Consider the following 144,179-nt stretch of genomic DNA (forward strand, 5'->3'; position numbering starts at 1 on the left):
ACATAACCCCTCCCTATAACCCCTCCCATTACTCCATATAACCCCTCCTATTACTCCTTCAAAAAGTGTTATGTATAAAAATATGTCTCTGAACAGTTTAAGAAACGGTTTTACCCCCTTATTACTATAGGAACCGCAACACTAGTTGCTAGGGTGACAACACCACTTTCTAATCTTTTGCTCCAAAATCACTTTTGTAGAAAACCCTCTTACCCCTCGGTTTATCCATCCCATTGAACCCAATGAAAAAGGATGAGGGGTTTTAGTATGAAGGGGTGACAGGTCTTGGGATTGCCCCCCAGGCATTCACTGGACATTAGATCAGAGAGTTCCTGTTGTCTTGGTAACGACCTCATTCATTTCCTCTAAGCTCACAGAGAGGGGCCGACCGTGTGAAGGAGGAAGGGAAACTGGGATGGATGGGGAGAGAGGTGGCGAAGAAAACAGGAAAGAAAGAGGGAAAGTATGAAGGGCAAAATAGAACAATAAAAACAGGAATGAGGAATAAAGACAGGAAGAGAAGAAGGTGGGTGAGAGCGATGAAAAAACAAATGGGTTGAGAATGAATGAGCGCAGGCAGGATGCAGGGGAAGTTTGGAGACATACTGGGGAGGAAGGAGAGAGAGAGAGACACAGGGGGGGCAGAGAGATGGCAACAGGGGGGGCAGAGATGGCAACAGGGAGGGCAAAGAGATGGCAACAGGGAGGCCAAAGAGATGGCAACAGGGAGGCCAAAGAGATGGCAACAGGGGGGGCACAGTGAAACAGGGGGGCACAGAGATGGCAACAGGGGGGCACAGAGATAGCAACAGGGGGGGCAGAGAGATGGCAACAGGGGGGCAGAGAGATGGCAACAGGGGGGGCAGAGAGATGACAACAGGGGGGGCAGAGAGATGACAACAGGGGGGGCAGAGAGATGGCAATAGGGGGCAGAGAGATAGCAACAGGGGGCAAAACGGACCGAGACCAAGGTCGCAGGAAAAAGACAAATGGGATTTTGGGGCGGGAGACAGAAATTGGTGCAAGACATAGGGAGAGGGACAAGGAGGAGTGTAAGGGAGACATGAAGGAGAGACGCAGGGAGTAGAGGGTATGATGAATGCAGAGGTGAGCTAGGCCAGACCAGGGAGACAGAAGGGGAGGACAGCACAAGAGAGCGTACAGAGACAGTCCCGAGATTAAAACAGAGCGCTGTGGTATAGATCGTGTTCTAATACAAGATTATAAGAGCTCACATATGTACTAAGGTGAGATAATGCGATGTATGAGATATACACCGTACCGATAATCTGAGATACTGCATTATAGAGATCATCTGAGACATCACACCGCAGAGAAATATGGATGGAATGTAAAAACAATTGTTCCGACTGTGTTGGTTTTGTAACCATGACGCCTCTGTGCATTACGGAACCGACTAACACCCGCAAACAAATAAATAAAACATGATTCTGTGAAACAAACAACAAAAAACAACACAAGGTGGGAGCTCTGGTATTAAAGGTGCTGTTCCACTGCTACTTCCCAAGTTATTACATTCTTTCCTACGTGTAGCAAATAAACCTTCGCAGATATATGGTCTTAATTGTTCCTCTTAAGGGTTCATCGCATGGCAACAACCTATCAACAACTGTGCTTATGTCACATGGCAATTAAGTATTCCCATCAAAAAAATATGAATGAAGCAAAAGGTTACTGAATGAACGAATCATTTCTGGGAAGGAATTTTTACTGGGAATGAGGTTACTGAGGCTGTATTTGGCAAAGTAGGAAGAACAAAAGTATTCTGCTAAAGCTGGCAGAGACATACTGCCCAGGGGTAGGCAAGGGCTGGTACACTATCTGTAGGAGAATGAGACTCCAACGACACTTAGCCAGCATCCCGGTACTGAAACTGGGCAGGCTGGTGGGGTTTGCTTGGGTCTCTCTTCCTATCAGTCAACAAATTAGCCTAAAAACATTAAAAACCTCCATCCTACTGGAATACCTCCTTCTGGCCTGATGGAACCCCCACAGGCCGCAGCATACGTCTCGGCTTTCTTTTAAACCAAGATATTTCATTTAGAAACATTCCGAACACAAATTCAAACTAAGTTTCCTTCTCAGTTGGGTAGTTGTCCCAGGAATCCACTACATCCGCAGCAGAGAGATATTGGCTTTTACCTGAGTCGGCTCAGCCTTCAGAGCTGACCTCAACTTACTCTGAAACTTCTCTCGCTACGAAAAACTTGCTTCCTTCCTGTACAACATTCAAAAGAAAGGAAGCTGTCTCGCATGTACACTTGGTGGCTCGGGGACAATAGGATTATTTTCTTCCAAGAGACAGATAACACAGAAAAAAACCCTTGAGAGACAGCTGACCCACTGGCAGACAGATATCTCCTTATGCTTTCTGCTCTTGATCATGGTCACTTTCTTCTCCTAATTGGTCTTTATGTGAACATTCTAAACTGTCTTTAATTTGGGTCCTGAAATCATCGGCTGTCACTTTTTTTTTTTTTTTTTTAACGAGCAGTCTGGTAGACCCGCCAGAAACAGCTGGTTCCACCATCCCCAAAAATAAAATATAAATTAAATGTTAGGAGACTCCCAACCCCGCGATGCATTTATACCTCATCCACCCCAGAGACAGCTGCAGAGAGAGGCTGTTGAAAAGTTAAAAAAAAAAAAAAAAAGCTTCCCTTGTGAACGTGTGAGAAGAGACAGCCGACACAAACACTCAGAAACAGACATCCTCCCTTCCTCGCGGAAACGTCGCTCCACAAGTGAGGAATCTAGAAGACCGTTCAGCCGTCGGAGCGGCCAGGTGGGGCAAACACTACGTTTAAAGCCCCTCTCACTTATTTCATAGCCAGTGGACCTCAGCAAACTGCCCCCACAAAAGATCAGAGCCCCTAGTAAGAGGTACAAGAAGAAGACCCCCTTGTTGTAGAGCGGTGGCATCTACCCAATAAGAGCTGCCCCCTCCTTTATACCCCAAACAGAAACTCAATGCATCCTGAGAAAGGAGCTCCCCATTGGAGAAACACCAGCAACTGGGGTAGTTTGGAGTTAAGCCACCCTAATGACAAAATCTACCCCATCACCTGGTATTCTACAGACTGCCCCCCCAATAATGAATGCCCTACAACACAATCATCTTATACAGAGTACCCCCCAATATCAGAATCCATATATGCTGGATAGAATGCTCCTCCCTATAAGAAACCATGGTCTTTGGAAGGACCCCCCAATCTGATACCCATCCCCACCAATCAGAAAACAGAACACACTCTATCAGATTTCAGAACCGCCTCCCATGCAAAAAAAAACACTCTGATTAAAGCCCCCCAAGACAAAAAATAACAATAGACCCAACAATAATGATGCATTGTAGCCAAGGAGTGTGTGATGACCCCCCCACCCACACACCCAGTTCATTGTCAAATACACGCATATACTGTGAGCTCCCACTCGTGCTCTGCTGCCACCCATCTCATTGTCTCGCATCCTCCACACTTACCCTGAGGCATTGAGGTTTCCATCAGTGACTTCCCGTGGCTGCCCATGCACCATAGCATAAGCAGGACCACCAGGGAGCCATAGGGCCCCCCAGCAGGCATCCCCGAAGCCTCTGCGCACCCCATGCCTCCCACTCACCCCTCCATTCTTGCTGCCCTTCTGCATACACTGACAGATTATGTGCCCGAGCAGCTCCCTCCTCCCTCTGTCTCTCTGTCTCTCCCGTGCCACACCTCCCCTATTCTTTATTTTTTCCCTCTGGAATCCGACGCCATCTAATGGCCGGAATTGAAATAACAAGTACGGCTCACGATTCGATGAGGAAAATACTACATCAGCCGCTTGGATACAGGAGGCCAGCGGCGCCGGTGATTGGCCCACGTAGCCCATCCATTTACCTGCCGCCTCAAAGTGTCAGGCTAGGCCCTGGTTCTTTGTGTGTAGATACAAAGTGCGGTTTACACTAAGTGATACAGCGCATTACTACCTCTGTACCGGGCACATACCTGCCTGCTTCATTACACAGAGACACAGCAGCAGTGTGAAGGCTGGGGTAAGAGGGACCCTCATGAGGAAGGGTGGGTACGTCATGGTGCCCAGGCAATGGTATATGGGGAGGCATTGCTACCTCATGGTGCCCAAGAAAAAGTATATGGGGAGGCATTATTACCTCATGGTGCCCAGGCAATAGTATATTTGGAGGCATTATTACCTCATGGTGCCCAGGCAATAGTATATTTGGAGGGATTATTACCTCATGGTGACCAGACAATAGTATATTTGGAGGCATTATAACCTCATTGTGCCCAGGCAATAGTATATGGGGAGGGATTATTACCTCATGGTGACCCGCAGTAGTGTATTTGGAGGCATTATTACCTCATGGTACCCAGGCAATAGTGTATTTGGAGGCATTATTACCTCATGGTACCCAGGCAATAGTGTATTTGGAGGCATTATTACCTCATGGTACCCAGGCAATAGTATATTTGGAGGCATTATTACCTCATGGTACCCAGGCAATAGTATATTTGGAGGCATTATTACCTCATGGTACCCAGGCAATAGTATATTTGGAGGCATTATTACCTCATGGTGCCCAGGCAATAGTATATGAGGATGGATTATTACCTCATGGTGCCCAGGCAATAGTATATTTGGAGGGAAAGTGACCTCATGCCAAGGTGGCACTATATAGAGATGGCTGAGTACCTCATGGTCATGCCTGGGGACTCTCAGGATTTGCCCCCGTTGATTTATTTTACCGAATTTAAGGGTGAAGAGGCATGTTCTACACTGCTGATATCAAATATAAGACGCCCGACTGGTGCCTTTTTGCTACCAATGTGTTATGACTGATATACCTGCTTAAATATGACTCAATTACGGGTATCTTTAAAAAAAAAACAGGCTGTAAAAAGGTTAATAGCGTCAGCTCATTTAGACCAAGGTGGCCATATATATATGAAAGAATGAGTGCCTTACGGTACCAAGTAAGCAGTATATGACAGGCTAAAGCAGGTGCTGTGGGTGCATGGCATCAAAGTGTCTATCCCCCCCCACTCTGGAGAGTGACGGCAGAGCTCCAATAGCGATAAGGGAGAGAGGGAAGCTGTATGAGCCGCAGTGATGATGTGAGTGAGCGAGCGTGTATGAATTTTTTGTACGTGTAAGAGTAAGTGTGTTTTACTGTATGGTCGTAGTCCGTGTGTGTGTGTGAGACTGTATGGTGTTAGCCTGGCGGTGCGTAAGACATAAGTGTGTGCTAGCTAGTGTATGGTGTTAGTGTGTGTGGTAGTATGGCATTAGCATATGTGAATGTATGCTGTTGGCATACGTGTCATTGTATGGTGTTAAAATGTATATATTTTAGTGTATGCTGTTATGTATGTGTTTCTGACGGTGTTGCGAGGGAGTGAGATTTATGTGCAGGTATAAATGTGTGTTTTAATTACAGGGGAGAGTGGTGGAAAAAATACTGCACCCAGTTGCCACTAACCCTAGGCATACCCCTATATGGAGCGGTATGGGGACCTCATAATGCCCTGGTGATATCTAAACCATAGTCTCCTCCTTCATATTTGACCTTTTTCTTTCCAACAGAGAGTCACCATTTCACCGGTCATGGCACAGAGGAGTACTCCAAAGGGAGAGGAGAGACATTGCCAAGCTCCATAGCAGGAGGAGGTTATAAAGCCCCAGAAGGAGGGGGTGAGAACTGGAAGATGATTGAGTCCTTGGACAACTGAGAAGACAGAAGGTAATTTTGGCCTTCTACACTTCATGCCCTTTGACAAACGCCAGCAGGTGGGCAGGAGGACTACAAATGAAACTAATGCTCTACCAAACATTAACCACAAAAGGTACCAAGCACTCTAAACAGAGGTACAATATGTGCAGTAATATAATAAATACAAAATCCATACAGACATTACTATCTGAGTATTATAAATATGAAAGCATTAGTAAAGGAGACCCCTGCCCCAAATAGCTTATAGTCTATAAGTCTGCCATTCTCTTCACGCCTCTGAAGGTTTACTCACATAAACGCAGCACATTTAGCTTTAGAAGTTTCCTCCGTTTCAAAGTATCAGCGCCTGCATTTCTGACACGTGCCGGTTATGTACTCTGCAGAAATGTACATGATTAAATTATTTGTGGAAATGATTTGGACATTTAACGGTACCGATAATGGCCCTTTCTAATACTCATACCTGAAAACGCTGTCTCCGGCTACCTGGAGCCCCCCCTTACTGGAGGTGGTCAGGAGGTCCCGCCAACAACGGTGGGCGGTCCCTGCTGACGTTGTGGGCAGTCACTCTGAGGTCATGGGACACATGCCATTTTTGGAGGGGAAGTGGGGCATGCCACAACGCCACTCCTGCGTCCCGGAGTTTACCCACAGTGACCCAGAGCGTAGGTATGCTAATGCCGGATTTAGCTGTAAAGAATTTAATTCAGCAGAGTATGTGGAATGTCGCCTTTAAATAATTTATCATTGACAGTATTTCATCTCACATCATGCCAGATATTTTATGGCAATATCTGTCCTTTTGGGTAAGGTGTAATTTGTGTGAGGAATCTCACGAGTGAAATGCTTGGAACATAGAGCATCGCTGGCAGTGCTACACATGCGCATAAATCCCAGTTTGGAGAGATGCAGCATTGGGGGAAAACGCCTGCAGCCCTTTTCAGCCGGTGATTGCTGGGATTGTGCAGATGTCTGGACATGGGAGAATACATGCTGCTCAAGACCTCTGTGCCGGCGATGTAACACCTAGGGGCTGCATGTGTCTCTCTGCCAGTGCCTGCCTTAATTTCAGCCAAACCGTCGCCAAATCATAAACCACTTTTCACCCCTGCCATTTTTATTAGTTTAGGAGAGACTGTAGCTCATTTCCAAAAGGATTTTTAGACAGCAATCTTTATTTTTTTTTTCTTCTGATCATTTTTTTTAACACAAGTGTAAACGCAAGAGTCCCAGAAAAGAAAAAACAGAAAAATGACCAAAGTCAGCCATAAACATAAATTATAGCTTTATTTCTTTCATAAAATGTAAAACAAAAAATCTAGGTGGTAACACATAAGGCTGAATATTGAAATTATAGGACGGTATCTTTAAATTTAAAAGTTTTCAATATTCTGTCTGGAGTTACTGAATGCTCAGTGCAATTTGTACCTTTTTCTCACATAAGGTTATATGATCCATTTAGAAATGCCATAACGTCTGTTGTTCTTTCAACAAACCACTGGTCTATAACACTAATGCAGGTTCGGTTATGGATCTGTATGTCACATGACCTCTGTAATGAGATCAGTGCACACAGGCCAGGACCTCCTGTCAACAAAACAGATGGAAAAGGTAGAGATACCCATGAAGGTAAAGAAAGAATCCAGGGGGCACTAATATGGAGGTGGTGCTGGTAAGACTGCCGCGGACTCTTTGTCCTCTTGGCTGCCCTCCCTCGATATCATCCTTCAAAGGTATCAAGGTGAGTTTACAAAAAGATTTGCCATTAGAGGGAGTTGTTTTAGTGAAATGTGGACATCGGCAGTTGCTTCGGCAAGGCTAGTTTTTGGGGAATTTTTATAAAAGTTTATAAACACACGGGACTTTTGGGAGCTTGTAGTAGTTTAAGTGGTTTGCATGTTTGTTTAGCAGATGTAGGTGGGCAGGGAACTGGGCAGCTAAATTCTGCAGGGCACAAGGATGAAAGGTTCAAGTGAGTAACAGGGGGCAGCTTGTAAGTAAGTGGTAGACGGTTTGCATGGGGATTCCGGGGAATATCGTAGAGAAAGAGGTCTGTCTCTACTGCTCATTGGTTAATTCCTCTTGGTCATCCGTAGGAGGACGTGTTCTCTGGAAGAATCCAAGCTAATGTAGAGATTAGAAGGAAAGGCAAAATATGTTAGTGTTATGTCACACAGAAAAATGTTGTGACTGGAGTTTATTCACTCAATAGTGAGTTGTCAACAAAAGTAAATGTGTTTTAGCTACAACTCACTGTTTAGTGACTAAATTCCTCTGATTGTCACATTAAGGCACCAGCCCTTTAGTAACGAACATTCTGTGACAGCTCTGTGCTACTCACCTTCCACATGATGAATATAAAGAGAGCCAAAATAAGTAGCCCTCCAAGAACTCCCACAATTATCCACCAGAGGGGAATTTCTTTTTGGCCATCAGGGCTCACCCACAAAACCTTTGTGTCTGCCTAGTAAATTTAACAGGAATCGGAGAGGAGACAAAAAGATGGATTTAGAATGTAGATATAAAGCGCGTGTAGGTTGTGTGCACTGTAAAGAAACTCTGATAAAAGATACTTACATCTACCAAGAGAAAAGATACGATAACAGAAGAAAAGGGGTTGAAACATGAGAGTTATATTTATGCAATAACAGGTGTTGGGATACAGGGATTAAGATTGTAACCATGATGATTTATTAATGTAATAGGCCTAGGCAGATTTTACAGAGAGCTATGTAAAGAGCTAACAAGGCTTTATTCCTGAATGAAACACAACTCATGGGTCAGATACAGAGGAGATCAGAAGTGAGCAATCACTTTACATGGACCAAACATAGCTTTCTTGGTCCTGACTAAGGTAGAAGAGGGTGAAAGAGGGTAGAAGAGGCAAAAGGGTTAAGATAGAGGGAGGGAATAGAAGCGGTAGCCAAGGGGTGAAGGGCCCTGTTAACATTAAAGGCACAACTGCTCAGATTTGTAGTGATGATAGTTTTAATGATAATTATTTATTATTGCATTTTACTCATAGAATGGAAGCAGATTCCATAGTACTAATAATGTAAAATGCTACTTACAAAATTTCCACGTGAGCCATTTCACCAAAACTTACTGTGGTATCACTGGACAGCAGGGTTTCGGGTTGAATTCTGTACGGGACACCAGTTACCTGGAAGGAACCTTGAGAAAGCAGAGTGAACTGCTGCTGGGGTCTCTGGATAAAGAAAGATTAGAAGATAATTCTACACAAAATAATTTCACAGACTGGAGTACATACACAAGGCTACTTATCAGCTGCCCAGGGACCCACAGTCGAGGATGGAAGAGAGGAACCAAGCGTAACGTTACAATGCTATACGATATTGAGAAATAAACATACAAACATGTGCATTGATTGCAGTGTATGCCTACTTAAATTCACTACTGTCAGTGGAAATAGTTTGGCTAAATCCTTTACCTTCAGGCCTCTTCAAAACCATTAAGGAAGTTTTACCTTCATGAAGCTGGGTACCCAGAGGATACTGTGTAGTTTCAAAGTTGCTCTTCGATCCCGCTCCAGATTTTGTATAGAACATTGGACCTTCCAGCAGGGCATGCTACTGCAATTCTTTAACAGATATATACAGAGATGACTTAAATTACAATTTTTAACAGTCCCCTGAAACCCCTCAATATCTCACCCTTTCACTTTAGTTGTTTAAAAACCACGTAGGGTGTTTAACAATTAACTTAAGCTGCGTCTGTGTATTAGAAACCCGCCGGATGTGCATAACATGGAAGAAGCCACCCGAACTCCCAGTTCTCGGGATCTGAATGATTGTTCGAACTCATTAAAATTACCTTTTGCCAAGCCTAATATGAAGTTGTTGGGTAGTTAAAGCAGCTTTTGTAAACGTGTCACGCTGACCATCCTAGAAATTAAAAGCTATCTACAACTTATTTTTAATTTTTTTTAGGTTTTCAAACAGCTGTGCACCAAATATTGCACTGATTAAAATCCTTTCCTTTTTATTATCTCCAGCGATGATGGGACTCCCATCTTCACAACATGGCCTTTTTAACCATTTCCTCTCATTGATTTTATGTCCACATACATGCCCCTGTTCACTCTCGTTTCATGTACTTGCCAATAGAATGGGATGCTTGTGCTTTGTCCCCTCTACCATCACGGTGTAATTGTCTTGACCTTCGCCTTTTCTCCCGTCCTCCACTTCCTGACTGGCTGCATGTCTTTTGTTCAGCCGGTGATCTCCACCTCTGCTGAAGTTTGCAGGCGCTACAGTAGCTGTGGGGATGTCCAGCTAGAGAACAGGAAGCATTTAATTCAGTGCTATTTAGTAGTTGAAAGGAAGGAAACTAAGAATTGGTGTAAAAAGATGACACAATGTCAGAGAAACATGGCCTGCTGACCTCCAGAGGATTTAGTCTTGATTGTTTGCTGCAGACCATTTCACTGTCCACCTCCAGGTCCAGAGGATAAAGGAAGAAATCGCCTTGGTAGCTTTCTGGGCTCTGTACAACTAACTGGACATGCACTGAGCTTGGGCCGGCATTGTGTAACTAAAACCAAAATATGCGGCATGTTAAACAGTCATTAAAAAAAGCAACATAAGACATAGAGGTTTATCATCTAAAAAGTGAGTAGAAACTGGATTAAATATTTCACGCTGTGCATTATAATCAGCCAAATTGTATAGATTCTCATGTTTGTATGGCTGGGTTGGCCCTGCACAAGGAATGGTTAAATCAGCATCTGGATATCATCTTTCTGTATTTTCCCCAACAACCTGCACTGAAGATATACCTCGTAAACATGTATGACTTCCTCCCCGTAATCGTGAGGCTTTTTCGAATCTGTGCGAGGTTCCCAGTTGGATAAAGGAAGAACCGCTTCAGCTGGGTGTGAGCTCCTGAGATGGGGAAGGCAGATGAATATAAGTTGGCATTTGGATGTGGACCAATTTCTCCCCCAAAATCTCACTGCTTTATACAAATATTCCCATATCTTCTTATGATATACTTGCCACATGCACAAAAACAAAAAAACGTCTTACCCACGAAGTTCCAGTGATGCCTTCACAGTGACGGCCAACTGTACCGATAGGACAGGGTTGCTTGAATTCTGACTGTTACGGCTGATAAAGAGAGCGTTCAGTAATGTAAAATATCCTAAAACACCAGATTATGAGAAAACAAAAGCAGCAACAATAGGAAAACTGCAGTTTCACAAAAGGCCATGCTAGGAAATCAAGGCAAAACCATAGTCAGAGAAGAATACTCCGACCAGTTTGGATCACCATATGTGCGTCCATATGCAGGGCTGGTCTTAAACCAAGTGGTACTCCAGACAAGAATACTCTTTGGGGGCCCGTTTTAGATAGTATTATCTAAACTTTTATGGCTGTGGAACACTCAAGGAGAAGATAGACATCGCAGAACACAGAGGGACACAGGTATTTTAGTAAAGCATCCCAGGATCTGCCATGACTTCAGACCAGTTTACACCATTGATCCGTGATTCAGCAGACCCAGGCTTTAGCCTAGAATGGCTTGTCTTAAGACTAACCCTGCCCATATGCTGACAGGACTGAAAGTAAAATGGTCTGTGACATAAAAACACTTTCAAAAGTTTGCTATTGAAACTTATATACCGTGCCTGTACCTTGGTGAATAACAAATGCAACAATGGTCTTACCTCTTTATCTGCATTGGAAATGTGATGTTGCTTCCAGAATTCTCCAGGTTACTGAAACTGAGCTGCAAGTCTGCAAGTATCTACAAAAAAAGAAATACACGTCTCGGAAATGGGCCCAGAGAGGCTCAGATACACAAAATGGTCTATTAATTAAAAAATAGGACATAACTCTGAAGCTGATCCGAAGACAGATCAAGAGTAACGAACAAAAATTCTACAGATCGCTAGTGTCTGTCCATTTTGTCCCTAGTTATGAAACATGTTAGTCTGCTGCACATGGACATGCTATCTGTGGAATGTTGCTTGATTGTATTTTGCAGCATTAATTTATTTTTTTATAGTGATCGCATGGAGATGTATTGCCTTGGATTGCTGCTTTGTTTCGAAAACTTGGATGGAGTATCTGTTCTTCTCAGCAGTTAAGAGTTACTACAAGCAAGACAAGTGGAGCTCCGTTTCATAGCATAAAAGTGTATTCACTAACAGACAGAGAAAGAAGATCCTACCTCCACGCCACGGCTGACATGTTTTCTAGCTCTGGTGGGAAACCAGTTCTAACCCCTTACACTCCAATTAGAGAGTCATGCCAAATCCGTTACAGAGTTTATGGCCCATGAGATATATCTAAAACTGCACGGGCCAGAAAAGATCTTCCTGTGGCATTTAAGATTAGGAATGACCAATCTGTACGATTAAAACATTTTCGAGGTACCCACTTGCATCTATCATTTTCTCATCTGAAACTCACCTCCATCCTATTGTTCATGGGATCTGCCAACTCACAAACCACAACCTCTGTGTCGTTCTCTTTTTTTGGAGCACAGGCTATTTTCTCCTGAAACAAACATGTTGTCGGTGATGGCATTAACACACAATACAACATACCTTGTGGCTTTGTTGGCCTTCTCTGTGTCTCCTAAAGTAGTGTGGCAAAAACACACTTTTTATACAAAAAGGTTTAAACCCTTTTTTAACGATTTATTAGACTGCCCATATAAAATCAATGGATGAATACTAGAACAAGTCCACTGGCTTTTTGGTAAATTAATGTATATAGTTGGTCCTCATACCCCTACATACCTCACTCTCCTGAAAAACTCCCACATAGTGAGCTCCAGCAGGGAGCCTGACGTACAGCTCAGCTTCGTAGGCTCCTTCACCAAAGTTTGACGCATTGAAATGAACATGTACCAGATTGTCAGCACCAATGAGGAGAGGCTCGTCAGGCCTGTGCAAAGAGAAAGGCCGTCGGTAGATAAAAGAACAGACTAATGAAACAAAACATCCCTTCAATATTAGTTCATCAAGGATTCCAAACCATTATAGAGGTCATCGCCACGACTGACCAAGAGTGTTAATACTGAGGTTACTCAAATGATTAGTCATTCAGAGAACTAGGCTGACAGTTACATAAAGGAGTCAACTGTTTCTATCTTTGGTCGACTGGAATCTATGGAGATGGACCAAACATGGCGCTTCATATCTGTATCTCTTTAGGGATCATGTTGGAATTATTCTGGGTCACGCAACTCCTGTGACTCAAAAAATGACAACAAAGCCATGTCCCCTGATTCTTAAGAAAAAAAACATTGAAGGCTGCCAACTAAGATGAGAGAGTATGGTAGCATGTCTTATCTACTGTAAGGCTGCTATACAAATCTGCTTGTGTATTGCAAATAAGTACTCCTTTATCAATACATCTCTCTGACTAACTCACTATTAAGAAATAGGTTTGTGGTCCTATTTGTGCTGTTTGGCATTAGATCCCAAAAACCTCAGCCAAACCCATAGTAAAGACCAGCAGAAAGAACACACTCCATTCTCATTGATCATGAAATCAGAGAGAATGAAACCTTTTTCACAGACTCCCAATAACTGGCTCTCCTCCTGTACCATAAAGAAGCTTGGAGAGAAGGGTCACTAATGTGGTAACCGTGAGCTTGCACTCACCAGGTGGCACTTAGATGCAGATCTGGGATGCAGAGATTATCGTCTCCACAGTCCAATAAAATGTAAGTCTAGAGTGGAGAAAAAGACAGTTACCTTTTCACAAAGACAAAGGGTGTTAATACGTCAGATTTTACACCTAGAGGTAGGATTTGAGCCAGGAAAGAGCTGTGTCACAGATGCCATGAGCATTAAGGGTTTGTAGATGGAGGGAGTTGGTCAACTGTGTAGAAGGCTGTAGAGAGGTCTATGAGTATAAGAAGTGAAAAGCCACCTTTTGTTTAAGGGGCGAGGAGGTTATTAGTAATTTTAGTGAATGCGGTCTCTGGAATGCTGTGGACATAAACCAGATTATAGAAAGTTTGTGGAGAGAAACCCATTTAGTTATAAATTAATCGTTCCAGCAGTTTGATTGCCAAGGGGAGAAAAGGAAACTGGATGGTAGCTTGATGGGGATGTGGCATCAAGGGAAGGTTTTCTTTCAGATGGGAGAGATGATATCATGATTATATGAGGATGGGAATACACCGGAGGAAAGAGAGAGACTGAAGTTATTGGTTAGGGTTGCGGTAAGGGCATCAGAAATGGACAGTAGGAGATGCAAGGGTACAGGGTCGAGGGGGAAGCTCGTAGAGGTGACTAGACTGAAACAGTTGATGGGGGCTTGTGGCGAGGAAGGGGGTTGAGGTACCATATGATTAACATAGGGGAGGATGTTATCCCTGATGGTGTCAGTTTTGTTTTAAAATAGGTGACAAGTTCTTGGGCAGAGCTGGAAGGTGAAGATGGTGCTGGAGGACAGAGAAGGGTGTTAAATGTGGAGAACAGACGTTTAGGATTACGGGAAAGGGAGGAGATCTGTAACCATTTGTTAATCCCTGCTCATGTCTCGCTATCTCACCTGGTTCTGTAAGAAGGTTGATCCGTGTAACGTGGGCTTTATGGTGTCAGCCAACTGCTCGTTCACAAGACTGAAGTTCACGCTAACAACAATAGCACTTAGCTTGTCCTTAAACTCTGATTTGTCCTGCAGGAAAGAACAGAGGAAAATCTCTCAGGAATCGTATTAAAGGACAGTAAAGCCTGAAGGAATTTAGCCAATTAACACACATTTAAGTGCTATAAATATCTAACTCCTTGTGTCTTAGTATAAAGACGTGTTGCTTATAACATTATTTTACTATTTGTGCAACGGTGAAGGCGCTGTTGCATTTATAAAAAATGTTAATTGCCCTCTCTAGAATTTTAGCCGAACAAACCTATGAACTGTCATTTTAGTCCTTCTTCTGAAGGTTTAATCACAAAAACAACTTTTCAGTACTTGCTTTTGTATGACATGACAATTAATTGTTCCCGGCAAAAATTATGATATGATTAAAATATTATTTCAGGGAAAGGTTGAGGCTTTCAGCAATTTAAGGAATGATGTTTCTAATCCTGAATTTAGTTACAGAAGTGATAAATTCATTACAGTAGGTGGAAAGCTGTAATATATTGATCCAGCCCCCCCCCACTCAATGCACAGTAGATAACACATATGATATATTTACATTGAGTTGAGGATACTTGAGTTTACATTGAGACAAGTCTTCATACCCGTAAGTAGGCAGTTAAGTTACTGCAGACCAGTTCTGAGTTGCTCTGTAGGCTGATAGCAATGGTTTTACTCGCTTGAGAAGAATCCAGGAATAAAGTTCTTCGGGAATGTTTGCTCTTCTGTCGATCCAGTTGGATGTCAGCGGAGATTTCTGTGATGCAGAGAAAAAGTGAACAGCAGAGAGAGTGAGGAGGAACATCTCCGTTTCTAGGTTGTAAAAGACCAGTAGACAGGAGAAGGTGGGCAAGAGGTGGAGGAAAAGATAAATAATGATAATAGGAGATGACAATTCTAGGATCCCTTCATCAAACAGTGATTCATGGGGATGATAACTATTTTCACGTAATTGGTTTAGTTATGCTTTGTAAAGGCATTTAGCCCAGTCCTGCTACTTGGTCAAACACAATGTACATTTATAACAGAGAGATTAGTTTTTTCACTCGCCAACAACTTGCTTAAAGACCAGTAATAGTAGGAGAAAAAGTTAATGGAGGGAAATCAAACAGGAATATAGTGTAAAGAGGAAACCTCAATGAAAGAACGTAAGAGGTGAGATTTAATGTTAAAAGTGGGGTTCGGCGTGTGTAATTACATAAGGACTAACCGAGTTTCCTTGGCAGGCTTCGCCCAGTGACTTGAGTACACACATAGAGGGTGAAACTGTGGAATAAAAAAACACAATATTACTATTCCATCCTACAGACCTTCAATTATCACCCCTTGTGCAAAAAAGACATCCGTTCACCTATTCCCTGGCAGACACACTCAGACTTTAATTGTAGATTGTAAGCTCATTTGAACAGGGCCCTCCTCACCAATTATTTCTATAAGTAAAATTGTTATGTTATATACTACTTGTTAGGTCCTGTCTACGGAATATGGTGGTGATATATATATATATATATATATATATATATATATATATATATATATATATATATATCCTACTCATGAGCAGCAAAACCTGTAAATTCCTAACAATGTCTTCAACTCCACCAGCAACATCTCGCTTTAACTAACATCGGCCCCCCTTACCAGCTCACAGCCGCCCCTGTATCTCTCTGGTAACAGTCCTTCTTTTCTGGGTTAATAGCATCTGGATTGAAGAAAAGTGTGGTGTGAAGGTGAACCACAGGCTGAGCCCTAAGGAGGAAGAGAATTTACTATGACGTGAGAATGTCGTGCGGGACGGTAGGGACAGGGAAAAAAGACAAGTTGTACAAAAACAGCTTTCTAGACGATGTTAAACAATTTCCAATATCCACTGGGTAGAAGTATTTCTTAGACACCTCTGAAATAAGAGGGGAGAGCATAAAAATGGTGAAATATAAATGAAAATAGTAGTGTGGAATAATAAAACAAGTCACAAGCCCATAAAGGAAGTCTTTCCCAGGAGTGCTGGGGTGGGTGCGTGGGGTGCAGGGCACCACTTCCTCTCAGGGCAGCTGTCTCTCCAGCCAATGGCACAGAACTTCTCGTTAGAGATGCCTTGCCATCTGCACATCACTTGATTAGAGTGCTGGAATATGATGTCATATTCTTTGCCTTGGCAATGTATAGAATGCCTGGACAAAAGTCCAAAAAATTTTACATTCCACACTTTAAAACCGTCAAACATGGTATAGAGTTTTATGCTTTGTCCCCCTCACAGACATCTTACCTGTATAAATACACATTTTCAGCTTCAAATGCACCAATCAGCAAGTCTTTAAAATAAACAAAAAAACAGATTTAGTTATGAGCTAGAACGTAAAAAATGATTTAGTGAACCATGTATCCATTGAATTCCTCGCATGTACCTGGATAACCGTTGCCATCAATATCTGTCCCTCCTCTCAGTGAGAAACCAAACCTGGAACGATGTGGGAGAGGGCTTTCCAAGACTTGTGAAGGTTGGGAGAACACCCCAGAGGCATGGCCCCTGTAAATATACACACAGCCACCCTCATTCCTGCCTCCAAAAGGAGCCCCCACGGCTACATCTGTGAAAGGAAGAAGAAGAGAAGCATATTAAGTGATAAGGTTTATCAAAGTGCTGATCACGTTGCTCTTTTGGTCATCAAGAACAAGCGACATTTAAAACTCTGGTTTCCACACATGAGAAGAATCAGGAGAAGGCAAGAATGAGAAGCTGCGACACAAAGTATGAAAAGGGGAGGAAACTGTTTATAACGCATACCTCTTAATCTTTCACTGTAAGAACTCCTCGGCATAATAAAACCATTGATACAGGACCAATCTCTCTTGGATTAGCCATGTCCAGACTGGCTATATTTTATGAAGGGGAAGGAGCCTGGCTGTACCCACCCCAATAACAATGAACCCTTGAGCACTGCAATTTGCAAAGCTGGTCACTCCTGAAAGAGTTTTTTTTTAGGGAAAGGGGCACTGAAAAGACTCGCAGGCTTTTTCTGCTTAGTTGTTCTAGGGTAGATTTCATAGGAAAATAACAAACGCTAAAGACTGCGGGACAAAGTTTTAGAGGCTGTTTCGCTACAAAGATCCTCTACACGTGAAGCTGCTTAAAACGTACAAGCATGGAAAAGAGCAAGGTGTACAAAGTAAACAGCAGCCTGTGGTCGGTTTTCAGAAATCATTGTTGAGCTCCTAACCTGAGTACCCATCTTGATCCAGATCCCCTAGAGAAGAGATGGAAGCCCCAAACTGTCCATATGCTTGAAACCCACTCAGGATTTGTTGATCGAAGCGAAGCCTGCCAGTCCATTTCTGCAGGTAAACATAGACGCGTCCAACTTCCACCAGCTTTCCACCTGTCCGTCGTTCCATGTACAGAGGAGACCCGACCACCACATCATCTTTCCTGCAAAGACAACGTGTGAGCTCCGAGGAATCTTGCTTGATGGCTCTTCATAATGCATTGTGTATTTAATGAGATGAAACCACAAACTCCTATTTTAGTGAATAGACCCAAAAAATCATAGCGAATGGACTACAGTAGCACTAGGTGAACACTAGGGAGCAGTCCATGCTACCGAACATGTCACATTATTTGACTTTCCTAGGCCATTGTTCTATTGTTCATATAAGCTAGGGGCGATACCTCCTGTCCCTTCTGAAATAAATGGCCCCTCGGCCTGTAATATATTTGCTTTTGGAATAAAAGGTAACACTAACACATTTAGATAATGAAACATAAAAGCATTTTTTTTATTCTTTTCTGCTGATTTAGATTAAATTAATTAGGCTGGTCAGGGTCTGTCGCTGCTAATATCGTACTAGCGATGATACTTACCCATCATTGTTAATATCCACCACTATCACCGAGTGACCAAAATACGCCGCAACCTGTAGGTAGCAAGAGAAACACACAGTAACGCTGACTGTATCCAGATCTATCATCGTACAGACAGTTCCAAGTCTCAGGAATAATCCCCGAAGTAGGTATACTGTATTGCAATTCTCTTAATCACCAACACATGTAATGCGTTATGAAGAGATTACTGATGATTATGTTTACTATATATATAAAAACACTTGGTTTCGTTCCAGCGATTGTGGTAAGAGATTGTGGTAAAAAAAGTTTTATTATGTTTCAAAGTATGGTCTGTGTTTAAGTCTTCATTACAATGGGGAGCTGAGGGGCCATTTGGCTCTTCATGCCCCTGGACCAGAAGGTGCCAGCAATTCCCTGGGCCATAGAGATTTTTCAGATGGCAGGTAAACTGTAGTTTCTATCTCACCTGGCTTCAGTTTACATGACAAAATGATAAAGTTCTGGGACCCCCTTGCAAGCTGTGTCGAGGAGCCACTCCCTTATGTGCATGTTAGATTTAAAAAGCCCTGTCTTGAAACTTGTTAACAAACCTGTGAAATGTATGCTCATTTATGGCACTAATATTACGAATACTGTGTGTATGGAAGGTAATAAAATATTACAGGCTTCATTAGCAGCAGATTAGGGCCCAATTCTGCACCAAGAGTTCTTTACAGTATGTAAAGCAATGTATGCACGTGGACCAGCACATGTAATATGTTAAATGCGCTGGTCCCAGACATTTTTTGGGGACTTGAAACAGCTGATTACTATATCAATAGCCAGATTAAAATTCTTCCTGGCCCAAACCAAGGTGCCAAGATAGGACCCCTACATTTGCATCATTGCACCTCATTTACCATACGAGGGAGGCAGCTGGACTGCACAACTCCATGATTTATTGCCCCAACAGCCATATCTATCTTATGTTGCTTTATTGATATTCCTCTATGACGGGAATGTTAGACAGGCTTGTATATACTCACTTGATCTCCAATAAAGGTGTAAATAAGAATCCGTATATTATGGTTGCCAACAATTTCAACCTGAGAGAAAGTAACAAATAAAATTATGCTTCCAACCCAAAGTCTTAAAGGAATTAACGAACATTAAAATGGGCCTTATAAATAATATAAAGAAACATGCAGACTAGATGGTTCTTTTCTGCCATCAAGTTCCATGTTTCTGAATAGATACAACTCGGCCCGGGCCTCGAAAACCAGGTGGAGGGACTTTAAGGACACAGAAACAGAGACTGAATGTAGGCATTTATCCTACCGGTTACAATATAGCAAATTCCCAGTTAGCCAAAAATTAGTTTTAATACCAAATGTAAGCATTTATCATAATGATCAATTCTTTGTTAAATTATCATTAAATATCCTCTATAGTTTTTAGTTGGGTTTTCAATACTTGGAAAGATCTAAATTTCAGAAACTCCAATGGGAAGCAGTAGAGCTCCAGCCAGCCTAGGAAAAGGGCCAGTAGTAGCCTCAGTGATGACCCAAATGGCCCAGTAAATGCTCTAGTAAGTTACTGGACGATGTCCACAGAGGTAAATCGCACAAAAATGTGACTCAAGTAATAATCATTGGGTTTGCTTGTCCCTTTTCTATATAGGTGTTTTTAACACATACGGTAACAATAGTTATTTCTTTAAATTGCAAAGTGAGTAACACGTCCATGGGGTGACCTGCAGGCTTCCCTCAAAAGTAAAATATAAATACAAAAAAAAAAAACTACTTACAATTCCCATATCCTTGTATCCTGGGGCCCCAATAACCAGTTCTATACAAATAAAAAGGAAGCATGCATATGGTACATAGGCAGAACGAGCAATGAGGTATTCGCAAACATACATGTACACATACAATGCACGCGACCACATATTTTGACATCCATTTATCTCCTTTTACTCTGCTTTCCCTATCTTTGTTGCGTCTCCCTTCCTAAGGTCTATCTAATCTTTCCTTCCCACTATTTCCCACTGTCCTTATCCTCTGCTTTTTTTATGCTTACCTGGATTTTTATCTGCTGTAAACTCTCCGAACGCTACCGAGAAACCTGTAGTTGGGGGGGGGGGGCAAGCAATTATTAATCAATAACAGATTCACAGCACTGACTTTAACCAATACCAAAGTACATTGTCATTCTTTAGGATAGATTATATATATATATATATATATATATATATATATATATATATATATGTATATACACATACATATATACACAGTAACTGGCCACTTTATTAGGTACACCTTTTCAATTGCTTGTTAACACAAATAGCTGAAGTTTAAAATGAGCATCAGAATGGTGATTTGAGTGACGTTGAACGTGGCATGGTGGTTGTTGGTGCCAGTCGAGCTGGTCTGAGTATTTTAGAAACAGCTGATCTACTTGGATTTTGACGCACAACCATCTCTGTAGGGTTTACAGCGAATGGGCCGGAAAAGCGAAAATATCCAGTGAGCAACAGTTGTGTGGACGAAAAATGCCTTGTTGATGTCAGAGGAGAATGGGTAGACTGGTCGGAGATGACATTGAACCTTGAAGCAGATGAGCTACAGCAGCAGAAGACCCCACCAGGTGCCGCTCTTGTCATCTAAGAACAGGAAACCGAGGGTAAAATTCGCACAGCCTCACCAAAATTGGACGATGGAAGACTGGAAGAACGTTGCCCGGTCTGATGAGTCTCTATTTGAATGCGACAGTCTACCCGAGTATTGTTGCTGACCATGTCCATCCCTTTATCTCAGACTTGAGACTTGAGATTCTGGCTTCTTGAACATGAGTTCAGTTCACTGAACTCCAACGGACTACACAGTCACCAGGTCTCAATCCAATTGGGATGCGGTGGAACGGGAGATTTGCATCATGGATTTGCGGCCGAAAAAAACTGCAGCAACTGCGTGATGCCATCATGTCCATATGGACCAAAATCTCTGAGGAATGTTTACGGCACCTTGTAGAAAGTCTGCCACGAAGAATGAAGGCAGTTCTGAAGGCATAAGGGGGTCCAACCCGGTACTAGCAAGATGTACCTAATAAAGTGGCCAGTGAGTGTATATAGGTGATCTAATGACATGGATGAGTTTAATAGTTTATAGGGTCAGTAACACAAAGGGGCAAAATGACCGAAGGTCAGTGACATTTCCACCATGATTCAGGGCCGTCCCCTTATAGGCGTAAATTGACATGTTGCATTGGGTGACTGGCTTATCAAAGTATTGTTCATGGTTAAGATTATTATTATATTGAAAATGGAGTTTCCCATTGGAGAAGACATCTAATGACTGACATGAATACCTTTGTATGAATTTTCCATTGGAGAAGACATCTAATGACTGACATGAATACCTTTGTATGAATTTTCCATTGTACTCCTATATGGCATCAACTTCTGGCCAGGATATGCCCGGAACAATGACAGAGATGGTTTTCCTTTTGGGAGGGTAGTAAGGTCCAGAGTGGAGTATAACCCTGTATGAGAAGAATTTGGGGTTAATAGTTTTGCACTGCAATGTAAAGATTGTGTGTAAAAATTTAATAATGTTTAAGCGGAGTAGGGGCTGAACATTTACCTTGAAAGAAATAGCCTCCTGGGGCTCCAACCAACAAAATCCCATCCTGTGAAAGAGAAGAGAGATGCGCTATATACTCCACACAAGACAATATAAAATCTATTCTTTCAATGTAATAAATAGATTTCCACATGCTTACAGACATCAGAGAACTTATATAAAAGACTAAAACACATTGTAGATTTAGGAAGCAACATATGGTTCACCAGCTTGCGATGAAGCTTAGTAGCTGTGGCTGTACAGGATGGTGGAGATCTAAGGGAACTGATATTTTTGTATCATTTGCATTAGCTAAAGATGAGGTTCCAACTCGGCTTTTCCTGGGATGGACACAGTATGTGTTTCTCCACATAGAAAGTCCTTGAATATGTATATATTACTATAGTAATATAGTGCTATATAATACATTACTATACGTACTCTGTATCCAAGCAGCCCAGAGTGTTTTGTTTTACTTTGATTTTTTTGTGAATAATGTGGTCTTTTAATCTATATTTGACTCTGTGTGTGTATATGCAGTGAGTGAATGTACATGAGGTCAAGTCAAAGTCAAATATGGAGTTTCTGATACTTAAGAATCCAAGCAGAGAATGCCAGTACCAGTTGCATTGTGCATTTAACCCCTTGGCTTTCCTACCACATTTGTATATTTCGTTTCAGCTTCTTATATGCTCACCTTGCGTATTTCTGCACTGAATCCCAACTCACAATATCTCTTATCTGGAACTACATTTAAAGAAAAAATATTCAAATAAGTTCAATATTATAAAAAAAAAAAAACCCCTTCAAATCCATCTGACTGATATTCCCTCCTTCCCTTCCATGACATTTCCGATCTTGACTCACCCGTGTCATACGTGTACTCTGGACCTGTTCTGACATCACGGCATGGAGCGTATTCGTGGAAGTCCCGCTGGTTGCTAGATAGGTAGCACGCACCGGTAGGGGTTACGCCAGATTCCTGATCATTCCTCAGGAAGTTCCAATGTTGCAACGGGGCACAAGCCTACGTGGCATGGCAATTATGGAGAAATGTTGTGTGGCTTACATGAAATCAGCCATGTGACCCAACAGTTTTAATATAAGATAAACCTCTGTTTCTAAGACCAAGACACTCCGTTTTGTTGACTTGGGCACCAGGCAGGGGTAAAAAGGACAGACTAGCTGGGGCAGAGCGGTTTTTATAAAATACTATGTTAGATCAACCTTCCTGACTGACTTGGCTCACCGAATGAACCAGCTTTTTGGAGGTACAAAAAGTTAAATTTTGGTGCATTTTGATGCTGCAAAACCCTACACACAACCATGTACATTGAAGGCGTATGCAACCCACTGGAATACAGGGAATTTCCCCCCCTAACATAAAAATGTTACCTATATGAAAAGTCTCTAGCAATACACTTGAAAGTGGTTTGCCAGCTCTGCCAAGCATTAAACAATACACCACCGGTACAAAAGCAGCATCTTCACGAGACATACATTGATGATACAGACTTACGATATAAATTAATATGGCTCTCCAATACTTAGAAATAACTAATATTCTTATGCTTAATTAAACTAATATTACCTATTACATTTGCTGTACAAAGAGTCAGCAAGGGAAAGGGGTTTGGCGACATCTTGTAGGAAATAATTTGTAGTCATACCACAATGTTGGTTCTCCAGGCTCTGACCGAGGCTCCTAACCACTGGTTGGACTTAAAGACTTTCTGAGTGATATCTGAAGACTGTATGACCACATCCCCTGTGGAAGCAAGTTAGAAAGAAAGGAATGGAAATTCAGAAAAATCATTATTAAAAACATGCGGACAGGATAGTTGGCCGTGGAAAAGGTATTACCTTCTTCTGACAGTTCATATGGCTTGAGACAATACCTTTACCATACCAGTATTCTTTTGTATGATTTAAGGAGCACACCAGCCCTGTTTTGTGTTAATTGTGTATCGGAGGCCATTTTGCAGGGACTTAAGTGTATTTCACTGCTGGAAAGTGCAACGCATTGTTTAGTTACAGGAGTTACAAAAGTAGACTTCTGCCTCTACTGAAAACGGAGAGCATTTGTCAGTACACGTCTTGCACATGCTCAGTAGAACTGTCATTCTAGTCAGAGGAATTACCTGCCCTGTCCACCTCTACCAAGGTGCAGTTTCTTCCTGGTGGATTCCAGGGGCACAAGAACACTCCTCCACCCTTTGTGACTTCTGGCTGATTTGTCTGCAGTTGTGGCGCACCAACCAGTACGTTCATCCTGAAAGATGTAATATTAGGTTTACGGCTGCTACGTACTTACTTTTCTTAGTTCTCACTAGAACTTCAGTCCAACTTTACCCATCCCTTTAGTACTTGCCCTTTATCTACAGCCTGATAGAAATCCACAGAAAATCCAAAGTAGCTGCCTTGGGGCCCACTGAATATTTGTGGGTTCTGTACATCCAGATTCAGAGCCTGAACAGCAATAAGAAAATCGAGGAGTAGCAGGTGTATATCCATGGTCTTCGGATCCAGAGGGTTCTGTTTGAAACATAAATATTTGATGACATTTGGACAATCTACCCAGCTGTCCTGTCTTATGTTTAGGATAGCCATATGCTTATCCCATGTATGTTTATAATTTACTTACTGTTTAACCTCTGCCCGTTCTCGAAGGTTGTTCCATTTATCTACTACCCTCTACATAACCTCATCTGTTGTTCCCAATGTTTTCTTCCCCCCTATAGACCCTATTGTTTTCCCAACACCATACTTTTTATACAACTAAAACATTATTAATATACTCCTGCCCAGACTTCTTCAGTAACCCACAAAAGACTGTTCAAGAAGCTTTAGCCAATTTAGTCGCAATTCTCATTGCACCAGCTCACAAAGGATATGAAACTGTTGACAGTAACAACCATTCCCCAAAATATCCAGTCTGTCCCTTTATCCAAAACAAAATCTAGCACTCACCTATCATTCTTCACAAAAACCTTAGAACCCCCAGTCCATTCAATGACCGTCCAAAAAACAAACACAAACAAAAACATCACCTTGCTCTTCGTGATCTCCTCCACCATTCTCACAGCCACATCTTTTTCCTTCTATCTTTCCAAAGTCATACACACTTCCATCATAACAGCCCCATAATATAGCAATCTTCAGATACTCCCAATAGACAAAAAAAGCTGTGCACGCAAATATACCTAACATCTAGAACCCGACCTCCAAAGTGCCACCTTTACAGCAGTACCTAGATCTTCATGTCATTCTTATAACAACCCACATATACCCCACGTCCATTTCCTTATACGAGCCCCAAAAAAGATCTACAGTTCCTCATCATGGCCACTCAAGAGAACCCCCCCATTCTAGCTTCTGCCATCACAACTCTCACAAAATATACCCACCAATCCTGTATTTTTCCTTGGTTTTTTTTAGTGTCCAAGGGCCTGTTTCTCATTCATTAAAGTTTTATAAAGAACGGTTAGCTTTTGTCCCTTGATTTACAGCTTTACATATTTCCTCCCAACAAACTCTTCAACATGAACGCGTGCCTCCGTCAATTATTTTTTCATCTCGCAATCCCTTCAGTACCCTTCTGCTTCTTCAACGACTGTTACCCCGTCGTCCTGCGATCATACCCTTGCCGTCGGCTACACTGAGCTCTCGTTCTCATTTATTCCTGTCCCCTTTGCAGCAAAACCACAGAGACACCAAAAATTCACTTGTTATCATGAACAGGAAATAAATGGCGTTATCACCGCAGCCCAGGGTTAGGTAGTAAGAGGAAACCAGAGCAGCCTCGATGGGGACAAGTAGAAAACCCTGGTTAAATGGTCATATGCTAGACCTTCTACATTGCTCTACTCTGCAGAAAATAGATATTTGCCCATTTAAACATAATCTAGCTCAAAACGGTACCCCCCCCCGACATTGAGCAATTACTTGTAATGTTTGCCTGTCCCTCTACTGTTTATGAAGACATTCTGCCAAGGATTACAAATTGTCCGATCAAACGAGTTCAACCCCAAATTATGAGTGTTTTTCTCTTGCATTTTAATTTTAACTGCCCCATATCCCCTCTGTGTCCAGTCATCAAGCTTTATTTTATATCTGTTCCTTCTCGGTTTCTGTTCTCCAATTTGATACACTGTCCTCATTCATAACTTCTTATTTCCGGTTTATCCACATGACATTTACTCCGATCCCTCCTATAGAATTTCTCTCCCGAACCTATGGTAAAGGTGCCCTACATGAAGGGAAAAATTTGCACCCTCATCAGCATTATCGTCAACCATTGTTTCCACATCAGTGATAAAATAATGCCCAAATATGTAGCCAATCAAGAAGAACAGGCCAAGTTTTCCCTGGGAAATGTCATTCTCTAAACACGATAGCTCGTATAAACAGAATCAGCATCTCTGTTCTCGCACGCTTCAGCACCTGGATATACACATTAGTTGAAATATAATCTGGCATATTCTAGATACTAAGGCAATTAAAAAGGGGAGGGAAACATAAAGAATGTCTATTATCGTTATGTAAAGTGAATAAAGGGCCTTCCTGTTCTTAATGTGTATCCATATGCTGCGTGGTGATAGCAGCTTGTGGTTAACATGCCAAGAGGGGGGTGACCAGGAAGACGCGCCGCTTCTGTCTCAGAGATCCGCGCATTATAACAGCAGGTAGCAAGATCGGAGGGTGTATTGGATCATTGCTCTTTAATCGTGGTGTAATTTCTGGCGTACGTCCAGTTTCACTGCTTTATCAACCATAGCTTGGGACGTACAATACTACAATTACAGGGGATAATGTATCTACCCCAAGTTAACCTTTTAACCCAGCAGATAAACCTATTTGAAGGTGTCTAAAGATTGAAATGGTCATATTTTACATAGGTCATTTTAATCTTTAAACTCTGCTCTCTACAGTGTTGGCAGTGACCAATATGTGCACTCAGTCGAAGCAGCCAACTTGAGTTCCTTTTCCCTGTACCTGCATCATGTATCTCCCTGTAGGTTACACTTGTTGAAGAGACCCCTCCCCATTGCCTCATGCATTCAGCCTCTCCAACAAATAATGAACATTAAATAGCACCCCATTAAATGCACATGATGGCAGAAATGTTCGTTTAGGTGACTGATTGGTTGAGGCAGACTTTGTAAAAGTGAGGTGTAGAAAACTTTGCGTAGAATAGTATTTTACGGTTAAACCAAGTAACTGCCAAAACAAAAAAAGTTCATGTTACAAGTTGCAAACGTGTATTTAGTAAAATGGAAGGCCGTGGAACGAAAGTTCCTCTTCTCTATTTACCTTTTGGTCACAGCAAAGACCCAACAAAATCATGGTTGAGGATGTTATGTTAGAACACTACCACCGCCCTCAGAAGTTCTTTTCCTAACGTGGAATAATCGATGCATTGTTGCCCGTCTTTTTCATCATGCAGTTTACTCAAAACCCAGTAAAGTAGAACCGCGTCAGTAGCAACTTACATTTTTGTAGGGTTTTTTTCTTCCTCAAAAGGTCATTTTAATGAAATCAGTTTTTGACATCTGAATGTTTGCTTGCTCTAAGCATACCCAGTGCCTATTCTACTGCCTTGTAGTAAATGCTAGAATATCAGGTAGGGATCCGCCCAATAAAGCGCTAAAGCAATCCCGTACATTGTAAGAATTGGCAAGCACATAACTTTCTACTTATTTTCCTGCCTAAAATAGAGAAATCCAGGTCTGCAGATAAAATTAAGATTAACGGAACATTAAGAAATAAAACATTTCTTCAGGTCTATTATGCAGTGAGACACTTTTAATGCCCAAAGAATTTTGTTACTCAGGACTTCTACTTAAAATTGATTATCTCTTTATCGCCTTCTACCAGCATTAAGCGTAAGACTGCCTTCTTCACCGGGAATTACACTCGAATTGCAGATGATTTAACAAAAATCAATCCCCTCCATGTCACAATGCAGTATACAATATTACAATTTTGTCTCATAGAGGAAGCCAGTTTTTTTTTTTTTGTTTTTTTTTTTTTAAACACAAAGTTTTAGTCTTTCTTACAATATTACATGTTTTCTTTTGCAATCCTCAAAATGTAGTTTATTACTTTTGTACATTTGTATCATACATAAAAATTTCAACAAACAAAAATGGAATTTGATAAAATATACATGCCACAGCAGCAGATTTTTTTTTTTTTTTGCAAACTAGCTGAAAACTATAAAGTTTTGCATTTCAGAAGTACATTATAGTACAACTACAGCAAGGAAAAACAAATATACAGAGTGCAGATGCAGTGGGGTATCCCTTCCCACCATAACGTCCTCCAACATGTTTCGGTCTGTTGACATCTTTCTGTTGCAGGGGGCAGTGGAGGAGGGGGGGGTAACGGGCAGGGTGTTTAATTTTTGCCCAGACAACATTCTAGGGCATTTTCAGTGGTGTGCGTGTGTACATAAAAAGAAAAAAGGGGGCCACTTTAATTTGCCATGTTAAAAGACCTCCTGATTAGAGGGCTTTGTCTGAAACCCAGGTCCAAGTGTCAAAAATAGTTCTTCCCTTAAAATAAAGAAAAAAAACTGGTGCAGATGAAATTTGTTTCTTAGTAGGACTAGAAGGTCAGAAATATCATACAGTGTCTTCTCATTCCGGAAGAGTCTCTGTAAAAATACTCCTGTCACTCGGTTTTGTAAATGGAAGCCAGGTGCACCTGGGGAGACTTCAATGCCAATCTGTCTAGTAAACTTTCCAGGGGAAGGGTGATATTGAGTTCTCATGTTCCATGGCTCGGTGGGTGTTGTAAGTCCTGGCCTGAGAATATAGGGTGAAGCAGGGGGTGTAGGTGCAGTGCTGTAGCTGCTGCAGCACTGGCTGGCCTAGGAGCAAGCAACGTTGGATAAAGTGCATGCGGGACATGGTGAAGGGTGAGAGGCCCTGTATGATGGAGGGCGGAAGCTGGGATAATGTGGATTGGGTGGCTAGCGAGGAAGGCTGCAGGATGGGCAGGGATGAGGGAGTGAGTAAGGTGAGACAGGGAGATGGGAGCCAAGTGTGGTTGGTGGAATTGGTGCATCTGAGCTAAAGGTTGAGGGTGAGGTTGGATACCAATAGCTGCTGCGGCAGCAGCATGCTGTAGTATGGCATGCTGGACGGTGGTGATAGATGTGGCTGATGCAGGAGGTGGGGCTTGCTGGATGTGAATCTGCTGCAGGGCAGGCGTGGCAGGTTGTATAGATTGGGGGACAGCTCCAGCAGGAAAACTTTTTACCTGCTTTGCCATTAGTTGCTGCTGAATATGTTGCTGGGCTGCCTGCTGTAACTTGCTGTACTTCTCCATCTCCTCTGGGGTGAAGGTGATAGGCTGACTCTCTAAAGGAGCCAAAGATCCATCATCCTCCTCTTCCTCATCGTCCTCTTCTTCCTCTTCTCCTTCTGCCCGGACAGCACCTGGATCTACTGGTGTGAGTGGTGTGTAGGTTGTTGGGTGTAAGAACTCTCCATCAGCTGGAGGGGGTATAAGTGCCCCATGTGGTGGGAAGGGCAAACTTCCATTACCCAGAGGATGCGACCCAGGCCCCTCCGCAATCCCTGGGAGAGAGGGCTGAAAACAAGTGGGGCCTTCCGGAGCAATCTGCTGTGCAGCAGTTTCAGAAGGTTCTGATATCACAGTATTATCTTCATGTGATGCTTTTGATTCCTGCTCCTGTTGCACATCCACTGTCTCCAGCACCTGTCCTGCCTCGCTCTCTGCTTTACATGGCCCCCCAACTTTACTCACAGCTAGCAGTTTTCCAATCATGGGCAGCTGAGACTTGGTGCCAAGAACAGGGGGTAGTTTGGGGCCAAAGTATCCCTGAGGTGGGTCTTTTACTTTCCCTCCAGCCTTGCTATTACTACTGCAGTCAACTCTGGTTCCACCTGCTTTTTCCAACCTCCTTGACTGAATTTTTTCCAGTAACTGTTTGGCTGTTAAGGAACACCTGCCTACATCGATATCAGTGCTCCTGCGTGAAGTAATAGAGGCACTGGAACCTCTTGGCTCAGAACCCCGACTCCCTTCTCTTCTGCTGCTTGAGCGAGTGTAATGAGGGGACTGTGAACGGTAGATTTTGGAACGGTTAAAATCCCGTCTGCTACCTCTGCGGCTGTCCACACTATCTCGCCCATGAGATCCCTTCCCAGAACGGCTGCGAGCACTTGTACTTCGGTCCCTGCTGTAGCTCCTGCTACGCTTCCAACTGTGACCCGTTAAGCTGCGGCTCCTTCGCTTGCTGCGACTGCGGCTGCTACTGCTTGATCTCCCTCGACCCCGGCTCCTACTACCTCTGGAGGGGCTTCTACTTCTAGACCTGCTCCGGCTGTAATCGGAAGAAGAGTATTTGTGTCTTGCGGAATGGCTCTTTGAGGCTCCAGAGTCAGAGTCTGAACCAGGTGATCGCTTGGATCTCCTCCTTGATCTACTACTATAATCACTGTAGTCACTATCTGAATAACTTCGGTTGCGGCTATAACGACTTCGGTCAGAAGAGCCACCAGAACTTGAGGAGTAGGATCGCCGCCTCTTTCCTGATCGTGACCGGCTTCTGGAGTGATCAGTGGTAGAATCATAGTCATCACTATATCGTGACGTTGATTTCTTTCTGCTTGGGGACCCGTCATCCTCACTGTCATAGTCTCGGCTACTTTGCCGGCTCCTGGCTTTGGTAGGTGCGCGTCTATGTGAAACAGAGGAAGAAGATGGAGCAGCTGGTGAGGGGTGTAATGGTGCTGGCTTGGGTTCTACTTTGGGCTTCTTGTTCTCAGGCTCTTTGGAGGTAGATATCTCCTGTTTAGGGTTTTTATTACCTGAAGCTCCAGTCTCCTCTTTGCTCAATGACATCTTCTGTGTAGAGTCTCTGATACGGGCTCCCCCTGCAGTAGATATTCCAGATTCCATCTCTTCAACTTTCATAGCTTTGGAAGCACTTTTAGATTTCTTGTGCTTATTATGCTTTTTTCTTTTTTTGGACTTCTGTCCCTCCTCCTCTTCTCCATCTTTGTGTTTTCGCTTCCGCTTGCTGCTTTTCTTGTGCTTTTTTTTCTTCTTATGCTTGCGTGCCTTTCCAGCTATTTCTCCTTTATTCTCCTCTTCAGGGGTTTCAGGCTTGCTGTCTCCAATAAGGGCACTGCAAGCTTTTGGCTGGATCCCACATGTATGCATCACTTCTTTCTTTACACCAGTGTAATCAACGGGTTTAGATGGCTCAGGACCAGATACACTGTCCTTACTAGGCCCCTGGTCGTCCTTTGGTTTATCAACAACCTTGCCTTTTGCATCTTTGTTCCGAGAAAGCTTGAAGTCAAAATATAAAGGGTTGCAGCTGTAGGAGACAGATGGCTCAGCCTGTGTAAATATCAAGAGCTCAGAGGGCCACTGCAAAACTGTGCTCTCATCCTTGCTCAGCACTTGAAAAAAAGGTCCCATTGCATTTTTCAGCCCCTCTGATTGCTCCTTACCAGGTATGGCTGGTTCCTTTTTAGGTTCTCCACTTGAAGCAGCAACTGGTTTGTTTTCATCTGCAGTGGTGGCCTTTATCTCGGTTTTAGGAACCCTTGGAGAGGCACTTCTTTCCTTCGATTGGGATCCTCCTGCTTTGTTCTCAACAACTGTCACTTTCTCTACTTTATTTTCGGTTGCTCTTCCACTTTTGGTCTTGCTCGGTGCAGTTTGTTTTTTCTCTTCTTTTGGAGGCTGATTTTCTGTCTGAGTCTGCTCTGTAGACCTCATGAAGAGCAAGAACTGGAAGTTTGGCTTGACCTTACAGTGGGCAGGTGGCATGTAGTGATAATACTCTGGCTCCCCTGCCTGCCCCCCTCTTTCCTCACGCTTCATCTTTTTCAGTTTGGATAAAGTGCTTGCCAGGGAGGCCCCATTGTCTCCTTGATTTTCCTCCTCCTCCGCCTTGCTGTCACTTCCTGTACTGTTCTCTCCCTCAACAGCCTTGAATGTGTTAACAAGTTCAGCAGGGGCTTTATCCTCCTCCTTTTCCTCCTCCGCAGACCCCACCTCCTCACCAACATCTTTAAATACAGCAGCCGAAGACTCTAACTTTAGTGGAGTCTTTTTGGCGAAGGAAAATGAGAAACCCACCTTCTGAAGGGATGGGGCATTAGCTGAGCTTTTAAAGCCAAAGCTAATTGCTGGGGCAATAGGTGGAGTGGGGACAGAGGTGGAAGGTTGAGGAATCCTATCTTCCGTTACAGATTTGGGACTGTCTTGGGCCACAGAACTGAAACCACCGGGCGTATCTTCATCTTCGAAGCCTTCTTCATCCACAGCAATGGTAGTAGCTTTGAACATTGGTCCACTGCCAGGAGCACTGCTGCAAGATGGAGAGAGAGAGAAAGGTAATACATAGAAGACAACTGGGATAATTGATGCTACAAGTCTCTATGAGGTGTTCCAAAGTGTTCTTTCAACAAATGACTATTTGCATAAACTGTGTTACTAAAAACCTGAAAGATCCTCAGCAAATAAGACATGTTCTGGAAGATGTTACTTTCAACTCTGCAAACCGTTGGGTAAGGACATCTAACTTGGGAACCATCTCCAGGATTTCCTTATACACTCTTTTGTGATACAAAGCATAACAAACTTGAAAGATTGTGTGCCACGGACTCCATCAACAAGAGCAAAGTGTAAATTGTTCAGCAAAACCAGAGAAGGGAAACTAAGCTATTATATAGTTTTATCTTGAAATAAATGTAGCAAAAAAAAAATAAAAAATCCAGACGTATATATCCTACTCGCTCCTCACTTTTCTGCTTGTTTCCTCTGTTCTGCAAGTTCAAGCAGACGACGCATGGCTTTCTCCTGCTTTCGCTCATCCTTCCGAGAACGGGAGGACACATTACGGGCAAACTCTCTTTGCTTCAGGTCCTTCAGCCGCTGCAAAATTAAACCACAAATATATGATTAGGGTGGGCAATATTTCGACTGGCTCTTTGCCATTAAAATCCGATTTCATCAAGTACTCTGGAGAAGAGTGCCTTTAAAAGGTTGTTGCTTTGCGAGCCAGCCCACCTGTTTGTGCGCGTGGTCATATGAGTTGATGTGGTTGTCAAACTCTTGATGTTTCTGATACTGCTTGTCACACAGCTCACAGTAGAAATTAGCCCGTAGCTCCTCCAACGCTTTGGCGATGGCCTTCTCTTTGTCCACAAATTCCTACAAAAGATGTGGCAGGTACGGATATTTATACTGTTGGGTTTCGCAGTACCTCAGAATATCTAAAGATACTTCAAGATGCCAAGATTTTGTCATGACCTAGAAGATAATTTACCTTATATTTTTGTCTCAGCTCCTCCGTGTCTTCTTTTTCCACTTCTAAAACACGTCGACGTTCCGTAGCATCTTCTGCATAATCCAACTAACAAGGAAGCAAAGGAAAAACGTACTGTTTCAATTAAAGATCGATAACAAACAGATGGAATTCAAGCACTTCTCCACAATGTACTGTGAAAGGGGCTAAGATAAGTTTCCAAGGTTTTTCACATTTTCCTCATGCAGCCAAGATTACAGCCTGCTTGTCTGAATCACGGTAAGCTAATTTGAAAGAGCAACACAGATGGGTGACTACAATCCTACAAACCCCATGATGTTCAGCCAATGAGCGTTATAGGAACCCGTTATTGGACTCTTTTTGGACATGGTCAGCCATGCCTCATCCAGGCCCCACTGGGAATATATCAGGTAAACACGCATGCATGGTATGCTCTCCATACTGCAACAAGGACCTAATCACATGAAACAGTGCTATGCATTATTCCTAGAGATATCAGAGCTCATTTACAATTCTTTAAAGACATGACCAGTTCCTGTCCTATATTTGGACATATAACAGAAGTTCAATGACAAATTTTGGGCTTCCAGCACACAGGTTTAATGACCTACCTCCATCTCCATGCGTCCCATTCCCATGACATCATATTTGACCACAATTGGGATCGGATCTGTTCTACCTGCAAGACGAACACAGAGTGTTGGTGGTTAAGTTTCTGAAATCGAGTCCCAGTAAGATGTTACATGGTGAGCTTGGGTGGTTAGAAAATCTTGCCTTGGAGTGCAGAGACCAGAAAGCTACAGTGGAACAAACAGGAGTCATTCTCACAGCTTAGACCAAATGGCACATACGTCCAAGACCCACAGTATCCTTTGTGGGTGGCACCTCCCTCTCTAAAAACCAAAGTCTACCACTTGGATTTACATTAACTCCATTGGGGACACAAAATGCTTAATGCACTGTAAGCTTTCTGCCAGGTCCCTGATATTGATACACTATAATCATAAAATTGTAAATACATCTAAGTGTACAAATGTACTGACCAGAATATGTATAAAAGTATATGATTACTGTAGTACATGGACAATGATAAGGCCTTTTCAGGGTTCAATGTAAGTGGAATATCTGAATATCTGACTGTAGTGCATATCATCCTTTAAGGTTCCCCTCCTCAACTCTAGATGAACTCATGGCATGGTCAGTAAGCTGTGAAAAAGACTGGATGCAAATAAAGAATTGACTCAACTAAAATCGAACTAGAGGCAGATTATAATTTTCACATTTGGAACGTTTCGAAGAGTATCCGAAATCCACTCAGAACCAGCCAAAAGCATGGGATGGGGGGGATGGGTAAAGTAAGGAAGGAGCAGACAAGCATTACATTACTACAGCCGATTCGCTAGACTGGTGCAGAATCCATTGTTTATTACATGGCAATGAGGCACCCGGATTTAAAGCTTGGGGAGGGAAACTTACCTGTGATGCGCTTTGAATTGAAAAGTGGCAAGTGTTTTTTTGTGTGTGTTTTTTTCCCTATGTGTGTCGGACACACCTGGATATTATCCCATTGGGCTCAGCCTTCTACACAAATCATTAAAGCCCCAGAATTATTTAGCAGCATGCAAAAAAACTGCCACTATTGCCACAAATGTGTCGTGGAATGAGCCCAGACGTTGCTAGGGAATCCCTCCTGACTTTCACTCTACTCCCTGCCACCTTTGAGACTGTTCACTAATCCTGTGTGGCCCCGTTTGTGTTGTCAGCACAGTAGCCATCTAGATAGGGACGGGTGCCAAACTATGCAGCAGACCGACTACAAAACAAGATTATTAATAGTAAGATGGGACTCAAAGGCCAGGATGATGTCTCGAGCATCACTACTTGTGTTGCGCATAAACAAAAATAGCAAAGCGAGAGTGGGCTACAAATGGAAAAACCGCCCTGGAAGTGCCGATTTGTAGCAATTGTTGACTTGTGCAAATTAACCAAAACTATTTGGACATTTTTGTTTCGTTTTTGGACAAATTTTGTTTTGTGCCCTTTCGGTATGGAGGGCTTTTTCGATTCGGAAACTAAATTTGTTGTCACTCAACCTCATTCATGTTCTCCCACACTCTCCTTCAATGTCTCCCTCCCTTCTCTGCCAACTGCTTCTGTGGAGACGTATTCGCACAGAAAGAAGAGTTTCTGTAACTCTTTTTCTGCTAACCTGTCTGCATTATTCTGGGCTCTCTGAGAATTTCCACAAAAGGGAGGAGCCATGAGGAAAGCTCTACTCTGTTCCTCCAATCAGGGGAGAGGGTGTGCCAGGAGGCTCCGCCCTTTGCGGAAGTGTTCTGGGTGGACTGTCTCACGGAGAAGTGGACAAAGAATGAAGAAAATGGGGAGGAGTGGACAAAGAAAGAAGACAGAAGAACAAGAGGCAAGAGGAGAAGCGGAACTGCAGGAATGAAGACCGGGACACTGAATCGGTGGAGAAGGTAGGGAGATATTGAGAAAGAAGGTGAGCCTGAGAGCATGAGACAGTGAGTGGGGGAAAAAAAATGAAACGCAAATGAAAATATGGAGCTCTCTCCTTTTTCATTTGTTATGCTGGGACCCCTAATCGTTTTTGTACAGATTTGACAAAAATTTTGTTAAAATTCGTACAAATCCGAGTGTATGAATTTCCCATTATTTTATTTATTTTTTTTACATAAAAGGAAACGCTAGGATTACATTTTATTAATTAATAATTAAGGGTGAGAAATAAAATTTTTATTTCTAAACCGATAAGTCAAACTTTTTTGGTATTTAAAAATAAATAAATATATATATATATATATAACGGGTTGAGAGCTGTACAATGAAAGTCAGAAGCATTTACAAAAACCTGGTAAAAAACGATCACATCCCTTTAGCCATAACGATTAACAGCCGAAAAAGCCAATTAAAGGCATTCTGCTGTGTCGTTATTGCAAAGGGTTTTGATATCGGCAGATCTGAAATACAATAGTTCTGGGGCTTCCGCTTGACACAGAACGCTCTTGTATGCCTAGTGTACGAGCAGGAGCTTTACAGGCAGAAACGTATAGGTAACAAGCAAAACACTGCTCTCCAAAGCCCAATGGCATAATAATATTAGCTGTGGCCAGGCTGGGAGGAAAAGGACTGAAGGTGGGATAAGGTTCTAAAAACGGTGTTTGATGCAAGATCGCTTTTAGATGGCCATAGCAGGCTTTTAGAGGACATGACAGGGACATCAAATATTTGGAGACATTAAAGTGGACCCGTCGCAAACACGCTTAGTTATTTTAAATGCACTCTATTTCAGATTAGTGCCATTAGAGACTTCACTTACAGGTGACTTTAGGCAGACAAATTCCGCTTTCGTGAAACGGCTGAGGCATTAAAATTGTGCGACGTTAAGACTTTAGATCTAGAAAATTGACACGTGGTAGTTTTTAGTAAAATATCTATTCGCTGTTCAACATTGTATCCGCCGGTATATGTGACGGGCCCACTTTAACACAGCATGTACGCTTCAGGAAAAAAATGCCAAACCTCTGATGAGCAGCCATTGGAACAAAAAAAAGACTTGGATGGGTAACTGTGTACCCGACTGCCATTTTAATTTAATTGCTGACAATTTGCGATTTTTCAACCTTCTATTACAAAACCTGCTTTCCAACACATTCGGTCCTTTTCCCCCCCTAACGAGAAGCCACCTCCTGCAACTTATTATTCCCTAGTTACGGCAAATCCAAATATTCAAATCACTTTGTGCAAACAGCAACAGAACAGATTAAAAAAAACATTTGACCAGTGTTAGAATTTTCCCCTGATTCATTTATCATTTTGATATCTCAGAGGGCTTTGGCTAAACGCTGAGAAGACTGGAACGTAGGGGAGAGGTAAAGGACAGATCAGGAAAGGGAAGGGCAGGCTGCACTTATATGGAAACAAACAGAAATGCCACCCTCAACATGTCCCTTTTAATGGACGAGGATCAGACAACGTGTGCATGGAGATAGAGGAAGAAAAGACGGTCCAAGCATTATATGAACGCTACGACAGAACAGAGAGAGAAGGAAGCCTAACATTGGTGCACTGATGACAAGAGGTAGTCAGTCTGAACAGAAAATTTAAATTACCACGGCTAAGTTTACCATCACCACAACAAGTCCCGGGGTATTATGCTGTAAAAAAGAAACACGGTTGGTTAGGTAGCGATCACGAGGTGTAGGGTGGGAGGTGGCGAGCAGGAACAGGCTTCTGCGGGGAAGGGTAGGAGATTGGGTTGGCTTTGGTCAGCTCTCATGCTGAACAAAGGGAGAGGAAAGAAGGGGAGGTTGAGATGGAGAACAAAGGATAGATGTCAAAGAACTTAATCCTGAAGACAGAAGTGTATCCCGGTCAAGAACATATGGCTACGCTGGACTCTCACCTCGTCTGAATTTAATCTCACTTGCAACTAGAGAACACTCGAGAGAACTTAAACCCATCCAGAATCCAAGTTCTTCAGAGTGACAGAGCTGTCAAATTAAGACAGACTGACTTATACAAATAAATAAAAGGGGGGACATCACAAATAGCTGGACGTCTCTCTCTAAATTGTTCAAGGATTCTGCTCTGAAATTTTAAGCAAAAGCAAACTTTTAAGATTATTTCAGTATCTATGGCATTGGCCTATCAGTGCCTGCTTTTGTGTAAGCAACACTTGAAAAGCTATAACTGAAGCAAAATTTTATTAACGGAGGTAAAGGCTATTCTCTCAATTATTAAACCATTTTTTTTTTAATAGTATGAAGGCATAAATAGAAATTATTAATATTTCAATTTAGAAGTGCCTATTTTTTATATTTTTATTTTAAGTGCTGTTCATACATGTTTATGCACTTTTGGCATCTGATGGCAGATCAAACATTTTAATTGTAATGGTAACTTTATATTTTGATTATTGTAATCTGTTTATTGTGGTTTATGCATATTGTATGTATGTAGAACCATTTCACAGACGTCTAAGAGCAAATATTTGAGGAAAAAATTCAGAAACAGGATTTATAGTAAATAGTATTTTTTTCGGTTCAAATAGTGCCTTTCCCTTGTAATAAGTATAATTAATTCCTAAATCTTAAATATAATGGTCTAATTCTGTATTCCTTAAAATATACAGGGTCAAGTATGAAAAAAGTCAGATTCCACGGATAGCTTTATATATATAATCACATAAAATAAAAATACATTTTAATTTTTTTATGGATTTAAGGCAACATTTTATGGTGCTAAGGGGGCTAGATTTCATAGATATATTTCTATTTAGCTCCATTTGAACTAGTGTTAATTGTGTCCAAAGTGCTCATATGACTAACATGACATTAAACCCTACCAGTTTCCCCTACCTCACATAGTTTTACAGCTGGTAACATCTGATGGGCCAAGATAGAAGGTAATATGACTCCAGGAGGAGATACCGAGAAGCTCCAAGTACCCAGTTTGAAGTGTTGAGTTACTTTTGGCTCATGAATATTAGACACTAGTCAGACCCCCGGGGCCGTATCATGTCTTGACAGTCAAGGCAGAAGGTTTGTTTGCCTAACCGCTCAGCAGAGACGTGAGGGTCACCTGACAATCACTTTGAAAGACAGGAACGTAGACACGTCAGGGTACATCTTTAGAAAGGCACATTTAATTGCCTTCTCGCTTGGGGATGGGGGTCAACCAAACCTTTATCTGTAACCAGCAGAATTTAGAATATTAAGAGATTACACAAGGTTGTAACACTCTTTGCATAAACTGTTTTTGCAGTGTGTATGATTAACCCAGCTACAACATATTAATTTTTTTGGGAATAATGGAATTTTGAATAACCAAACCGAATCCATTTTTACAATTAAAAAAATGAGCTGAATTTATCTGATATGATATCGCGGTCAGGCTTGACACATACCGACCAAGATTCAGCTAGGAACAAAATTGCAGAAGAAAACCGTAATTGCCTGAGATGATGCGATGGGTGCGGAGTATACCCGTCAGCATCCCGTAACAGCTGACCAAATTAAACACATACTGGAATTTCTCAAATCTTACCATTGAACCAGTTGGTTGCCGACTTGGGATGTTCTAGGAAGCTCTAAAGAATAGCTACCGGCGGAAGGCAACACTTTCCTTGCAAGGTTCAGATCTCATAGAAAGTACAAACCCATCGATGGTACACTTCCTTCTAAAATTATCTGTTTGGTACAGACATTATCACCCCAATCATCTACCCCTAGCTCAGACTTAGAGAGTCTGTAGATTATATGCCACATGTGTGAAGAACACGCAGATTTAAATAGGTCTACACATAGGCAGAGGTTTTTAAGTTATAAAAAAAAGATGGCAGCCACTGACATACAGGACCCACGTCTCTAGAGGCTATATCCACCACGGAATGAAGGCGGAAAACAAAAGGGTCCAATATCCTCCTTTGAGGGATATTACATACATCTCAAAAACAAGTACAGTTGGCATAAGATGAGCCAGAAAATGTCTCCTACATGTACAGACGAGACTCCATTTGCCTTTCTTCAACAGATTCTTTGGAGTTGTAAAAGGTTCAGGGGAAGGAGAGAGTAAACAGCGTGGTAGGAACAGGGAAAGGGATCGGTAGCACATAAAAACATGAAATTACACCCCAAAAAGGAAATGAAGAGTTAACGTTTGGCATCTAACTTACCCTGTGACGTTTTCCCCAGGCCCTGGCCAAGTTTCCAGCCATGCTTCTGCAGTAAGCGGTGTCCGATGTTATCCTGACGGATAGGGGAGGAAAGGAGGGGGGAAAAAAGAAAACACGAAAATATTCCGGTAATAAAATTTGCCCACCCACCCCCTGCCATTAATTCTTCACCAGTGTCTGAATTTGTGAGAGAGGACAACCATGCAAAAATAAAACAACGATAATTACAAGGAATTACTAAAGAACAAAAAGCTAGTGTATGGTGACATAAAACTGTGCTCCCTCAAGTACATACTGAGCAAAGGAGATGGAATTAGTTCTCAAAAGTTTATTCCAATTGGGTGCAAGTAATTTGCAGCAACGAATAATTAATTAAATAAAAGTAAGTGGTATTTGGTGGAAACATACGTGGTTAGGAGTTCAACAGTAAACTAGAAAACACAGACAGTAGGACTGACAGCAAACACCTATCCATCACCTAGACTGCAAACAATGTGCCGCCCCCAACGGAATCAGAGAGAGCTGTGGCAGGGACTTTATGGGGTCAAATTCAGGTAACTTGAAACAAACTAACCATGTTCAGATCTTGTGGTTCTGTGTAATACCATCTATGAGTGCAGTATGGGGGTATCTACAGTTTAGGAGTATTTGTACAGGTCCTAGGTGGAAAATATCGATCTCATGCACACGGTGGTGCCTTGATGACTAAGAGTGGATGGATAACTTCGAGAGAACCTTCTTTGGGGATATTATGGATATGGAAAAGCTTTGATAAGCTACTTAATGTTTGTTCTATGGCCTTCCAGCAAACATCTGCCACTTTGCTCTCTTTAATTCTGTATGGGGTGACACGCAAGAGCTTCCAAAGGAAATGTCAAACAATTTGGTTTTGGGGAAAACCAGAAGCCAAAACAGAAGCAAGACCCCAGCAGATACAGATTGGCTTCCAACTAACTCTTGATTAGGTCTTATTTCCATCGTACGTAACTATACAGCATGCAGCAAAGATGTTATTTTGTTTTGGGGTTTTGTTTTTTTTTAGGAAGAAACCGTCATTGTTAGTGCTGTCTGGACAGAGTAACCATGGAAGGGAGATAAATCAGGGATACACCTGTGCTTTTGAGGGTTATGAATTGGAGTGATGAACGATTGCATAGCCTCTAATGCAAAAAGGATGAGACAGGACTAGGACAGGGTTAACAGCCAAAGATGTTCAAGTGCAAGAGACAAAAGCAAAAACAGAGGCAGAAGGGTGAGGACCCCAGCAGAGTGTCTCATCTTCCCATTAAACATATTTCATTGTTACGGCTCCATCCTGGTTATCGGGGGGGGGGGGGGGGGGGGATGTTGGATTGATCTTTTATGGATGGGTGGGTAACATAAGGAGGGCAGGTAACACAAGACGGGGCAGCAAGAGAGCTTCCAGGGACACTAAAACATCCATAGGTGTCTGGCACTAGCTCTCCTTTCAATAATTGATAGATGTTCTAGTAGTGAATGGGTTAAGCAGCATACAATTTATTAGAGGCCATATATGCAGAGGCAGCATATTACACAGAGACAGTGTTCTCCGGTCTGATGTAGGGGAGGAACTACATGAATTAGAGAACAATGGAGAGAGGCAGGGGCTGGCTGCGTGACTCATACTGCAGGGGGGAAGCACAGAACGGGGGCTTGTTCTGCATTCCTGCGCACTGCAGACTAACTGAATAGGAAAGCGTGGCTGCCTGCCCACTAATGACAGCCTCAGAGTGACAATTCAACCCTTTCAAATGACTACAGAAATAGCCTAACACCGCCACGGACAGCTGAAATAACCAGTTACAGTAACACTTCCATGTGATAGGAGGCATGAGGGTATCTGGACAGCTTCTAGAGCCCCTAGAAACATGGACGTGTCAAAAGGCTATACTCCAATATGGCATCTGCTCTGACAGCGCTGTGCGAGTTAAAGTCAAGCTTATACCTTATTTCATCCCAAATCTGTACACTTGCCCCTAATCACTTGGCCACAGTTCTCATTTGATAATTCATATGTAAGGCCCGTGACAACAAGACTCCTTTACTATATGATTACTAATGCAAGAGGGGATCTTAGTAAATGCTCTTGAGGAGGTGGCCCGGTGGTAGAGGGGGAGGAGGGACAGTCAGACAGCATAGAAGAGGGGAGGCACTCTGCTGTGGTAGGGTGGAGGGGAAAGGTCACAATGAGTGTTCTACCAGAGGTTAAAAAAGACAGACAAAATGGGGGAAGCATTGCTAGTTTCCAAAAGATAATAGTGGAGCGGAAATACGAACCTGGCTTTAAAAACAGGGCTGTCAAAAGGAACAATTAAATGTAACACAGTAAGAAACACAGATTTGTTTTTTATTTTTTATGTATTTTATAATGTATTTTTGTTGCATTGTCACCAAGCCACTGCTTGCAAGTTAAGGCTTTAAAACAGAGAAGTGAAAGCGGGGAGGTGAAATGGAAAGGCTTAAACAAATCAAATATATAGGAGGGCAGGGGGAGACAGAGGAGAGACTGTTTACAAGGAAGAGTGACAGGGGAGAAAGGAGTTAAAAGAAAGGAGGATGGGGGGAGTGATGGATGGGCAGACTTATGCGTCGCTTAGAGCCAGTCAAGAGCGGTGCCTGCTGGGAAAAAGTCATCCAGCCTCAGCATCCTTCTCTAGCATATGAAAAGCCCTACTACTCTCTCACCCAACACACACATACATATTTAATATTAAGAGGAACAGAGACACCAGGGGACTAGTAATGAGGTCACCGGCCCCGGGAATAATGCAGAAAACATGAAGATGAGAAGACAAAGTGCTGAGGTAGACGTCTCTTAAGGAACAGCAGAGATAGAGAGGGACCAGTTTAGTATCTCGGAGGCGAGGAATCGTATTGTAGATTAGGGCACAATGGTAAGCGTGCGGTGGAAGAGGGTGTGAAGAGTATCCGTATCATTCAAAACTAGTCCATCAATTAGGGAGAACGTGACCACAAGTCTCCACCAACAGTATATTTTTGGTTGACCAATTACTTACAAGCCCTTATGGGGTGAGCTGCGCTATACGGTCACATCAGGTGCACTGAACTCATTGTATGATGTATCGTTGGAACGTCCCTGACGATTGTTATACATTTAGAGAAAGCAGTTCTGACATATTACTCCAACAGCAGCTCTGATCAGGTTTTCACCTGGATCCGATTGGAGAAATGTGATGCAATATTATGTATTTGTAATATGGACAGAAATTGGAAAGCAAACATGATAGAAAACAGATCAATGTGTGTGATGTTACTAAATGAATAGACGTTAGCGAGGCTGAGAATTGTGTATGCGTTGAGACATCGCTAGGACAGCAGAAAGTGTCGGAGATGATATGACAGCTGAAAGGGACGAAGGGGGTCGGTCATACAGCAGACACGGGATGGAAGTGAAGTGACAGCTGTAGACATGTTATGGAGTCAACAAACAGAAAGGGCTACAGTGCTGGACAGAGGTTTACAGACAGCTGTGTACAAGTACTTGGGCTTAATGCAGATTGCTTGCCAACAGATGTCATTTCAGACAAAAAAGTCCCAAAACATCACAAACTCTCTAGAGAGCCTTTATTTGGGCTTTTACAAGGTCTGTACCCCACCTCCAACACGCACACACCCTACAAAGCTCTTGAGCGGGCAATAAGTTCGGCTGAGTTTGCTCTGTAACAAGAACTGAATGCTCACGGTGGGCTCCTCATGCATATTGCAGGGCTGAGAGACCCAGACAAGCCCCTCGAAAATACAATCATACCCTGCAGCTCACTACAAAGTAAACACCACCAAGGCCGGGCATTGAGGAAGAAGTAGGGTTGAGCTAGGCTGACGGGTGTCCAACTTGGCGCCGGTCACCTTCTCACTGCAGGCCTGACGGAGGGTCACCACCGGGCCCAGACAGTCCCCGAGTCTACAGATCCTGCTGACTGCATTCAGCAAAGCAAAATATGCTGACCTGCTTGTCTCATGCTGTGGCAGCAATATACTCATTTATGTCTCTGTTCTGTAAAGCAGAGCCTCTTGGGAACCTAAATGTGGGGAGATTATTACAAATAAAAATTCAGTCTGCCTGGAGGTTCTAAAGCTCTGGTTTTCTTCAGCATCTCAAAGAAAATAATAAAAAAAAAAAAATCAACGTGCCATCTGTCCGTGTTGCTATTTAAAAGGACAGAAAAGCCTCAAGCAAGCACTCCATTTTCTAGCACAGGGCTAATCTCTGAAACTGATCCTTCACGGTTCAAACAGTTGCCCAACTGAATTACTCGGTTTAAATTAAATTCTGTAATGATCGAGCCCAACGGAAACTATGAAGGCCCTATCAGGCATTTTTATTCTCTTCCCTAGCAGTTATCACAGAGAATGGAGAGCTTCCGTATTACGAGGCTTTGCTATAACTATAAATTTAACCATTTAGAATTATGACTTATTGTCATAGGAAGGGAGCTGTAATCAGACTGTCCCAACATAACACGTTGGGTGACCGGCACACAACGTACGTAGGCACAATCAATATGAAATGACATATTTAAAGGTTAGGAGTGGGCTGAGAAACAAGACAGCCCGTTACCAGCTTCCCGTCATGCGCATCCTTGCCCTATAACTGGAGACGACTCCTAGGACCTGTAGACTCTGGCAACAGTACAGCCATAGCCCAAAACCACAACCTTCCCCACAGGTACTGCTGCAGAGGCCAGCTAACACCCCTGCAGACAGGCCTTGCGCGTTTAATTACCAGCGTCTACGCGCTGCAGAGGCTCAGAGCAGCGTCGTCCAGCATGCGCCTGCTCTCTCTCTTCTGAAATAATAAAATAAGTCACAAGCTCTGCTAAACACGGCTTAGAACCTTGGGTAGAAAAGCTTGATACAGCCATGGCGAGATCTCCTGTGTCTGAAATACACTACAAACCAGGGCGGGAACGTATTCCGCACGGAATATCTAAAAGCACCGACAAGTTGAGCTGCCAAGAACCTGCAGGGTTCTACAGGGCTGTACCCTGTAACACCCTACCCGGTCTTCATCCACTTCCTGATAAAAGCCCTTGAGTGAAGATCAAGCAGGAACCGCTCTGAGTCGAGTCACCCTAATGTACTTAAAACTTTGAATTTAGAGGCGTATGCATTTTTTGCGACGCCAAATATATCTGCAGTGGGAAAGAAACGGCACCTGTGCTTATACTGTCGTCCTACTACACAAGGCGCTCCAACAATAGACTAAACACAAATTACTATGAAGCCTCAGCGGTTATTCTGACGAATCAAACCTTACTACTGCAGGCCCTTAATTACCGGGGTAAGAAAATTCTAATATTTGTGTTAAATTCCAAAGGGATTATTCATTAGCTTGCATTTGCAGAAAAACTGCAGTTTGAACACAACAACTTCACTGAGCATTATCACATGCCAACGGCAGTAAGTATCTTCTGCAAGCAGAGAAGAATTGGCCCTCTTGTGGATGTCCTCTTGCTGCATGATCTATGCATCATGCAGGGCAAGCTCAGTTCCTTAAGAAGAAACTTCGGTGCGGGGCCCTCATATCGCATAATAGAAGTTCATTGACACCAGGGTCCCCCTGCACATGGACTCCTATGGACTCTTCTACATGGACGTGCTTTGAACTTATGTGAAATATCACAGGTGGCTTCCAAGAAGCTTCTGCTTATTCCCTAACGGGGGAACTTTCTGCAAAACAGACCAGCAGCGGGTGCTCTCCTCTGCAGCATTACCTTGTGCAAACTCAGCTAGCAACATGCCAGCACATAGCAGAGAAGGGGATATAATATACACACAGAAAAATAGATACGTGGTGATCACTGGACCAGAACATAAAAGGAGTAGAGCAATAAGGAGGAGGAGAAAAGTCCTGGACTATTACTACCATCTCTGCCGGGAAGAGCAGCAACAACAACGTATTGCTGCACCCTCCAGCAGCACAAAGGTTGAAGGAAAAAAAAAAAAAGAAAAGTATATATATGAATACATATATATATGAAATAAAAGGAAATAAAAAAGCAGAGCGTGCAATACAAACCAGGTCATGAGCAGCTTAGCTAATATTGGGATCAACTGCTGTGGAAGAGAAAGGCCAGATAGGGCCAAAGTTGTGTAAAGTTCTGTATACCATCTACACACGGACACACACACACACACACAAACACGACACAGACCTATCTCTCTTGGCAAAGTGCTGCACATTGCTCCTTCGCTGTTTATACAGAGGTGTGGGAGGATTCCCCTGTGAACAACTTCTGAACGCCATTGATATAGGATTATGGTGGAAACAAGTGGCACTTGGCGCAGTCTGCGTAGTGAATAGCGAGCCAATCCATTTTCCAACGTGACATTATATTGAGTGACACATATATCCTACTGGTCTCAGCTTAAAATCTTCGACATGAACCAAGATTGGTAAAATTTAGGCTGTACTTACCAGCTAAGGATCAATGTGCATTTCACTGGTCTTACCATCTAGAATTAAATATGGATCTCAACCAAACCTAACTTGAAAAAAAGCCACCTAACCGCTAACGTAGCTTAAGCTTCATTATCCTATCAATCAGGCCAAAAAGTAAAGGTGTCCCTTGGCTGACAGAAGATACTGCGGTGACTGAGCATGTGGCAAAGCAAAGAGAAACCACCATTCTTTGCTCTAAGAAGGACTCACTGTTCTTCTAAAACGCTAATCTTTTGTGAGCAATTAAAAAAAAAGAAAGAAAAAGAACACAAGATAAAAGCCCATCCCAGAATGCATCCTCTTACCGATTCAATTGGCTTGTCCAGAGAAGCTTGTTCTATCTCCAGATGTCCATCTTCATACTGGTCAAAGTGGTTACCCTATGAATGAGGGAGAAAGAGTAACATAAGACTGTATTCTATATGCACCGGGGGTAAGAACTGAAAGGAGCCTTTTAAAGCCAACTACCACCACTCATCTTAAAACACATTCCACACAGCAAGAAATGTACATCATCACAAAGAATAAACCTAAAACAAGCGTGTTTGCCGTGAAAGCTTCTGCACCAAAATACTGCGTCGTCTCCTATAAGCAAGAAGTAAACGGATGTTTCAAGAAAGGTGTGGGACGGAGCGCAAAGGAAACCCTCCGCATGTCGATTTATACAGAAAACACCGTAGCATCCGTGCTGACAACAGTGCTGGCGTCAAGTTCTCTTCATACTTTATTTTCAATATATTTGCACGCTCCTTATCCCGACTGACTTTCAAAATCGTTGAGGTATTGGGAGACATGAAAACAGAGTTTAAAGTGAAGAAAATCCTTAACGGCAACACATATGATCTCTGAACCCCACTGGGTTCTGAGCGGTGAGTGTAGATTTATATCCGGAGGCCAACCAGACCTGGACATCCCATCAGAGGCTGCCGCATTGAGTACAGAAAAGTCAACACAAAGCATGCAGTCTTTCCTCAGCAGGTTTGTAAATCAATCTCCAAAAGCCTAGAAGCATTAAAATTAGAAACCAGAATGCAGCCCTATTAAAGGTGCTGTTCCACCAACACTACCTAAACCATTCATACAAAGAATTTTTTGATACAGTAACGTTTAGCATATATTTACAGGAGACCACTTGTCATGCGACACAAATAGCAAGTGCTTGTATGCCGTAAGCACCGAAAAAGTCATTTCGATTTAGTATTTTATTTTACTTGTGGATTCTCCGTACACTGGAGAGTTTTGGTCCCTTTGACCCGCCAGGAACACAAAATTCATTGTTGTTAAACCTTCAACGCAAAGAGGAAAAAAAAAAGATCTGGTAAGGATTAACTGCTCAACAAACTAGAGACAGCGAAACAACGCCTTTAAAGATCTGTGTTTATTCAACACACTCCTAAGAATGATAAACATGGATCAGAAGATGACGTCATACGCCAGACCAACTATACCATGACCAAATATACCAAACGGACAGATCCATTTTTACTACTTTAGAAACAGAATTTGCCTGCAGATCAGCACCATTCAGCCGTCTAATCTGCCAGTTTCTCCTGCTGTAAAGACGAAGACCTTCATCAGTGGTTGGTCTCAGGAGCCATATGCCTATCCCATTCCCACACTGTATTAGCCTCTACTACATCTGCTGGGAGGCTGTTCCACTTATCTACCAACCTCTCAGTAGAGTAAAACCTCATTTGCATTTGATGCTCTAGTTTTATATTTAATTAGACTGTTGACGTGATATCCCTTCCTATTAGCAGGGCTCATGAAGATCTTTGTTTAGCAGCCAATGGTGCTGCTTCTGCACTATATTTATTCCCGGTGCTGTTTCAACTAAAGGTAAGAACAATAACCCTGTTAACGGGATCATGTTGGGGTCAAACCCTGGAAACCAAAACCTCTGTTACTACGGGTACTTGGTAGAGGACCTCAGATTACTCCCTATGAATCATCTATTCCCGTGTTAGTGCTAAATTCGGCTTGACAGTTTTCCGCGTATATATCTGGAAAGAACACAAAAACAACAGTTGGATGATATTTTTCTCCATCCAGTATATATATATATTTTTTTTTGCACAGAGCCTCCCACGCAGTAATTAAAAAGAGAAGATGTCTATTTTTCCAGATCGTCTCTGGCTTGGGACCCGGTGCTGGGTTCGCTTTGGAGGTGGGAGCTCCAGAAATTGAACCATCTGGAACGCGATCAAATCCCTCAGCAGCAAAGCCGCTCCAGCCCCACTGCTGCCTTTTTGAAGCTTGCTGATGTCATACTTGGATGGGAATGTATTTAGCATGTGATGTGATAGCTGTGATGTGATTTCAATAAAATGTGCCTCCAAGTTAAGACTAATAACTCGTAGAAAGGGTTCAAGATGAAAGATCATGGCAACTTGGTGAAGGAAGAAAAGTGGGGACAAGCTGGTTTTCATGTCAGCTGTACATGTCCTGCGGTAAACAAGAGCCAGTGCTCGTATAATTTGGGAAAGTTACCCTCGTAAGATTGGGCAGAATGGTCTTGCCCCTCTACTTCCAATTCATGGAGCCAGCTTGACTGTCCTAAAAACAGAAGCACCCCCCCCCCCCCCCCAGAAGCAAATCAATGAACATATACATGCAAGGAGGAGACAACCAGTAAACCCAGTTCTGGTCATGGGTCATCCCACTAGGTAATCACCCGGAGGAGTAAATCATTCCATGTATAATTATGTTGACCTCCTTCTGCCTCGGCTTACATAGAGTGATTGGGGGATTTTTTTAATTTATTTTTATTTTTTTATTATTAACCCTTCCCTTTTTGCTTTTATTTGTTATTGAACGCCTTAAACTTTTTTCTTTAAAAAGAAAACAAAGTTGTCTAAATCGTGGAGCCGACATTTAAGAAGGAAAGGGTGTGGATGGATTTCAACATCATTATTTATTACCAACACAGCGATATACACAGAGGGCCTCTACTAAATCAAAACCACCCCATTTTACACCAAATATACAACATCCCGGCCGTCAACTTCTAGCATAACTCAACTAAACGCACATATAGCTTATGTTTGCCAAATCTGTGCATTTCCCTTGGGGAAGATTAGTTTAAGAAGGTGGCAGCGTTATCAGATCAGCTCCTGTCCTTAGCTTCTCCTCCCTGACCTTTACAAAGGCTTCCAGGACACGTCAACAAACAGCAGCGGAAGATAACGTGAAATAAACGGGGAGAAACAATCAGGCAGATCCGAACAACAAGAATGCATAATTATCAGGCGTATATATATTTTAATTTCTAAATGACTGTTTTAGGGAAGAATTCGGTTTTCTATAATACATATATACACATATATATATATATATATATATATATACACACACACACACACACACACACAGCGTACTATCCCGCACAGCTCCCGTTCCGAAGATTATAAAGCGCGGCTGCAGAACGGCAGAGGAGTCGAGTTTTCCCTTTTCGCGCAGTTCTGCGGGAGGGTGAAAGATGATTTATGGCGGCGCTCGCTAACGCTGCAGTGCCGGACTCCATTGGGAACAAGCTGTCTAGAGCTGCTTGTGGGCCGGATTGCATCATGGCGTATTAAACCAATTCAATATTTAAATAAGCCCCCCACACCACTTTTTACATACACACACACTATCCGTATGGACAGCGACACAATATGACAAATAACTAATGAGCTGCATGCGTGTTTCTATATGATAAATGATTTCTAGCAGTAAATATGGGGCATTTACACAGCATTCCTAGTTTTTATAACCCCTGGGAGAAGTTTGTATTTTTTATTATTATTTATTTTTATAAGCATCATTTCCCCGTGAGCATCAAAACCCCTTCCTGGAAATAATTTAATCAAGTAACATTTTGCCTCCCTGACAATTTCTGGCTGGAGTGCTTAATTGACACAAACGTAGACACTATTCAAGGTGTTTTTAGAGATAGCTTAAGTTGTTTCGATGTAACTAAACCTTTAGCAGAAATAATAAACAGCAGAAATGCTACCGTTTACTAGCGCCACTTCTCTAAGTGGAACTGCACCTTTAAACAAGGAGAGCCTGGTGGAAGAGGATCAAAAAAAAAATTAAAAAAAATGGGGCTTCTGGAAGGAGAAATGGCCGAGGCCTAACCGTGGAAGAGACGAGCACGGTGGACAAACACGGCCCCCCCCAGCCGGCGTAGGATCCTCAGGATCTCATTGGTATAACGGGGCCCTTCTGCGGCTCACTGCAAACGCGATCGCAGAGGCAGAGGGCTATTTACTGAGCTCGTGTCTCACAATGATCTCTGTGTCCCCCGGGAGTCACTAGATGGCTTTATAGACGGTGGGCATATCAGGGATTTCAGGGGAGGGGGAGGGGAAAAAAAGTCAGCTCTGGCAACGCCACTTTCTGGGTCACCGGCGAGACTTCCTCTAGATTCCCACAGACTATTCTGGAGAGCAGGTTTCAAATTCACTGCAGAGCATTCCGAGCGCAGGCGCACCGTACAGACGCGGCCGGGCAAAGCGCTTCAAAAATAAACTTCTAATATTTCCTCTACGTTTATCCGCCACGTAAAAAAATCCTCAGAGCCATAGAGGGATTCACAACCATGTTTAAAGCGAAAGAATATAAAACGCGCAACGCAAACTGCAACAGAAGCTCGACAGCAAAAGGTCATCCGTGAAGGTTAGACACCGAGAGACAAGTGTGGGGGGGGGGGGTGTACAGCCTACAGGCAGGTTCCAGATCAGCGCAGCACTGCAAAGGTTAACAGAAGCGCTCCCAAAATAACATCAACCTTTCAGACTGGAAACAAATAGGGAAATATTAAGAGGGATTGTTCGGGAAACAAGAAAAAAATTTAGTAACGAAGTCCAGCATCAACAAATGAATTTGGGATTACTTTGCAAGAACTTCCATATGTAAATAAATTATAATATATTATATAGCACCATCATATTCCGCAGCGATGTACACTAATTGGCGGCATGACGTTCACCAAGGCAGTGCTGGAGCTGAGCCGGCTAAGTATGTTACATGCAGCAAAAAGGAGTTCAGCTGACCCCCCCCCCCCCACGGCACAGAAGACGGCTGGGGGTGGGGAAAGGGGCAAATGTTTACGCAAGGGGGGCATCATGCGAATTTCAAGGGACCCTGGTGCTATAATGTGCATTATAGTGCGTTATGGACAGAGTGTTCCTGTACTGCATTGAACATGGCGCTTAATGCATACATGTTACCCGGCATACATGTAAAACCAAACAACAGATTAATATCAGCTTTAATCTGGACGGCCTCGAGGATATTCTTCTCTCCGGCATTCAGCCGCTCTCGTTTATTTATGTACAGCAGATTACCTAAATTTCAAGCAAAGGCATCTATACCACAAGCGAAAGAGTTACGGCTCCAAAGGGCGCAGACTGAGGTGAAGGAACGAGCTACTACGGCCCACCGAACGTTTACACGAGACACGCGCGCTGCCCCGCATTCACGCGCGCTGCCCCGCATTCACGCAAAGGGGTAGAAACCGGATCTCTTCACTAGGGAACGGCCGAGAACGTTACGCCGCACCAGTGCGTCTCCGGGACAGACCCGCTTAATTTTGCGCTGTTCTGGATTACGGCAGTTTAGAACGAGAAGTCCCGAGCCGAAACCGGGTGAGTGATGAGGACATGGTGAGAACAGCTGAGGGCTCACAGCAACTTCCCCAAATAGAAGTGGCACCGGCAGCGCGAGACGCCGTTCCAGGAAGTGCACAGACGCCAGAGCCTTTCCAGCAGTGGAAAAATCCCGGCAGTCCTGCACTAATAAAGGCAAAAAATATAACAGGAGCCGCATTAGTTTTGGTTCAGGGGGATCTCTACCTCTAAAAAGCGACAGAGAATCGAGAATTCAAACCAAACAAACAGTGGACGGCGTCGCTACCCGCAGGTTCATTCGGTGGAAGCAACGGCTCGCTCTGTTCTCACCAACAGAAAACCGAAGACCAGCAAATTCACACAACGGAACTTATCAGCAACTAAAAGAAATCATTATCCAGGAACCGCCGGATCCGAGTCACCGCCGAGCCGCCCCAAAAACGGATCCTCTGTATTTAAAGAACTGACCCGGCTCGTCAGAGAGTCCAGGCCTGCTCTCCACCCGCTGAATCATGCATTATACAGGGCCGACTCTCGTGCAGGAGAAACCCGTCAGCGTTGGCCCGTCATAGTGAGAGTTGAATCCACAATTTAGCAGCAGACTCATCCTTTAGTGAATAAGCCCCTTTACTTTAATGCCAGCACATTCAAAAATCTGACATCATTACAGAGTAACGTATAAGAAGTATTTTGATTTATACACGCGGTCTGATGGTGTAAAGGAAGCGCGTTGGTGTTCCGGGTAATTGCAGGAACGTGGGAATAAACGCCATAAACGGAATTACTTGCAGGATGATGACAAAGACAGCTGAAACTTATGTCATCACGAGGCAGAGCGGGACCCCTGGCATGATAGCGGTTTTTTTGATATTGCGGTTTGTTGACATTTAGAACACGTTTTGTTGTCAAAATAATAAAACAAAAAAGGAAACGCAGCTGATAAATAAAAGCTTTTTACAGAGAATGTAAAAAATGTATTAATGCCGGACGACGGGAGCGATCACTAAACCGGAACCGCCGAACCTTATCGATCCCGGATTGGGGAGGGGATCGGGTGCCGCAACTATTGCAATAAAAGATTCTTCTCACAATCTGAGTGTAAAGCGGGACGGCTCCGCTAGACGGCTGCCCAGACAGAAACCGCACGGAAACGGGGAGCAGGAATCAAATAGGGGGAAAAACGCAGAATCACAGGGTCGCCGAGACGCGCTGGAAAAGGAACAGCTAGGAGACATCGGAGAAAAGAGAGAGACAGGGAAAAGGGTCAGAGAGAGGGGGGTGATGAGGGCCCGAACAATAAGATACAGAGAGAGGTGCTGGGGGGGGGGGGGGGGTTGAGGGTAAACGGGCAGAATGCTGGTAAACAAAAAGTAGAAAGATAGAGAAAAACATGGGGGGGCAGGAGGGGGAATGACTATAAACAGAAATGTGACCCGTGATAATCAGATTAGACGGGGGGAAGTGCGATCACCGGGAGGGCAGGACGCGGGGCCGGTGATCTGCGCGGTGGAGGCAGGGGGAGGATCGCGGCCGGGGTCACATGAGGTTACAGAGGGACGGTGCAGCCCTGAGATGGGCGACCCTGGAGCCGGGAAACGGAGCCTGCGAAGCACCGAGCTCACCCAGAGACGGTTTATAGACCGGAGGAGCTCGCCCAGCTCCGCAGCCGGATAGACAACTTAATAAACGCCCCTACAGCGCCCCCCATTACCACCTCTATAAACTATGACGCTGCCCGCGGCCCTAGCCCTCCGCATCCCCGGACTCCAGTACCTGGAAGTCTCGGTCCTCGTTAAACCGGGAGAATCTATCCGCCGCCATCTTGCAGCATCTGCGGGAACGAGCAGCGCGTACATAAAACCACACCCACTTGGCGACTGAACGCACCCAGGAACCCCGCCCACAATACGTTCCTACATTAACTCTGCTTACGCCCTACGTACTCGGAACAGCACCGCCCACTTGTCTCCCAAGTCACGCCCTAATCCCTAATAGTCCAATCCAATCCTTTATCTGATTGCTTCACTTCCCAGCACACCAAGGAGTTTGTGGGCAAATAAAGCATAGAAGAAGCATTAACCCCTTCAGTCTCCCATCAGGGTTCTGCTAGAACCAAACAAAAACATTATCAGGTCTTTAGTCCTTAGATAATCTAACTGGAGTGCCAGAGGTTTACAAGAATTATATATAGAAGCTTTACTTTACCGAGAGGGTAGTAGATAAGCGGAACTGTTTCTAGGCAGAAGTGGTAGATGGTAATACAGTAAGGGAATTTAGGCATATGGCTTGCGAATCTAAGACGAGACCGGCGACTGATTAAGGTTTTGTTTGTCTTTACAGCAGGAGAAACGGGCAGGAAAGCCCTCCATTGTAATCAGTGTTGACCAAGCCGATGCTGGGGCTGACTGGTAGTGAGCTGTACGGATCCACGGCAACCAGCTGGGGGGGACGGCATTCTGCAAAATCCCCCCATACATTTGTAAAAGGGGCGCAATGAAAATGTATATGGACCACACAGCTATCACGCGCATTAAAGTGCATGTGCTTGAGTCATGGGAGGGTGTAAAGCCAAGTGGCCCCATCAGCCCTTCCACCCCAAGTAACATATGTACAGGCACACATATTTACACACACGCACATACTCTCATACTAACACACACGTACACATTCATGCTAAAACATACTCGACACATGAGCTCAATGGGATGGTTGGGGAGATCCGCCTTTTACCCATCCAGGGGTCTGTTCTTCAACCTGCAGGGAGTGGCCCCACCTCATGCTTCGTGAACATGGAGCACAGGGTTATGACATCATGTCCTGGTGCCCTGAATGAGCATGAGAGGAGCTCTGGGTCTGGTCTGGGGCAGTATTGCTAATAAATACATAACAGTATAGACTGACATGTTCGGGATAGTTGGCATCTATAGCTGTGTAGATCTCTTTACCTCTAATAATATTTAGAGTCTATTGACAGTTCAGTCCCTGATGGGTGTCGTGATCTGATATATTTTTATACAATCAATATTTAAAAGTAACCAAAACACGGAAAACATAATAAGAAATTATACATATAATATTCATAAATAAGCATAACAGAATCTCACAAAAGGAAATCAGTATTTTTTTCTCATTTAAAAAAAGAACTGAGTATACTATAAACTGTCTGGGACTGGAGCCCCAGGTATGCTGAGGCCCAATTTGGTTTGGTCCACTCATGTAGCCAAGTCTCAGCAAAAGTGCGGCAGCTGTTTTTTTCACAAAGAAAACTTTTTATCCACCAAAAATAAAGACCGGTAACTCAATCTTATTTAAACTAGCGTTAGAGCGCCCTCTGCTGGTCATGCGAGTCCACAGGTGTGTTTTCCATCCTGGAACAATGGGGGGCTTGTGCTCTGTCCGCTGTGGGCTTCCAAGCGTCTCTTTTCTTCTTAAAAGAACAAATGGAAAATAACTAGTATCATTAGAGTGGTATTTCAATGATTACAAATCCAGTACTAGTACGTATATAGATTTAGAATATTATTTATGAGAATATTTATATTAATATGTGTATCATTTGTTAATTTAATTCCAGATTATCCTCTTATTTATTAATAGCTGTATATATATTAACCATGATTTATTTTACTACCACTTAAATAATAGTCTTGTAAAATAACCAAATGAATTTATTACAACTACCTATAGCTTGTGCCTTTTGTTTTTCAATCATTGGAATTGTTTGGCAGGAGTGCATATTTTACCCCAGGGATGACAAGCTATCTAATCAATATCCAGTCCTGATGTTATCCTCCTTTTAAGCCCACACTTCCAGATGATGGAAATTACATTTGACTTTATTCTTAGGATATAATAGTCAAATCGAGAAAATTCTACTCTCAGGGAAGAGAAAATGAGATAATACTTTTTAATTTAAGCATTTCAAGTTGGCTTTACTATAAAGCGATTACGGTCTCATGTAATTTCTAAAGACTTCCACGAGGGGGAGCTAAAGTACCATACAGTGCCAATGGGTCAATGTTAGAGCAGTAGTGGAAGATTATTATTTGTATTATTATTATTTGTATTATTATTATTGTTGTTGTTGTTGTTCTGTGTTCCAATAGGTTACATACATTTGTATATTATGCTTAAATTCAGGATGAAAGCACCTATATGTTTGTTAGGGTAGTTATGAGGAGCTTTAACAGTCTGAAAATGAGTTGTTTGTGCACAATTAAAAGAATCCCTTTGTAGATCATCACAACTTTTGGTGGGGTTTTCTATAGCCTTAATTTCGTTCCTAGGGATTCCTAGCCCCCTGGGGTAATTACTGTGTACAGCACTGGGGCTTATTACTGTATACAGCACTGGGGGTTATTTTTACCGTATACAGCCCCTGGGGGGTTATTACTGTGTACAGCACTGGGGGTTATTACAGTATATACGCAACAATCTTAGCTGCTAGAACCTTCTTGTCACTGATACAACCACCACACTACCTCTCTGTGTCTTATGTTTGTCACCCCATTCCCTCAAGATTCTAAGCTTGGCGCCGAGCCTCTCCACCTAATGTATCGGTTTGTCTTAGTCTGTCAATTCTCGTCTTGTCAGACCCCTTGAATATTTGTATTGTATTAAGCACTGCATAAACTGTTGGCGCTATATAAATAAAAGATAATAATAATAATAAATTCCTTTGTAGTTTCGAGAAGTGAAATCCGCTGTTTGTGGCTGATGTGTAACAGATTGCATCGATCTTGGCAAGGATCAAAACTCCATAGAAGAGACGGTGTGATGTAGAAGACTCCATCTGACAACCTCAAGAGGATGTTGTTTGATCTGTACTTATCAAATCACTCACTGAAAAGATGGATGGCTCAGAAAACAAAAGTCACTAAAACATTTTACAGTTTCTTGGAATTTCAGAAGCCATTAAGCACAGGACCTGGCAATAAAGCTCTTGGATTCCTGGACAGATGACGGGATGTCCCGTCAATCAAAAGCTTTGGTTTTCCCAAAATTTCTCCACTTAATGACTCACAATGTTCGGCAATATAAGCTTATATATAATATTTATTTATAAATATATATATATATAAATATATATATATATAGTTTATGCCTTATGGCTGGCACAAGTTATTGTTCACAGTTAAGGCCCACAAACTGAATCTTTGCATACGAATATGAAACAAGATCCCAAATATTGTGGTGAGTATCCATAGTAAGATGTGCTGCTCATACGATGTATTGTGCACTAGTGGTGTCTTCTCAACGGTAAATCGAGTAAAAAGGATTCTCTCGTGCCGGCATTGGAACTAAAACTTTGTAGGAACCGTTCATTGGAACATTTGTAAAGCCGCAGGAACCTCAACAGGTAGGGTTTTCCTACACAAAATATGACATGTTTCTTCTCCTAGATCTCCTTATTGTTTTATAGAACCCTTTAATATTTCACACTTTTTTCTTTCTGCTCTGTTTCCCAGAATTCCACGCTCCAGAGAAGACTTGTCCTCGTTCTGTGAGGGCACCTTGGGGCTAATCCCTTCCATTCTACCCCCCTGACAGATGTCACAGGGATCTAAGCTGCCAGGAACAATGACATCCCTTTCAAGTCTAAGTGTCCCCATCTCCGTCTGACAGGGGCCACAGCACAGCCACAAAGATCCCCTGTGCTGGCAGCTGAGATCTGCATGGCGTGCCCAGCCCCGACGAAAGAACCTCATTAACTTGCAATTACTGACTCACAATACAGGGGCCCCAGTTCTCCCACTGCAGAGTGCTTCTAAAACCATAAGAAAAACCTGCACTTTCATGAAAACACCCTTCCCCCTCTCTGCCTTCCTATATGGGACTGGGATTAACCCTTTAGCAGTCTGAGCTGAAAGGAAATTCTCGGAATTAAGTGATTTCTTTAAATAGGAAATATAATATATACACAGGGAGTACTCATAGTACCGCAAGGAGTAATGGTGAAAGGGTATGTGGAGGTTATATGGAGTAATACTGGGGTTTATGTATTTATTTGAAGTAATACGAGCTATAGGGAGGGTAATATAGAGAAATAGGAGGAGTTATAAGGAGTAATAGGAGGAGTTATAGGGAGGGATTACATGGAGTAATAGGAGGAGTTATAGGGAGGGTTGCGCTGAAATGGCCAAGAACCATTTATAGTTCAATTGATTGAAAAACTCAATTGATTGTCACAGGGAACAGTTGCCATCACAGCTCTTGGCTACGATCTTTGTGTCAGAGGCCAGCATTACCTAATAAATTTCCTGTCCCGGAATTCTCTACCTTCTCCCCGTTCCCCCTGCCACATTAAAAGGCTAGCTGAACCAATCAACCACAATCAGCGACTTGTGTTGTGAAGTTGAAATGTTTCAATTTATGAAGATTCACCTACATAGAATGTTCTAGCATGGAACGCGTGTCGTTTCATATCCGAAAGGGAAGAAACCCAGACCCCACCCCACCGCCAACTAAAGATTCACTAATATTGCACTTTTACTGAAAGAAGGTTTGTTTTGGAAAAGATCCTTTGAACGATAATAGCAGCCTCCACATGTTTTGTTTTTGATTTTAGTAAATGATGCGTCTCGATCATCTGTCTCTGCTCTCCTCTCCACACCCCCTCCTCTCTATGTCGAACACTCTCTTTCCACACTCACACACACACTCTCCCCTCCCTGTCTCTCTCCCTGGCCCCTAATCCCTCTCTCTCAGTGGGAAGGATTAGCACAACCATTCACTGAACTTCCTTAGCATGCTGAACCGCACAGCGTTCAATGGTGGAGCCTGGCGGGGTTCTTGTCGGACATGCAGGCTGGTCCCTCTCCCCTGCCGAGAAGGTCAAGGTGCATCCAAAGCCCGAACTTACCCTCTCTGAAGGCATTAACTACGTAATTTCAAGAGCACTGCAATGATTTATTTAAAATTCCATAAAACAACTATCAAAGCTTTATGAAAACATACATTTCTACACATTATCTCTCTTCATAAATAACCCCCCCATAGTAATAACTCATAAATACCCCATACATTCATCCTAATGGCACGAAAAGCCAATGTGAAATGCTCCCTCCACTCCAGTACCAGGTCCTTGTGGTGGCAGAGGCAGACTATTCTTTGGCTCCATGACTTGAACCAACGCCTGGCATGCCTTGTGCCATAGTACGGCTTTCTTATCAACCTCAGGCTCTCCATAGAACGTAACACCTCGTCTCCCTCCTATCCTGGTCATACGTGTTCCAAAAAACAAAAGGTTTCCATCTATGATGTTTACCTATCATACCGTGATCCGGGACTGATTTCCATGCTTGGCATGTTGAGAACATTTTAAGGTCAACCTGTGTTTTTGGTGGGGAACTTAGCCAGAAATGGTCCAATGTATTTCCCAGCAGTCCTGCTAAAAATGAATGCGTGCTCCTCGCCATGCGTCAGACATTACTACTTGTGGGATGCCATAGAAACAACAGAATTTGACGGCAGATTAGAACCCAACTAGTCTGCAGTATAAAGTCAGAATCTAAGAGTGGATAACCTGGTACCTTTCACAGGATCACTCCCCAATCGAATAGCACCTACGGAAGAATTTATGATGTGTTAGGAAATCAGCCCTACCCTGATTCCACTTGCCATCATGATGCGCTCCAGAACTTGAGAGTTTTTTGCATGTTTTCATTCTTGTGATATCGCAAAGAAGTAACACATGATTTGTCTGCAGTTTAGAGTTTATACCTATCTTACGATTGTTACCAAGACAGAATATTAACCCGTGTCTGCCACAATATTTGGATAGCTGGCCGTTTGTCTGGAAGCAGCTGTCTTTCTCTGGAACTGGCAAACTTGATGAATGAGGACCAGAGGTTGAAGTGTCCCCTTCTCCCCATGAGGGTTAGTAGAGGTCAAAATCCATGAGGGCCAGTAACCCAGGCTTTTAACCTCTTCACAAGAATGAGAGGCTCCAAAGAGTGGGGACAGCATGAACATAATAACACACAGTGGGTGCCAATTCATCATCCACAGCACATTGTATAGACAGGTGATAGAATGGGGTCGAAATGACACAGGAGTGACCATGGATTACAGACATGCTTCCCAGAAACAATATACACAGCTGTATCTAATGTGTTAATTATCCCCTTCTCGTATATCACATTATTCTGTGTCACCCTTCTGCATAATTCCACTTATTACTCAATATGCTTCCTCCCTATAACTCCTCCTATTACTCCATATAACCCTTCCTATAACGCCTCCTATTACTCCACATAACTCCTCCCTATAACTCCTCCTATTACTCCATATAACCCTTCCTATAACGCCTCCTATTACTCCATATAACCCTCCCTATAACTCCTCTTATTACTCCATATAATCGCCCCATATAACTCCTCCCATTACTCAATATAACTCCTCCCTATAACCCTTTCCTATAACGTCACTGATTACGCCATATAACCTCTTCCAATAACCCAATACAACCCCCATAACCATCTCATATTACTCTATATATCCCCTCCCTATATCTCCTCCTATTACTCCATATAACATCTTCCTATAACAGCGACATTGCAAGAGCCGTTGTTTTGTGCCTTTATGCTTTACAGAGATATCCCCAGCTTCAGACACCAGCATCCTAAGCGAAGTCTCGGTGGCACGGTGCGGCCTTGCAATGAGTCCTTGTAATGGTCTGTAAATAAGATCCTCTGTTTGTATTTGAAATGTTTGTAATTCCAAACTCAGCAGGCAGAGCCTCCCCTGAGAGAGGAGGTGAGGGCAGACAGAGGGGGAAGGGGGTATAGAGAGGGGGAGGAACAGAGGGAGAGAGGCAGCAGACTGATAAACAAGAGAAAAATGAGGGCAAGACAGATACAGAAACCTGGACCTTCATCTATGAGCATACCTGGGAACTCTCAGGGTTTCTGCCCCACTCTGAGGATGAAGGGGCAGATTCTTAGGGACTAAAAATTACTCTTTCCTATTCTACACTACCGTGATCATAAATACGACTCCTGCTTTTGTTCCCAGTATGTTATGGTTGATACCTCTGCTTGAACGCAGGTGTCTCAATTATGTGTATCTTTAAATAATGACAAGTCAAGGTTTCCATGAGGACCGTTGTTAGATCCATTTGGGTAAAATATTTGGCGAGTCTCTACATAGAATCTTCACGATGGGCTATTAAAGGTTTTTTTTTTTCCAAGAGTCCCAGGGATGTCTATGATGAGCCAAGTAATACTAGAAAATCCCTCCTACCAGCTTCTTGTGTTTTTTAATGTAATGCCAGAATGCAACTGGGGAGTTAGAATTTGACCCAAAAAGAACTATTCATTAAGTATTCTCTGGCATCAATACATGAGAATGATTTCGGGGTCCTCGCTGCCTCCAGGCTCATCAACCATGCAAACCATCAAGCACCCCATGAAAACAAAATATTAGCATACATGGTATCAATGGAAGGTTTTATTAGACCTCTATGTAAAGCATTAGTTAGGCCTCACCTAAAGTACGCAACTCAGATTTGGTCACAATTCATAAGAAAGATGTGACTGAATTGTCCTCTCGCAGTCCATTTCACATGAGTGGCCCCATTTCTCTGGGAAATGCAAGAAGTAGAAGCTTTACCAGAGAGCAACGCAGGAGAAGACCATGCTTGGTCACTGTAGGTCCCCGGTTGGAGCAGAGGGATTTGGGAAGACTTCATTTTAGTACATTAGGGGATTATTCTCAATGAGCTAGGCTGGCTGGATAACATCCCCAAAATGATCCTTCTCCAGAAAGGATTGAAGGACAACTTGGAAGTGGAACTCGCTGGTGGCTTGACTACTTTGTAGGAAAATGCAAGGAAAGCATTCTTAAAGGTCTGAAGGGAAATTAGCTGGGGTTTTATGCGATCCCAATTGAGACCCCATTGGTGTTCCCGGGAACCCAAGTGAAGTGGGGGACGCTGGGTGCTGCTCACTGAATGGCGAATTCCCAGAGAATGATAAATTGCATAAAATAGAAGAGGTTGTGAGTTGGCTTACGCTTTATTTGAGCTAATAGTCAGTAGACCGGACACCTTTTACGTTTGGTGAAGTGTAACAAGATCTTTTTTTACATGGATGTTCAAATTCTGTTTAAACATTTCCTTACGGATATCTCTTTTTGGGTGTTCTGATTGAGGTTGCACACATGAATGAATCCGTTGGTCTGTTTGCAAACTTTCCTCCAACTTCTCTTATATCCGGCAACATAGCGGTCATCCGGCCTCTATCGTCCCCATAGGTGAAAACCCAACCGCCTACACTGCCTTTTGTAAAATCCGGCCAGGGCTGAGGCAGGATCTGATGGTGTAGAACATATATTCTTATACCGTATAGACACAAAGAATGCATGCGATAACTATCATGGTATAATATCAATATAGACTGAGTACAAACCATATTTCTTCTTTGTTAAATCTGCCAATTCTTGTATAATACCTAATTATACAAAAAACAGACAGAAAACATGACATATAAGGCTATATGCTATCCATGTGATGTTACATTCTTCGATGATACAACAAGGTTCTATTGGTGGCTAGAGTATGCCAAGTCCTTGAGCAATATCGTTTCCAATAGACGTACATTACTGGGGAAAAGGCGTCTCAAAAAAAAACAGGGAAAACATTGAAGTTCAAGTATGAGAGAGACCCTGGGGGAATATAAAAAAAGGTGTTCTACATGTGAAGAAATCAAAGAAGTTGTGAGACCTTCTTGAAGCATCGAAGAACCAGTACGACCGCTTTCTGTAGCCAGCTCGGAATGCCAGGCTGGAGACCGGGGGTTAGCGCCGGTATCTGCTGTGTATACACGGTCTCTTAGGAGAGTTAAGACACACGTAGACAGGTGTACCCCTGCCTGTCTCGGCCATAGTACCTTTCCTGCAGTAAATCAGTCAATCTGCAGCCCCATATTCACATCCCCAAAGAGTCTTTGATTTTCTGAAGCTGAGGTACACCTCCCCCCCTCTACCCCACCCAACCCTATGGTTTCAATTACCTTCTGAAGTCACAGGGGCCTCTCTACAGAAAGCGCCCTCATTCTTACCTCAGCCTCGGAGACGAGCTAGAGTTACAGGAAAGAGGGAGAGGAGAAGGAGGAGGGGGGGAGGGGGTTGGGGAGGAATAGTTGAGGAAGGACAAGCCAGGATTCAATAAAATGAGCAGGAGAGATGGAAACCAAGCACTGGGAAAAGGTAGATCCCGAGGAGACCCTCATTAGATATAGACTCAAGATCTGATAAGATCCTGCTCCATTCACTCCCCCGCTGCCTGCGAGACAATCAACTTTACAAGATATTGCGGCTTATTTTATAGTTGTGATTTATTTTATGGGGCAATTTACAGAACTATTAGATAGCAGTAGTTCTATTAAAGCGAACAGGCCCCCAATTTAAAAGGAGGGATAATTAAAGGAAATATATATAATGAGGCTACATTAAAATTAACTTCGGAACTTTGGAACGTTTTGGGGGAAATTATAATATAATGCAACGAGTGGGCGTACAAAATAAGCAAACGGCTTATAAGCTGCCCCCTCCTTAGAGGAAATACAGTTTCCGAATATAATGATAGCGCTATAATGTATCTATAAAATAAAGGGGGATCGTTAGTACTGATTTCCTTGGTCTGGAATATCTGTTAAATTATTTTTCCCATCCCGTGTAGATAATACCTAATCTATACCTAATGTACAGACCTTAAATATTCCTCGGCCTTGTTTCAGTTTTGGGAGCCATATGCCTATCCTGTGCTAGTTTAAATCTACTTAATGTATGAGTCTCTACTACTAGTGCCGGAAAGCAGTTCCACTTATCTACCACCCTCTCAGTAAAGTAACACTTTCCTACAATACATTAGGAAGGGGCTATATGGGTGTTTTATATAGGGCATCCTAAGGAGTTATAGGGACAGGTTTTATCGAGTTATAGAAGGGATTATAGAGTGGAGTTATATGAAGTAACAGAAGGAGCTTTAAGAAGAGTTTATGTGTTTAGGAGTTATATGTAATATAATAGGAGGAGTTATAGGGAGGGCTTATATGGCATAATCATTGAAGTTATATAGAGTAAGGGGGGGTTATAAGGAGGGTTTATATGGAGTGTTAGTGGAGGTATCGGAAGTAATAGGAAGATTTATATGTAGGGGTTATATGGAGTAATAGGAGGAGTTATAGGAAGGGTTATATGGAGTAATAGGAGGGGTTATAGGGAGGAGTTATGTGGAGTAATAGGAAACGATATAGGGAGGGTTATATGGAGTAACAGGAGTTGCAGGGAGGGTTATATAGAGTATTAGAGGAGGTATAGGAAGTAATAGGAGGAGTTATAGGGAGGGTTATATGGAGTAATAGGAGGAGTTATAGGGAGGGGTCACATTATGTAATATACATTATAGTGATTTATATGAGAATCAGAGGATATATTTAAGTCATAATAGTTGCAGAACAGTTTATCTGTAAACACATCTCTCTCTCTGTGCCCCTCAGGCATCCTTTCCACAACATCCTACGAAGGAGGGGGGGGGATATGAGGAAACCTTAACACACAGCCCGAGGGTCTGCAAATCATAAACAGGACGCTGGCAGCCTATATATAAACACCAGCCACGTCTCACCCCATACATCACCCCAAGCAGTCTGGGGGATAAACGAGGCAGACAGAAAAAAAAGAACCAGGACAAATATATATATTTGACATCCTATGTTTAAGGTTTTCACATCCTCGCTGTAACGACTAGCGCCTGGTCTTTTCTCCTGTGTTGCATCCCTTATCTAACATCTTCAGGTAAACGCATTCTGAAAACAGTCATTACCTTCAGTTAATGTCTTCCGTCCTGCGCACTCCTGCTTGAGATAAGGACTAATTTACCTCTAAGAGGACACAGCAGCCTCGCTGGAGCCAAAATTCCTAAAGTCCCTTCCACATCCCTATAAAACCAAACCAAGGACTCCGGTTTATCTCTGAGTGCCAGGGTCTCCATACTATGCTGGAGCATAGAAGGTGGAACATTTCTGGATGGAATGTGTTATAATTATAACTATTGTCTAATCACCGCACATTGCCTTCAAAATCCTCCTAACACTCAAGGCTCTTCAGCCCTCATCTTCATTCTCATGTCATCTCTGATACCCTGCCATATACCTTCACGGCGTCTACGCTCCATCCATAGTGGGCGTCTTTCTGCCCCTTTAACAGCTACTCCTCCATCACATCTAAAGGTCTTCACTGTCGCTGCTCCATATCTCTGGGACTCCCTACCACTTGCAAAACATTATTTCACATACACATACAGAACTTCCACCCCCTGAGTGTCTCCGTTTGTCTACCAGCACCCTACTACTACTTAGACTGTAAGCTCTGTGGGCAGGGACCTACTCCCCAAAAGCTTTGTACACTATGTTACTTATTTTATGACTGAACTTATTGTACCTCCTCTTCCTTAAACCGTAACCTATAAAGTGATAACCAAATCTATTAGCGCTCAGTAACTAAAAATATACACGCAGGGTCATCCATGACTGCATTGCAAAGCACCCCTTGATTGGATAAATCCATTGCTTGCTATGGTGATAAGACAGCTTTTTCAAAGTTTGCACCCAAATCACATTTATTACTGGCACTTATATATATATATATATGTATTTGTTATTTTAGTTTGTTTTTCTTTGTTTTGCAAGTTATGTATACATCTACTGATACTTAGTAAATAAAATGTATCATTATCAATCATAACGAATACCAATAATAATGATAATAATAGATGATTAAAGAAATACAGGAATTAGATATTTCTCTTGCTAAACTGTTATTGAGCTAAAATACCTACGAAATACAGGTATTTGTTAACATAATTACATGTAATTCAAATTATGTAACATACTACTTGCTTTGTCCTGTCCACCCATTGTACAGCGCTACGTAATTTGATGGCGCTATATAAAACAATAAATACTAATAATTATATATATATATCTCAAATAAGGGATGGAATAAGTTTCTGGATACAAAGGTATTATCATAAGAAACTTTTTCCAAACTACTATATATACACACAATGATATATTAAAGATATATATAGATATATAGATATATATATAGATAGATAGATATATATATATATATATATATATATATATATATATATATATATATATATATATATATAGTGTATGCAGTGATATATACATAGGGAGACATATATAGACTGTCCAGTAATGGATGTCAGATATAAGAGATAATGTAGTATTTAGGGGTTGGGAATGAAGACCACCCAAGTATAACAAACTGGTAGGAGGCTCTGGAAAGCTCAGGGTTCATCAGTAAATGGACTGAGTGTGAAATAGGATGAGTTTGGGGGGGGGGGGGTCTCTGTTCTTTTCTGGTATTGCTCCAGGATTAGGGCTGGGAGTTGACTGGGAGATTCGGGATGGGGGGAATATTGGTTAAAGTTATGGTTAGTGGCTGTTGGACTGGGTGGAATTTTGTGTGATGGGTGCATTGGGGTAGTTTAGAGATCGCATTCCTATGGAGTGAAGGGAGAGGGCTGTATAGGGTGGGTATTAGGAGAGAAATAAGATACGGGTTAGTTGTACTTTATGGGATGGGGGTAGGGTCGGAGAGTTCCCTGATCCTATAGACATGCTGCTGATTATCCAGAGGGGAGAGACATACCCCCCCTCCTCAGTCTCAGTGCTGGCATCTGATTGGCGAAGGGGACTTTTTGGGGAAGGGTTTTGGGACTTGGAAAGGGGGGTGGAGGGCGGTTTCAAGGCGGCCCCTAACTTTTGGCTAAAGAGGAGAATCCGGTCCCGGGACAGAGGGCGCCTTGAAACAGATTGTCCAGAAGTGAGGAGTAGAGAAGCGAAGCACAAAGAGAAAGTGATCCGGTGCAGAACCTAAAGGGAGCGGAGTCGGGACATCCCGAGTGATCAGATTGGAGCTGGACGTGCAGACACCGATCTAACTCCCAGAATCCGAGGGAGGAATTCCGAACTCACAACAGAACCAGGTGAGGGGACACGGGGCAGCCCTGGCCAGCAGCACGGGAATGGAGTGACCCGGGACAACTCAATGAAATCTGGAGGGCGAAAGGAAGACGTGCAGACCTAAATTTAATCCGAATTTAATGAACTGGGACAGTTTATTTTCTCGACACAGAATCTAGAGACTTAAACCAATCAGATCCAGCAGACGTGGACTTGCTGTTTGTGGTGTCTCCATCTGACTTTACTGCTGACTCAAATTATTTCCACTAATCTTTTGAAGACAAAGAAAACTCCTCATAAAACATTAACTCCTGAGCAACCATGGAGGGTGCCACCAGAGTCACCCCTCTTCTAGTCCTATGTCACCTTCTTGCTCTGTGCCTCCTAGCCTCAGCCCAGCTTCATGGTGAAAAGGGTATCTCGGTGCCCGAGCATGGCTTCTGCCAACCAATCTCCATTCCGCTCTGCACAGACATTGCCTACAATCAAACCATCATGCCTAATCTCTTGGGTCACACCAACCAAGAGGATGCTGGGCTTGAGGTCCACCAGTTCTACCCACTTGTGAAGGTCCAGTGTTCTTCCGAGCTGCGATTCTTTCTCTGCTCCATGTATGCGCCAGTCTGCACAGTCCTGGAACAGGCCATCCCTCCGTGCAGGTCTATATGTGAGCGGGCGCGTCATGGATGTGAGGCCCTTATGAACAAGTTTGGCTTCCAGTGGCCAGAAAGACTGAGGTGTGAAAATTTCCCTCGCCAAGGCACAGAACAGATTTGTGTAGGGCAGAACCACTCAGAAGATGGTGGTCCCACACTTTTGACCACTAGTCCTCCCCTCCATGGAACACCAGGGCCAGCCATCTATGCGACACTCGATCACCCCTTCCATTGCCCTCGAGTGCTAAAGGTCCCCAGCTACCTCAACTATAGGTTTCTGGGAGAGAAGGACTGTGCAGCTCCATGTGAACCATCCAAGAGTGACGGGTTCATGTTTTTTAGCCAGGAGGAGATACAGTTTGCGCGAGTTTGGATCCTCATCTGGTCTGTGCTTTGCTGTGCCTCAACCTTCTTCACAGTGACTACCTACCTGGTGGACATGCAGAGGTTCCGGTATCCTGAGAGACCAATCATTTTCCTGTCTGGGTGCTACACCATGGTGTCAGTGGCCTACATTGCAGGTTTTGTGCTTCAGGACAAGGTTGTATGCAACGAGGCCTTCACTGATGATGGCTACAAAACCGTGGTGCAGGGAACCAAGAAGGAGGGATGTACTATTCTTTTCATGATGTTATACTTTTTTAGCATGGCAAGCTCCATCTGGTGGGTGATCCTCTCTTTGACCTGGTTCCTGGCAGCAGGGATGAAGTGGGGCCACGAGGCAATAGAAGCCAACTCCCAATATTTCCACCTTGCTGCTTGGGCAGTCCCAGCTGTGAAGACCATTACGATCCTGGCTATGGGGCAGATAGATGGAGACCTCCTAAGTGGAGTGTGTTTTGTGGGACTTAATAGCATCGATCCCCTGAGAGGATTTGTGCTAGCCCCCCTCTTTGTCTACCTCTTCATTGGAACCTCATTCCTCCTGGCTGGCTTCGTATCCCTATTCAGAATCAGAACAATCATGAAGCATGATGGTACTAAAACAGAAAAGTTGGAGAGGCTCATGGTGAGGATTGGCGTGTTTAGTGTCCTCTACACAGTTCCAGCCACAATTGTAATTGCATGCTACTTCTATGAACAGGCATTCAGGGAACATTGGGAACGTAGCTGGGTAAGCCAGAATTGCAAGAGCTTGGCTATCCCTTGCCCCCTTCAGTACACCCCAAGAATGACCCCTGACTTTACAGTCTACATGATTAAGTATCTGATGACCCTCATTGTTGGCATCACCTCTGGCTTCTGGATCTGGTCAGGCAAGACTCTACACTCATGGAGAAAGTTTTACACCAGACTGACCAACAGCAAACATGGGGAGACTACAGTTTGAGAATCATAGACTGCTGGTGGGAATTTGTCCTACCTGTGATCTGGGCCACCATTGACTGTTTACTGTCAAAACCATGTTTTATCTCGATCCCACTTCATTGACATCTCATATGGTCTGTCATTTTCTATATGATATGTTTAGTTGCATCACATCGGAGTTGTAATTTTGACTGTAAATAGATTTTTTTGTAAATTATATATTTCTATTTAAAACATGGGGCTAGTAAATTGGACACACACACAATTTCATTGGAAGAAGATTCACCTCCCTCCTCCTCCAACTATTTCATTAACTTGGCAGTGCCTTCTCTATAACTGGAGTCATGTAGACTGACGTCTTGGCTCCTAGTGGATTCATACCGTATGCCTTTCGTTCATTGTCACCACAAAGCATTGGGAATTGTATTGATTTCCTCTCGGTCGCTAACGTTTTTATTGGGATCCCACAAAAGAACTAGATGATTCATCTGAATTTAGTGTGTAAAATGGAACCCTGACATTCTTGTAACACAGGAGTTGCCCTGGTTGTGCCGAGCAGGGCACCTTTAGGGGGGGAGGGGAGGAGGTTTGTTTCCCTCATTGGATTTTCCCCATTTCTCCTTGTTTTTTTTTTTGTAATGCATGATTTGTTAAAAGAACAGTCACATTTAAACAACTCTATACATTTAATTTTGTGACTGGAAACATTGTTTTTTGACCTGGGGATGTACGGATTGGTGGTACGATCCAGACATTTGCAGGAAACTGGTGTCTCACGGACTGAGGGAGAAGGATATTCACTAATTAAGTTCTGAAGACTCTACGAGACACTACTTAGCCTTATGGGCATCCACTGAGAACCAGCTTTCCACTCCCCATCCTTGGATAAATATAATTTTGTTGATGTGTTTTAATGCTTTTTTTCTATGTAATTTTATTATTTTTGGGTTTTCTTTTAAATAAAAAAATACAATATTTTTTGTTAATAATAATCAAGAACCTCTTCTCTTTTATAATTGCATCTGCGTCTAATGTATAGTATTGTATATGCACACTTATTAATCATTTTAGTGCTGTTGTAAGTTTACAAATCAGAAAGCACGAAAAAAATAGCAAACTATCTGATTTTTTTTTTTTTTTATGAAGTCACAGGCCTGCAAATTTGCTAAATTAGCCATCAAGTAGAAAAAAATCTCGATTTGGTTGATTTTCTTATAAGTCACAGGATACACACATGTCGATTTTGAATAAAACCGTCTTGCAAAAAAAACAAAAACAATTAAATGATAACAAGAAAAAACCTAGTTAAATGTTTATTATATATAAATGTAAAGTAAAAATACAAACAGGAATGTAAAGATTTGCCATAACTTTACATTTATATTCATGAGAGAACATTTATAAAATGTGTTCAATTTTGGAAATGACTTAATTGTTTGCAATCAGAGCAGGTAGAAAATTTTAATTTTTGACTCTTAGGAGGATAGAAGTTGCCAAACTGGCACAAACCTTAAAGAATAACCCCCAAAAATACAGAGCAGCAAGTCTATATAATCGTAACTTTCATCTTATCGATATAGTTATTAATTATAGGAATTATTAATGGTTCTCTAAATCAAAACTCGGTAGGTATTAACCAAAAAATAAACACATTTAGATTTGTAACTTGCACTGATCAGATAATCTCTCTCTTCTCATTGAATGAACAAGTAATAGTAAGTATCATTTTTATATATTTATTTAAAGGGATACTAATGTGCAAAATGAATATGTATTATAAAATATCAGGTATAATATGTACCGATGCATAAAAAGCATGCCTCGTTTGAAAGTAAAGTTGCAAGGAAACACCGCATACAATAACATGTTTTGGACCCGCGTATAAAACACACCCATTCCTAAGTGCTTTAGAATAGAGGAAAGAGTTACCAAAACATCTATACATTGCGCAAGAAGAAGAGAATAAAAGACTTGTCTGTTCTTTACGTACACAGATGATACGTGATTGCAAGCTCTAGTGTACTTCTCAAGACTAAACATTCACAGCGCACTGAATCGGAATGAAGGAGTGATCTCTAAACCCATCCATTTATCTCCATGGTAGAAACCCAGAGGCTTACTAACAAACTGATCATTTCCAGGCATAGATCCTACTATGGGGCTTCACTCCCTCCCTAAACCTGATGTCCCCGTGCACAGCAAACGTAATATATAAATAAGGCACTATTCCCATCCACATTCTGTTTTTGCTCAGCTTCATATATTGTCATTTTAGCACATTTAACGTTAGGCCTGACCCAAGATTTCCAAGGGAAGAGAAGAGACACCCCACCCCGCGTACGCGTGCATTTTGGCACTCCTGCTGATTTCAATGGGAACGCTTTCCTGCGTGGGGATTGAGACAGAGCGCATCAAGAAGCCCAAATGGCCAAATGGGCCGGTATCAGGGAAACCCAAAGGGGCTTTTCAGAGGACGGGGGGGGGGGGGGGGTGCAGCTCCCAGGTATAAGTGTTTCAATTTAAACTCGTTAAATCTCTATGTCTAGGTACACTATGAGAAAGTGAGTGAGTTTATCTCACCCTTCATACATTGTTTTCTCTATGAGAATGAATGGAATCTCACCTGTTTTACTCTGGATAATAGCAACAAATGGTGTTTAACCACCTTTTTTCTTTTAACAGTAAAATCCTGAGAGCACAGACACTGGTGCTTTAAACCCCCTGGATTCAAATACTTAATATTTCTCCACAGAAGCAGGGCCAGATAGACCAAACCTATATATACCAGATCTATCTATCTATATCTGTGCATATATATATATATGCGCGCGTATCTTAAAGTGGCAGGAGCTGGGTGATCACATCCCCTGTTAGGCAAAGGTGCTTGGAAGAGAAGTCTCCAGTAGCCCTGAAAAACCCCCGGTTTTGTTTCTCTTTGTTCAACTAAGTTTAACTTAACATCGGATCTGGACGTCCCCAATGTAAAAAGAGGTGATATTTGGTTGATGTCCAAACACCACTCAGAGTTGAGTTTAGTTAGTTGGTGTCCCTCTGAGTTGATTTAACCAGACACATTCTATTGTTTAACTCAAGGCACTATTATAAGAACCCAGTGTGTTTGTCAAGTAGATCGAGCCAAAGATAACCTATGCAAAACATATGCAAACAAAAAACTTTCTGGACACACTGAATAAAACAAGGACAGTCGAGTTTGTGATGTTACACAACCAATAGATACAAGTGTCAGCCACACTCCATTTTTATATTTTGGGTCTAAGTTGTGATACCGCCATATGGGAATAACTTCTAATGACCTCAATGAATACTCAACTCAGGAGTTCATCTCAGGGCAAAGTCATGGAACTAAACTATGGGGAAACGTGGGATGGAGTGGGCTGTGGCGCTATTAGCCAAACACGCTAAAAATCAGCTAGATCGCCATTAAAAAGTATGCCGTAGGAAAATACCTAGTCAGCGTTTCTGACTGCGTTTTTAACTCGCCGAGAATGGGCAGATGACCCTTGCCTTAGTGTTCTGATAAAGCTATCTTAAAGGCTGGATTGTATGACACGAGAATAACTGGAATATAAAGAAAAAAGGAACAAGCAATGTTAATAATAACCATTTTATATATATATATATATATAATTATTCCAACATTTAAAACTACAGAAATTGATACATAAAGAAAAGGTTGGGGTAGGCTTTGTCATGGACCTACATTGACTTAAATGGCCTATAGGCACCATATACTTCTACAAGTCCTGCTACAAAGAGCTGTCAGTGTATGGATACCTACCTCTGGAACGTAAGCCGTGTTTCTCTTATTAGTGTTAATGTATCCTGCCTACGTAATCTGCCTGTATATGATATTTTGCAGAGTTGCTTCTTGAACCCAATGGGTTAATGAAGCAAGGCAGTGGACGCTGGGCCCGACCCACTATCTCATGCCTAAGGGTACCAGGTTCCCCCCTCTCCCCCCAAACCTGGTCACAGATCCTGGAAAGCAAGCTGTGTTTTTGCAGCTGCACTCAATTAAAGAGACTTGGGAATGACTGGAGTCCTATGTAAGGGAATCGGCCATGCGTGGCTCGAGTTACTCAGTATATGTCTGCTCTGGTTAATGAACAAGGAAATGCAGCTTGTGGATGTGGACTACAATTCCCATGATGCTCAGATGGTCTCTATGTCAAGCCTCCACTTTGATGACCTTCTGAGTCTCAAATGTACAATTTCATACCGGTATCACTTACATTTTTCTTAAAGTCTCTGCACAATTTGTTTCAAGAAAATAAAGTTATTTTCTGAACCCCCCTGAATTTGGCGAAAGCAGTCTTCAACATGTAAGGGGTTTGTAGGTCTGTGTATCATAAGGGCTTCACAGCAAAGTGAAAAAAGGTAATCCTATTTATTAACAGAAATGCAAAAAACGAGAGGGGGGTGAAAGCAGAGCAGGGAAACAATAACACAAACACCGTATTTCTAGCTACGCAAAGCCTACGTCTATTATTAAGAGCTTTGTATGGCATAAAACGATTTCTCAGGATAACCAATGTTTATGATTATTACCAAGATTGGTAGAGGAGCAGTGGCGTAACTACAGGGGTCACAGCAACAACCCCGTTCCTGTCTCCTCGTACCAGTTCAGTGTGTGTGTGTGTGTGAGCATGGATGTGTAATGGTGTGTGTGTGAGCATGTATATGTAAGTGGGGTGAGATGGAGTGTTAGAATAAATGTGTGTGTTAGTATGAGTGTGTGTAATTTGTGTGTTTACATATGTCTGCCCAAATGTTGGGGGCAAAGGGAAATGATGGCATAGACCAGCTGTTGAAGTTGGGGGGTCCCGGGGCAATTTTTTCTCATCAACAGTATGGATGGCAGCAGTGTCTATACGTGCTGCCGGGATCGAAGTGTGACAAATAAAGTTTACTGGCATTTCAAAGGAGACTCCAGGGCCCATTGGAGGCCCACCAGCAAAGAATGCATATTAAAGTACTATGTAGGTACACAAGGTATGTTTTGTGGTATATATATATATATATATATATATATATATACCACAACACATACCTTTAGGAGAAGCTGCAGCTCCAGAACTGTTAAGCACCACTCCCTCCTGGGAAGTTTAAGAGCTGGACGGTGGGGAACGAGGCAAATGCATATCGAAAGATTCTGCCGAATCCCTCCATGTGCCAGGGGGAGTAAATAATATTTTAAAGGTACGACTCGGCAATCATATACATTAAAGTACATATGATGGCCGGAATGTCTGGTCAAGCTACAGTTTAGTATGTTATCTATGATACGAACATGTATGTTAAGCAGTCGCATTTGGTTACTCAAAACCTGAGCATGAACAGGTTGTGCCAGTACTGCAGAAAACCGAGGATTCAATAATGACTCCCAATATATGAAAGTTTTTCAGTGTTTTTTAATGAAAATGCTGTTCTGTGCAGTTTACATTGATACGGGATCCAAGGCCTGGTTCTGCTCAGATTTCCCTGTATATATTTTTACCTTCATCATATATTTCCAGTTTAGGTCACAACCTGCACCATGGCTAAGCAACAAGTAAGTGTTTTTAATAATAATTACTGTTTGGGCTAGGAGTGCGAAATGTTATTCTTAATAAGGATACAATATACTAGTTTGTACAGCGTGACACATGATAGTAACATAACGTTTGATTTTAACCGTTTGTTACATAGTATAGTGGATAAGGTAAAGGATGGCATGGATCCGGAGACTTGGCACTTTGATCTTGGCTTTGTTTTCTCAGGATCAATTCTGGCTGTAAAACTTCAAATCGTTTACCTCTTCTAATAATCAAGATACCTTTATGCCGATCCCATAGATGCCTGCGTTCCTTACTGATAACTTCTACCACTGCTGCCGCCCCACTCCCAGTGAAGAAACAGGTAAAGGTCAAAAGAACTCTGAGGATATGGAGCCTTGTGATATTTGAGCCTGTAGGTGTTTGTCTGTCTGTCTGTCTGTCTTTGGTGATGGACTGGAAGCGTAGTCTGCAGCGAGGAGGATTTGGCAGAACTGCTGGGGTTAGCTGCCCAGGCTATTAACTTGCAGATAAAGTTCTAGCAGCTAAGATGGGGCGGCTTCTCTGAAGAAGTGGGTTTTTAGATGTTTCTTGAATGTTGGGAGGGAGGGGGAAGGCTGAAGGTTCGGTGGAAGTAGATTCCAGAGATATGGGGAAGGGGAAGAGGTGATAAGCGAGGAGAGCTTTAGCCCATGGGAAGAACGTAGTGTGTCTCCATGACCTCAGGGTCACTGTATTAACCCCTTGCATGCTGCGCAGTATAGCATACTGTTACTCCTGAAAGGGCAGGGAGGAGCAGCAGCTGCCTAAGGGGACAGATGGATCTGAGGTGGGGAGGGGGCACAGTTGTTCTCTTGTCTTTAACACTAAAGTTTTTGCCAACCCCCCTTTCACAAGTCATGGAGAAAGTCCCCACCTCCAGCTGTAATTGGGCCTCTGTCCCTCCTACTCACTTTCACACATCTCTCTCTTGTTGCCCTCCTCCTCCTCTGCAATGTACCCTCCTTATTTATTATCATTTATTTATATTGCATAGTCAGCACTTCCATGCATGATGGGTTACCATTCGAATAGTAGGAGAGACGGAGCCCTTCGCAGCTTTGTTAAGTTAATTTATTCCAACTACCCAACGCTTGTTGCACTTACCTGTTGGGCTGTTTTGCCGAAGTGAAGCTCAGCTTTCATTTCTAATCAATCTTCTTTTTCTCTTCTACTTAGCAACAACCAGAGAGACAACATAACGGGGAGAAATAACCACACAGATCATGAAAACAGATGTTAATGTGGCTGCTCCCATCCATATGACTATTGCCTCTCCTATACTATAACACCATCACATATTTAGGAGAAGAATCTGAGAAACGTGACAGTCTCACTAAGTACTTTAGCCACAAGGCACGCTTAATACGGTGTTTTATCAGCACGATTAGCTTCCTCTCTCTTTTATATCAATGCATGGGGTGTATGGGGTGCCCCAAACTCCCACTAACTATAATAGTGCAACATTTAGTTACTGTGGCCACTGCATATTTTTTTAACGTTTTGCACCAGAATTGTTCTTTATAGATAAGATGGGAGCTGTGCAGAAAAATAGCTACTGCAGCTAAAATCCATTCAGCACAAGACAAGCACGGGATCATGAATGAGAATTAATAAGGAATTAGGATCTGAAGAGAGACTTAGACCTCAAGACAAACACTGTGGCCGGCTGGCTGCAAGATTGGCTTGTACAAACTCTGCCGACAGCCTGCTCTGCCACCCACGGGCAGATGTGTGTATATATATATACATAGGCACTACTGAGAGCTGCTATATAGATGCCAACCTAAAAAGAAAACATTCCAGGAGTACTTTGCTGCTGAGAAGTCACACCGCGGCATTAAGTGTCCACGGAGCCGCGGTCTGTTCATTCAGGAAGAGATACTTTCTGGAGCGCGTAAATCATCCGGCGACTGGAATTTCTCTCCGGTATTTGAAAAACATAAAAAATGACCTCAGCGGACGGAGCGTGACTGTCTGACGTGAAAGTCAGTCCGAAAATGATTCTATTTTCACAAAATAATTCTATATTGTGCATTCTTTTAGTTCAGACTTTTAAGGTTTATTTTTGTTCTACTGGCATTGTTGGCATATTTGCCACTTCGTCATATTGGGCATTCCCAGGATCTTTCAGTGTTTGCCCGGAGTTGCAGCGGTAATACCTTAATCTCAGGATCTCAGGGTGAAGGGGTAGATTCTCCGGGTCACACAGTCCGGAGCTGACTCATTTAATGATATCCAAAGAAGCCTCTGTCGCTGGTCTCCGCCACTGAAATCCCTGAATACAATCATTTATTTTTATGTTTACTAGTAACATTATTCAGAAGGACCATCATTAGAACGGCTTGTAGGTACAATACGATGTATGCTTGCCTCGGGTTGAGCTCATTTATAGATTTTTGGTGATTGTAGCTGACGGGACGATCGGCGGTTTCCTTCTGGACAGGGAGACCCTTTCCGCCACACATTTTTATTAAATAAACAGCAAGTGATTGCAAAACATATTCACGGGCTGGGTGTAATAAGCATCTGGAAACGGCTGTTTTACTTCCGGACATCCGATTGCTCTCTTAGGAAATAATTGTCCAGCTTACTGTTCAGGGAAAGTACAAACTGCACTATTGCCTCAGGTTAAAAATGAAAAAGTAATTTTGTGATCTCTCTCAAGACAAATTAGTGTTCCCTGCGAGACAGAACCTTTTTTCCACCCCTCTCTAACTTGAAAATGTGACTCTATGTCACTTTGGTGTCTTCCGTAGAAAGTGGCCCCGCCATACCCGTCTAACAGTGGTCCAATCCCTTTCTGAAGCCATTTGGCCCTGTGGCTTGGAGTTCCCATCATGCCGTGCTGCAAAACAAACACTTCACGAAGAAAGTAACACTGAGTATAGTCCGTGAATCCGGAAAGCTCTATTTGCTGGTCGTAGCGTACTGTTCCGTCTGACTGTTGAGTCAATAAGAAGTTGAGTTGTAACTCGAGGGGTCAACTCAGCAGATGTGCCTTAAGATGGATGACATCAAGTTCAAAGTAGCCCTTCTTTCTCACTAATAGCCAAATTAAGCACAGTAGCTGTGCCCAATCTTTACAGATGCCAGGGGGTTAGATGCCAACCACAGCTACAGATGGAGATATTAGTGACATTTGGACTTTTCTCTTAGATATCAAGACATATATGGAAGGCCCTGATCTTCTCCCGCTCTGAGCTTTAAACACATTTCTTTAATTAGTTGTCCTTCTAAAAGTGGTTCTACAAGCTATTGAATCATAAGGTGTACTTAATTTTCCACACATGGCTTCTCCATTTTAGCTTTATTTTTGTTGAACATAAAACATGATATGGTGTAATATGTCATGCATTGTTTTTCATCTGAGGTTGTATTTAGCTAATTTTTAGACCTGCTAAGGAACACAGGATTGTTATTATGCCCTGATTTGTAAAACCATAGAATTGAAAGAGGGTGTACTTTCTTTTTCACACGAATGTATATACACAGTCTCCCTTCTGAGCATTTTGCCCATTGAGTGAGTGGCGCTATCAATCCACATTCAGTCTATTCTCATGTCCATTGAAGAAGCTTGTTAGCTAGTGTTACTGTGCCTCTGGGTGTTTTTGATCCTTCCAAATTTCTTCCAAAGTATGTCATCCTCCTTATAATGGTCTATAAAAATATATCAACAGGTCAGGTCCCAATTAGCAATAAATACACTTCCTGCGGTGGAATAATTTCAGGAATTTCCGGGACTTGAGACTTGTCCAAGTGCATCTCCCTGGCTCAAAGAAAGCTATTTCAGCCGGGAAGTCTAATGATACGATCCCCCGGCTTGAATGAAATTTTGCTTCGTCAAACAATTCCTCATTAAAACACTTTGAGGTCCAGCTTCCCTTCGTATGTTTGTGGCTGAACTACTGCATTAAGATAGTTCCTGTCCTATTTGGTTCCTCAACGGCCTGATCACAGAATTATTGTCTCATCCATATTTTTTTATGCTTTATGCTTTATATTTGCTGTGTATCCTTTTTCTGTTCCGCCAGTCCTACTTTGGGTTGGCGTGGTTTCTTGGATTCCTGTAGTACTATTAGTAGTAATACCTCATGATACTTTGTTAGTACTTCATGAAGGGTAATTGTCGTTTTCACATCAGTTTTATCCAGATCCAATGTGACAACTGCGTATTGGTCTATGTATGAGCTTTAGGAATGCTCACTTATTACCTACTAGACCAGGGGTGTCCAACCTGCGGCCCTCCAGCTGCTGCAGGACTACATTTCCCATAATGCTCTTTCAGCTAAGGGGCTGGCTGAGGAGTATGGGAGATGTAGTCCTGCAGCAGCTGGAGGGCGCAGGTTGGACACCCCTGGACTAGGCAAACTTAGCCCATCCTCTGACTTCCGTGTAGTAAACGGCATGGTGCTTTGGCTTTTCTTGCCCATAAGGAGTACCTGACTAATAAGTTCTATGTGGAAAGCATATCCCGTAAATAATTTAGGATAGTATGAATAAAAAGTTTAGGCTGGCACCCAAATATCATAAAATTCTGTCAACTTTAATGTCTACAGATACAGTAGATTTAACTTAAACAAAAGAAGCAAAATACTTTTCATGCTTGATTACCCTGCATTTTATTTAAAAACGTCTAAATCTGAAGCATATTTATATTCCAATTTGACTTCTTTCTTTAATACCTCGCTTGGCAAGTGTGGGTTGGATGGGTTTCATTTGGTAATCATGTCTCAGCCATGAATTGGATGCCTAATGTAGGTCTTGGTGCTTGGGAGTATAACGACTTCGTACTCATTGTGTGTTATGATTTGTATGTACAAAGCCTTCGTACTTTGAGATTTCACACACCTGACTGAGTGTTAAAAAGCGTAATGTGTAGAGATGAGAGAGGCTCTGAGAAATGAGATGGGTTGTCTACCAGTTACACAGCCGGAGGTGAGAGCTCCCTCTGCTCACGCGACGGCCACAAATCCATGCATGCCTTAGACTGGATTCTAGAGTGTTATTATTACTTCCGTCAGGAAGACAAGCCGAGTGACCGATGGAGGTCACAGATACACGCTGAACTTGACTGCCTCAATAAATATGACAGTATTCATGTATTCTGTTTATGTAAGGTATTGTCCATTCCTCTTAGGTCTTAAGAGCAACAAACTGTACAAAGATATTGTCTACTAAATGCTCTAAAAACTGGGACATTGTTAACATTTGCTATTAGTTGCATGTGGTTTTAATATTTTACCTCCCCACAACAGAGAGGAAATCAAGGCATGTTTCCACAGCAGATCAGTACAGAGGAACTAATGATTCCTGGTAATCTGTAATAAAAGCATGTTTCTCACAAGACGAGTCCAATGAGTGTAAGGTGGTCAAAGCAAGTAGCTTGTTGCTTAATAGCTGCATACACTTGTTAACATATACTGGTTTAGACCCCTCCAAATCAAGCATCACCTCTCCTGTGTGCACACAACACTATGCTGCAGCCTCCTTACTTCCGCAATCAACACCATCAGGCAGCCCATCTCTTCTCTGCACAGAACATTTGGCATCAGCACCTCTCTCTCCCACACACAACTCCACTCAGAAGCCCCTTCCCCCATACTATCTGGTAGCCTATCTATTTCCTGCATATAACATGATCTGGCAGCACCTCCTTTCCCCCTACACATAATCTGGCCCCTCTCCTCCCCTATCTGGCAGGGTCTTCGTATGAATTAATGTCGGGTAAGGCATTTGGCGAAGGTCCTATCATAGTGCATGTTGTTTTGAGCCAGTCCAACAAAAACAAATGTGAAGCTCCTGTAGCAATAATTTCTAGACAAAGTAGCCTTATGAACCATAAAAGATCCTACAAAACCATTAATCATTCACACTATGGCTTCATTCCATCTAAATTAAGATACTTATTGCTTACCAGTTTGAAATTCAATAAATGTTGTGTAATAAAGTCACACATTAGGAAAGGAGAATGCAAAGGGGTGAGCACCACAAAAATTGCCAAATGCTAGCTGCTCAAGCTCAAAAAACGTATATATTCGGAATATGATATCACAGCAGCCAGATCTCCTAGATGTTCTATGTGGTGTTCTACAGACCAAAGTGCAAACAAGTAACGCTAACACCCTTTCTTAGTGGAACCAGAAATCAGGTGTATCTTGAGTATGACACCTCCTTGAAACACCTTGCTAAAATATCAGAAAACCAGTAGAAGATGAAATAAGACCTACACATAATTGAAAATGTTATTATTTCCAGCACCCTGCGTATCACTAGTTGTTTGTGTCTCTAAACCAAAGCGGTACAGTAAGTGTGTGTGTTGACGTGTGCTGGCCAAGTATACATATTAATCTTGGGACAGACAAAATGTGACATCAAAAGTAAACTCACAGGAGCATGTTTTTTTTTTCTTTTTGAAAATTAGTTCTGAACAAAGCGAATTACCAGATAGAACTCGAGGAGGAATCACGGTCAATTACTACATTTGTAACCCATCACGGTTGATGGAGATAAAAACAACCCCCATATGGTGTTTTAACTGCAGCAGAACCGTTTCAGGATAATATGCTGAAGATTCTATCAACAATACGGCACTAGCTCTACGGCACTAGCTCTACGGCACTAGCTCTACGGCACTAGCTCTACGGCACTAGCTCTACGGCACTAGCTCTACGGCAGGTCTTACACCTTCTCGAAAGAAAAAAAAATGGCACTGAACAAGGACAAGGGTTTGTTCCTACAAAATAATTTTCCTTACTTTGGTTGTATATTTTCTGACAATGGAATTGGTTTTGATCCAAAAAATGTTGTATCAGTGATTTTTCCCCTTAAAGAGACAGCAGTAAAGAAATCTGCATATTCATTCTGGACAGGAGCACAGGGGTCGGAACAGATCCGTACTGGAGATAAGTATATCACGTGCATGGCATATAGCTGGGGGATGGGGGAAAGGCAAATACACATGGGGGGGTTCTGCAGAACCCCCTCATGCATCCACGAAAACTTAAAGGGACAGCCATCACACAGCTATCACATGCTTAAAACGGTATATGATGGCTGGGGTATCCCTTTAAGGCGGCCAAATATTTATTGCTTTGAATTTCAAATTATACAGTTCTCTTTGCTCCACAGAAACACAGAGTCGGCCCATCCGGTCTGCCCATTTATTCTGATGTAAAGACTCAATCAGTACTTGCTCTTATTTTAGATTCAGTATCTTCAACTACTTCCACTGGGAGGCTGTTACATTTATCTACTACCCTCTCGGTTAAGTAAATACTCAATTAATTGTGTCTTTTGAATGTCACCATTTGCATGAACTTGGTAACAATCCTGAGAATTTTAAGAGATAAAACACAGTCTGGAGTAACGTGCTTTCTCATATATTGGACAAACAGTGTCATCAGGTACTTAGTTGCTATTTCAAGTCAGGTCAATAAACTCCGGGTGAAAGACTTATGTCAGTAAGTAGCCACGGCTGGACAGAGTTTGAAAAACATTACTTTTCCCAGAGAATAATCTTGCCCTGGTGTGGGCCTGTGAATGCTTTCAGCGTTATGGTATATCCTTGTGTTCACGCGTTATCTAGTTTCGAGAGATATATGGAGGGCCGGATCCTTAACTTAATGAAAAGGCTTGGACAGGACATACCACGGCAAGCGTACGATTTCTCCTTATATTGCGTTTCCGGTATGCTTATGATAATGGGAGTGCGTTTCTAAAACATTCCTTGACCTTGAATTCCACAGACGTTGACTTTGGACAAAAAGCTTGTGTAAAGAAAAAAAAAAAAAGGCCAGAAAGTGAAAATATATTTCCTCGGAAAGGAATTGTGAACAGTTTCTAGTGGTCTAAGAAAACGATGTTTCCGGTGCTCCCTCCTTAATGAACTTGTATGCGATTAGAGGAAAGAGGAAAGATTAGAGGAAAGAACGCCTGGTTAGCAGATTTGGGAGCGCCGTGTGAAGCGGTCGTGTGAAGCCCAAAAATGTGAAAAGACCTGGCCTTCATTCATTCAATTCTACTATTACAAGAATATAGGACGGCAAGTGAAATGACATAATTTATCATTTTTGTTATCTTTTCTTTAAGGGCCTCTTGGTGCCAAATTAAGATTCAGAGCCGCAAGCCATGAGATTTTTAAGAATGCAGAAAAGGAATCTGCAAATATGCACAAAAAAGCTCACAACCCAAAAAGCTATCTATGTTTGACATTTGACTTTCACTGTGTAAGACAAGACCAATCATCCATTATTTTTTCGAGGGACAGTCCCTCGCCGTGAGGTCAAATTTCTCTGCACGTCTTTCATTCCCTGGAGTCCATTATTTAAAGGTGTCCAAATACTTGACGGTGCTCTACAGCCATAAAAGTCGTAATCAGATTTATATAAACTGCAATAAATGTCAATAAATATACCATTCTTCCTCTAAACCCTTAAACACAATACTTATCGATAGGTCAGGGAATAGGAAGTCTTCGCGAAGCTCTGCACCCTACTTACACCTCTAACCACGCCGTTTCAAACAAGAGTCTCTTTGGCCATTTGAAATGTTGGGCGATATGATAGATTAATTATTGGGAAGCGTCGTAAGTTAAAGTTGGCTATATATAGGCTGCCCAGCTTCGGTGAGTCTGTAATCTAGTTACTCTTACACATGGTCAGAACTGCGCAGTCTGGGCAGGCTGCAATTATGTGGGATTTTAATGACTCTTAAATCAATTGCCAACGTGAAACCTGTTGAACAGCTCAGGGAAGCAGATGTTGGGGCATTTTAAAAGACGACTAGGCAGACTCTTGACACAAGCAAGCAGAGATCTGACCTTGCTTGACCTTATTATGTTAAAGAAAGCACAGATCCTGTGCGATAGTCAAGGGGAATATTTGGCAAACAGCAATCATAACACGGTTTCTTTTGAAATTGGGTTTGAAGAAAGGTCTCTTATTTGACTGGGAGTATTAATCTGAGCTAATGTCAATCTGAAGAAAATGAACCAGTTTCACCGTGTATTTAGATGAAGGGGTATTTGGAATGACTTAGTTGATGCATATTAGACGCGTGAAACTGGGCCAAAGCGATTCGGACAAATTTTTCAGGTTTTTTTTGTCCCATTCATTTCTGGACGAAATCCATTTCCTGTTCATTCCTTTTAGATGAAAATCAGGGGCCATTTTAAATTCAGAAATTATACCTACATTAGCTCTCACTAACTCTCTCAGACTCTCATTCTCTTCTTTTCATTCATTCACACTCTCATGCTCTCTGAATGCCTCCCTACCTTCTCTGCCGACCACTTCTGCTCCCGTGTCTCACCGCTCCACTTCCATGCCTCGCATCTTCTTGTTCTGCTCTTTCCTGTCTTTTCTTTTCTCTCTTTCTTCTTCGCCCGCATCTTCGCAGACTTAACCTCCTGGCAAAGTTCCGCCAAGATGGTGGGGCTTCCAGCGACATCTTCTGCCGTGATCCTACAATCAGGGGGAGAGGATGTCACGGGAATCTCCACCATGTTGGCAGACGTTTACACAGGGTTATTTTAGGGGAAAATGGGGGAGCCTCCAGTGACCTCCTCCACTCTGATTGGGGGGGAGAGGACATCATCCGAAGCTCTGTCATTTTGGCAGAAGTTTGCCAGGAGGTCATGTCTGCTGAGATGCAATCGAAGAAAGAAGGGATAAGAGAGAAATTATTACATTACATTATTATTACAAGAAAAGGTACAAGTGAGATACTTATGTAAATTGTAGACAGGATTACAATGATTTTAAGCGGGGGGCTTCTGTACTCAGCAGCCCGTTACCTCTTACTACACAGAGGGCAGATATCTGCAGAATAACCTGAAAAGCGCAAGAGTCTTCACTAAAATTAAATCTCTCCAACCCCTTTCTGCTTAGGCAACCATATGGCATGGTGTGTGTTTGGGAGCAACTGAGTCAGGGTCTGGGATTTTTAACCCTGTCTGAAAGGGCCTGAGTCACAGGCTCCATTAACACTTAAACACAATCTGGATGTGGGGGTCTATGAATAGGAGGCAGACGTGATCATTACATTTACTTATATAGCGCCAGCAGATTTGGTAGTGCTGTTACAATAAGAGGCAGTAAAAATAATTTTAAATCACACACAATAACACATACTGGTACAATAGGGCCCTGCTCTGGTAAGCTTACAATATAGTCGATCAAGAGATATTTTCAAGGGGGAAATTGCATTTCCACTGGAGCCGCAGCGAGTGGAAAGATTTTTTGCCCCTCAGGCCAAATTTTAGCTCTTTACTCTTGATAATTTGACTAGGGTGCGTGGAAACAAGTTAGAATAACAATACATACACATCTAACACAGATCATAATGTAACAGCTCATATAAAAATATATAGGTACAGAAATTGACAATTTAGTTTGCTCCCAACTGATTTTCTAGGGACACATATGGAAAACGCATACACTGCCAATGCTAAGTTCTGATTTAGGGCTGTACATGTCTTCTGAAGGCACTTACGTTTCAATCAGTCAGGAAAAGGGCCCTTGAACGTACACTCTCCTAAAGATATCTAAGTTCCTGAACCAAGGGGTCACTCAGCACGCTAATGGCATGGTAGCCTGTGACACAGGACAGGCTCTCGATACCATTTACCACATATTAAATTAATAAATCGTTTGGCAGGTATCTGTATCGGAGGTGAGACCTGGCCCAGGGCAGTGACTCTGCGGCCACCATTCTCACTACAGAGTGCTGTTATATGATATCATATCCCCATTTTAATGTAGAGTAAATGGGCCAGATCATTGAGCAGCGGCACATCGGGGGTCTGGACCTCAGTTTTGTGGCAGGGGGGCTGCCACCCTCTGAACCTGTAGCCCAGAATATGTGACAGACACAAACAGGGAGTGTGGATGGAAGATACAGAGTGTTCTAAGAAGGAATGTTATGGTCCAAATGAATGCATCAATGAGTGTTTACTTTGCCACTTTTCTACATGTGTTGATCAGTGATAAAATCTTTACTTTTATTGTGTTTTTACAGCTGCTAAAAACCTTAGCAGCTCTAATAAACCCTACCCCCAGGTCATGATTATTACCTGCTTAGCTGCCAAAATGTCAAATGACCACTTTGGACAATAAAACAGGCATGTCTTGATTCATACCCCCACCTCCCAACATTTGGAGCAGAGAAAATATCCAATAAGATTTGGTTTAATCCACAGAAAACATAACGCCGATTAGAAAGAACCTATAGCTCGAGCTGACAAGAACTTAAAGCACGTATTTTAAATAAGATTGCTGCTTGCACCTGGCTGAAGGAGCAAGTTTCATCCCTGCTTGCTTGTAAAATGTTCTTAAACATGTCTATAGGGTGGCCAGACTTCTGGAAAGTCCTAGGGTCATGTGATCAAGTCCTAGGATTGTTATTGGCCATTTCACAATGTCTTACCAAACTCCAAGTCAAATACTGATGAGTGGTAATACGGCAACCCTGATAATATGACTTTTCTTGGTGGACTTAAGTTAAGCCAATATAAAATCGCAATGTTACGTGACATCGTAGGTCGCTGAGCATTTTGTGGCTCATGGACAGCAGTATTGGAGGCGCTTGATAACCTAAGTGATTGCCTTCAGGAGGAAGACCACCAAAGCAGCTGTACATTAAGTACCTAAAATGCAACCCTGGACAACCCAAGGTTGGGTGGAACCTTCTTCTAGAACCAGCTGTGAGCGGGCTCATTATGAAAGCGCCCCAATTATGAAGGGATCCCAGTGACACAAAATAACAGATAGTAGACTTACGTTATATAAATACGGCGACACAAAAAAAAAATCTACGGGGGCAACCAAAAAATAATGCACCCTCCAGTGGATGCCGTTAACAACCAGCTACTATCATTGCTGCCCTGCTTGGTGCATTTGTATTAATACTTTTGGTTAAAGGACGCATCTGTTATCGAACAATCACTGGTGTGCATAACATGATGATGTCGTAGTTTTAATAAGTCATACAGGACAATGTCATAAAGGTGTGTGCGGACTGGAAACTGTGGATCTAAAGGGGTTAATCAGGCAGTCTGGTTTGGGATCATTTTCCCCCTGTAAGCCCCCTTCTCTCCCATCCCCCAGCTCACTTAGGACACCTGCTTTTTGTTAGGCTCGCAGCCTCTGGACTGCTTTCAGGAAGCACAGGGGGGTTGTGGGGGGTCCAAATTAGGTGGGCCAGGCCTTTCCCCATTACCCCCCCCCACACACCAAACCAATTCCGACCTCTGGGACAAACAAAGCAAAAAAGACCAGAAGAAAACCAGCCTTTGTATGTCTTTATCTTAACCCTTCAAGCACTGGAGCGGTATAGAAAAGCTATCCCTGGTTCCTGAGCCCCGAGCCTGAACCAAATTATTGATACATAACTGGGGGCTTCTTTACCACGAGAGGGTTCCTGCGTTGTAATAAGTGTCTATCCTATAGTAATAATAGCAATAATGCAAATCACTTTTCAGTTTTTACACTTTTTACGGTTGCCTATAAATACACATGGTGTCAAGTCGATGTGCACGAATCACTAAGCAGTGCGTAGAATTAATAACGTTCCTAAATGAAAACAAATGGTTTTGATTGCGGTGGAGAGATAGAGATAAACTGATTTCTCAAACCAGAATGCTGCTAGCCAAAAATGACCATGTCATGTGTAACAAATGAAGGGACGGACCTCTTTAGGACCAAAATCCCGCTGACCCCCTTTCCTTCCCTGATGTTCCTTTTTTCTAGGTCTTTTGTTGGTATGAGCGTATAACACAGGGTTTACAGCCCTAGAAATCATAATCATTTGTACAGAAACAACAAAGAATATGTTTCTAAGTTAAAGTACATACATAATTATTCCTCAATAAAGTCACATAAAAGATCTTGTTAAAGCCCCGCCCCACGTTTCGCCTATATTACCACAACCCTATATATCTATTCGCCCATTTGAAATGTTGGGCTGATGGTTAGCCATGGAAACATTGTTTAAATTAGTCGCTATACGTACGGTCGACATGTAAAAGAATAGGCAAGTAATACATACAGCAATTAAACTTACCGGACACCCAAAATGCAAGCGGCTTCCCGCAGAGCGCTGAGATAAGGACCTGGTTACTCCATGTTATTGACCCACTAAGGACTTTGAATATCGAAACAGATACACGATCGGGGCAGATGGCATATACTGTACATGTAGTAGAAGTCATTATGATCTGGAATTAATGGGACAAAAGCAAAGTCTAAGTATTTTAAATACACCAGCCCAGGGGTTGATCGATTTCACTCTTAGGCACCGGTCCACCGGCCCTTGCACTCCTGTCCCGTTTATAGTTCATGGAATGAAACCCACAAAACAGGAACCCAAGCTTGAGCGATTTAAGTGGTCTTTAAAATGTTATTTGTGAATTGACCCGAAGGTACATGGCTGTAAAGTCATCCTCAGTGACATAATTAACCTTGAGATAACCTTGTTGAGAGAGCTGGGTCAACAAACTATCTATAAGTGAATGTCCTGGTGACTTATTCTGACTTATGTGTTTCTTTCTCATTCTATAGCGCTATAGATTGCGTATTTTAAATAAATATAGAATATGTTGTTGTTGGTGGCTGCCGAAGGAGGGATTTGCTTTTTTTTTTTATGAGGCCTATAATTAAAATATTTCAACACCCTCCATTCCCTTAGTGTTAGATATCAAAGAGACTACAGAAATTCCTGTGGGGTCTAATCACAAAGAAAGCAAATGGCTCAAATGCCCCTGGAATGGCCCAGTACTATTATCCTTATCAACTGCAACTAACACCTAAATTGTAGACATGTGATTTCATGAAACAAAGAGTTTGCTATATATTGAATAAATATGTTCATACTCCTTGAATATATGGACTGTAAGAAGCACTGCATTAATTGTTGGCATTACATTAATAAAAGAATAGTAATAATAATAATAGTAATAATAATAATACTGTATGAGTTCCCTAAGACTCACTGAGCTTTGTGTACAAGCATTACTAGAAAATGAGCCACATGAGCAGCTAACATGCATATATATTCTTATTTAATAGGCGCCGACAGGTGTACTTAGTGCTGTACAGGTTACAGTACAGTTACAATAAGTACAGTCAGGTTAGAGCACAGGTTAGTACAAGAGACACCAAATAGCTCTCTAGTATCAATATTATATTACAGCTGCTATAGTCTTTCCAATCAGGTCGATAGACATGGCGTAAGTCAATATGGCGGCTCATTAACAAACAATGCCTGAACCTGGAGGATAATGCATATGCCAATATAAGCAACACGTCTGTAGAATTCCAACACAATAGGTGGCTTGGATACCTCTAATTCATCAATAAATATTGACCATTCTTTTCTCCGTGGATCACTAGACTCAGAGCCACAACCAGCCAGCATTTAATGTAACTGGAAGAAAAGACAACACAAGACGCAAGTTTAACAACAGTCATCTTATGGACAGTGACGTCTCCTGGCAGGCTGAGGTCGGCAGCCGCCCCCCCCCGTACAAAACCGGAGGACTTATTTACGCTATAGAGGCCGTGGCGGCTCCATCTAATACTTTAAAAGGCTCTGCACGCCTTGAAGACAGGGAAATGACTTCATATCCAAGCCATTCATTTCTTAAAGGCATGAAGCCCCTTTTATTGGTCGGGCCTAGGGAGGCCCCATACGTAAATACGTCAATGCTTATGGATCACAGAAAACCAATGTAGTTTTTATTTTCTCCAAACTGTTACCTACCGGTATAATAAGTAATTGAATAGCAGAATATTATATATATATGTAAATATTTTAATATCCAGTATATTTATCAGGCATTAATAGGGTGGTGAAATGGTACATTGACGAGCAAAAACTGGCATAGTTTTTAAAAGAATCCTCCTTGTGCCGCTGCGTGGCTCCAGCACACATTAGGCATATTTTATGGCAGTAATCTGCGCGGTGGAGAAAGTCAGTAGGTATGTTGCTAATTTGCAGGGCTTGTAGCAACAGACCCTTCGAGATGAGTTGGGCAGGGCTGGCCGGACCCCAAGGCCAAACTCATTTTCTGCCTGGAGCGCTAAGCCGCGTGGGGCACTTTCATGAGCCCGGACACGCCAAATCTAAGAACTTTTATTGATGGGAGTTGGGGGGGAGGGGGTTACTACAGATGTTTGACTACAACTCTCACCGTTAGGATGCTGGGAATAGCCGTATGAGAACATCTGGCGGGCTGTGTTGAAATGGATCAGATCTAACTCAAGGAGGAAAGAAGCCTTACGCATGGAAATCTTCCATGTACCCAGCTTTTCTCCCTCCTCCAAAGCCCTGCCGTTAGACTCGAACACTCAACTCTTTGTGGGCTTTTCAAACTCTGGAGTGCAAAAACACCTCATCTATCAAGAAAAATATGTTCCCCTGTGGGGGCTGGTAAACTCTACGGCGTGGAAATCCTACAGATCTGCAGCTCTACTCCCCACCCAACCGAGGAAAAACATACTTTCATTATCAGTCAGTAAAGAAAGCTGTCTCACGGCACATTCCCACTCAACCAAACCTTTCAGTCGCTGCTCATCACAAAAAGCCCTCACGGGAACCGGTTCCTTTGTCACCAAACGCAAATATTTTTGCTACAATGAGACCAAAAGGAAAACATCCCTACTCGCTTTCTGGACGGCATTATTGTTTTAGCACGGCTGTAGAGCAGGTTTATATTATCTCTTCCACGCTGGTAAAGCTGCCAGGTTTGGTGGAATTGATGGCGGATTCAGGTGTCTTCTCCAAGGCACATACCTAGAAGTATTTTTGGGGGTGCCACCAGAGGCAATGACGTAATTTACACTTATATGATAATATATATATATAAAAAAAAATAAAATATATATATATATATACTTAGTGATGCATTTACTTTTTGCAGAACCCCCAGCCGCCCCCTCCTCGTAGGAGTCTGCACTGCCTTCAAAGGCGCACCGTGTCTTTAAGAGACGAGCGCCTGGATATGACATCATATCTCTGCGTGTTATGTCCTAAGTGCCAGCACAGCCTCCATATTGTAAATGATGGTTGAGAAGATCAAAGATCTCCTCTGTATCCGGCCAATTGAGCAGCAGGATACTGGGGGCCTTACTTCTGCCCCCTGGACCTGTCATCCCAGGCCAGAATATCACTGTATATACTACTGCTCAAAAGTTGTGGGTTGCTTTGTTTTTGAAAGAAAAGCAAATTTTGTCCATTAAAATAACATGAAATGGATCAGAAATCCAGCACAGACGGGGTTAATGTTGCAAATGACTATTGTTGCTGTAAACGGCTGATTTTTAATGGACTCTCTTCATAGGCGTACAGAGGCCCTTTATCACTCCCATCACTCCTGTGTTCCAATGGCCCTTTATCACTCCCATCACTCCTGTGTTCCAATGGCCCTTTATCACTCCCATCACTCCTGTGTTCCATTGGCCCTTTATCACTCCCATCACTCCTGTGTTCCAATGGCCCTTTATCACTCCAATCACTCCTCTGTTCCAATGGCCCTTTATCACTCCCATCACTCCTGTGTTCAATTGGCCCTTTATCACTCCAATCACTCCTCTGTTCCAATGGCCCTTTATCACTCCCATCACTCCTGTGTTCCAATGGCCCTTTATCACTCCCATCATTCCTGTGTTCCATTGGCCCTTTATCACTTCCATCACTCCTCTGTTCCAATGGCACACTGTGTTTGCAAATCCAAGATTAAGTTTTAAAGGCTAAATGATCGGTAGAAATTATGCAATTATGTTAAAGCAAGAAATGTCCTTGTTTCCCATGAAACTTTTGAAGGGTTAGGTGTGTGTGTATATGTATCGGTAGATTGGGAGTTTATAGACACACTGACTTCGTAATGCGTTATGCAGCCCTGTGAGTCTGATCAGTGCGAGTTCCTTGAGAAATCTCCCCAGATTAATTATTCATAAAGCAAGTTCTCAATCTTTCTTACAGAAAAAGTTCATGGCGTTGGCCCATCATAATGCATTACAAGTCAAAGCAGAAATAAAGTAATCTAATGGCCGCAGCACGATTAATAATGATGCCTACCTAATGGTGCCATCATGCATATAAACAGCATGACTTGGTAATACTAAGATAGCGTTGGTGCAAATGTATGAAGTCATAGAGATAGGACCTGTATGTAGGATCCCCCTATAAAGTTTATTAATGACTCATGGCGTGGCTGACGTGGTTGGGGGCTGGAAAGTTGTTCTAGGCAGGTAGAAGCAGCACTGTGGTTTGGAGCAGATACGCAGGAATTTTGCACATTCTTACCCCGACCACAACAGAGGACGTCTCCCCCCTCATTGCAACTCCCCCACAATGATCCATGATTGCTTAACCTCTTTGTTGTAGAAGACTGTGGCATTTAGCACATTACACAAAAATACAGAGTTTGGGATCCGTGTTCTGTGTCATTGTGTGCAGTATATGAACAAAAAGCTCTAAATGAGAATGCTCTGAAACAGATCCAGTTGTGTAAAGAATTGATCAATTACTCTGACTTGAAACACAGGGGTATACAGCCTAGGGACCCTGCATTTAACATGCTTCGAGCACTGGGGCCCGATTCTGCACCCAGCCAAAGGCCCAATGGAAACTTAAACAAATGTGTTCTCCAAACTACTACCAAAGCTTGGCTTAAGACAAGACGTTTTGGCCACAAATGAGTCTAAATGGCCACCTGATTATATATATATATCCAGTAAAAATTACTTTCTTACACCATCTATGTTATCACCCTATGTGCTTGGGATAGGTCCATATAATGTAACATGGTAGAATCACTTTCCAGACTGTACTTTACAGACTTTGTGTCAGCATAGAGTTAAAGGTGCCTTATTGCGGAGTTCACTGCTAGTAAGAAGATGCTATCATCTCCCTCTTCCTGCTTTGGCTCAGCTCACCCTGGTTAAACGTGCCAAGATATTCCTCTGATTTCTCTCCAAGCTGACAAGAAACCAGAGCTTAGCTGGCAGGAGTAAAAGAGAAAGAAGAGGGGAGGGAAGTTGAAAATGGGGAGACACAGGGGAGAGAATGAGAGGGGTAGAGAAGGAATGAAGGAGGCATGCTGAGAGGGAGGGAAAGAGTGAGCGTGGCAGTGCACAAGAACGATATCAGAGGAGGGAGAGGTTGTTTTATTAGTCATCTGAAGAGACTCCTGCTGTCAGTGACCTTTACAGAAAGAATTACTGTTCAACTCAGTACCGTATAATGATGCTGCAATGTGTATAATGATGATTGCAATATATACAGCAATTGATCATTTCTTTGCTGACAATGGACACATGTAGCGTATCATTATTTTTTGAAGTACGGCAGCTCACAACAAGTCAGCAGCTCAGTATCCTTCAAACGCGTCAGTCACCTAATTGAAAATGAATGTTTGTTGATTTTGTAGAAACCGACAGATACATTTGTCAATATCTAATTCGGCTGCACATTAAAATGTGAGTGTGACGTGTATGAATGAGCAGATTTTTTTTCTGGGTGGGGAATTAATCGGTATGATATGGTTGGCGTCTCTCTAGCCAAAGCAACTCTTCAGAAACATGGTAGTCAACTTGCTAGGGCTTGCTTTCTCCTGAATAACCCCTTTGTGATATAGAATCTACCTCCTGTAAACATATAGCAAGCAAGAGAAACGTAGGCTGAGAAAATGAAATGGCTTGTGGAGAGAAATAATTCTGATAAAGAGAGAGGAAAGAAAAATCCCAAACTTAACCAAGAGGAACCTAATCTGCCCAATTATTCCCTCTGCTATGAGACTATCCAGATCACTGCTCTGCTCTTATTAGTTGGGGGGAGGGATATATTTAAAAAGATTACTGACTGGGGGGGTAAGGGGTTAATGAGAGACAATAACAACACCATGAATGAGACAGGAGCAAAAAATATCACAGCCCCTCTTTTAACTCTTTACCTACATTTGACATTGAAATCAGGTCCCCCCGGTAAAGTCTAAATTATAATCCAGATATCTTTATGTTGTACAATGTGTTGTCCAGTCCGAAGCCATCAGGTCACATGTGCTTCACTAAAGCAGCTTTAAGTTAATATTAATAATGCAAAACCAGACCTCCTGCTACATATGGAAATGTATATGATTAGGGTTTTCTGCTTGCTGGGTTGACCATGTTATATCCAATACTATAAGAAGCTGATTGTTATACCATACACCAGGGGAGGCATAGTGTACCATGTTATATCCAATACTATAAGAAGCTGATTGTTATACCATACACCAGGGGAGGCATAGTGTAAAGCAGCAAGGATAGCTTCGTCTTAAAAAAATAAGAACCCAATGATTTAGGTATGGCTTTTGTTCACAAGGCCATCTCATCAATCACTTCAGAAGGGAAAAGTAATTTTACTTAATTATGTATACATGACAAAAAGTACAGTTGACTGCCTTTTCTGTAGGTAACCCCAGTTAGATATTTTTGCTACCAGAATTCCAATGAATTCAGTGTAACCAGCCAATCTATTTGTGATTTATGAATTTCCCTCTTTGTAAATATTATTCAGTGCTGTCCTATCATCTGAAATAAAGTCTTGCATATTTTCTTTTATACAATGTGCCAAGAAGTGAAAGTACTGTATTTGCTCAATTATGAGAAAATGTTTCAGAAAAAAATCACCTGGAAAAAATGAACTCATCTTATAATCGAGGTCATCTTTTATTCACACCTCAGATCCGTGGCAAAGCCGCACAGCCACTAAGCCTAGGGGCTTGTCACTCACATTCACTCACTCTCTCATGCTCACGGAGAAAGAGAAGTGTTTCTGCACCTCTCTTTCTCTGCGATTCTGTCTGCAACTTTCTGGCATCTTGGAGTACTTCCGCTAAAGGGCGGAGCCACAGAGCGCACCCCAATACTCCGATCGGGGGAGAGGATGTGCACGGAGGCTCTGCCCTTTTGCGGAAGTACCTGGATAATGGAGCTGATACCAGGAAGAAGCGGGCGAAGGAAGAAGACAGAAGAACAATAAGAGGCAAGAGAATAAGCAAAGCTGAGGTAAAGGAGACAGCGACACGGAAGCAGAGAAGGTAAGGACATTGAGAGCATGAGAGAGTGAATGAGAGTGTGAGAGAATGAGTGAGAGAGGAACAAAAGCAGAAATTATTTTGTTTATTTTTCTAAAAGGGACATCTTTCAAAGTTTGAGGGGGTCACTCTTATAATCAAGCAAATACGATATATATATATGGTTTATGGTAGCAATTGGTTTGATATATATGCATACCTAGACACGTACCAGATTTTCTCTTAAATATCACGGTGAATGAGTTGAATCTCAGGGTCACACAATCTGGAGCTGACTTCTTGTACTTGATTTAACGATAGTTGAATATCTTGGCTGGTGTTTTTTCTCTCTGGTATATCACAACTAAAATGTGGCTTAATTCAAAATATCTGAAATAAGAAAAAAAAAATTTTTCATTATGGCCTTATTAGAACTAGTTGCGTCGTCGTTACAATAAAATCTTTGTGACTGACTATTAAAGGGATAATATTTGAAGAGTTTAAGGGTCAACTGATTTACAAAGTTCACACGTATTTATATCTCACATTTCCAATCTAACCCTTCAGGAAAGGAACTGCTAATGAAGTTACCTAACTTGGTGGGAGTTTATACATTATAGATGTATACATTCATCGGCCAGGTGTGAAAGCTTTATCTGACTGTTATCAGAATAACACCATACATACTCCACTTGAATATTACAGAGATCTGTGTTAAATAAAGAGATCAATGGCTCCTCTCTTCTGTATTTGAATACTGGGTTAATGGCGCATTAATAAATTATTAAAGCTGGAGTTTGTCAAAATGTAAATATTTTACAGATGGAAGCTGATACACAGAATAGCATTTGGTCAGAAACATTGGCTGAAAATCTCTTACAAAATGGCTGAGATAAGCATTCAGTTATCACAACAAACAAAAGATACGAAGTGGACAGGAAAAGGACCAACTCAATGGGTCAATTGCTTCTTATCTTCTGACTTAATCCATGTTCCTATAAAAATGTAATACAAATATTTCTAGGGTGTAACCAACTCTTGGACACATACGATCCCCACCCTCCTTTCTTTCCTCAAATGCAGAACAGATGGACATGAGGAGAAGTGAAAAAAATCCCTCTTTCTGGCTTGGTTTTCTGTGTCTATGGGACTAGCTCTTTAACCCATAAAACACGTTTACTATTTAGTGTATTTGCTCCCAACAATGGCCGTCTGATCCTTTGTTGTATATCTTGTTGATCTAACCCTGTGTCCAAGCCAAGGGCTTTGGGTCTGGAAAGGTTTGTAGAGCCCTAGCAGGTTCAGTTGTTAAGCAACAATAATTTAATAATTATTTATAATTATTATAATACTATTATAATTGAATAATAGTATTCACCCCCAGACCATGTTTCAGAAAGGTACGTATCCCTCCAAATTAAGGTTCTCCAAACACTAATCTTGCTGATAATGTATATTTCTGTCTCAATTTGTTCAATTGTTATGAAAACATTTAAGCAAACTTAATAATATTGAAAGCAAGGTTGGTTATGTTGTAATTTTAAGGGGATCAATACAAAATGCAAAGTGACCTACCATCCGATGCAGACCTCCTTTCTGTCCCAGAGGGCTTTCGTGTATAAGAAGCTTCATGGTGAGCTAAGGTAGCAACTTTTACTGATCTAATTAGGAAATAAAAGAATATGAACTTTATTCACCAATGCCTGTGAGTGATTATCTTGCAGTTCCCAAGCGATACCAATGCTGCTAGAATTGAGAATCACCCAAGACCTTTGAAGGTCCTTGAAAACAGGCTCGAAAACCAGTAGTCCAATAGGACAGAGCATGAGTGTTGTAGCTCCCATGGTACATAATTGTGTCCACGACTTAGATAACAATGTCACCTAGGTTGTGTCCACGACCTAGGTGACATTGAATCTGGCAGGTATAATCTCATCTGTACCTGTGAAGCCGGGGAAAGGCATATATACCATCATCAATGCTTAATAAAAACCCCTAAGCGGGTTGAAACGTCGAAATACTTTTGGAATAAAATTGCACCAATTTATCCCATTGCTGAGCGTCTTTTGAATTTGTGTAACCGTTTGTGGGGATTTGGTGGAATTCTGCTTGTACAGTGGGGAGCCTTCATTGGTGCAGTCTGCCCTCTTTGCCTAAAGTAACTATAAAAAATATATATTGTTTCTACTCTAATCTTTAACACCCAAGGAGGACATTGCTCATGCCACCAGCAGCTACCTGGAACGAGGAGTCGGATGTAGCCTCTTTCGCATATGATGAGTTGAAAATGGCACACAAGAGATGGGAAGGAGGCAAACTAGAGATGGGAAGAAGTCAATCTGTATTTATTATCTACAATTGATTTTAACACATACCTGCATAAACAAACAGTGACCATGTGACCATCTACAGAATGAGAGGACAAGTTTATTACTAGATTACAGTCCTTTTTTAACAAAAGAATTTTAACTGGCTCAACATGACCCTTTACAATGTTAGGTGTTAATGTTCCATTAAACTTTAAAAGGACAGTTAACCTTAAGCCAATTGTTAAAGAATGGTAAGGCTTACCTGTCATGTCCTTCAAAAGCAATCATTTAGACGTTGAAACTGATCTGTTACTTTTGGATAGGCAGATGTGTACTACTTGTATTAAATAAATCTGAGTGTGTCTGTATTTAACAAGCACCTTGGAAGTCAGCAATTTAGACTACCTGCCCCCAATAGTGCAGTATGGTGACAGACAAGTAAAACAACCACTTTACAGAAATGGGTTGGAAAGTTTGCTATCAACATAGATAAGTACACAGTGCGCACAAAATAATTAATTTCTGTGTGTGTGGTGGGGGGATATGGGATATTATTTTATTGTGTGCATTGATGTCCACAGCTGACCTATGTCACATGGAGGTACAAAAAACTACCACTATTATGGGTAAAAGGTATTGGGGATAAAAAACAAAAAAATGGGTCATTGGCACAGATCAAGGAAATCTAGTACTGTAACAGGCCCAAGTCTTATTCTATTGGCTTCTGAGCCACCTTCCACCAGTTTTGTGGTTGGTTGTTCTCTTTACCAATCCACTATTGGCCACTGTACATCCCCTTGGTACAGATTGTTCTTTTCCCTACGAATCTGGGAGTTTTTTTCCTCTCAATAAACTGCTGTAAAACAATATTGTGTTTTTTTCCCAATTTGACTCCATGCAAAAATAAATAATTAGATACAAATAAAATACACTAAAAGAGTGACCTAATCAAATTTGGACAGCATTGCAGTTTGCAGTTATAAGGTCCTTCTACTCATTTTTTAGCTGAAAAGTATCTATATTTCCTACTAGCTTTAGAGATACCACAATATTGTTTATGAAGCATGGATTTTGCCGTTTCTGTTAAAATCCCCTGATGTGGTATATGCCACATCTGTGGATCAAAGCCTGCCCTATGTGGTGCTGACGGACATAAGATTCTGATAACAGATGCTGATATAACATTACCGTGCGCCTCGGGAATACGCTATAATTACATTTCCAGTTATAACTTCTGTTCCTGTACCTAGATGTTGTCTTTGGTCTTTCCAAATGGAAAATGTACCCCCTGTTATACTCCTTCTGATAAAACGCAGATGGAGAAACCAGGATATTTCATGTTAACATTTCACATTAAACACTGACCTGCTATATTCCTAGCTTCAAAAACATCTGGGTCGATATATATATCATATCCTGATATCTGAGCTCCAGGCAGCTGGAAGAGAAAAAACATTTTTATGCACATCATAGTCAAATTAATAGCAGTATTAAAATACCCACAACTTTAGCAGATCTAGCTTCTCTTAATTGACAGATAACCATATTGTTATCTTTTCTAAAAGAGATATATATATATATATATATATATATATATATATATATATATATACGGTATATATATATATATATATATATATATATATATTGTCCTTCCTGACACCAATACACAAGCCAACTACTGTACAATGATCTGGCTCCCTCTAATGGCCATGCGCATGTATTGCATTACAACCACTTCACCACTATAACATTTCAGCATCTAAGGAGAAACGGGACTCTCAGTGGAAATAAAAGCACTAGACTTAGATTTATTAGACTAGACTTACTATTAAAACCGTATTATTTAAAACTGCTACATGGCCTCCTTCCGCCCTCTTTGATTTATATCCGTTCCATACCTCTCAAGTGTCCCTCTTTAGGAAGAACAGTTCCTATTTGGAACACAAATTCCTCGGTCGCTCTTTCCACTCCTGATGCCTCTCTCTGGTCTAGAAGATCAGAATATTCGTTGGGTGTGAGAGTATCACAGGGTCTACAGCATTAACGTCCATATAATGGCAATGTGTCTGTTAACTAAATGGCGTAAATAGATTCTTGTCTTACGTCCACCTTAGGCCCGACCCCCTAGCAACTCCATTAATCACGTCAAGAACAAAAATTAATCTTGGAAGGTACGATGGGTGTATATATATATATATATAAATATATATACATACATATATATACCTATATGATATTTCAAAACTATGGCCACCTAAGACTTATTAAGATACAGTAATACGCTTTCCGTTCCTCTAATATTTGGTTAACATACAAAAAAAGTGAAAAGACAGCAGGCCCCAGCACCAATAGAAACCCGAAGAAATAAGAAACTTCACCAAAACCATAGTGCCTCACTGTCGCTGGTCCAATGAAAAACCTAGCCTCCTTTTAAGCCCCACCCCATCGGAGTTTCTAGCCAATCATTAAAGGCTTTACCTCCATTCCTATTCCTGTCTACCCTTTCAGGCGGGAAGCAGGCGATGGACGATGCACGCGCAGCCTTCCTCCACGTACAGGATGCGCAGCCTATCAGGGAACACGATGCCACTGATTGGCTGATGGCAATATCCTTACCTACCCAGCCAACCAATGGGCATTTAAGAAGAAGTAGGCGGTTGCTGGGCCCAGAGGCAGAGGCAGAGGTCACGCGCTGGTCACTTAGATGTAACGGATAGCCAGCTTTACCTCAGTGACTTCTGTCAGGTAGGAGAGGTAGTGGTCGGTAGCTTACCTAGGTTCCTCTACCGCGGCACTGACGAATAACGGAGTTCCTCGCCATGGAGGTGAGGGGTCTTGGGCCTTGCCAGCACTAGAAGGAGTTACCAATGTAATCACTCTTCCAGGGGCTGTCTATAGGCTGTATCTCATGTCATAAGTGTAAAATATCTACCACCGATATACAGGCGCTTGGTTATTAGAAGCACGGTCAATTACATCATTTATATCTTGAGTTCAGTTTCCAGCGTTTGAATAGTTTGCTGAAACTCACGGAATGGCATCATTTTGTGCCCATCATAATGGGGGGGGGGGGTTACCAGCCGCTGATCTGGTTATGATCCGGAAAGGATCACAAGTCCCGGGCGATTAGTCTTTATTGATGCCAAGTCATGTGTGAAGAAATCTGTGAGATGTGGTGGGAGGCTTTATAAATGATCTGCCAGACCATCAGAAACCCACCTAATGTGTATATCATGGAAGCAGTGGTCCTGACTTCCCAGGATCTGCATAATTATTCCTCCCCATGATCTCCATCTTGATTGGCCCATTGTAAGGGTGAGCTGATGAGTAAAAGAGTTAACTCTTAGATACTGGACCTTGATTAGATATGGACATTTGGCCATTAAATACAGGGTCTGAGCTTCCATGAGGTGAACCATTAGATGAAATCTCTCCAAAGGAATGGCATGGATGCCTATATACGCACGCACGCACGCACGCACACACACACACACACACATGTCATATGTCGTATGTTACCTAAGCTGCTCATGGCTGTCATTCGCTTCCCTTTCTTGCTGGTTTTGTTGATCTTTTTCAATCTAATATAGAAATAAATGTGGAGATTGTGCATAGACGGGATCACTTATGTCTGTCCCCGGCTAGTGACGCCAGTTTTTTCTTTTCAGTTCTCGCTGGGGACCAGTACAGCTCTGCTGTCGCTGACATGCGGTGGAGGCTAACTGGACGCTATGACATCTGTACGGAACATCATGTATATTTGGGTAGTCTTGTTTATTCAAACATTTCTCTATCTCTTCAAGTGTAAAACCGCCAGCAGAGTAAATGGAAGATGCTGGAGTAACTTGGATCTGAGCAGCAAACTCGCGGACATGTGTAACGCAAACAGCATGTGCAACGTGAACTCCTTCTACAATCCGTACAAAATTCAGGTACGTTGTGTAGTCGTGTTTTGTGTGCTTTTCTGTGTTACGATATATCAGACATGGGATTGCACTAATGCCTTTTCCTAATAAAAGAGTTTTAGAAACTGAGGAAGATGTATGCAATTTCTGATAATGTAAGCTTATTATTATATATTATTAGTGATTTTTAGGATCTTCTACCCTTTTGTTTATTCAGCATAAATCTTTTGTAGCCCTCATAGCATAGTTTGGAGAAGAGTATCTGAGAGTGTTATTCGCTAGATGTATGGATTGTTTTACAGCATTAAGTGTATCTGCTATATATTTTATTGTGGTAATATCTATCTATGCAGAGTGACGAGTCTTTAGACTTGAGTCAGAACTATGAATCTTCTGCCCCTACACCCTTTGACCATTGTTCAAATACTTTGGATCCTTCACTTTACTACCCGCCTTGGTCTACTTACGGAGACGAGATGAGGCAAGTTGGAAGCTCGCAGATCATGCCGAAGTAAGTTAAGGAGCGTGATACCTGTCACAGGTCATGAACATTTTTACTTATTGTTGACATGTAAAAGATTTGTGTGACAACAAATTAAATGGAGTTGTTATAATATTTTGTAGAATTTGATTTCTCACCTTCTGCTAATTCTGTTAAAAAAAACTTGCTTAGTTTGTACAGAATCAAGAACAGTGAAGCAAACTTGAACTTTACTGATCCCTGAAAAAAGTGTGATTGCCCCTTTCATTCAAGAGCTCCGCAGCCCCCCTACTTACAGCAGATTCACTTCTACGCTGTTTTTTCTTCATCCACGCTAGGATTCCGTTTGAAAGAAACGAGTTTGGAAGTGAAACAGATTTATATGGACTTGTATCCAATATACTGGAAGAACCAGAAAAGGCACAGTCCTATTTTACCGAAGGGTTTGTATCTCTTTCCACGGATTTGCATTAAGTACCATTCTTGTTTTAGTCATACAAAGATCATTTTCTTCCTCTTAAAAGTGTAAACTCTCTCTTCTGTATCAAAATATTTGTTTAAAAACCCACAAATAATCTATTTACAAATGAATACTTTTTATATTGTAAAGGTGGGGCAGGGTAGAAAGTTTGAAAGCACATTCCATCTTCCGCAATGCGCTTGTTACAGTTAAGCAGAAATCATATTAGCCGTTGCCATCTCGCTGCATCTTGATTTGTTCTTAGTCACTGGATCAGTAGGAGGCAAAAATCCATAAAGGACTAAATGTAAGATTCTATAAGATTATATCAGGTTCCAAACCTGCAAATCTAAGTCTAATTGTTACAAGGATATTGATTCTTTTATAATCTTGTGAAAGCATTAACTGATATAAATGTATCACTCGGCCATTTGTAGATGTTCCGCATGTCCTGTGTAATAACCCCTAAACTGTACCAATTGTCAGTATTGGGGTGTGTTTATTAACCGGATAGTTTGCAGAACATTAGAACATTTGGACTCTTGATACCATAAATAAATAAAGGGACAGTGAGCTTCTCCTGCAAGATGTGCCGGGTTGGCTTTGCATATTGCATAGTTATATCCGCGAGTTGAAATGTTCAACAAATTTCCACCTTGGTGAATTCACCCCATTGACTTCTTCCAGCAGAATACACTATTTACAAACAAAACAGTAATCCTGTTTTCCTTTCGAACCTTTAATATTTAAAGTAGGAGCTTTTGAAACCATCTGTGTTCAATTGTGTACTAAAAAAAGACTAATTTGTATCTCTTGAATAGTAAACTCGATATATATCTTAGAAAGTAAACACCAGTGTAGTTGCAGCAGGGGTTGAGAAAGGCTTATGGGAAGTGATTGTTTTCTGAATGTGTTCTTTTTTTTTTTTTATCTAACGTTCATGTTGTATTTTGTAGTGTCTCACCTGCCATTGTGAAATCAGCGTGGCCCCTGGGTGCAAACAGAGGAACCGAGCACCAGGACTTCCGCGCAGACAGTAAAAGGTCTGGGGATTTTGTCGTCTTCCAAAAGAATCTATACGGCACAGGACAGGCGTCTGCTACGGATACCCAGAAAACGGATGGATTGTACCACGGGCTGAGTAGTTTGGCACAAGATGGACAGTGGCTCCATTCCAACAAGGTGAACAACACCGGCAGTTACAATGAGGACACCAAGGTGCCTTTCCAGGAATACCCGGTTGACAAGAACAGCTTTTCCACCTCTGCCTTGATGCCCGACGCCATGAAGGACTATTCGCAAAAACGGGCCGAATCTCTTGCTTCTCAGTTTAACAGATTTGCTGGGAATACAGAGCCTCTACAATATGAAACCAAGCCAGTCAAACACGCCAACCCGAGCTTTCAGGGATGCATAAATGCATTGAATGGATCGTCAAATGTGCCCGATTTGGATGTAGATAGTTACACTAAATTCATCCAAGCAACGCAAAGCTGTCAAAAACTTGAAAATGTAATGCCAGACCAGCAGAATTATAAGTTTGCCAAGACTCCATATCTATTATCAGATGAGCCTTACCAAAAGGAATCCCCATTTCTACCGAATTTTAACCTTAAATCAGATTATGGATTGAAAAGACTCTCTGTGTGCAAAGGGGGGGGTGAATTTGCTAACGGCGATACCCGAAATTCCGGCTTCCTGAAAGATTCCTGCTTGGTGCCACCTTTAGCTAGTGCCGCTTCAATCAGATCTCTGCCCTGGATGAATGGTCATACCGAGAGGAGCGATTCTCCTTCCCTGTATTATAACAAGAGTCTGATGACGAAGACAGGCAGCGATATATACACCTCTCACAAAAGCTGTGCCCAAAACACCAGCTACCCCTCTGTCTGCTCTCCTCCTCCGTTCCGCAGATACTGCGAGGAGAACCACGGCTATCCGGTATTTGAGTATTTTTATAATGGAGCAGAAAAAACACCGGAGGGATTATACAAGAATTTAGACGAAGGACTTGCCGATTCATTTAAGAACAAAAAGCTAAATGGCCTTTGTCAAAATCTGTCAAACCACTCGATTCCCGTAGATATCGCGGGGAGCAGGGCCTTTCCGGAGAAACCCCAGGGCATGCAGTATAACATCGAGAAAAAGAACCTAGGATGTGCCCACAAAAGTAATCAGAGATTGATGGACGGTGCCGTGAACTATACAAGTAACAGACAGGGAAGTGGCGATCATGATGCTTTGAATGGCGGCAGACTGCCGCTCCTACACAGCGGGTGCCTTTCAAACACCTTTATGATGGGGGACATGCGACGTAACGCATCCCCGCAGCCTCCTTCTACCAGTTATAGGTCTTCTTTTCCTCATGTTGTGGGCCGCTCCATCTCGCCCTTCATCGAGTCGAGTGACACAAACACATATGAAGACTTTGGACCGATTTATCCCCATTTCGGTGATTTGATACGTGGTGATGGCTCTTTGGGCAGCTTGCCAACAATATTTAGCAATCAGCCATTTATGAGGTCAAGGGTTGTGCCTGGAAGTGAACTCCACGTCCGCCTGGAAGAGTGTTACGAACAGTGGAGGGCTATGGAAAAAGAGAGGAAAAGGGTATGTAGAATAGAGGTGTGGGGGGGGGGGGATCCACATAACCGAGGCTAGTTTACGACGTTAAGCTTTGGGAATGTTTATTTACCCAACATTTTTTCTCTTGTTTGTAATAAAAATCCCTGCTAGGTCTATAACTTTTGGGGAAGTGTAGTAAAAATAGGGGTACCGTTTTGGCGCAGTGCTGGTATACAAATAAAGATGACCGTTCACAGTGACGCAGTACTAAAAAAATCTGCAGAGTCCCCCTATGCACTTCCAAGGAGGGCATCGCATACATTTAAAGGGGCCTCGCAGCTATTGCCTGTATTTAAGTGCATAGAGTGACAGGGATGTGCATTTAAAGGTTGTCGAGGAAAGGACAATTTCTCTGCTCCAGACTTGTTACGTTTCAAACGTTTACTGTAACCCCCGGCACACACCTGCCTCAGTTGTATATTTTGCGACCACATCTGTAGGGAATCATCTCTTCAGCACGCAGGACCAGATTTCTCCGGCTGGCCTGTGCCTATACCAGAGGTATAACTCGCTCGTTATGCGTTACGCCGAGTGACACCTTTCTAAAAATGTAGTATAAAAGGTGAAAGGCCAACAGCGTGAATCAAATACACGCCGGCGGCAGCAGCACGCACATGTGTGAGACATACATAAATTGTACATGAGGACGTATAACTTCTAGGTTTACTATCTTCAAAATATACCCGCAAATATCAACCTTCTCAGACATTCAGTTCCTTGTCGGTTGGTTGCTTGATGATTTTTTTATATATATGGTATGTAAAAAAAAAACAATCAAGTTCTTTGTGTTTAGAAAAGAGTATAATATTTCACATGTAGCGGGATCTTTAAAAAATATATATTTTTAAGTATACAAGTGAGATTACAGACTGGAATCCAAATCCAATCAAAACCCAGCTCGAGTATTTAGTGTTTGCTCTCCGGTAATGGAATTGCTTTTGTTGAATTAAGGATTCTTTAATGATTTTTATTTCTTTCAGACGGAGTCAATACTTTTGAAGCATTACCCAGGGAAGAAAGTGTCCAGCGCAAACAACACTCCTATCCCGAGGCTGGCTGCTAACCCTTCCAGAGTCGATCGTTTGGTTGTGGACCAGCTGCGGGAACAAGCCAGAGTAAGCAGGATACTTCACATATAATGACTTTATTCACGGTACGATGCGCCGTTACACTTTAACGTACCTGGAATTTCTTCTGTGCCGGAGGCATGCGATGCATTAGACCTCACGGAAGTAACTCGTTCAGCGCAGCAGAAAAACACGTTTACAGCCAACAGAAACATTATTCGCTTTGTGAGAAACGCGGGCCAGCATTCTTTATTTGGCCAGGAAAAACGCTACTTTGGAGCTCTTTGTTAATTGTGGTTTCAGTACAAAGACTACTAGGCACCTACTTGTTCTTTGCAGGGCTGTATGCCTCATTATCCTCATACAGTGCAGCCGTGTGTGTGGATTTGTTTTTAATCTGTGTGGCATCTGACTATTATTGACTATATATATATTAAATATATTTTTTCCAAGTTTAACGCTAAAGGTATTCGTCTTTAAATAGTCATTTGTAACAAAAATCCAGATCTGGGGAATCAGGATTGTTATTATGTGATGTCCATCACGTGTTTTGTGTGCTGGTGGCCCAAAGCTTTAGAAAAGAAGCCTGTGCTGTAAATAAAAAAAAGAGAGGTAACTGAGTCACTGACATTATGGCACAATTCCAACAATACATCTTTCCACGAGCAGATACTAAACTGGAAATAATGATGGAACGATGTAGAGAAGTGATAATCCAATACTGGCCAAAAAAAGAAGGGATGCTGCCCAACACTGACATGTGTAACAAAGTCACCAGAAACAGCAAGAAACTGGCGTGCCCCACTAACTAGCATAATGTAATCAATTTGATTAATGGAATAGGAGGCCAATGCTTTCCTGCTACCTGCTTTTCTAATGATTTTAAAGTATCAGATCTGGAGATTTTACTACTACGTTTTAGTAATGATCTCGCTATCTGCTTGAAATGAAAATATTTTGTCGTTTGGATAGCTTTAGACAGCTTCTGACACACGACTTGGTCGAGAAGCTTCTCACATACAGACCTGGTAGATCGCCTTTCATCTGCCTTCTGAAATAACAGGCTCCTCTGTACAATCGTAACTTTAGGTGGTGACGCTACTCGGGAAAATGGAGCGGTTCCGCAGCTCTCCTCTCCACGCAAACATCCCCACAGCCCTTGACCGCCTGCTGGAGGCGATTCATATCGTACAGGCACGTCGTAAGGATGAGCTGGTGAATGCATCAAACCGCCAGCGACAAGGAGGACCTCGTCACCAGGATGATAAAGGTACTTCATATAGACGGCCTATATGATTATATTTAGGAGTGATCTGTGACGTGGCGAAATTGTTGTACCAGTAAGCAGTGTTAGAAAATAACAATGTTTTCTCCTATAATTAAATGCACCGTGATGGTGTCACAGTGACATCACTGGAGTCCCGTTTAAGTATATATATATATATATCTTTTATGAAGAGGGAGAATGGATCAGAATCAGAGTCTGTCTCGGTTACAGCGATAAGTCCTTTCTGTGGTGAAGGGAATGGTATTTAAATGCTGTGAGTGTAACAGGACTCACAATGAGCGCCGTTCCGCTGGCCCCTGCGGACACAGGCATCGGTAGGCAGATTTCCATACAGGTGCAATAAGGAACAAGCGGTAATAGCTCATCCTATATCTTCAGGGTAATCATAACGATGTCTTTGCAGGAGTTACCATGGCTATATAAATTCAGTCAATAGGCCGTTCAGTCCTAGCGAGGCTAGTTTTTCCCGGCCATTTTGCATCATTTTCATATTGTACGTTTATTAATAATATTAATTGTTCTATATTTGTTCTAAAATCCGGAATGTGTGACCAAGCAATTATGTTGTTCCGATTTTGTTGCTTCTCCCGCCCCCCCCCCCCAGACGTCTTTGTGCTCGCTTCCTCCATCAAAGACATGGCTGCGGCTACTCGCAAGGCGCGGACAGCCCTTTGGTGCGCTATGCAGATGACCGTGCCCAAAACGCCCCCATCAAGCAGCGCCGGGAACTCAGAGCTGGCGCCACAGACCACCGAGAAACCGTATGAGAACGCCTAACCTTTTATCAAGACGGACCACTAAATAACTACCAGTGGCTAGTATTTGATTTTAGATTTTGAATTTTCCCAATTAAGTAAGTTGTAAAAAAATATTCTGTTTAAATAGTTTACACATCAATACCGTAGTCCGTGTAATAATGCAAAACACCATATTCTTAGAGAAGACAGGATTGGCTGTAATTCATGAAATAGCCTGTAGGTTTTTTGTCACGTTTTACCAGTTTCTAGTTTGTTTCAAGACGTAAAAAATTCCGCAACAGATCGCTTGAAAAGGAGCAGACGTCATCGAACGGCGATATCACCGGTAGTAACGCAGCGTAGAAATTGTTCCTATCGTCTGCCGGTCCCGTGCGTTTCCAGCAGTAACTCAAACTTTTATTTACTGATCACCCGATCCGCAGAAAAAGATTTGCGCCCATTTGGAAAAACCGCCGTCTGGTACTTGGCTCTGCGAAGAGCGTTAATGGATTGTGGAATTGCGTTTCTTGCTGTGCATATAAACCAAGCAGCACACCTCGCTCTGCTATTAATGTACAAATTCATTTAACACACCTGATGTATTTATTCACAGAAAATCCACAACCCAGTCCGAGCATCTAGAATTGTGGATCGCGAATAACTTAAACAAAGAGCACCGCTCACATGCCAGTTTATTTTTTTTTTTTAGAGTAGCGATTAAGAACGTAGATTTTTAATTTAGATATTGGAAACCATGCCTAATTAAGCTGTACATGGTGTTATATATTTATTTTTTGGGGGGGCAAATCCATTTGCTGTATTTTACCAGTTTTAAAATTGTAAACAGAAAAATCAATATCCTCACAGCCCTGAGTAATGTATTGGAAAGTCTGCGGATATAACGACTGCTTGTACTAAATGGTCAAAGAAAAGAAGAAAAAAAAAACACATTTCCCAAATTATATATTTAGCTTTTTGACGTTGGGTTTAAATATTTTCCCATTATTTTTGCCATTATGCACGAGGTGCTTATAATTTCAGTTTACATTCTGTTATTATTTGGAATTTCCGTAACATATTCCTCTGAGAATTATCAATCTGTGGTTCTTCCGTTGTAACCACTTCTAACACCGGGTTCGAGATGATTTGAGGGAAACGTAATGAGCTATTTGTTACAGTAAATCTTTTAAAGAATTCTTGTTTTCCAAGATTTCCCCCTCATGCGCTTCATTTTAGCCTGTTTTGGATAATGTGAGGAAGAATCTACGTAGCGAAGGTACACAGGCACTATGTGATCATTGATTCATAAACCTGCCAGCCAGAATGAACTAGGGACTCGTGGCAGAGACGTACTCTTGATGTGTCTTAAGTTAAACTGAATTAACATGTTAAATATTTAGAGCGGTGTGTGGACTGTAGTCACTTACAAATAAACATCTTCTTGTTAATGGAAATGGTTCCTGTCCTTGTTTAATTCACGAAGAAAGCTGGAAAGCCCCATTAGCCCAGAAGAAAATGGAGACTTGACCGGTATTGGGGAAAAAGACGTAAGGTAGCATTAGATTTTAGGACATTACACCTCAAGAATGACTTGTTGTAAAGGGGCCGTATAACGTCCCTGACAGCCCACAGTATCTGGAGCTGCCGATGATTAATAATACGCCGGCACCAGCATTCCTTAAACCCCTCACATAATAAAGAGGAACCCTGCCTGTACCAAACCACATTAAACCAGCATGTCGCAGAGATAGACGTCTGCATTCCAGCTCTGGCTCTTATGGGGCAGATTAACTGTTGGATTGGGTCCCAATGCCCAGACTCTGGCCAACAACTGCTCACACTTGGCTACCCAAGACGCGACTGGTGGGACCTCAGTGACAGCCTAGCAGCAAATTCAGTAGAGTGACATATAGGGTTACCCCACATATAATTCCTATGCATTGCTTATAATGAAGGCCTACAATAACCAGCTTAGTGGGTGTCTACGGAAAGTGTGCCTGCGCGTCTGTGCGATGCTCGCGTTGGACGGTGGATCATTGGTCTATGATTCTATGTCTTAATAACGTAGCGAGCGTACAGTAAAGCTTGGTTACGGGACAGTTGTTCTGCTGGTAGCGTTTATTAGAGACATCAAGTTACAAACGTATAAATATCCTCTATTCAGTGCTGAGGAAAGGCAGAAACGGGTCAGTGGCTTGGGGAGAGCATGTCGGGCCTCTAATACGCCTACTGCTGGGGGCTTTCAGTGTTTAAGGGCTCCTCATGCAGCAAAGGGAGCAGATTACCGATCCAGTGGGTCCCCAGAGTTAATCCACAGCCCTTCCATCCACTAGCCAGGGAGGCAGCATACATCCAGGGTGTGTAGTCCACCGGTCACCGGTAAGAGCAACGCCGACCCACTTTGGGATCACTGGATGGTATTTTGGGGAAATGCCCTCAAGTGGATGGGTAGCAGCAGATCAGCTCTGTGGGACCTCACTTCTATACAAGCGGCCGGTCAGCTTCACCCCCCTTTACTGCAAGAGATGTACCTCCGCTCCATTAACCCCCACCTGACCGAAAGTCTTCAGATGTTCCGGTTTATCGCTTGCGCTCCCCTTTCTGTGTGCGCTTCTTCTCCCTGTCTTTGCGCTCCTGCTTGGCCGCCTTGTCCTTCTCCCTTTGCTGCTTGTCTTGCTCTTTCTTCTTGCTGGACGCTTCTTTCAGGGAATCGCGTTCCAGTTTCTTTGCGTTCATCAGGTCTTCCAGGTTGGTGTTTTTGAATAACGCTGAACAGCAGTTAAAGTCTGTACTCTAAATGGGATTCAAATTCTGCGCGCGGCCAGGAAAGTCAGCCTGACGTTGGGTTACTAACCCAGCGACCGCAAAAACGGTTAAGACTGCCCCGTAAAACGCGCAATTCCTTCCCTCCCGGATCCGTGTCCCTGCAGCACCAACACTGTGTGTTGGAACATCTATACAACCGCTCTATCCTGCCCCATCGCGTACAAATGAGGCGTTTTAAGCCCGGGGAACGTTCCCCGTTGATCAAAACACACAGATTCCGGGGCCTGATCGCAACTTTGCCCTCCACACGAACAGCAGACGCAGACAGCGCCTTGGAGCGCCCGCTGAGCCTGACAGAGGCAGACGGGCCAGATCTGCCCATCGAAAACAGACATTTGGAAATGTTTTAAGAAGGAGAAGCATTGCTTTGGAATGAAAGTTTTCCATAAAGCTTGAATCCCGTTCATAAATAAAGGATACATTTATCCGGGCTGAACGGAGAGGCGGCCGTCTCGGCTTCCGCATCTTCATCTTCAGTATCAATAGTTAAGGAATTTGACCGCTCGGAATATCATACAGAATATAAGACTAAAGTAACCATTATGGATTAGGAGACACGCGACTGCGTGTGCAGCAGAATTATCGCACGTAGCTTTTACATCACGTCCCCATAACGAGCCATACGATACGTTCAGTAGATTATTAACAGATGTATAGATCGAGAGACATAACATATAATAGAGCGAGAAGACTAGCTGAGAACGGCCGATGTGATGGTGAGAACCCGCTCACGTTTTATCATTTCCTTCATTCTCGCATGATATTTTTCTATAAGCCGAGAGAGATATTTGAGTTATCAAAGATTATATCTTTCTAAAGGCGAGAATTAACCCCTTAAGGACAATGGGCGGTCCCAAAACCCATTGAAAACAATGCGTACATGTACGGGCTTTGTCATTAAGGGGTTAAATAGATTCCCTTGTGCCATTACAGCGGAAAATACCCGTTGCCATACGACACCGATCCCAACTTAAAAGGTACATGTGCGGATTCCGGAATATTTCCATAGAACGCCGGAACGCGCCAAACCAATCAATCAATCTCTACTTTAAACGCACTAATACTCCACGGTCGCCGCGAACCTTCGGGATATCTCCACGCGGCTCTGACTCACAAGCAAAGGATATTTCTCGTCATCTGTGATGTTGGCGTACTGCGCCAGGACGGCAGCCTTCCTCTGCTGCTCTTTCTCAGAAACCTCTTTGGTCTTCACAACAATCTGGGCCTGTTTCTCGATCATGCTGGCGAGGGCCTGGACCTCATCTGGGTAGGAAAATCAAGTAACCCTTCACCGCTGGCTTATATTATATCCTATTATATATTTATATATATATATATCCCATACCCAGACATTATAGAGCTCATTATTGACAGTGAGGAGTCACCTTCTTGGCTCGCCTGGGCAGCTGCTGCTTTCTGAGTGTCGTTCCATTTGGTTACGATCTCCAGACAGACTTCTTCTATCGAGTCTTCTTCCTGGGCAAAAGATATTTACGAAACACCCATCAGAAGATTAGATAAAGAACTTTAATTCGCCGAGTAGGGATTTGACCAAATACAATTTTATTCATCGCATATTCTCTTCTGGAAACAATAGTTGGGGTGTTGGGTCGCGTTACGTTGGATTCCTACTTTTACTTTGTAACCTGATTTACCGTCTGAGGCCGTTAAGGTACTGAATGCCCTTTATGTGTAAAGGAGGTATGTTTGCGCTCTGTCATGTCAGAGGTTTGTACAATATGATGTCACACAATGTAACCGGATTCACCATCGGTGTCTCCATCCTCTCCTGGGAGATCCATCGCTTCTCATTCGGCTTCCATGATGGCGCCCCCTGTCTGCGGTGTTGGAACTGCACACAGCTGTCTCGGCAATGAGAGCCTCAAGAGCCAAATATGACATCCATGACAGCGAGGATGAGACGCATGGCTATAAATGTCTTACAGGAAACGTGTCGCCTGAACAAGCCGCGTGTTAATGGGAACATACAGCCAGGAGAGCGGGAACGGTGCGGGCTGAAGTTACCAAGTTGGATTTTAAGTCAGGATAAGTCGTGATCGTTGGAAATATCGTGCAGCGGCTTTTATGTCAGGGGCGGAAATCTTTAGTTCGGCGTCGGATTTCCAGCTGAATTCTGTTATTAAACACCCTGGGAATTAATGAGCCGTTCCAAACAAACGCAGACAGCGGTCACGGGGGAAACTTCTGCTCTCGCTCCACGTACAGCGGTCATTTTAACCCATTTAAACACCCTCCCTCTCTCTCTCTCTCTCTCCAGTCTACACCCGATGGGGTCTGTTGACGTCATTATACATTATGAAGGTCCAAAACCAGCCAGCTACTGCTGAAGAGCTTGGTCGGCCCTGTATAATGTATAGTTAAATCAGCGAGACTTCTTCAGTCTCATCACCCACCGAATTACACATTATACAGGGCCAGCCCAGGCCTCTTCTCTTAAGAAACCTCCAAGTGTTGTGAATTCATGAAATCGAACGGTCCCTTTAGTGAATAACACTCGCTCCCAAATCACCCTCCCCTACCCCTCTCTAAGCCGGACTCCCGGGCTTGGCTCACCAGAAAGGCAGCTAAGATCCCTCTCAGAGCTTCGTCCCTTTCCTCATGATTGTCCTCCTCCTCCCTTAGAACCCCCTGGATGTAAGCCGGGTACACGGCCGGGTCCATGCCCAACTCCTCCAGTCGCTGTTCCAGCCATGACCCAAAATCCACGTCCAGCACCTGGCCGCTGGGCGCCGCCATCTTCCTAGCAGCCTGGGTCCTTCCCGGGGGCGGGGCTGTCAAGGGGCGCCGCGGCGACAGCAGTTCCTTGTACGCATGCGCAGTAGCGGCTGCCTTGCCGGCTTCGTATTTCTTAGCAGTTTGACATCACCCGGCTTCCGTCCATAGGCGCCACTTGGAAAGTTTAAATCCCTCAACAGAGAATTGCAGCCTAGTAGGAGGTGTATGAGAGAGAGAGAAGGAGCCCAAGGATACCTGCGAGGTAACGGGCTGTCAGATAGGGGAATGATTCGGCGGCTCCCAGGAACAGACAGTGTGGCCATTGCCATGTTGTAGCTTTACCTCTTGTTAAACTACAGCTCTCAGTGATAGGAGTTGGAGAGAAAAGGCGTAGAATTATTCAGGCGATTAATGGAGAAGTGACTACATCTGCCTCTTTTTTTCTTAGTATCCATGGCTGATCTGAACCCATCTAAGATTGGTAAGTAATTTGTAGAGTCTGGTGCTACTTGTGTTACCCTCTTATCTAGGAGGTGGAGATATATATATATATATATATATATATATATATATATATATATATATGTGTGTGTGCGCAGGTCCGAGGGGGCATCCGCAGCCTGGCTTACAACTGGATAGGAAACAAAAGTTGCGGAGCTTCTCTTTCTCCGGGAAATTATTCTACCTGGATCTTCCACCCAACAAACAAACGCAGCTTCTCACGAAAGCTGTTGGCAGGCTGGGAGGGGTGAGTACCTTCAATGGTTTCCATGCTCCTTTCCAACAGCCGGTTCAGTAGTTGATGGGTTTCTGTGACGGTAGACCTGAGATCAGATTCTCCCAAGAGCTTTCCTTCTAACGTGTTCCCTAAATATGTAAAAGGGCCGATTTGTCTCGTCTTGCAGAGAGGAGCCATGCTTTGTTCTCCTAGTTCTGTGGAGACGCGTAAAGTAATATCTGAGTGCCCCTTGGGTGTTGTGATTTTGACCCAGAACTTGCCCAGCATCCCGACCAGCGCCTCCTGCAAGTTGCCCACACGTTTTAGCTTATCTATGGAGGCTTAGTGAGTGGCCCCTATGGCAGTGGCTAGCCTTTGAGCACAATTCTAATATGACTTTTGGTGATGAGTACATGGAGCCAATAGTAGGAGTGTGCGAGGTCAGATTCAAACCAAGCACTGTTTGGACAATTCTCAGGTAATTGAAAGCTTCCTAAGCAGAGATGTTGACTACGTGGTGACTGGGAACAAGAAGGTGACGGGAGGAGGGCGTGCCAGATACCAGAACGCAGGAGGGATTGAGGTGAGAAGAGGAATTGGCCTGTTTGACAAGTATATTATTCCCTTACCCCCACTTACCCCATCACTTGTCTGATGGCCTGTTTTATCCCCCTTTAGTCAGCTCATTACAGCCGTGGGAAACAGCTCTTGAAGAAAGTCATTCAAAACCAGGTATGTTGCCCCGTCGGGGTTGAAAACGGCTCTAGCGGTTGGGTCATGTCTCTCTTCTCATGCCTCCTCCTCCTCTTCTTCTTCTTCTTCTTTGCAGGATTGCAGCAGTGTTCTCACCAATGCCTGTTCTTGGGGTGTCTCTATCCTCCACGTGGATGGTATCCTTTCTTGCCACATGATTTTTGGTACATTCTTACCCAAACGTGTTTCGTTATGGGGGTACCATTGACCAGGAAGGTGCAGTAAGGTAACGACCAGCCAGGCTGTTGCAAAGATTAGGAAATAGTCCTCATCTGTGTTGCTGTTACGGCTAATTTATACGCAGGTACCAAATAGTACAGCGGGATATGTGGTTTATTCCTTGATTACCGGGGTAATTGTCCCCTGTCGAGGAGGGCACTCGGCTTTCTATTAGAATGACTTATTGTTATTCCCTTGACTCTTGCTTGCCAGCGGTCTTGGAGTACCTCGAGCATCTGGACTGTCAACCTCAAAACGGAATAAGCGACCGACCCATAGAGGTGAGGTCTGCATATTCGCGCGTGAGGTTTCTTTTGTATTTCTTTAAATCACTTCCACCCAGACAGGGTCGGCCGGACTTTTGTATGACTCCAGGTTGTGGAAACTCCGCCAAGTACCAACAGTAATGAGTTTGATCGATTTGCACTCTGACTCCAGAGGGAGTATCCGTAAACCTTTTACCGTCTCGCAAAAGCACGTTCGGTGACATTGGATCGGATTCGCACCGCGTGCATAGATCTTGTTTGGTGTTGGTAAGATTGGTAATTTTGACAGAGCAGAAAAAGGCTTCAGTGACCGTTCTAATTAAAATGGGTGAAACAAGTGCCAGTTAACATTAAGAATCACTCCCGAAGACTCAGTGTTTTAATCTTTGAATTCGAGGGTAATGGGAAAGGAAGCAAGTAGGGAGCAGCTTCCCGATATTCTATTCTTCCTCTAGCTTCAGATCAGTGCCGTTTGCCTCAAAGATCTCAAATGTATCTCCTGGTCTGATTTGAAGATGCATGGAGCCGTGGTTTTGAAGGAGGACTGGTGTAGGGCCATCATATTCTTTCTTTTCCTCTAATATAGCTTTTTTTTAGCACAGTGCTTTGGATACTCCCCTGTATGTGGTTTGGGGACCATGAGATTTATTAATTGTCGGGTAGAGCGAATTATCTGGCATGATATTTTGGCAAAAAAACTAAAAAAATCTGCATGTACTCTCGTTATAGGGAAAAGCCGATGCTTCTGTAAAGCCAAGCCGGAAAGGTAAGGACATGGCTCCAAAAAAAAGCATTTAAATCTCCTTTTAAGTGGAAGTGCTAGATTTTAGTGAATCTCAACCACGTCTTTAACTTTTAATTTTATCGTAAATATTATTAACTGCTTACAATACTCTCTACCCAGTTGGTAAACTGAGAGGTCTCTTCTTGAAGATTGAAGACCAAAGCCGGTGAGTTTACTTCCTGCTCACCTCACCAACCATCAGAACCATCATACTCAAGTTAATGTATGAATTTCTCTTTCCCTATAGAAAGTTCCGACCTCTACAGTGTACGTTCTCCAGCTTTCCAGACATTTCATATGCGTCTTCGGACAGGAGCCCCTTTGAGACTGTCCAAACGCCCAACAGCACCCACAAGGAGAAGGAGCCAGGGTAAGCAGAACCCCCACTCACATCTGCTGCAGACCATGAATGACCATGAGTGTGATCAAAGAATTCCGGCTTTGTATAATAATGCTGCCGTAAACCAAGGAACTTGGCCTAGCTCGAGTCCTTGTCTCCTACCATGTTAGTGCTCCACCGGTTCCTAATTCGCTGAGCGAATTCTGGAAATTCAGTTCAGAAGCTATTGTTTTATTTATGGCTGGGATTGTACAGCTCTCTTCTCCGACACTTTAAATCAAGCCTAAAATGTTAAGGTACTGAATAAATGGCATCTTCTCTACCAATTATCAGTGAACAAGAAGAGGATGAAGGGGAGAAAAGACCCCAAACGAAGAGGAAAGGATATTGTGAATGCTGTGATGAGACCTACGTGCATCTCAATGAGGTGAGTGAACCAGCAATATAAAAAGACCATGAAGAAGGCAGAAATGGCCAGGTTAGGGGCGGCTGCACAAGTATCCTGCTCTTTACTCTCGTTTCCGCTTTTTCCCCCAGCACCTGGTTAGTGAACGCCATTGCCGGTTCGCTCTCATTCCTTCGCATTACAAGCTTATCGATGACATAACCGCCAATTTCGCCTTTGATTTTGTGGAGCTGCCCGACTGGTAGGTGCTGTATGTGAATGTTATCTGTGTAACTGCTCACTCTCTTCCTACACCGCCTGTATTCTACCCCATTCACTGGCCGACCGGCCCCTTAGCAGACTCTATTGGTAGAGTGAGCCTTGCGACCCTGCGTTATTTCAGGCCATTGCAGGGAAGTCTGACTTAACCTTCAGTGATGTATAGTTAGCGCGGTGGGTTCTTGTGCCCTCTCGCCGGTTTTAAAAATGCATTAGGCAGGGCCGGCCCTTATCACAGGACGAGCTGTGTCTACGGATGCCGTCATGCTGCTGAACCCAACAATCTATCCAAAATCCACCATTCCTACCGAAAGGTTTCGATGTGTGCAAGACCCTAAACTCGTAAATGTCACGTACCTGCCTGGAATCTGAATAAGACCAACGAGGTCTTCAAAGCTTATATGACTATGGTTTACTCTGTAAACATTTGGTCCGCCTAAAGTTTTTAGAGATATCTGTCTCTGTCTCTCTCTCTCTCTCTCTCTCTCTCTCTCTCATTATAGTACGTATAAAACATCTACACTTTGAAGCCATTTATCATTTTAATGCTCTAACAACGGAATAAAGAAATACAATATGTTTAATTTTTTATAACCGCATCCATTTCTTCCGGCATTATATTTTATGAGTAATGGATGACTGATTGCACTCATTCTTGCAGCATTTAAATTCCTCTCCTTACTGTATAGGAACCACCATGAGATGTTTTCCTTGGTTCAGATGCCTCTTCACCCCCCCCCCCCCATCATCCTTAATGTGTTTTAAATCTCTGCCTTTTACCTCCATAACATTAATTGCTTGTTTGGCTGTCGCCCAAATCGTATGGCAGACGTCCCAGAGCCTTGCAGAGACTGTGTTAAGTAACCCTATCCTGTAGCATCTTGTCAGGACCTCATCGATTCACCTTGTAGGAACGCTTCCGCCCCTCCCAAGGTTCTTGGTATAATTTGGTTTTAGGAGGAAGCTGATTATTATTATGGGTCGGTTTATGTAGAACGTCTATGTACAGAACTTTAAAGAAATGGAATAACAATGACCCCCCAGCCTTCTTGTAAGTTGCCTCTACGGGGTGGCTTCTGTGACGTGGCCAGGAAGAGCTTAAACATGCGCCCCCAGTTCCGAGCCCGCAAAAAAGTTTGCCTAAATGGCCCACAGGAAAACATTAGAAATGTCTGACCCATTAAATGCCGATGGATCTGAGCAGCATTACTGAATTAACTTGGCATTGTGTATCTTTTTGTAATGCGTTGCTAATACCTGAAGTTTTGTAGTTCCCGACTGCAACTCTTTATTCTGGTTTATTTCGGTTTTCTGTACTCTAGGTTTTCTGTGGATTATGGAAAAGGAGGCAACCAGAATGCACCGGACGACGTTAGCGGGCCGATGGAAAAAGAGGGGCAGCAACTGGATCCTGTGCAGGCTCCTTTGGAAAGTCCTCGCCCCGAGGTGGCAGAAGCCGTGTCTCTTGGACGTGAAGAGTTGACGGGAAGACCTGTGCCGTTGGGCGTTGAAGTCGCAGAAAGATTGCACGTGGCGGCTGATGTAGAAACCAGATCCAATGAAATAAGCTCTGGGCGGAAAGTGATGGAAGGTTTGGGTTCCGTGGAGATGCCGCCGGTGAACGTGGCTCCTGAGCTGCCGGCGGATATGGCCGCGCATCTTCATGACAATGTCCCTGTGGACTCCAGGCTCCCGTTGCCCCTGCCAGGGGTGTCTGACCTATTGACTGCAGTGAATTTGAGTGGAAACTCGTCTTCTCCTGCAGATCTGTGTAAGCGAGCACTCGATGATTCTGCTGAGGACGTTCCAGTGAGGAGCCACGCCGGCCAGGCTAACGAGAATGTTTTGTCGAAGGTTGCTGAAGACGTGCATGAGGAAAAACAAGCAGCCGTTGCTACTGAGGTGGCATTAAGTGATTTAATGACCTTGGTGCCAAAGGAGAAACCTTTGGATACCGCAGAAAAGTCGCATACGCGCATGGGTAGCAACTTGGGCCCAGGTGGTTTGACTAATTTCAGCCAAAAAGCAGAGAAAAAAGCCAGCCTTAGTAACGATCCATTAAACACTTTATGCTCGGCGCTGTCTCGTGGGAGACGGTTATTACCAGTCCAGCCTACTCCTCTCTCTCTACCCGCCGAGACAAGGACTCCCAGCACGAGCTGTCACAGAACGAAACGCAAACACTGCGGATCCCCTAACTCCCCGCCTGCCAAGAGACCCCTCGATACGGGCAAGGCTTCCGTTAGCCAGGCGGTGGCCTTTCCCATGTGGGTGGAAATATGGGAATATGGACGGGAAGCCCCAATTCCTCTTTGGGCAGACTGGACCAAGTGGGACAAAGGTGAGGGTTCTGACGGCCTTGGATTGTCTTGCGTTATACCTATGCTGACCCAGGAGGCCGTGTCCTCGGAGTCCGATTGGGATGCCCAGCTGCTACCCCATCATTCGATAAGCTCCCAGCACTCCCAGCAGTACGGCCAACTTCTGACCGCCCAAGTAAACCTCGACGAGAGTTGGTACGGCAAACGGCTGTGCTCCGTGCTGGCCTGTGACCGGGCTTCATCTTCAACACACTGTGCCCCCATCACACCCACGTAGGGACTTATGTCTGGAAAGCAGGATATTTATTGAAATGCAGCCGCGTATGATGCTGGGATAAATTCTGCTTCCTTAGTAAATGACCCTCATGGTTCACTTTATTATGTGATGGTTTTACTGCGCACTCCATTCCAATGTTTGTTTGCCCCCCGCTGCTTGTCTTTTGGTGTTTTCACGTTCCTCCTCTTTGACTACATCCTCGTGTCTCTGGTGTTTCCCACCCCCCGCCGTTCTTCCGGGCCGGTTATGTCAGAGATCCTTCTGCTTTTGCCCAGAGCTCTTTAGCTGTCTCTTAATGACTCTTAATGGCTTGGAGAAGTTTGAGGTAGAATTTAAATGTCTGTCCTCTGATCCCGCCAGGAGCGCGAGGCTCCAAACTCATCCTGTTCTCAAACCCGTCGAGAGCGGTCGGCAAAAAAGAGATTTTAAGAGAACCAGCCCTTAAAAAAAAAAAGGCTCAAAGTGATCACATGAGATATTTAACCCCCAAAGTGGAAAAAGAATGTCCGTGAAGTATGTTTCTCCGTTTAAGAAATTAACGGGGTCAGCTCGACAAGGACCTAATATCGATGTAGAGTTTGATACAGACGGTGCCGCCTAAGACTGTCCCTTTAAATGTAGTAAAGAGGCAGTCCCACCTTGTGGCCAAATATTTTGACATTGTCTGTTCCCTTTAACCCATTACTTCCCGCTTTAAGCATAGATTCAATACCATAAACTATAAACCATACCTTCAATCTGCTGTTTATAAAATATTTTATCGATGCTGTATAAGTAGGGTATTCAGCAGTCGATCGGGGAAACCTTTCGAGCCGTCGATCGTTTCACTTCTGATGAGCTGACTGTTATTGTGTTAATGCCTATTTGTCTCGTGGTCGCCGTGCGTCCCGTTAATTCATTGATCTGTCGCTGTCCTGACTTTGCGTCTTATTATTTAAGGTCTAGCACATGACTTGTGGTCTGTTAGTTGCCGTCCTACTTGTATTCTACCTCAGTTTTTACTGTAAATATTATATTTTGTATTTTTCTTTTTCTTCAAGCTGTCTTAATAAAAATTATCTGTTTTTAAGGTTTGTGTATTGGTTAAAATCACTATAGATTTGATCAGATCTAGTGTATTTAAAACTAAAACAATCGCGTTTTGGCCCGCAACATAGGAGTGTCGCCTTTATTCTAATATGTCGTTCTTTCAAAGGGGCCGTTTCACCTAAATAAGGCATTAATGGGTCATTTGTCACGTTAAGATGTAATTTATTACGTTTCTTTGTAGTTTTTAAACACATCAACAAGAGCAGCTGTAGTTTTAATTTCCTGTTGCCATAGTAACGCATACTTGGACCTATCAGTGCTGTCTCCTAGTCCACATGACTACGGGATAAAGTTAGTCTCGGCCCAACAAAAAATGTTAAAATCAGGGAGGGGGGATTTAAAAAATCTAGAGATTTTTGTTGTAGTTGGTTGTTGGCGGTATGTCCAGCAGAGTAGGTGTACGTTTCCCAGATCGTGGGATTCTCTCCGTCTCTCCTTGTCTGATTTAGTAGATTAACGGACTCTGCGCATCCCGCTGTTCCTTTCCATCGTCAGCCATCCCTGAGGTCACTGAAAATACTTTTCTAGGTACAATAACATCTACAAAAAATATACATTATGACATATTACGGTTCATAATGCAGCTCTATGGTGTAGGGCTAGAATGCCTAAACGGGTTCACCTAAATGTAACCGAAACAAAACGGTGGCTGGCTCAGCATAGAAAGTTTTCTGGTGACCACAAAGTCTCTACCATTAAAATGACCCAGATTTACCCCCAAATTCCCCCATAAAAATGCTAGTCTGTGGTATCAGACCCTACACTTTACGTGTTTATACTTCAACGATTAAGGGATAGAAACCTAATTACATAGAAGCGACTTATTTTTCCTCCTACGCGTGACTGCGGTTTCGAAGCCAATGGTATTTCGTAAGGGTACGATCAGCTGCGCGAATGGTATTTTTTGGTAACATATGAATCGACAGCAGGGGAAAGGGCTGCTCACAGGATCTGATAACTGGATAGGGGATCAGAAACATCAAGAAACAAAACAGAAGACGCTAAAATGTTCCACCGCCCGTTACACGTAAATTCCACCTAAAGTAAATCCAATGTACAAACACAAGAACAATTGGGGTCCGGTGTTTGTGGACGGAGGGAGCAATGAATGCAGGTACCTCTTACTGCTGTAGAGAAGACCTGGACTGGTCGGCGGATGAATACGTTGTCCTGCTGGCAAGAAGACTTCTACAAAGAACGTAAACATGTGGAAAATCGGGGACACATATGTTTTGCTTCTTATTTTGAGGGTCATATGGATCTATAGGTAATTCTCGCCCTATAATGTCTCTTTATAACTTTACGGATGTAGCTGCCCAATGGTTATTTGGCGTGTTTACGCGCAACATCTGTGCATTCCTGACCCATCTAGTCATCGGCCCGTCCTCCCACCGCTCTAGATACTGGTCCCATTATTAGGAGAAGGGAGCGGTGGGTTGGTGGACAGACACGAGGGATGGGGTAATGGGATGCCAGAAGGGGTCTAGCATTATGGAAACTGTTCTGTGCTGACAATTAGGTCTGTGACATCCTCCCTGCATATATTAACCCCCTCCTCAAATCTCTGCGCTCCAGAACAGAGCGTCCCTGTAATGTGATCCCTACGCCCACCCCAATCGGGCACAGAGATCCACGAAGCTGCGACCCGTCTGATGCCTGACTATTATTACTATTGTTCATTTAATTTCTCATAATTCTAATGACTCCTTCCCATTCATATACAGAAAGAACCAAACATATCCGTCCATGACGGCAGTATTGCAAAGATATTAAACCTTAATATGAATATACTTATATCTACAAATTATTAATCGAAGGCTAATCCTAACTTAAGGAGAAGAAATGGATTAGAAAATGCTAGCCCTGCCACGGGCTGCCGCTGAAGCCACCTTCTATAAGGAGAACTTTAAAACCAAGTATCTCCAAAACAATCTCACTCATCGAAAACCAGAAAACACCATAAGTAGTTTTAATGAATGAAGTTTCGTTTTTCTAAACGCTGAGGAATTGAAGGTTCCTCTTTATAACAATATGATTTCGGGGGGGGGGGGTTGTATACCTGTCTTCCTTGTGTCCTCATATCACCTTCACTTCGTAACCATTTGGTTTTATTTGCCTGGGTTGCGCCATTTAATTCATCCACCATGTTAAACATGAATGAGTACTTTTCATTCCTTCTCTTGGTTGTAACTATTCAGTTAAGGATGATATTGCTGGCGATGTGATATTGATACAATCACACATTTCACCTATATAAAAAGATGTACATTTGGAGCAGAATTGTAAAGTGCATTGGCTAGAGGCGCCAACATCTTCGGGACAGAGGGCCCTTTGTATTCTAGTTATGCCCCTGAGTGTTTGGTGCCCCTGTGTCCTCGGCCGGATGAGAGAGCAGAAAGAAAGATCTCTTTGCTTCACAAGAACACCACGGATTGCGCATGATGAGCCGGAAATGATAAGGCAGAGGATCGCTGAAATTTGTGATTTTCTTATACTTTCCAACTGGTTTTCGGCACTGGTGTGACTGGTGTCCGCTCGGCCATTGTTACTCTGACAATTCAGCATCCAGCAGGACCCCCTGCTAGGACGCTCAGTGGGAGCTCTATGCTCCCTCCGCAGGTAAATACATTCTGATCAAAGCATTAGAAATCAATTATTCACGTCTCGCAGGTAGGAACCATTCCCTGGCTATATTCATTATTCATTTACCAGTATGCATTAACCCATAAACCATCACGGCGCTTTAATACAGGACAACATGCATTATTAATTCTGCTGGCTCGGAATTGTTACAAAACTGGGACTTTAATGCTTGGAGGCGTTTTTATATTGAGTAATAAGTTGTGTTATAGGGATAGTCACTGTAGGAGGCATTGTAGGAGGGGGGTATATGGGGTAATAGTAGATGCTATATGGACAGGTTATAAGGAGTAACAGAATACGTTAAATGGGGTAATAAGAGAGGGAAAGCTTATATGCAGGGGTATCAACCCTAGCTCTATGGGGCAAAACGCATCAATCTGTACACATTGTCCAGTAGCACACGCTTATTGCTAAGTGTGTGCCAAAGGAATGTAGGAATCGCAGACCCCAGTTTTTTCGCCTCAGTTGTGATGTTCAGTAAACTGTCAGCTCTGCTTCTGCCTGTGCCAGAGACATATGTGGGGCTTATCACGGTGTAAGATTCCTAAGAACATTCACTAATGATGAGTTTTCAGATGGATACATAATCATTAATACGGGATCCTTCCAGTGTGTGTGGGCTGCATCTAGCACAGCCGGAAACGTTCTGTTTGTATTTCCAATCAATCTATCAAAAAAAAATATTCTGAAATACTAGGCGCTGTCACGACTTTACAAATCTTATTCAAGTATATATTATTGCTGAAAAACTGTGAAACTTCATATGTCTACACATTTAATTGGCATGTAGTCATTAGGCTGTTCACATGCAGTATTACGCCTACAGTCATCCCGCTATGTTCTTAACCGCTTGGTCTATGCGAATATATAAAATGTAGGAGAATAAAGTGAATGGATAAGTTGGGTGAACCATAAGTTTTTGACGTCCATGACATCTGAAATAAAAATGATCAAAAAGTTACTTCCAATGCCCTCTTGATGTCCCGGGTTAAGCGAATGAATGATGATGATGAAAGGGATATAAGGATTAGTGAGTGAGTGAGTGCAAGTGAAATGAAAAATGCTGTGGCGTCATCTATATGATGAACCAATGTACATGCCTTTACAAATTTGTGTTGGATTTTTGTATCTTTTCCTACTGGCATGGGCCAGTAGACATGGGAGTCAGTACATGATCTGCCATTGGATGGGTCAAAGCTTAAAATCAAATTGACAAGCGTATTCATTTGCCACAACAATCCACCCATCATTCTCTTTCATCACATCCCATGAATGCCTTTCGTTTGGAGAGATCTAAACCCGGCACCAAGGAGGACCAAGGCACTGCTTCCATGATCTGGTGGAAACTCCCAGGGTTGGATGCTGAGTCTTAGTACAACCCTCCCAGTCTTGGGGCAAATGGGCAGATTCCTAGGATAACCTAGTTTGACAGGAGGTGCCTTCACTCTATGTACCGATTTCTAAATACCCCTTCAGCCTTCAAACTGGCAAATGCTTCTCTTGCTCAAGTTACCTGTCTTCAATCAGTGAATACACCTATGGTATATAGGTGTATTCACTGATTGAAGACAGGTAACTTGATTCAGAATATTTTACTGTATGTCAGAGTGGCAAAACGTGCTTGTAGAATGGTCTTGTAGGAGCAACATGGACTTTCCACCATGGGTTGTGTGACCTCTAAAGAATACCACTGAAGAAAAGAGACAAGGAATTCAAGAACAGGGTGAAAACCACACTTAAAGAGAAAGACATCTGAAATAGATATCAATGGCTTCAATGGAAGAAGCATCAAATAGCGGTTAATAATACAAATTGCCCAATCAGAGTCCAATCTTCCTTAATACATTGTTTCATTACTTAATTCTATTTCTCACAGTTAATCATCCCCAGTCTACAGCATGCATCCCATTTCACTCCATCAAACAGTACAGGCAGCCCATGTATAACTCAGCATCCAAATGGGAGTTCTGGTACCCATCAGTAGGTGGTGAGGAGACCCCATCAGCCCAACATAGTCTGGCCAGGAATATGGTCCATCCCTTATATGACAGTGTACATGGTGCTGTGTATTAACACATACCTATAATACAATGTACAGTGCACATATTGTTAGGTCTATCTGCCTGTATATACAGATCACTGGGTTCCTGTAGCTGTACATGCATACTGCATATAAGAAATACGAAATAGATCAAGGGGATGCGAGAGTTCAGGAGAGATGGATGAGTGAGAGGGTGCAGGATGGGTGAGGGAGAGAAGAGTGCATGGATAGGGGGGAGGGAGAGGGATGGCAGCAGCAAGGAGGAAGGAGGAGAATATCCCTCACGTGTCTCTATGTTAATATTGGAGCCTCTTACACGCACACACTGCAGATCCAGCATCCCACCGCACGCAGCCTCCTCCACTGCACCCTGATGGTGACAGGGACACAAAGAACCCGGGCTGATGTCCCCTGTCCCCAGGCTCAGGGCTCATGTCTGTGTGAGGCTGCCCCCTGCTCCCGGGGCTGAATTATTATGTATGAAGGATGCGTTTCGAGCTGCTCTGGGTTGTAGCTGCTGTGATCTCTGCAATGCCGGAACTGGGTGAGTCTTTTACCCCAGAGAGGGGCAGGTAATGAGCCTGTACCACTCCTATCTGCACCTTCCATCCTCCTGCCTCCTTCTCTGTGTAATCTTCTCCTGTACCTTCCATCATCCTCACATCTCCATCACCGCAGTCCCTGGTCCTCTTTCGCTCCATCCTCAGATCTCCTCCTAATCTCCTCTCTCTCACTGTTGCATTCATTATCCTGGTCATCACAAGCTTTTCTTCGCACCCAGCGCTGCACCAGCTCTTCACCCCCATCTCCTGAACCCCATCTCCTTGCTGCACCTCCTGGTGTCAATCACGGCTGATCTCCATCTCTGCAGCCAGGGCATCTATACCATACCCCAGATCCATGCCTTCTCTGCTACCCTCACACCTACTCTCCATATACCGTCATGTATACACTCTTATACTTACCCTCCCTAGCCTTGACATCTGCCCTTCCTGCAAAATCATCTCTAACCTGTGATACCTATCCTTCATACCCCAACACCTACCTTTCCCATCACCTGTACCTGCCCTTCCTACATTTTTACCTCTACCTTGTGAGGTAAAACACATTTTTACCTCTACCTCTACCCTTAGCTCTCCTATACCCTGATACCTAACTCTCCTACACACTGATACCTACCTCTCCTCTACCCTGATACCTACTTCTCCTATGCACTGATACCTACCTCTCCTATACACTGATCCCTACCTCTCCTCTACCCTGATACCTACTTCTCCTATGCACTGATACCTACCTCTCCTATACACTGATACCTACCTCTCCTCTACCCTGATACCTACTTCTCCTATGCACTGATACCTACCTCTCCTATACACTGATACCTACTTCTCCTCTACCTCTCTTCTACCCTGATACTTATCTCTCCTATACCCTGATACTTACCTCTCCTATACACTGATACTTACCTCTCATATACTCTGATACCTACCTCTCCTACACCCTGATACTTACCTCTCCTATACACTGATACCTACTTCTCCTCTACCTCTCCTCTACCCTGATACCTACATCTCATATACCCTGATACTTATCTCTCCTATACCCTGATACCTACATCTCATATACCCTTATAATTACATCTCATATACCCTGATACTTATCTCTCATATACCCTGATACTTATCTCTCATATACCCTGATACTTAGCCTTCCTACGTTGTCACCTTTACCCTGCAGTATCCTATCCCTCATACCTACCTTTCAAACATTGTCATCTCTACTACCTGATACCTACCTTTCTGCCTTTCCTGTTGCATCCCTGATACCTAAATGTGTTACATTTTCCTCTTTGCAATCCTTTAACATAACCTTCTTACTCCTGTAAGTGCCCTAACTATCTACCCCTAGCAACACTATTATTTCCAATTGTAGAACATTCGTAAGCTGACGTCTTTTTCAAGGCTAGTGAGACATTTCACACAAACTAGTTTATGGGACCAGGTCTCCCCAAATTTATTTCAAAAGGGCACAGACCTCAACTCCTTCCCTTCCCCGTTGCATTCTGTAACATCAACAGATCTACTGCAATGCATCAGGTGGATGTATGCAACGCCGGGAGGGAGGGGAGAGGACTGCTGCTGATCGTGGAGAGCTGGTTTGCTGTGGGAGAGAAGTGCATGTATAGTCACTTGTGCCTGTTTGCTGTGAAGAACTTGTCTGCAGTTACAATCTGGTGTCTTTTTCTCTCTTCCATTTTCATCTTAATGTTCCGCATTTATCACATGGATCTCACCCCCTGCATCGTTCTCCTGGTTGCCCGTACCGTTTATCTCCTTCATTCATGCTTCTCTTTTAATATTTTACCCTGTCATTCCTGTATACACATTGGTTTTTATTTTTACACTATTTTCTGCTGTTACTTTACCCTTCCACTTTCTTCATCTCCTGTCTCTCTTTACTTCCGTTATTTAACTTTTAAGAAATCCTGTTTTTTTCCTAACAATAATCCCTTTTCTCCGCATCTCTGTATCTATCCTCCTTTTCCCCTTTATTCATTCTCATTGCCCCCTCTTCGACAGGTTTTCCACTGGTGAATTCTACTTTACCCCGTAATACAGCAAAACAGGAACCCCCCAACTCATGGCACCAGCCCCTGGATCCCCCCCAAATAATTTACCCCAGCCGGCTAGTGGGGCATACCTCAGGAACCCGCAGATATCAGCTGGACACCCAGGTTAGAAGCGGAACAGCCAGTGACCTAGTAAGTCTCCCACATCCCATGTATTGGATTAATGTTCTGCAGTGTCATTTAATATTTAGTATGAAAGTGTGCCATCTCGTATCCTGACTCTACTGCGGTGGAAAGCAATTTACAGCTCTCCGGGTGTTAATGGACAACAACTCCCATGATCCTCTTGGAAGCAGTTTTGGAATTATTTTCAGAATATTTCAATTTCTATAGAAAGCTATAGGCTGGAAATGATGGACGTTTTGGGGGTCAGCAGCCCCTGTGTGCATTACCGGGGCAGATCTCCCTATTGGGAGATTGGGCTCCTTAGTGAGATGCTGTTCATCGGGCTGGTCAAGAAGATCAGAGGTCTAGGGACAGACCTCCAAAGTATTCCTTCCCCAAACCCGACCTTAGGTTGAGGGCCGGTATATTATGTTATTTCCCAGTAATCGGGACAAACAATTCGTGGTGTGAGAAAGGGATGCTTCTCGAGGATGGTCCCGAGGGCAGCCTGGGTCAGCCCTAGGACAGCGACTCACAGACATATCGCTGGTTATGCTATTAGCTTATTTCCTGATTGCTTAATATTGTTTGTGTGAGTGGCTCCTTCCATCTGAAGACAATTATTTCTAATAATATCGTTCTTTTCCCCCCCCGTGCCTTACGGCCAGTTCATGAATTATTTCCAGGCTGCCCATCTGGCGAGCACCAGTTTTCTGGTGCCAGTCTTCGGGAAGAAAATCGTGCTGGACCTGGAGCTGAACCAGTAAGTTAGAAAGGGAATTTTTAATATGTAACTACATAACCCATCTTTGTTTCTGGCAACAGAAATAATTATTATGTGCAAAGTAATCACAAATACGTGTGTATTATACATTCAGATTGTAACGTATTGGTGGGGACCCAAACGTCCCAAATGTCCCTCTTTAAGAGGAACCAAATGTTTCTGCCCTGCTTTCCTCCCCTGATGCCCCTCTTTGCTAGCAGCTCAGATAGTTTGCTGTGTATGAGGGTTTTACAGGGATCTACAGCCCAAAAAGCCCCAATAATGTGTACATAAATGTCAGCAAATGCAATATCTATTATATAGATGGCACTCAACATCTCAAAGCCACATAAAAAGTCCCACCCACTGCCATGCATCTAACTGCACCTCCTAAAGGACAAAGTGGCCCTATATGGCCCTTTGAAATATTGTGATGTATATTGTGACTATGTTGTCATTAAGGTCCTGCCATACAACTGGATCTCCGAAGCAATCTGTTGAGATTGCCTCGGTCTGTCCACGGCTGTCAAGCGACCCACGCGGCTTTTCGTTACAGCTTTCCCCAGAGTCAATATTTAGAATTGTTTCATCAGAAGCTGCCAAACTACATCAATCTAAATGACCTCCATATCACACCATGAAAAATTTGCCACGACTCATATTGCTTGGTGTATGGATCACATGTCGAACAACAACCCTGCTTGTTCAAATAATCCTAACCATACAGCAAAGTGTATGGGTCATGGAATTATTATTATTAATATTTTTATTATTTTTATACTTATAGTAATCTTCTGTCATCAAGATATGTGGAAGTTCATTACAGTGACCAAAACAATACTAGGGTAATGGTGAGTAGTGATGATGATGATAATGATGATGACGATGATGGGAATTAGAAGTGCCCTAGATCTGTTTACACACAATGGAGGGTGGGGAATGCTCTCAGACCGTCAGATGAACGAGAGAGGCATTCAGAAAGGTGTTAGGAAAGAGATCTGGTCATCTGTCTTTCACACAGAATCTAGATACGTGGAATATGGTATCACATGAACAGCAGTGGGGTCACGCAGTTTATTAATGTCACATCAAGGTCACTCAGCGTCATCCAAACAGGCCAGGGATCACTTTGTGACACACACACAAGTGGACGCTTGGCCCGTCAGTGTCACACATGGCGGAGGCCGATGCGGTTGGCCAGCGCTGCAGTCATGCAGAGACGAGGCTCCCTCTCTTATGTTACATAATGGAGACACATTTATAAGTGGAGCAGAAATAACGCTAAAAGAATTTGAGGGTCCGTTCGCCTCCCATAGAATGCGGCTTGGGGGGTCAAATAGGGATTTGTGAATGTTTCCATTGTTTGGAAACTGATGAATGAGCATTGCTATACCCTAATAGGAACTGTTATAGGGGGGGGGGGGATATATATTTATGTTATAAGGAGGTTATATAATACCAGGTCCAACCTTCCTTATAGAATCCTGTGGGAGCCTCTGATCATTGCTACTATCAGGGCCACGTGCGTGGGATGGAGGGATCGTGGGCTGCCATATCTACCTGCCATGGACTCAGGTGAGTGCAGTTATCCATCTTCTATTCCTGTCTGATATTCAGGTCCCTGTACAGCTTCTTTCCGCATACAAATATCTTGCCAGATCCTTTTATTTAGAATATCAGGGTTCCTTCACTTTTTTTTATCATACACACACATTGTATGTAGCGCGTTTGTGTGTTTGCTTTGTTTTTGCAGTGGAACGTTTTCTGATGGACTATACACGTATACGCTATCCCCTATGGAACATAACAAGGAGGTATGTGATATTTATAGAGCGCACTGAGAACGCGATAGAACACAAGTGAACATATCCTTGCTATGTGAAATTATATATTATGAAGTAAATTAGTGTATAATAGTTACTAAAAAGCTAACACAACACATACTAAACGCGTGATATATGAAATGGTAAATACAAAGAAGGTGTGACTGCACAGCCCACCACGTCATCAATCTAATGTAAATGTTTTGCTTTTATCTCTTTTATTATTTTTAGGAGTCAGACCGATGGCCTCATGTGATCCAGCGAATCAGTAGATGCTCACATCCAGGTAGACAGCCTTGTTGAATAGTATATATAGGAACACTAGAGAGGGGTCATGGCACACGCGATAAATACATACAATACCATGTGTATGTCAAGCAGGAAAGGCGTTATCAATAATGGAGAATCAGCTGTGATTGCAATGCTCCCATCTTCCCCTCGGGACCTATCTGCCATCTTGCTTGCCCACTCCCGTGCGTAGTGCTGGGACATGGTGCTATATCCGGGTGCTCCTCCCGAGAAGGACACGTGGTGTCAGGTATAAGAGGCTGGCCAGGCACAGACCTTTGTAGAATGAATGGGATGGTAACAAGAAAGATTTCCCAAGAAGCTTAACGACTAAGAAACAAAACAGGAGCCCAAGTGTCCAAGAGGAGCTTCTGACCCTTTAGACTCGTTGTCCTAGGACTAGTCAACCTGGGCCAGTATAAACCACTGCCCTGTGACTCTTGGGAGTGACTCCCAAGATCACCTGGAATCCATGGGAGGGAAGTGGAGAGAGTTGGCATGAGGGGTATCATCTCTATGCCCCCTTTTAATTTGAGGTGTAGAGGTCTTTGGAAGAAAACGAGGGGATATATAAACAATAGTTTAAGCAGAAGGCCAGGTCCAGGTAGCTGATTATTAGGTAAGACTTTTATCAGATAAGACTGTCTACAATAGTTCACGCTTCAGCGTGTGCTGTGTAATAAGACCTGGGTGCCAACTCATGACTCAACATTCAACCGTTACAGAAAAACACGGCCCAGCGTAAACAGAAGCGCTCTCCGTGTTTATTGTATGTGACGCCTAATACACCCAGTGCATGTAAACACACCATTCACACCGTGCAGGATACATATGTTATCATGTAAATGTACGTTATCATGCAACAAGAAGCGTACAAGTTTACACACCAACATCGTATGACATTTATGTTCCATAGGCTGCGATCATCACGAGGGAATTCCTTCCAGACCCAAAACGCGCAGGAAAAGACAGGTGAGCGTATTGTACCATAACATTTTAATGTATTATCTATGTATGTAGTCCATACTACACATGGACTACATATTATGGGAAACCTAATCAGACTTTTCTCCTTGGATATATCGTAGTCTGAAATTTAGGACACATTTCTCCAAATTGAGGGACAGTAATGTTACTACTTTTTAATCAAGCTGTAGAACATCTATAGAATTCTTTTTCTAATTGTCAGCACTATTGTGACACGTAGAGCCCACATTATGTGGAAGGCATCATGGTACGCCACAAATAACACCCGGTTTCCTATATGCATGCTCAGCCCCGTGGACCTACAGATGTCGGGACTATCCTGGCCTTATTGATACAGTTGACTTATCTACCAAATGTACCAACACTGCTTTCAACTACATTCAATCCAATAAACTGTTGACGTGTTATAAAAGTATGGTTTGGAAATTCGGTTCTGATTTGGTCATTTTGGGCACTCATTTTGGGACTTCTTCTATTCCCTGTTTATGGAACCAATAAGATAGCATATTATGGAGATACAACTAGATGGGCAATGAGCAGCCAATTTGGGATAGAGGTCAGTTGCATTCTGGGATATATCATCGACTTAGTAGGAGAGAATTCAGAATATAGGTATATGTGTAGATCGTTTCATGCCGGTTAGTAAACGGACGTGAACGTCACTTTATTGTTTGATTGCCGTAGGTCCGTCGGACTGTCCATTCCGCTCTCACTGAAACCAAATACATTGAGCTTATGGTGGTGAACGATCGACAAATGGTGAGTGTCACAGTACAAGGCATGCTTACCGTTTGGGTTCCCTTCCCAGGGAAACATTACGGCATGTGACCTCATACGCTGGTTCATATAGTAATGCCTCTTATCTGCCCCTCCCCCAACATATGCCAAATATTGGGACCCAGGCCACCAGCCATCAGCTGGCACATTTGGTTGTCCTGTGTGCCCTGCGATTGGCCTTTGGGGGGCAGCATTTCTTTATCTGTAGGACTCAAAATTCTTTGGTCGTATGGGGAACTTTCTAAATAAGCTGTTCCCGAGACTCTTCAAGCATTAACCCTTCAATAGCCCATGACAAAGTAACCTGCTAATGGGTACAACCCGTGTAAGCGGTATCTAAGGTTTGATGGTTGCAGTTTAATTCACATGTGGTTTAATTCAATTTAACCTGTCCTGCCTTTCAGTATGACCAGCAGCGTCAATCTTTGAGCCTCACCAGTGGCTTTGTGAAAACAGTGGTGAATGTCGCTGATGCCGTAAGTAACCCGCCTGCCAAATTTTTTATACTTCTTTTACTGTCCTTAGGTGTTTTTTAAAACAGACTGCCCCTTTAAGCCATTAAACACATTCCTGCCTTTAAATCGCTTTGTTTCTAGATGGGACTGACCCTTTAATCATGGCCGGATACACATTGTATCCTTAGGCACCCCTTCAAACGATTGAACATTAAATATTTGTAGCATGGGCATGGGTGGAACGGGAAGGGGTAGAGTCAGCAATTCTTGCCTCCTATGATGCCCCTAAGAAAATGGAGTTTAAGTATTAATTATTGGAAATCCCACATTTCCTTAAACCCATTAAATGTTACTTAAGTCTCTTCATTCATACATGGGGGGGGTTATTTTCCAATGACATAGGAACACAAAAGGGGTATGAATATGAATTTGTTTCTGGTGCAAAGTTTTCCAATGGAATGTTACTGCTTACTGGACAGTTTGATTGGTTGCTATGGTGACAAGACCTCTTTTATTTGATCTTAACTTTGCACCAGAATCACTTTTATACGTTACAGTAAGTTATTCAGAAGCAAACTGGGTAGCGACATTGTGAGGGTCTGCGTTAACAGCCCGGAATACTTTTCTCAACTGGTTTGTTTTAATTTGGGATTGTCAGTGTCCTGCACCTCTCTGCCCCTTCTGCCTCTGTAGATTCCCTAATCAGTTCCCCCTCCCCCCTGTGATCCCCCCTCCCAACCCCCCTTTCATTCCTTACTCCACAACCCAAGATTTTTAGGGACCAGCTGAACACCAAGATTGTCTTGGTCGGCATGGAAACGTGGACAACAGCAGACAAGATATCGGTGACCGACGAGCCACTGCAGGTGCTGGCGGACTTCATGAGATACCGGAGAACGGAGATCTCGGAGCACAGCGATGCTACTCACCTCTTCTCGTGAGTCCAATAGGGTTAGCAACACCTTATTATATAACTCATCCAACTCATCGTCATGCTCAGTAGACCTCATTGCTATAATTTTGGGTTATAAAGCAGAAATATAGAGTAACCAATGTAAGCAAGCGTTATGACTAAATATGATTGAAGAATAAGTTAATGATTGCATTGCTTACCCCATTAATCCCGCCGCTGTCATTAGCTGTCATTGTTCCCGCAGGGACCGGTCTATAATTCTTGCAAACATTAAATAGACTCCTTTTTTATTTAGAGGTCGCACATTCAAAAGCAGCCGCAGCGGGGCAGCGTATTTTGGTGGGATCTGCTCTCCGACCCTTGGCGGTGGAGTGAACGAGGTCAGTATAACACATCTATAACTTTTTAGGTATGCGTATAGTACAGGACATTATGCAAGTACATAAAATGTAGGGATCTTCTCAATCTTTAGGTTACTGGCACTTTCATTCTTTACCGAGATCTGACTTTTATGAGTATATCGTTGAAGCTTCTAGGACTTCAGCTGGACAGATTAGGCTGAATAAGAAACATCTTGCGTGTTTGTATCAGAAATAAGATATTAATAAGAGTTTGTTTTAATACAACAATGACTTATGACAATGTTACCACAAACCGTTACTACATTCTCCTTTAGCTCAGTGTATTAACTGTGCATTTGGTTTACTCTCCTCTCTGCAGTATGGGAGCATGAACTCAATGGCCGTGACATTAGCACAAACCCTGGGGCAGAACCTTGGGATGATGTGGAATAAACCACGCACATCAGCTGGTAAGGGCCCAGTATGGAAAATGGTTCAGACTGGATTACCCCTTCTGATATCCATGTGAAGTTCATAATGTGGCTTCCCCTCTGTAGGCGACTGCAAGTGCCCGGATCTCTGGCTGGGGTGTATCATGGAGGACACCGGGTAAGCGTCTGATAGAACACAAAACAAGAATGATTAAAGATATCATCCAATGGGCATATTATTCTATTCCAAGGTTCTATGGATTGCTAGCATATTTGTTTATTGAGACCTTGAGTGATACTAAAAGTCATCCATGTCAATGAACGTGATCCACGCACGTCTGCGCATGTACCTAACAGATCGTTTATTCGAACACTTTGGTGTTTGTAAGACATGATGTGAACCCTATGTTTCTGCTGTATATCTGTTTTGCTCCTGGGAGTGACAGTAAATGTGTAACCGTTACCAGGAATCGGTAATTAAGAGTTAACCGGTTATCCGATCACTTTTTTAAGTATGGTATATACTAAGTATGGTTTTTGGAGTTTCTCACTATAAGATGATACAGTTCTACAGTCATGTCTTTTTGTTTGTTGTAGCTACTATGGACATTTACGTCGTTATATATAATTTGCTTTATTATGGGGAAGTCAGTATGTAAATGGCACCTCTGTCTCTGTAGGTATTACCTCCCTCAGAAGTTCTCCCGCTGCAGTATTGATGAATACAGTCAGTTCTTGCAAGACGGGGGCGGAAGCTGTCTTTTTAATAAACCTCTAAAGGTAAGTGAGGGACAATGGACACCTTGTTTATAAGATGCTAAGGCATGACTCTGTATTGATGGGGGGTAAATTATCTCTACCTTTCACGCCACACCTAAGGGCTGGCTCTATAAGCCTCCAAGGCTGGCAATGAAACTTTTGCACGTAGAAACCCAAGTACCAGACCTCATCACACTCACTAGTTAAACGGGGTTAACATAGGCAGTGGCAGTGGCATGGTTACACAAAAGAGGACCTGACCAGGTACCCAAAAATAGGTTCTCTAGTACCCAGATACCCATTGACAGTACTATCACACATCCACCTTTCTGTTCTTCTGTTGTGTGTGTATAGATATGTGTATATATATATATATATATATATATATTGTGACAACACCTGGTACAGAACCCATAGCATTTTATTGGGGCAGCAGTGATGCCACAGTTGCCATATTGCACAAAATAGCTTACTTATGACATACAAAATAAATACCAACTGGTATATACCAACTGGCTTCCTTTTAAGCTGGAGACAATGATCCGTCTACTATGGTGTCATCGTGGGAAAAAAAAGACCCATGGCAATAAATCAAAATGAAGACATGGGTTTTATCCCTCTGTGGTTTACCTTTATGTTTGGAATCATTTTTCACAATATGGTACCACTTTGTTAAAATGTATTCCGAGAAAGGATTGGGAATAATTATCCCCTATCTGTTCATAAAAAAAAATGTAGATATTTTGCTACTAATAGTATGGTAGAGTACTGCTCACTTTTGGGCACATAAACCTTAATTAGTAGCAAGATTCTGCCCTAAACTTATATATTTTCCATTTCTACCAATTCCATGCCTCTTCCCATAAATAAAACTCATTAACTCCTATTAAAGCTATACATTTACCTAAACTAATATGGCCTGCTATGCCTCCACCAGAACAGCCTTTATCCGGCATTAAGTGGCTCTATTCTGGACTAATATTTATTACTTAGATTCCACTTTGAACCGTTATTGATCACCATGCATTTACTCTGCACGGATATTGATTGCCCAGCCTCCTGGATGAACTGAAGTCAGTTAGCTATCCCTTTACTCGTTTTTTTCTGTTTCGCTCTGCCTCTAGCTTTTCGATGCTCCATCATGCGGGAACGGATTCGTAGAGGTCGGGGAGGAATGTGATTGTGGGTCGCCTGCTGTGAGTATCTTGTTAGGGGGGTTCTAGAGTCTATAGTATAGAAAGTCTAAATTATGAAGCACCAACACGCTCTTCAGTACTTGAAGATTAGGAGAGGACAGGGTAGCAGACACAATGAGCCTTGAAAGTCCCCAAATACATTGCAGAAGTCTGCCTTTTTGCAACACTTGTCTTGAAACTTGGGGTTCCAAACCCTTCTTTGTTGCATAAGATCTACGCTGTAACAAAGGAACAGTCTAACGTTTTTTTAGCCAAACAAAAAGCTCTTATCATTTAGCGGAACACATTTTCAACTTTTTCCAGGAATGTATGAAGTCAGGAGCTGGGAACTGCTGCAAGAAATGCACACTTAGCCACGACGCCATGTGCAGCGATGGTCTGTGCTGCAGAGGCTGCAAGGTAAGGATTCTGTGGCCACATGTGGGGAGGAAATGGACAGGCGGAAACCACAAAAACATTTATACATAGGTCATCCCTCACTGATAATAGCCGTTGTTTCCACATCTCCATCTCAGAAAGGTGATTAAAAATGATTTTCTGCCTCGTAGTATGAACCGCGAGGGACCATTTGCCGAGAGCCCGTTAATGAATGCGACGTGCCAGAGACCTGCCTGGGAGACTCCAGCGTGGTGAGTGAAGCTGACAGCTTTCCAAAATGGAAATCATGGGGTAATCTCGTGTCAGGGAGGACTCGTGAAAGCGGCTGCCTTAAAATCACAAGTTAAATGTTTCAAAAACGCTAAAAAAACCCTCTAATTTTGTTCACACAGTGCCCTCCCAATCTACACAAGCAAGATGGATACTTCTGTGACAACGAACAGGTGACCTTCTAGTGTATAACTTCATCAAGAGAGTGTGCTGTGATTGATAGCATAGAGTGTAGTGTGTGCAAAATACAATGTATACCAAGAATCTCAAATGGGTGGAATTCCAAAGTTCACTCAAGTGATCAATGTATGGAAGGCACTGGTGGACCATCCCAGTTAGTGATTGTGGGATATGCTGCCTTCCGTGTAGCCAGTAAGTCAGGGCATACTGTATGTCCAGTAAATGATGACCTGTAGACATCACTTGATCTTCAGTTTACTTGATTATTCACTGAAAGCCTGAAGAAGTCTCAGGAAAATACCGTCTCATTTAAATCTACCAGTGAATCGCATAAAGGCGAGAATCATTAGAAGATATTTGGAGAAATAATATATATATATAGCCTTATTGGTCCAAGAGAAAATGGGGTCTTTATTCGAGCTTGATGCCTTTTATTGGACCAATCTAGAACAAAATGTCAGAAAAAGAATTCAGATTTTATCTGAGGAACAGAGCTCAGAAAGCTTTTGTGGCCCCTCTTTACTCTGAGGTCCTGAAAACTTTGACTTACAGGGCCGTTGTTATGGTGGGCGATGTAAGACCAGAGACCGCCAGTGCAGCGCATTGTGGGGACGCAGTGAGTATTATGTTATCAATCTTGATAGTAGTTATTCATAGCTAGGGGCTTGACATGGATACTTACACCTGATGCCATAGGGTTAGACCATGTAGCTAAACTCTGTGGCCCATCTGTGGCATAAGCTCGTCTCATAGTATCATTGTAGTGTTATGAGCCAACTAGTACCAATGTACATATTGTGGCTGATAATTGTGAAAAGATCCCAATTTGCCATGATTATTTCTCTGCCAGGTGCATCCGACAGGTTTTGCTATGAAAAGTTAAATATTGAAGGGACCGAGAAGGGAAACTGTGGGAAAATTGGAGAAACATGGATACAATGCAACAAACAGTAAGTGAAAGGGTGATGTATACCTGAGTTAACTCTGAGTGGACCAACTGAACATGACGCTGATATGATACGTTGGCCTAAAAAGTGACACTTTTCTCTCTAGGGATGTCCTCTGTGGATACCTCCTATGTTCCAACATCTCCGGAACTCCAAGGATCGGAGAACTCAATGGTGACATCACCAGTATGAGCTTTTATCATCAAAACCGCTACCTGGACTGCAGGTAACATATGTGAAAAAGTATAGTGGATAAACATATCTCATACATCCACCCCGTTATGCTATAAATGTCTCAAAATATATCTGGTAGGATAGCGTCACCCTCATTGGTGCCTATTTTTCATAGTTTCATAGTTTGGATTACAGATACTTACTAAATATTCAAAGTCATCTTTAAAAAAATCAAACAGAACTGCTGATTTATATTTACGTGAAAATAATTATGTACGGTTTACATAATGAATTGGGGGGGGCATTATTTTACTTCAAAATCCATAAAAAATAATTTAGTGATATGTAAAGATTTACACATGTGTTAAATGCCTTTTTCTTTCCTTTGTATATTTAGAGGAGGGCAGGTGGTGCTTCCAGATGGCTCGTATTTGGGGTACGTTGACGATGGGACACCATGTGGCCCTAACATGATGTGTCTGGACAGGAGGTGCCTCCCTGCTGCAGTCTTTAACTTCAGCTCCTGTCCCAGCAGCTCGACCGGTGGGGTCTGCTCGGACCACGGGGTAAGTTGTGAGGGATTGCCAGAGTTTTGAGTCAGGAAACAGGAGAATACATTGTTTCCATTTACTTTCTCCAGACAACATATTTGCTGGTTAAGTGGATGAGCGCTATTTATTACTAATACATGGTGAAAGTGTATTTGACATGGCAGCAGTCCGCATTGTGCTGCTCAAATCTTTGGCACTGTGTAGTTTTAAGAGAAAGGCAGAGGGAACATGTTTCAGAGTCACATAATGTGGCAGTCCTGATGCCTTCTATACCCACAGGTATGCAGCAATGAAGGCAAATGTATTTGCCACCCAGACTGGACCGGGAAGGACTGCAGTGTATATGATCCACTCCCTGTCCCAAAGCCAACAGGAGTGGGGGAGAGATATAAAGGTACTCGGTTATATCTATTTATCAAACCATGTATCAGTAAATCAAACCAGGTATCAGTAGTGGTTGGAAGAATGTAGTTGGGTAAACTGGGCATCAAGTTTAATCAAGAGTAGTCAGAATACAGCGACACAACACAATGTAACAAGACAAGGTCATGTCTTTCTTGTGTAGTTAAGAAATGCCTATGTATAGGACAGGTTACCATTATATCCTTTAGCCTCTTTGTAAGATATGAAAACACTGATAACTAGATTAGTTATGTCATCAATGGCTAATTATTATCTGTTGTTTTATGTAGTGACATCATTTTCCACAGTGCTGTGCCAATGGGTAGCCAGGACATGACAAGTTGACACACAATACATAAGGTTTTCTAATATTTCAGCCTATCACGTGGATACATTTCAGAATAATTAAGCCCCAGAGTAAATATGTTTGGGTCTAAATCTACGATTATTTAGATCTTAAAATGTGATGAGTTGGTGTCTAAGGGTCTTATATTGGCATCTCTGTACCCGCAAACCTGGGGTCTGTTCCACACAGTAAAGTCTACTATAGCATTTTATGCGCAATTTAGCATTTTTACACATTTGCATTTTTTGGTAAAATCTACCTGTCCTATTCTCCAGGTCCCAGCGGTACGAATATAATCATTGGGTCCATCGCAGGAGCTGTGCTCATTGCTGCCATTGTACTCGGGGGAACAGGATGGGGCTTCAAGTAAGTTTTACACCGAGTAAATGTGAATAACTGTGGCATGGCCATATTATATATATAAGGTGGATCTTTGGGTGTCTCAGACTCTGGGCTTCTGTTTTGGAGGATAGGAAAAGAAAGCAATAACTTTCCAAATAATACATGACCGGCCATTGACAATTACTTTATCAGTGTGGGTACTTTTTGTGTTTCATGTGAAATCAGTGATATTGATAATATATATATATATATATATATATATATATATATATTCTCTGCAGTGTAAGGGGCAAAGTTTTTAAAATCTTACTAACTAATATGTTTTTGTTTTTTTTTAATCTTTCTAAAAAGGAACATTCGAAGAGGACGGTATGTATCTACAAAGCACCAATTACCTGCATGCAAAATTGGAATTATAGTTTATTTATGGCCTACTTTACTTACTACACGGGTTATGACAGAGATAAGCCAAAAAGTTGAAAGCTGTATTTGGGGCTGTATTAGGCTACCTCTTAACATACAGTAAAGGGTTCTCTTCTCCTTTGGTATCAGTATGTGTTAATGAGTGTTAATGGTATTGTCAGCTTTGTATATTGTTAATTGTTCCCCTGTTCTAATAATATCACAGAATCTGCTGGTGCTATATAAATAAAATGTGATACAAGAAGGGATAAATGTATCATCTGAGCATTACTCAGCCATATCAAAGTCAAAGTCTAGCTCTCTTGGGAAAAAACTTTTCACTGAAGAGAGCTGAACTGATAGCAGGCGGGCAATAAATTCATATTGGAAAAGCAGAAGGTTCCTTCCCATAGCCCTTACCTTATCTATAATCAATTTAAGTATGTCCCAGAAAGACTGGGATAAAAGAGTAATTTGATGAAGGTATAACCTGGGGAATAGATGGTAAGTCTGGGTGCCCTTAATGTAGGAGACCCCAGATAGTTGAGGTGACCACAAACCCTATCAATAGACCACAACGCAGAAGTGAACACAAGGACTAATAATAAAAACGGTTGTTTCTAATACTAACTGCTTTATTTTTCTACATTTCAGATCTGGAGGAGGATAGGCGTCTGAATGTCTACTGTGCGTTCTCTCTTCATTCTTCAACTTTCTCAATCATTCCCCTGACACCTCTAGGCCTTTCTAAGGAAACAAGCAAAATAAAAATAAACTATCTGGAGAATGGAAGAGGAGCCACAGAACAAACGTAACAATATGGGTTCATTGGGATCTGTCTGCCTGTCTTCCGGAACACATAAACTGCCTCTCCTTTTGGTAACAAACTAACCGTTAAGCAACAACATAGATGCTTAACATCTGGGAGCCTTGAAGAAATCATATACAACTTCCGTCGGTCCTGCTGGCCATGGAAAGGCAGAAACTCATACAAGAGAATGGAGTGAACCTTTAAACATTACTGCCGTTAAAAATGTTGGTCTCGGGAGAGACTGACCACTTGAAAATGTCACTGCCATTAATCCTCTTTGTCCTGACAGGGACTGGCCCTTTAACATGTTATTTTTCCCACAAATAAACTGCGTTGAAGGGGAACTAAATCTTTAAACTTGTCGGGATCCCTTGTAAAGGTTGGTGGGGCTTATGATCAATCATACCAGTAATTATTAATCTTGGATCAAGAAGGGACTTACCATTTACAATGGTGAATGTCAGTGGTGTAATTGCCAGTGACATCACTTGTCAACACAATTACAATATCTGAGATATACTTGCATTCCATTTCCAAATGAAAGTGTGTGTTAGGTATAGTTATTTACCTTTAAATATACCTAAAAATACCAAATAAAAAAGGCCATAAAAAGGTTTTCAGCATGGTGAACGGCTTGGGGAATCTAGCATCTAAACCAACACATTTTTCTTGTACATATAGAATAATGAAGCCATAGAAAGCTCCTTAGTAAAGCTGAGGGTGTTCCGAGTTGTGGGGGGAATGACCTTATTTATGTTTTGCAGAATGTTAGAGGGAAGACCATTCTTTCTGAGACTCCACTTTCTCTCAAAGCCAGTAAAGGCTGCTCTTGGCGCAGTTCTTCGTATCAGAACATATCTAGGTGTTTTTATCAGACCCCACCATATCCATAACTATCGCAGCATCCCTAAAGCTTGTAGTCTATGTACTTCACCACCCAGAGATGCAAGTGGAAGTACCTTTTTAAGCCCTTCTTCTGCCCTTTAACCTAATTCCTGCCAAAATCATGCCAGAAGGAAACCTCTAAAGTAAAAGTCTGGATACTAGCCCTGTTGGGTTTATTTGTTTGGAGAGGACAGTTACATACAACTGTTTTCTCCTGCCCTGAGCCTGGAGCATTGGGGCAGCCAAGGCGGCAAACACCATTCCACTTCAACGATACCTTTAAAGTAACTCAAGGTGGCTTTTTCATACTTGAGTCCAAATGGTCCCGTTATTTTAGTTTACGACTTGCCAAGCCAACGTGCTTTGGTGTTTGTATTGCTATGTTTAACTTACTGCCACAGCATGCATCATTTTAAAGAGCCGAGAACATGTAGTGTAGTCAAGGTGGTAAAACTGTGAAGAACGCAAATGGAGGCACAGAACAGGAAAGAACAGAGCTGGACAACTGGATTTATTTTAGTATTGGGTACATTGTGGGTAGCTGGAATCTGGAAGAAGATATTAGCTAAAACAATGTTTTATCTCAAATTGTACATTTGATACGCTTCGTCTTGATACCAAAAACACATCACCAAATTACAGCAGAGCAACACCGAATGTCCCTCCAACAGTGGGGGTAGAAGATGAAATTAGTTTTACTAATGGATTTTGGTCACCGCTTTTAACTGAACAGGAGATGGATTAATTTATTACAAAATAAAATTAATGTTCCCATTATTTTTTTTTATTATTTTGCTTTTTTACTATATAAAAGGTTTCTTAGAGCGCCCAATGTCCTTCTCCAAAATATAACGACAGTAAAGGGTGTGAAAGTTGTCTTAATCACAGGTGCATATTTGCACATGAAAAGAACAAGAGGATCTCTGGTTGATCCTGGTTGCCTTGGTAGTTTAGGCAGACCATGCAATATTTTTTGAAAACAGTAATGTGATCACTGTGAAAACCAATCACAGTGGTCACATCCCAAAAAATGACCTCTCAGTGACCCAACAAAGCCCAACCTCTTGCTAACTTTCACTTTGGTCTTGTATCAGAGAGAGAGAGAGAGGAGGCTTTGTGTGTTACTGAGCAGTTATCTCAGTATTCCATTGCTATTTTCCATTTATTTTCTTACCTGATGATTAGATTTTTTGGGTTTGATCTTTATTTTATTGCTTTTTTTTTTTAAATCTAAAAAAAAAAATGTTAGTAGTAGTTTAGGTACCCTTCCCCCAAATATCCAGTTAGAATTTGTTTGCGTTAGGAGTTAGTTTTAGGATTTTTAGTTTTGTTTTTTTTTATAAATAAGGGGGAAATACTCTGTTGGAACTTAAGTTTAGAGACAGGAAGGATGTGTACATGCTCAGCACCATCCATGACGAAAGCACTATGCGCGTTCCTGTCCGTGGCAGAGCTGGGGTTACTTTGAAGCCAGCGTGCGTCAGGGCTTTTAATAAGCATATGGGAGGTGTGGACCTGGCAGACCAGCTGCTACAGCCTTACCTTATCATGAGGAAGTGTAAGGCATGGTACAAAAAGGTGGCAATCTACACGATGCGGATCGCCACCCACAATGCCTTCCTCATTTTTAAAAAGCCGCACCCCGGAGCAAAAACTTTTCTCCAATTTCAGCTCCAGTTGATCTCCGGGGTGTTGACTTCTGATGCACCTGGCCCTTCGGCAGCTCCAGGAGTGGGAAGGACTGCTGAAGCCCACTTTATTTATAAAATCCCCCCAACAATCAAAAAGAGAAACCCCCAAAAGCAATGCAGAGTGTGCGGAAGGAAAGGCAAAAGGAAGGACACTTCATTCTACTGTACTTCTTGCTTTTCCCAGCCGGGATTCTGTGTCGGCGATTGTTTTACGGAGTACCATGCAGCTA

General features: G+C 42.6%; 7 protein-coding genes across 7 annotated transcripts; 4 read left to right on the top strand and 3 right to left on the bottom strand.

Annotated features, from left to right (window-relative positions):
- Positions 1-7,810: 7,810 nt before the first annotated feature.
- Positions 7,811-24,899, bottom strand: LOC149274438 (integrin alpha-IIb-like). The gene is made up of 20 exons (XM_089505472.1): positions 24,793-24,899; positions 22,690-22,763; positions 20,007-20,047; positions 18,239-18,291; positions 17,598-17,806; positions 16,785-16,967; positions 16,646-16,691; positions 16,021-16,128; positions 15,590-15,645; positions 14,985-15,136; positions 14,290-14,415; positions 13,392-13,459; positions 12,522-12,669; positions 12,190-12,276; positions 11,442-11,521; positions 10,551-10,656; positions 10,157-10,306; positions 9,910-10,047; positions 8,859-8,960; positions 7,811-7,876 (listed from the first exon to the last, which is right to left on the bottom strand). The coding sequence occupies exons 1-20, from the start codon at positions 24,897-24,899 to the stop codon at positions 7,811-7,813; spliced, it is 2,100 nt and encodes a 699-aa protein (XP_089361598.1).
- Positions 24,900-28,593: 3,694 nt separating this feature from the next.
- LOC149274439 (G patch domain-containing protein 8-like) lies at positions 28,594-53,747 on the bottom strand. Its single transcript, XM_089505474.1, has 9 exons — positions 53,712-53,747; positions 46,629-46,703; positions 39,840-39,912; positions 33,754-33,821; positions 33,143-33,229; positions 32,884-33,027; positions 32,618-32,748; positions 29,376-32,179; positions 28,594-29,219 (listed from the first exon to the last, which is right to left on the bottom strand). The coding sequence occupies exons 4-9, from the start codon at positions 33,778-33,780 to the stop codon at positions 28,594-28,596; spliced, it is 3,819 nt and encodes a 1,272-aa protein (XP_089361600.1). The 5' UTR covers positions 33,781-33,821; positions 39,840-39,912; positions 46,629-46,703; positions 53,712-53,747.
- A 13,511-nt stretch (positions 53,748-67,258) lies between these two features.
- On the top strand, positions 67,259-68,923 carry LOC149274440 (frizzled-2). The gene has a single exon (XM_089505464.1). The coding sequence runs from the start codon at positions 67,259-67,261 to the stop codon at positions 68,921-68,923; it is 1,665 nt and encodes a 554-aa protein (XP_089361590.1).
- A 31,812-nt stretch (positions 68,924-100,735) lies between these two features.
- Positions 100,736-107,466, top strand: LOC149274441 (meiosis-specific coiled-coil domain-containing protein MEIOC-like). The gene is made up of 6 exons (XM_089505475.1): positions 100,736-100,795; positions 101,122-101,279; positions 102,666-104,319; positions 105,315-105,449; positions 106,491-106,671; positions 107,294-107,466. Exons 1-6 carry the CDS (start codon positions 100,736-100,738, stop codon positions 107,464-107,466), a joined length of 2,361 nt encoding a protein of 786 aa, XP_089361601.1.
- Positions 107,467-110,006: 2,540 nt separating this feature from the next.
- Positions 110,007-113,009, bottom strand: LOC149274442 (coiled-coil domain-containing protein 43-like). Its single transcript, XM_089505471.1, has 5 exons — positions 112,827-113,009; positions 111,638-111,728; positions 111,380-111,515; positions 110,673-110,728; positions 110,007-110,194 (listed from the first exon to the last, which is right to left on the bottom strand). The coding sequence occupies exons 1-5, from the start codon at positions 113,007-113,009 to the stop codon at positions 110,007-110,009; spliced, it is 654 nt and encodes a 217-aa protein (XP_089361597.1).
- A 75-nt stretch (positions 113,010-113,084) lies between these two features.
- Positions 113,085-119,330, top strand: LOC149274443 (protein DBF4 homolog B-like). The gene is made up of 9 exons (XM_089505476.1): positions 113,085-113,114; positions 114,185-114,289; positions 114,385-114,438; positions 114,536-114,596; positions 115,674-115,710; positions 115,976-116,098; positions 116,402-116,495; positions 116,606-116,715; positions 118,055-119,330. Exons 1-9 carry the CDS (start codon positions 113,085-113,087, stop codon positions 119,328-119,330), a joined length of 1,890 nt encoding a protein of 629 aa, XP_089361602.1.
- Positions 119,331-125,589: 6,259 nt separating this feature from the next.
- Positions 125,590-141,232, top strand: LOC149274444 (disintegrin and metalloproteinase domain-containing protein 11-like). Its single transcript, XM_089505477.1, has 27 exons — positions 125,590-125,647; positions 127,683-127,864; positions 128,524-128,600; positions 129,388-129,451; positions 130,081-130,175; positions 130,354-130,414; positions 130,658-130,709; positions 131,628-131,683; positions 132,383-132,457; positions 132,880-132,951; positions 133,701-133,867; positions 134,139-134,223; positions 134,564-134,654; positions 134,742-134,793; positions 135,296-135,395; positions 136,499-136,570; positions 136,874-136,969; positions 137,119-137,199; positions 137,341-137,391; positions 137,951-138,014; positions 138,249-138,348; positions 138,452-138,571; positions 138,917-139,085; positions 139,350-139,464; positions 140,094-140,184; positions 140,512-140,529; positions 141,217-141,232. The coding sequence occupies exons 1-27, from the start codon at positions 125,590-125,592 to the stop codon at positions 141,230-141,232; spliced, it is 2,280 nt and encodes a 759-aa protein (XP_089361603.1).
- The last annotated feature ends 2,947 nt before the right edge of the window (positions 141,233-144,179 follow it).

The sequence above is a fragment of the Sceloporus occidentalis genome, unplaced genomic scaffold (genome assembly GCF_023333645.1).
Source record: "Sceloporus occidentalis isolate IW3139 unplaced genomic scaffold, rSceOcc1.0.p SCAF_330, whole genome shotgun sequence".
Taxonomy (NCBI): Eukaryota; Metazoa; Chordata; class Lepidosauria; order Squamata; family Phrynosomatidae; genus Sceloporus; species Sceloporus occidentalis.

Excerpts from the sequence above, each read along its gene's own strand:
- LOC149274438 (XM_089505472.1), bottom strand. The coding sequence starts at position 24,899 with ATGGTGGAGGAGATCACGAAGAGCAAGGTGATGTTTTTGTTTGTGTTT. Across the intron at positions 15,137-15,589 it reads AAGCCTGCCAAGGAAACTCG|AAATCTCCGCTGACATCCAA; the intron begins GTTAGTCCTTAT and ends TCTGCATCACAG. Across the intron at positions 13,460-14,289 it reads CAACCTTCTTACAGAACCAG|ACTTACATTTTATTGGACTG; the intron begins GTGAGATAGCGA and ends TCTCCACTCTAG.
- LOC149274439 (XM_089505474.1), bottom strand. The coding sequence starts at position 33,780 with ATGGGAATGGGACGCATGGAGATGGAG. Across the intron at positions 33,028-33,142 it reads AGCTGAGACAAAAATATAAG|GAATTTGTGGACAAAGAGAA; the intron begins GTAAATTATCTT and ends CATCTTTTGTAG. Across the intron at positions 29,220-29,375 it reads GCCTGGGTCGCATCCTCTGG|AGGAGGATGATGGATCTTTG; the intron begins GTAATGGAAGTT and ends ACGATGAGGAAG.
- LOC149274440 (XM_089505464.1), top strand. The coding sequence starts at position 67,259 with ATGGAGGGTGCCACCAGAGTCACCCCTCTTCTAGTCCTATGTCACCTT.
- LOC149274441 (XM_089505475.1), top strand. The coding sequence starts at position 100,736 with ATGTGTAACGCAAACAGCATGTGCAACGTGAACTCCTTCTACAATCCG. Across the intron at positions 101,280-102,665 it reads AGCTCGCAGATCATGCCGAA|TGTCTCACCTGCCATTGTGA; the intron begins GTAAGTTAAGGA and ends TGTATTTTGTAG. Across the intron at positions 105,450-106,490 it reads AGCTGCGGGAACAAGCCAGA|GTGGTGACGCTACTCGGGAA; the intron begins GTAAGCAGGATA and ends TCGTAACTTTAG.
- LOC149274442 (XM_089505471.1), bottom strand. The coding sequence starts at position 113,009 with ATGGCGGCGCCCAGCGGCCAGGTGCTGGACGTGGATTTTGGGTCATGG. Across the intron at positions 111,729-112,826 it reads GGATCTTAGCTGCCTTTCTG|GAAGAAGACTCGATAGAAGA; the intron begins GTGAGCCAAGCC and ends TCTTTTGCCCAG. Across the intron at positions 110,195-110,672 it reads TCCGTTCAGCCCGGATAAAT|CGTTATTCAAAAACACCAAC; the intron begins GTATCCTTTATT and ends ACTGCTGTTCAG.
- LOC149274443 (XM_089505476.1), top strand. The coding sequence starts at position 113,085 with ATGCGCAGTAGCGGCTGCCTTGCCGGCTTC. Across the intron at positions 113,115-114,184 it reads GCGGCTGCCTTGCCGGCTTC|GTAATTGAAAGCTTCCTAAG; the intron begins GTATTTCTTAGC and ends GACAATTCTCAG. Across the intron at positions 116,496-116,605 it reads CCTACGTGCATCTCAATGAG|CACCTGGTTAGTGAACGCCA; the intron begins GTGAGTGAACCA and ends TTTTTCCCCCAG.
- LOC149274444 (XM_089505477.1), top strand. The coding sequence starts at position 125,590 with ATGCGTTTCGAGCTGCTCTGGGTTGTAGCTGCTGTGATCTCTGCAATG. Across the intron at positions 134,794-135,295 it reads TGTATCATGGAGGACACCGG|GTATTACCTCCCTCAGAAGT; the intron begins GTAAGCGTCTGA and ends CTGTCTCTGTAG. Across the intron at positions 137,200-137,340 it reads GCCTGGGAGACTCCAGCGTG|TGCCCTCCCAATCTACACAA; the intron begins GTGAGTGAAGCT and ends TTGTTCACACAG.